Here is a 144,179-nt window from a genome sequence, read left to right on the forward strand (position 1 = left end):
ACTGGAGAACTAAGATCTTCAGATTCGATGTAAGTCTCCTGAGAGCAATCACGTTTCCTGCATTCATCTTTATTAGCATCACTTTTTTAAAACTTTTCCAAGAAAATAAAACAAGAGTTAGATTTTTTCAGTGTGATGCATATATAATCAATACCCCCTTCCCCTGCCATCTCCTCCAGATTCCATTAGCAATTTAAGTATACCACTTATTTATATTGGTCCTTCGAGAGCTTTGAACTCTTAAATTTCTGCTCATGTCCATCTCCCATCATCAACTGTATGCTTCTTGAGGGCAGAGTTACCTTCTTTCTCCCTTAAGATCTCTATATAGCATCTCTGTGGTGCATTGAATTGTGTATTCCAGTTTAGACACATTCTTGGTCTTGGTACTCCCTCTGATGGGTGTGAGCACATGGTAAATAAGATCTCTTCAAAATGGTACTTCAGTTAAGGTAGAGCCTAAATGAATCAGGTTGGGTTTTAATCTGGATTACTGGAGTCTGTAAAAGCAAAGTGAAGTTGAGATGGAGAGAGAAGACATGGATAGTATCCAAAAGCTGGAAGTCATTGGAACCAGAAGAGAAAGAAGATGACCCTGCTATGTGCATTGTCATGTATTGGAAAAGCCAACAAACCTGAAAGAGTGCCAGCCAGCCAGAATGTACCCTAGTAGGAAACAAGCCTTCTAACCTCTGAAACCATGAGCCAATAAATTCCTGTTGTTAAGCCAGCCCTTTGGAAACAATCTCCTTAGTAGAATCTTGCAACACCAAGTCCCTCACTATCAGTAGAGTGATCTTTCAGTGTTGTCTGGCTCAGCATTCCAATCTCTCAGAAACTGCTTGTACTAAATTCGCCAAGCAGTTAATGAGCCCCATTTGCCTTGGGAACAAAAACAGATCAATGCCCCCTTATGCACTGCATCTGCTTAAACACGCATCACAGGATCAAACATAAAGTGCACGTGAGGGTAACTGCTTCCACAACTGGAAGAGGCTCTGTAATCTCCTCTCCACATCCAAATCCAAATTCCACCCACCCTTCAAAGCCTTGGCGTCTTACCACTTCCACTGAGAAGGCTTCCCAGGATACTCCAGCTCAGGAATTTCTCCCTTTTAATCCTTAACTTTTTAGTGGCCAGTAATCCACTGAAAGCTCTCAAAACTGCCTTGAATTAATTTAACTAATGATGTATTTTTGAGTATATAAATAGACTGCCCACCTACTAGCTAAACTCTTTGAAGGTAGCTGTATTTCTCACTGATCAAGCAGAGGACCTGACACAGGGAATGACATGAAATTATGAGTGAGAGAGTCTGAGTGACAGTAGGCATGGGTGTACAAGTAGGGACAAGTTGAATGGGATGAGAATGAAGATGGAGGGCTGACTCCTAGAAGAGAAATAAGGTGAACTCTCAGCCCAGGTCAGAAAAATCATGCCCTTCCCCCATCGCTCTATCCCAGGGAACATCTCAAGCTCGGGAACATCGGGAAATGTGGCCTATTGCTGAACAGGGGGTGTCTCTGACCCTTATGTTCTTTCTTCCTGGGATGTCCAATAGTGAAGGAAAAATAAACATATAAAAGGCCATAAATCCCCTTACAAAAATAAAGGCCCCTTTTTTATACCCAGTAGCTAATGACATAAGTTAAATTCCAGACCCTTACCAAAAAAATTGTAAGACTGATTCCACCTCTTTGCTGTCTTTAACTCCACCCCTTCCAGAGTCTGGTAAGTTGCTAGGCTTTCTCTTTGTTGATGAATCTTTAACTGGGTGCTTATCGCCATGTTAATGGCATTTAAACAATCATACACTTTCAAATTATCCTGAAAGCTGTCCTAGGAACCAGGACCCAGTTCCTCCTCTCCAGAGTACTCTCTCTCAAATCCAGACTGTTTTCCATGTAACAACTCACTTTGTTCAGGCTGTTGCATTAAGCATGTTCTCCAGTACTCAAGAGGGTCTGTTCTAAGGCAAACCAAGATTCCACTTCGTTCTGTTGCTGGCACAGGGGTCACTGGAAAGTAGTGTATCTGCCAGCATCCACTCCAGTATCCGAAGTCACCACTCCCATGACTCTTACTCTTTGCCGGTGACTTGGTACTTGGGACAGTGAGGAATGTATTGTAACAGGAGCCATAAAACCTGTTCCTGGCCTCAGCTCTGCTCCTCTGGACCTCTGTATAATCTGTGAAGTGAAGGAATTTCACTACATCATCTCTAAGTCTTTCCTAGCCTTAGTTTCCACCACTCTCACTACTCACTTTCTCTCTCCCTACTTCAAATTGTCTTGCTTCTGCTCCTTTATCTATATCAAAGGATACCACATCCTCCTCCTTTGTATTATCTACCCTCTCCCTACATACTGAGTCTTTCTCTACTGCCTGTTTCATCCTTGCTTCTACCCCCACCTCCCACCCCATTACCTCTAATTTTCAATCTCTCCTTCTCATTTATTCCATTCCTTCTATCAACAAGCTCAGATCTCTTCTAGTCTCCAAACAAAACAAACTTGTCTGACCTTATTACCCCCTTGAGCTGCCATACTCTTGAACTTTTCACCACCAAACTTCTCCCTTGAATATTCTCTACTGTCTCCAGCCAGTTCCATGTCATCTACCCACTCTTCAATCCTTTGCACCCTAACACCCATTTGCCTTCTCAAGATTTACTGGTGGTTGCCTCATCTTCAAGACTTTCCAAAACCGCACTTAGGGTAGATCCAGTTCTCCAACAGCAAAGCCTCTAATGAGGATTCATGGGCAAGCGATATAAATAGGCAGTGCTCCAGGGAAAAGGAGGTAAGGGGATGGGAAAACAGAGCAGTGTGGGAGAAGAAGCCAAGGAAAATCCCCCCAGGGGAGCTCTGGAGTGTAAATTACACCTCAGAGTTGTCCCACTCAGAGGCCAGGGAGCTGAGCTTTAATACTCCCCAAATTGGCAGTCATGGGCTAAGAGCACAGGATGGGAGGTGGAGGGAGGTCAATTCTATGAGCCTACCAGGAAAGTCACTCCAGTAGTCTGAATGCAGTCTGCAGAAGAACAGTCACAGGTATAGGCAGTTGGAGCCAAATGTGCATTGAGGTTGGGCAAAGGACACCCAGAAACAGTAAAGGAATCTAAGGGAAGCCTGCTCTGTGCCAGCAGTGTTCATTTCCACAAGATTTTTTATTCTTCTGCCTCTTTTGACAGCATTGAACACACTCCCTTTGAAAACTGTTCATCTTGGCCTTGTGAAGATGCACTTCCCCATTCTGCCCCTCCTGTGAAAAGAGACCATCCCTGCTATTTTTCTGTTACTTGTTTTCATTCTCCTTGTCCCCCAGCCCCTCCCAGCTGCCCCAGATGTCTTTGTTTCTGTCTGTTAGTGAGCTCATCTATCTACCCCTACAGCACCAATTGCCACATCTAAAGACTCAACACAAATTTCCAACTCTGCTAGAAGAGTTTACTTGAATGTCCAGTCAGTACCCAAAAGTCAATATGTTCAAAAAGTTGAATTATATATCTTCTATGACTTATCCCCTCTTCCTGACTTCCCTGCACATTTCTAAGCTATGATCCAAGAAAACATCTTTTGCTGCAGCCTTTTCTTTGTCTTTATGTCCAACAAGATGGAAATGCTCTCACACTTTTTCATTTTCTTTCTATCTCCTTTGCTACCCCCTTATTTACTCTTGAGCAGACTTCTGTAGTAACTTCCTAATTGGTCTCCTTAGGTCTCTCTACTCAGTCCATACTACCCCCACCACCAGATTAATCTTCCAAAGGTAACGCTATGATCGTGTTACATTCTGCCACACCCTGCCTGACCGTGACTGGCTTCGTCCTGCCTACCAACAATGTGCTAGAGACTGCCAGTGTTCACCTGTTCAGATTTTCTTCTCCAGCCCTCTTGCAGTTAGCTAGAACCATGCCACCAGTTCTGGTCATTGGGCTGTGAATAAGAGGGTATCATTTCTGGACCAAAGCAGTTAAAAGCAAGCATGAGTTCTTGTCATGTGAGTACTCTATGTTCTCTTTCTTTGTTGTGGTGCCCCTGGAAGCCAAGTTGTGAGAGGAGAAAGCCACAAGATGAAACAACCTGGATAACTGTGCCACCATATGGGGGGGGGGGGGGGGGGGGGGCGGTGGCAGTGAGGGTGGTCCATCAGCCTAGAGAGAAGTTACACCACATCAAACTTGGTGTGTGTTAGGGGTAAGCCATTGTTTGTAAGGACTCTGGAAATGTTTTGTTTTATGCTTTGTTTAGCTTTCACTGCAGCACAGCTTGGCCTGGGTAGACCAATACAGTGATTTTTTTTTTCTTTTTTCATTACCCTCAAGATAAAGTCCAATTTATTCAGCTTAGCATTCACATTTCTCTAGAATTGACAACAACATTTCTTTCCAGGTTTATCTCTCCCTTATTTCCCTAAAAATACCTCTGCCTCATCATACCTTGGCTATTTGCCTTTCAAAATTACTCTCAACACTTGTCTGCCTCCATCGTGCCCCCACCCCCACAACCACACACATAATTCCACTCCCATGTTCAACTCATCTAACCCTCCCTTCTATGTCTAGAATAAAGAATGACAAACTATAATCTACAAGCCAAATTTGGCCCATCATCTGTTTTCATAAATAAAATTTCATTGGAACATAGCCACACCCACTTGTTTATATAATATCTGTGGCCACTTTCACTTTACAACCACAGGATTGAGTAGTTCAAACAAGACCATCTGGTCTGTAAAGGCTAAAATATTTACTATCTGGGCCCTTATAGAAAAAATGCACTAGCCCCTGCTTTAGAATATTATCCCTCCCCTAGGTAAGCCTCCACGTACACCTAGGGTCATGAGAAATTATTATCTCCTGTCCGCATCCCCACAGTGTCTACCTGGCCACCGAACATCAGACTGTCTGTGGGCCCCCTACTCATCTTCCCTCCTCCATTCTAAGCACCAGGAGTCACAGGACACATTCCTTATTTCCTTTTGGATTGTCAGAATACCCAGTACCTTGCTTCGCAATGAAAAGTGTTCCATAAATGTTGTTGAAGGGATAGGCTGAGCTCTAGAGGCCTCCAACATGTCCATGGGAAGAGAATGGGCAAGGAGAAGGATTCCTAAGAGATAAGATGCTAGAAGGCAAGCGCTTTTCTTTTTTTTGCCATGGGCAGTCTCCAGGAATCGAACCCAGGTCTCCAGCATGGCAGGTGAGAAGCCTGCCACTGAACCACCATTGCACTGTCCAGAAAGAAGGGACTTTTTAGTTCAAATTCAGCACACCTCCTTATATAAAGTTGCTATTCATAAGCTTATTGCTGTTATTAAGGTCTTCATAAAGTATATGTTCCCTTTTAACTTTAATAGCCTTGCTTTTCAATATAATTTGAGCAATATATAAACAAGCTTTAAAAGAAATATATTAAAGGGTCGACGCCACTCACAATTTTAAACCATGCATTTTTATTTTAGATGCTGTGGAAAACTGAAAACAACTATAAAAAAGAACGTAAACTGTACCTTGTAGCTGACTAATAAAATTAAACCTGACAGCATCTGCAAAAAAACCTCCAATTTGCCTTTGAATGTATTTTACAGATTGTTTCCATCATCCCTACAGTCACACCAAGTTTTAAAATTCTAATGTTTGTAAAATACATAGAACCTCATAAAGAACCCATGTTTATGAATTACTTCCATGAGCAAGAGGTCCTGGCCCATTCTTACCTTGCTCTCCAACATCACCGCCATTGCCAAGCAAGCCGCTCCATCTCTGTTCCTGGGTTTTGATTAATCAAGACAAGTGTTCTGGCCACTGTGGTCTGACATATACCCAGGAGGGAAAATTGTTTTGATAACTAAAGCTGCTACCCTCATGTCAGCCAAATATCATAGATGACTGTACTAAAAATACCGGGTACTGAAACAAATTTCCTCGTCCAGAAACCCATCCTTCATTGGCCACTCTTACCCCATTAAAGACATTCCAAAGAAATAAACATTGCAAGGAATGGCCGAGACACATTTTCATCTCACAAACCCTCCTGCTTATAAGAAGGAAAGGCCTAAACTCATGAGAGCAATGTTGCCTAAAGTGTGATCTTTGAACAGATACCAGTTTACACATACTGTGTTACCCGATAAGTATAGGAAGTGAGAGAAAGCATTTAGAAATTTGTATAATACTTTGACATTGCCAGGACACCTATGCCAACTTGAAACTATTATGTACCCCAGAAAAGCCATGTTTCAATCTTGACCCAATCTTACAGGGCCAGACTTATTGTTTAGGATGGAAACCTTTGATTAGACTGTTTCCATGGAGATTGACCCACTCAATTGTGGGCATGACCTTTTGGTTAGATGCCATGTGCCCAATTATGGGTGTGGCCTTTTGATTAGATGGAGAGGTGACTCCACCCATTCAAAGTGGGTCTTCATTAGCTTATTAGAGTCCTTTAAAACAGAGAAAACACAGTTGCTTGAAAGAGACATTGGGAGAAGCAGAAAGAAAACACCCCTGGAGAAGTGGTTTAAAATGAGAAGCCAGGACAGAAAGCTAGCAGATGTGACCATGTGCCTTTCCAGCTGACAGAGGAATCCCGAACATCATCAGCCCATTCTTGACTCAAGGTATTTTGCTCTGGATGCCTTAGTTTGGATATTTTTATAGCCTTAAAACTGTAAACCTGTAACTTAATAAATTCCCTTTTTAAAAGCCATTCCATTTCTGGTATATTGCATTCCGGCAGTATTAGCAAACCAAAATGATACCCAAGTATGTGACCTTTTTTTTTTTTGGCACAGTAAATTTCATAAACCAATTTAAAATTGAGTCAACAAGGAAAAAATCTACATATTCAGATAGCAAAGTTCTTAAATTCTAAGTATTAAACATTAACTTAGATACCATTTGATTAGGCAACAAAACTGACTCTTCTGAAAATATCAAGTAGAAAGTTCTTACAAATAAGGCACGTGATTTTTGTATTTTACAAAAATGTCGATCTGCAATGAATTAGAAATTTTTAAATAAATAAATAGGAAGAGACCTTTACCACAAATCCTTAGCGACAACAGTGTGTAGTCCATGCACGCAAGTCCTAGCGGAGAAGGTGGTTCCCATTGTAGAACACAGTCTCTTTGTTTCCTGACTTCCCTCCTGTCTACACGAAGCTCATGTAGTAAAACATGGTGCTAACAAGACCAAAGACCCAAACCCACCACAACACCCCAACCCTATCTCCCAAGGGCAAGTTGGGAGAGGAAAGTCTGTTTCCTTGTACTGGCTAATAATCTGGCAAAAGCAAAGAAAACAAAACAAGAGAGGATTTCTCAGGTGGGCCCAGCCCCACTGCAGGTGGATAAACAGTGGGTCCATCACATACTCTTCAAGTAGAAATGTGTTTGTTTCTAGCACAGAGGACCAACTTTGTCACATTCCTGAGATGGACAGAAACCCTATGATATTTTCAACCTATTTTCATTCCTTCTCCAGTACAGATTTCACATTTCAAGAGTGGATTTTTCTTTAGGACTTTTCACCTAATTCATTCCTGGACCAAGTTAAGCAAGAATACATTCATCTTTCAATGGGAAAAAAAAAAAGGATTTAAAAATCCATTCATCCATATTCTATATAAGAAATAAGCCTGGAAGAGAGGAGCCATTAACAGATCTAACTGATTAATAGGAGCTGTCTATCATGAGAAAAATGAAAAACAAAGAACCTGCATAAGCCCACAACACAAACAGGAGAGGGATGAGAATGGATTGTTTAAACTAGAAAGCAGAAGTTATCACCTGTTAATGACCAGTTTGTTGGCTCACAAGCTGTTAACACTCAGACAAACTGGTCGTTAAATGTGGTCATTACTTATTTCAATGCAAAATTTATTAGAGCCCCCACTTGAAGATTTAATGGAAGGGCAGCCCTCTCCCTGCACACCTGGTATACCCCAAGGAGGCTGGGGGCAGGCTGCTAGCTGCTACGTCTGGATAAAGAAAAAAAAAATAAGTAATAATAATAGTGGCAATTCTGTCGCATCAATTACCGATTTCCTTCAGCAATCAGAATGTTAGATGAGTTCTGATTCACAGCCTGAGATCTAATAAGGACCACTTGAGTCTTCATTACATTGTAGGACCACCGTGGTTAAGTGGGTCTGATCTGCGTTTGTTGCAAGCCCGCTTCAGGACTCATTATTATTAGATAGACTTTCGATTAAGCTCAGAACATTTTTTTTCATCTTTTCAGCCTTTTGCAGATCATACAAAGAGGTAAAGGGAGAGGGCTGAGGATTCACAGTGACACACACTTACAGAAATGGGGGCTGGTGGTGGGTAGCGGAGGGTAGCTGCGTGTAGCATGATTTTGCTCCAGCTGCCCCCACTATAATGGAAACTCAAAGGGCCAGAAATTGTCAAAGAAAAAATCTTTTCCACCACAACACCTAAATTCACCTTCATATATTGATTGCAAAATAATGTCTGTGGTGGGAGAAATTAAACCCCAGGAACTTCTGCTAACCACATTTTTTTAACAAATTGTGCTTGTTATTGTGGGGAAAGTTGACCATAAGAGCACCACCTGCATCTCAGAGGGTGATAAAAAGGACATAAAAATGTTTGGGCTGTTTTCTTCACATGCCTGCACCATTATGGGACAAGTGTTGCCAGATTTACTAAATAAAAGTACCAGAACACCTGGTTAAATTTGAATTTCAGATGACAATTTTTTCTTTGTTCTTTCTCTTTTTTTAGATAATAATTTTTAGCATAAGGAAGTCCCATGCAGTATTTGGCACATACTAAAAAACTATTCTTTGTTTATCTGAAATTCAGATTTAACAGGATGCCCTGTGTTTCATCTGGCAACCCTACATAGGGCATGGCCATTGGAGAAAATGAATGGCCTCAGCTTAGTGGCTTCTACCTACAAATGACCTGGGAGAGAATAAAAATTATCAGGCTCCATTCATCGAAGACTGTGACCAGGGAATCACCTTTATTGAAGCCTAACTTGTCTACAATGATGACATTTCTAAGTACCAAAGGGGACATGGATACCCACGCTGGTCTGGCTCCAAGTATCTGCTCTTTGCACTACAAACTCCTATCCAATAAGCACCAGGTAGAACAAATTAAGAACAGGAGATGAGCAAGCAGGGCTCAGGCTCTCTCTGACACTTCCTAGCTCTGAATCCTCGGACAAGTTACTTAACTTCTCCATATTTTCAAAGTTGCTGTTGCCCTTGCAACTTCCATCACTGCCACTCAAAGATGATAAATCAAGAAAATCTTCAATCTGGGATGTAAAAAAAAAGCCATGATTAAAATTCTACAGAAGTACAATGAGATATCTACAGAGGAGAACTTTTTCCCAAACCCAGGTTCATAGAGCCAGGTTCCCTCCCACTCTTGAATTCATCCACTGAGTGACTCTGAGTAGCAGAGTCCCCACTTAATTTTTCATAGCAGATGTCCCCACAAGAATGGTTGTCTGTGTCTAATCATCAAATGGTGAACCCAATGCCTCTCCTTTGTCTTAGTGGTGGAAGAAGAATGAAAGTTTCTAGGAATAATTCACATAGGCATATGGGGGGTGTGGGCTTTAGATGGATACTTCCAAAGTTAAACCAGCCCTCAGGTCCAATATTTCTAGCCTAGCACTCATTTCCCTCATCTGAAAAATGGTACTTCACATGGATTAAATGAGATAATGTATTTTAAATGGTTATTGCAATACCAGGCACATAGTCAGAACTCAACAAATGTTGGCTACTATTATTATCATTTAGTTCTCTTCTACTAAATTCTGAGTCCCATAAGGGCAGGGACTATATTGTTCTTTGTATGACCAATATTTACCCAGTCTTGCACGGTGCCTTGCAAAGAGGAAGTACCAGGTAGATTGATGGTAGGTGGATGGATAGGTGGGTGGATGGATGGATGGATAGATAAAGTGATGGATGAATGCATGGAGAGATGGAAAGATGGCTCTTCTGGCAAAGATGACTAAGAAAATCTTCATGGAGAAGGTGAGAATCAAGTTAAGCTTTTAGAAGTAAACCATATGACAATTTTATGGTTTAATACTTGCATAATGTTTTCATTTTTTCTTTTCTTATTCCCATAGATGAATTACAGGACATCAACTTTTTAGAAAAGACATCAGTCAAAAAGTTTAGCTGATCAGCACAAAAATACTAGCAGTTCACATTTTTCTTCTTGGAGGTAAAAACAAAACCCTTTTTAATATGACTTACAATGTGTCTAGCCCATAATATTATAAACCGTAATATACTTTGAGATACACTCATTTCAAAGCAAGTGGCCAAGAAGGCAAGAGAAGAAGTGACATTTTTATTCTATCCTCGGACTGCCTGGTTTCAGAAATCAGTGTGATTGCTGCCATGGCTTCATTTAAAATAGAATAATTGGGCCAGTAAAATTTAAAAAGTATATTTCAATTTGCTCCAAACTGTGCAAGCTCAAAGAAGAAAGAGAAAGCGAATACATGATAAGAATGGAAAACAAGGATGTGAGCAGGAGAGAGGTTGGACTGTAAATCAAGGGCCAGCAGACAAAGGAGATGGAAAAGGGCTTAGCAGAATTAAAATAATCGGGAACTAAGAGGAAAAACCAAGAATTCAGAAAAAGTGAAGAGGATTCCATTAATACTCATTCCAGGAAGCAATAGAAGGTGGACAACTCTCGTGAAGGAAAGAACAGAAGGGAGTAAAAATAAAGTGAACAGCTGCACAATTGTCTTCCCAAACCCCAGCAGTCACGCAGCCGTGAGCTGCTGACCTTGCCCTTGGAGAGGATTCCTGAAGGCATGAGTACAAGTCTGGCAAGCCCTCAAAGGAGCACACCGGCTCCAGGGAATTTTGAGGGTAAACTGGCCCAGGTCCTATACCCCAATGAAATAATTCCCCAACCTGATGCCTGACGCCTGCAGTCTCACAATCTCAGAGTTATTTATTTCACCCACAGTTTCTCATTCTCAGCTAAAATCGACAAATCCCAAAAATGCTTTGTCAGTAGAACAGGCAAAGAGATCCTGAGCTCCAGGTTGCCTGGGAAAGGGTCCAACCAGGTCGAGAGATTTTGAGACATTCAAACCTGCCAGGATCCTTTCCATTCCACCTGGCCAACACCTGATGTTGAGGTCGTTGTCCATAATCGAGGCTGACCCCAGGAGGGCTTGCTGCCTGCTCCTGGTAAGGTAATTGTGCCTTACCGAAAAAGAAAAGAAAATTTCAGAATAATCTTTATTTGAATATTTGGGGGTTATTTTGATTTAAGTGATCAATGAGATTGAGAGGTACAACAGCTCTTTTATAATACAAAAAATAACTAAAACTCCCCTGAACTGATCTTCCAAAAATGATTATATATCAAGAATGACACACTACAGATAATTATTAAAGCTGGGGAATGGGGAATGGGGAATGGATACCGAGGGGATCATAATATTCTCTCCACTTCTGCATATACTTTTGTAGGAAATTTTTTTTTTCTTTCTTTTTTTTTTTTGCTGGGGCAGGCACTGGGAATCAAACCTGGGTCTCCGGCATGGCAGGCGAGAACTCTGCTGCTGAGCCACCATGGTCCACCTTGCATATATTTTTAAATCTTCATAATAAAAAGTAAAATAATCATTTACAAAAAACTACGTTTCCACTGAATTAATTCCGCTTAACTGAAATGAATGCTTGAAGAATAAACAATCCAATCCCTCTAATGTTTTTATTCATCCCCACCCCAACACAAAATGCATGGATGGTTGGAAATAGTTATGTTTTATAAATACTTAGTTGCTTCTCCCGGCAAGGACAAGACTGAATTTTGCTTTTTATTTCAAAGTCTTGATGGTGGGTAGTCACTGCCTGGGTATTCAGCCTTACTCGGCTGGGGCTCTCAACTTTCTTCAAATGTTCCACAGACGGTGCCATTCCCATCTCTCAAACCTTAGCTTTTAGCCTCTTATTACTAACCCCATCCTGCAGAGTTCCTCTGCCCCAGACGCCAAACTTTGCCAGCAGATACCCTCTCAAGATGGATGTTAGGAGTTTTCTTCTGCTTCAGAGTTTCTGATTCTTGACTGCCTCCCTCTCCTCTGTGGAAGGATATGCCCTCACTTTTCACACGCCTGAATGGGTGATTTGTCCATGCAGTGCAATTAATAAAGGCACTCAACTGGTCCAATCTTTGCCACGTGATAGCTGGCAGCCATTAACCCTCTGGAGTCTGCCTTATTAGAAGCAAGTGAAAAAGATCTTCACCAAATTTATATTCAACAAATTTTATATTCAACAGAAATATATTCACCAAATTTGTATTCAACAACAACAACAACTAAACTATTTCAGTATACTGGGAAAACAATTTCTATAGTATATTTGGAAACTTCCACAAAGAATGACTAATTTGGGTTAAATGTGGAAGTCAAACCAAAAAGGAGAAGCTAAGCACAAAATCTCAAGGTGCCATCAAGAAGGCTGACCTGCCCTCAGCAAGCAGGTGCTGGTCATAAAGGCCTTGTCCAAGGAGCTAAAGCCAAGCCCTAACCTGTGCAGAATGTGCCATCTACACTTTTCACTTCAGTGGGTCAGGGAGCAAGAAAAGCTGACAACTCAATGAAATAAGCCAATTCTACATTCTCTCAAGGCTCAAAAATACACCTCCAAAATAGCTGCTAGGATAGACTTGCTATAGATACTCTATAAGGAAGGATTAAAATCCCAAATGTCTCCTAAATGATGGAAATAAAATCAATCCTCTTCAATTTTTACTGTCACTATAAATTCTTCCTTTTAAAAAATCTTTCACTCCATATTATGACTGTGAGATTAATCTACATTGTTACACTTATAGTAGTAATTCCTTCTTTTACTGTTTAGAATTATGGGAATATGCTACAATTTATCTATTCTACTATTGACGTACATTTAGTTATTGTGAATAAAACTGCCATAAATGTCTTTGCATGTGTCTTATGGAGTCCATGCACACCCATTTTTTGGAGACCATACGCCTAGAAAGAGGTCCTTGGTCCTATGAATTTGTGTATATTCAGGGATGCTCAGGTCCCTTCCCCCCTTTTTTTCATTGTCAATGTCACTTTTATTATACTTTATTGATAATTTCCATTCACCATTATATCCAAAGCTTATTCAGAGAAATAAACCAGAATTATAATGGCAGAAGACCTTGTAAACACTTTATCCACACAATAGTCAGACTATCTTTCAAACCGCAATCAAGAAGTTGATGATATTAACTTTGAAAGATTTCAAGAAATATTGGCTAAACAATAGCTAAATCTCAGTGTGCCCATTAATATACATTGAATACCTCCTCTTGCAGTTAATATTACATTAGGCAAAACCCACAACCACCAGATGGGTCCGTGGACCAGTCAAGTCCTGAAACGCAGAGGGCCCAGCCTCTTCAGAACATCAACTAGTTCCATCCCCCTAACCCATATTACTGACAGCCCCTTCCAACATGAAAAAGTTGGAATGGGCATCGCCCAAATACCCTTAAAGAGAGAGAGAAAGAACAAAGGTGATGGTGAAGTTATACAGAGAAGATAGGATTTGAAAAATGAGTATTATTGCTGAATCGTTATATTGATATTCTTTTAGTCTCCAGTATCTTAGAGCAGCAAGAAACAAAAACCTAAAATTGTGGAATTGTAACCCATACCAAACTCTGAAATCTGTTCTACAACTACTTGTTGCAATGTGCTTTGAAATTTATTGTTTTGAATATGTTATTTTTATAAAAAAGAAAAGTCAACTGTGATGATCGATGCACAGCTATATAACGATATTATGAACCACTGATTGTACACTTTGGATGGTTACATGGTATGTGAATATATAATATATATCAAAAACATAATTTTAAAAGTATTATATTAGACACTTAAGGGCAAGTAGCTTGACTTTCAATAAATTTTTAAAATACTTATTTAGGGTTTAGCATATTCACAGATTTCTTAACATGGGTGTATTTTGAGGTTTTTACTGCTGAAAAATTTGAGGTTTGTGTTGTCTCTCTTTTAGTCCCAAAAGCTCTGCTTTGAGTTCTCCAGGCTTTCATGGAATATCAAATATTGGTCAAGCCGGGCCAGTAGTATCTATGCACCACCTTGGCCCCATGCACAAGGTCAGGAGGCTGGTCATGAGCATTTTCAGGAGGTTGAGCCAGGGCATGCCAGTGGACATGGCCGGTGGTGGGAGAGGCTATACTGCCACCCCCTACCAATGCCCTACCTCCAATGCCCCTTTTAACAATCGCCCTGCACAGTTCCTCCACTCATAGCTTTGAACACCTTCACTTTCTTATGGATTCTTCTTCTTCCCAAGATTATTCCCTGGATTTTCCTCCTTCCCTCTCTACACCATGTCCTTCAGAGACCTCATTTATTCTGACACCTTTAAATTCATTATCCATGTTTAGCCACATCCTGATTTCCCTTCTAAGCATCAGTCTGTTCTTCCATCTTCTGGCTACCCCTGGATATTGTTCAGATGTCTGAAACACATTGAACCAATGTCATCTGCCTCTTTTCCTACCCTCACCATTTCTTCTTCAGACTTTATCAGTGTTATTGCCCTCCTCCTGGCAGCCCAGGCAGGAAACCTTGGCAGCCTAAGCCAAGAGAAATTTAAATTTCAGCAGTACCATGTTACAATAGATCTCAGAGGGGAATGGAGTTCCCGAGCAAAACAGTTCCAAAGGTTAGTTTATGTGTCTTCAATATTTGAAATGGCTACAAAACAGAGAAATAGCAGAAAATGGTTTTTATATTTCCTATCTCCAGGGTCTCAAGGATACGACACTTAATAGATCAGGATCTAACCCATTCTCTTCAAATTCCACTTTGAAAAGGAGAATTTTCTCTTTAAAGAGAGATGTTGGGGGGGCAGTTTATATAATATTTAAGAGCATACCTTTGGATCAAATAAACCAAGGATCCAAATCCTTCCTCTTCCACCTACTAGCTGTGTGACTCTGAGCAACAAACTTTCCTCTCTGACTCTCAAGTCTCCTCGTCTATAAAATAAGGATAACAATTGCTACCTTGATGGTTTGTTGCAAAAATTAAATAAGATGGAGGGACTCAGCTCAGCATTTGACACATCTCTACTCATTAAGTGCTGTTGGTGGGGCTGCTGTTGCCAATTCTTGCAGTGGGAAAGCTAGATAAATTGCAACTCGCTCAGGGTCCCAGAGAGGTTGCCATTGGACAAGCAGCAATTTCAAAGTTCTAATTTCTTTCACTTTGCTCTCTGAATAGCTCAGAAGGGATGGATGGGCTGTGAAAAATGTTCACATGCTGGTCAATTTGAGGTATTTCATTTCATGAATCTCTCTGGAAACTGCCAGCTCATTTCATTGATCCATGGCCATCCCAGTGTTGGAGTTTAAGTTATTACCATCCTAAACTAAAGCTGAATGAGATCCTTAGGAGCAAGAGGCTCCAAAAGGCACTCAGGCTCCTTCCGAGACATGACTGTGCTCCACAATCAGCCTTCAATCCATTGTGCCTGCAATTTGCATTTCTACACAGGCTGGGTGCTCTCACACTGGAATTTTCTCCACGGGCTTGCAGATAGTTTTTGGCTGCTGCATTAAATGATACTTCCTACAAAGCGCTTTGTGCAGGCATTTGTGACTGTTCTGCCTCTGCCTCAATGCACCCTGCCTTTTAAAGTTTCTGCAGATCCAGAGAGACACCATGTCAATCAATTAACCAATTAAAAAGTATTAAGTATCTGCTATATACAAGACACCGTGCCGGGAATCTCACTACAGGGAAACAGAAAGAAAACACATTCTCCTGTCTCAAAGAGTTACAGGTTAGCAGGTGCTAACAGGGTGACTCAAATAATTAAATGCCAAAGAGATAATAGGAATTAAAAGTCACTGCTGGGCTCCTGGATCCCAGAAACAGTGTTAACCCCTTCCGCTATCCCTCTACCAGCATCAAGGGCAGTACTTTGCACAGAGTGGGTGCCTAATAAATGTTTACTGGCTAGCAGAGACATGTATCCTTGACATGTTTTGAGTTGCCATTATTTCTTTTAGAAAATCTCCTTCTCCTTGCAGTCAGAAGTTTAGATGTTGACTCCTCACAAACTTATGTGATTTAGCCTGCAACAGTAGAAATATAGATTGGGGGGGTCACACAGATGGGAATTAAACTCCCAGATTTACCATCTACTAGCCAATAATCAGGAGCAAATCACTTAACCATTCTGTCTAAATATTCTCATCTGAGAACCTGGAGTAAGACCATCTCTTTTGCAGGATTGTTTTTAGGACTATTCCGTATGGACCCTTTGTAAGTGATTTGATGCAGAATTTTTTTCCCACTGGTCATTGCTCACCAAGACCAATTGTGCCAAAAATTGATGGGATTTATATATGCATCAGAAGGTAGGAAGAATTGAATCTCTTTCATTCACTTACATCAAGCCACCCTCACACCAAGGTTTCTCAACCCTATACTTTTCTTGATCCTAAAAGATCTTGCAGAAGTTGTGCTTTTAACAACTACCAATACTACTGGTAGGGGCAGAAGTCTAGATACATAAAACAAGGGCTTTCTTTGCATTCGGACCTTTAACCAGCTCTCTGGACTGCTATCTCAGGGCCTGGCATTCTCCAGGCCCAGAGAGCAATCTGGCCATGGAACTTGAATAAAGTTCTGGGAGGCCTGGAGAAATCAAGGCTAGTATGGCATGGCCAAGGTTCTGATGAACCATAAAGGAAAGGAACTGGCACTTTCCTCTGATACATGCAGAAACGATTTGCTTTTGGTCCTTCTAACTGTTAATGATCTCAAAATGTGGGGCAACTGGCCTCCAGAGTCACCCTGCTCCTTCTGCATTTCCAGCAGTCCCATGCAGAGTTGACACGGAAATCAGATCAAAAGTGAACGTGAGGTAGTGGTGCTCTACCCTAACCGTTGACAGATGGAAAATGGAAGCAACGTAAATGCTCTCTCTTGTGTCAGCACTATAAAAACGTCGAACCAACCTATGAAAGATGGAGATGGAAGCTCGGGCAGCCATTATGAGCCAGGCGTCCCTTCGAGCAATAACTCATTCCCATGGTATTATGAAAATGGTTTTATGGCAGTGGATTACTTTTTCCCCCCTCTGCAAAAATTACTGCTTATCAGCATCACAGAAATCAAGCTGAAAATTCACCATCTTTTCTCTCTCCTAAGACAATTCCCTCCCTCCAGCCAGGAACTTAATCAATGGAACATTTCATTATTCCGGTTTGCATACCTCCTTTGAAGCTGACACTGTCATCCCAAGTGAGCGCTCTGAAGTGGCCGGTGTTAGGATAATTTGATTGCCTCTTGTGTTTGCTCAGACACATCTGAATGCTTGAGGAGCCGCTGGCTTCCAGGCCTCTCGCTGGACCGGATTTGGGAGTTGTGAGGGGAAGGAAATCATTCAAAAGCAGCATTTTCCGATTCCTTCAAAGTACAGTTTGGATACGGCTTTTTCAGGAGCTATTAACTGCCTGTCAGAATCCTTAAGAGAGGAAAAACAAAACCAGGTGTATGGAGAATTCATATTCACAAATAGCTCAGCCAGGAAGGCCTCTTTGTGTCTTAAGGCCCATGCGGGATTTCCATCAGTAGGTCAGGGCAGTAGGAATAAATAAATTGATGTCATTGAGCCCCACTGTGGAGCCTTCTAAGGAAAATTCTGTTCAGACAACTGAGCCTGTGGTAGGTTAATGCACCCAAATGGAATCTTCAGGAAGGGTCATTCCCTTATGGGATGGGTGAAATCTTGGTAGATATGTAGAATCTCAGTCCCACCCCAGACACACTGAATCAGAACCTGAATTTTCATGAGCTCTCCAATGCTCTGTAAGTGTAATAAAGTTTGAGAAGAGCTGGTTTACACCAAAGAAGCAACATCAATTGGCCCACTCTAGCTGCCAGGTTCATGCAGTTAATATTCAGCTAATATTCTCTGGGTAAGACACTGTGTTTCCACACTGCTGCAGACACAGCAAGGAGCTGTGCCCCCTACTTCAGAGAGTTCAGGACTACAAATAGGAATGTTTAGTGCCTACAGTCTCTGAAGGGGCCCTCTCAAACCCCTCCAGGTCTTCTGCCTTCAGTTTATTTATGGTCCTCTGTTGGGGCAACCAGACCCTCTACCTGAGGCCTCTGGGAGGCCTCCCACAATCCTGTCTCCTTATCCCCAGCAGTCCAAGCAAGCCTAGCTCAGATTCCAGCTCTTCTGCCTTTGAGAAAGCCATGACCAATGTTACTCCCAGCAGTCTAGCCCTCTGCAAGCTTCTCTAAAAATTTGTACTACATAAATATTGGTGATTAGCAATTTACAAATTAGACCCAAAATCCTTTTAATGTAACATCCAATCCTATTCATGCATTTTGGCCAAGATATTTACCACTCACCGTTTATCCGTGTGTTCCGCCACATTTCTTAGCTCACTTGCAGTTGGAGAAGGGGAGGGGTTGAGTGCTCTGATACGGTGACTAGTTATGAACTGTAGGTTGCAAACACAAGTGATGTGTGTCTTTTCTGGAATGAAGCATTTAAGAGCCAATGTGCAATGATATCCCTATGCTTCAGTGGCCTAAAAGGAAGGCATGTGTTCCAGATGACAGCAGTAAGATGCAAGCAATGTAGATCCTTTGAAAAGGAGCTTCCTGTGGAGCTAAAAGACTCATAAGGAAATTTGAAAAAAGAAAACATAAACTTTTATATGTTAAGCCAGGAAGATATCGAGATTATTTGCCACTACAGCAGAACCTGACTTATCTTGATTTATACATCCTTGGGCCATCCTTTTTTTTTTTTTCTATATGAGTTTCACATTAGGCATCCAATTTTACTGTTGGCTAAAATGTGACAAGAAATAGTTCAACTCAGCAAGAAGTTTTCCTCATGCTTTTTCAGGTAATTACATTCACTCTGTTTTTCATAAAATAACGATTGGAAAGTAGGGTGAGATTTGCCCTGATTATTTGATGTTTTGTATTATTGCTTATTTTTTATTTAATTATCTCTGTCTTAGTCTCAAAGTTGGAAAAACTGTTAGCTATTGGAAATGGTAAACAAATGCAGAGCCCCAACAGAGTCAACGATTATATCCAAAGTGGCAAATGAAAGCAATAATTTAAATAAGCTAATAGAAATATACTGGGGAAGCAGTATGTTTCTATTAGCCCAGCTGAATGTTCCAGTGAAACAAGTGGCCTGGTTAATCTTTTAACTCTCTTTTTCATGTTGACTGCATAGATATTGCACAAATAGTGACAAGTTACTCTTTCCCTAGCGATAGATAACTCACCCTTTGTTTTTCTCTTTTACCAATTAAATTGATCTCACCTGATAGGGACAGCGAGTTGAACAGCTATTTAATGTTGCAGGAATATGCACCAGCACGTGTTGTGACTTTAAATAACACGTAAATAATATTTAAACTGTCTGTTCCAGAATCATTACTGTCTGTCTGCCAAAATTATTTTTTGAAGGAGAGACATTTTCATTTTTCCTTTTTAACTCATATTTAAAACTGAAAAGAAAAAAAAGGCCCAGGCCCACCACAGATACTCTAATAAAATCACTGGGTATTAGCAATTTGGTTTAAAATGCCAAGGATCAGAGTAATTCTACTTAAGGATTGAAATTCTGCCCTACATTTTCAGACTGTTGTGTATGGCTATGGGAAAAACTCATATTGCTTAGTTAGGTCAGAACGCCCACTGTTATAAAGATCTTGCAGATAAAGAACCTTTTGAGCCCTAATACCTAGGTCCTGTTATACAACAGGAGGAGGGGGAAGTTATCCTAAACCCATTGGTGACTGATCAAGAATCAGGCTTTGGCAAGGTGTCTTCTTTGTTTGCCTATTTGTCTGCTTGCTTTGAAAATCTATAAGCAGATGATCAAATAAATAAGTGAAATGAAGAAAAACATTAGAAATATTCAGTTGTAGAAACTATGAGTGAAGACAAATTTTATAGAAATAGGAAGAGGAAAAAAAGGAAAGGATTGTAGAAAGAAAAATAAACAAAGGGCAAAAATCAGAGACAGAGAAGCTGAAGCATAACAGATTAGGTGCACCTCTAAAATACGCTAGTCTGGAGGCAGGGATCATGTTTTCTACTTCTTTGTGCACCCCTCACTCCTCCAAATTCTAGCACAGTGCAGGAGGCCAAGCCAGCTCTTGACTTATAGAAAACCTAAATTGAACTACACTTGGTTCATACTTGGTTCACAGAACCATAAACTGGCCTAGTTGAAGCTAGGAAATTCTGAATCAGATCTTGAGTTTCACAACCAACAATGAACAAACAGTCCCACAGAAGAATCATGGTGATAAATGAGGCCCATCTGCCAATTACACAGAGCTTAGCATTTCCCTGGAGTTCTTTCAACCATAAAGAGCGGCATGATGCAAGAGAGAAGAGGGAATGGGAGGGAGAACTTCCATGGGCTTCCTGACAGCTGGATATGAGACTGCCGAAATACACAAAACTAAATTTAAGTGGCGAATAAAGCTACAGCTCTAACCAATGACAAGCAGGTGTCAGGATTTGCCTTCTCAGCTGTTAATTCAATGTAACCTAGAATGATGACCAGAAGTAATACTGCCCTATAAAATTTGGTTTAAATTGTCCTGGACTATCCCTTTATATTCAGCAGAAGTCCATTTGATGCCCAGATGCTAACCCTCTCTCAAAAAGAGAGAGAGAGAGAGAGAGAGAGGAGTCCTAGTAAGTCCTCCTGCCTCTGTTTCCACCTTCTTTTTAAGTCTGCATCAGTTCAGATGTGGACTCAGCCCCTTTTCTTTGATGGACATGACCCACATAGCTGTAGTGTGTCACTCACCAGAAAAGTCCATAGGAAGCAAACTTTACTGCCAATTGCATGAAGATGAATGGGACTTCTAAAAGTGAAAGCTGGGTGGTCCAGTAATAGAATGTTCAACTGCCACGCAGGAGACCAAAGTTTGATTCTAGCCCATACACACAACCCCTCATTCCCCAAAATATAACTGAATGCAAGCCTCCTTAAAATACAACAGACACTCTCAATTTTATGTTTAAAAATCCTTTCAGACACTCAATCCTGTGTCCCCTCTGCTCCTTTTCCTCCTTCCCTTCCTTCTTGCCTCCCCAAACAACAAAATATACCTATTTTCTTAAGCATCATTTTTTTTCTGCCTTCTCCTTCTAGAAACTTCCCTGTAGCCTGTATTTTTACCCCCAAAAGAGTCACCAAGTGATTTCATGAGTCTTTTTTCTAAGGATGAATAAAAGGTGCCACATATTAATTTTCTTGATGACTCATATCACATAAAGAATACTGAACAGTCCCCTTGACTGAAAATATCTCCTTCATCCATGGTCTCAGATTAATTAAGCATTGCCCTTTCTAACAAGTTGACCTTAAAAGCCAGGAGTTCATTAAGTTACCTATACATGAGGATGTATATCTGTGTCTATGTGTCTATCTATATCTATAACTGTATCAAAATCTATATCATTAACTTGTTTGTCAGCAAAGTCCAATAGAAAATCACTGTGTGCCCTGAGGTTCAGGAAAACGAAAAAGCAGGGAAGAAGAGGAGGAGGAAGAACCAAGGAGGACGTGTAGAACATGAAATATCAGTTTGCCTCCTTTGTAATCTCACCAAGGAACAATCCTGAATGCAATCCCCATGAAGTCCAGCAGAAATGTCCCTTTCCCATGTTGACCAGTCCTTGACAGCTATCCCTAACACTTCCTTCCTAACAAACCAGGTGAATTCGGCAGGCTGCCCCACAGCCCTCACTCTTCTTGTCTGGGGACTCAACCAATTGCTTCAAGAGGGGGAAACAATTAGGGAGAGGGGCACCCCTCCTTCCTGGCCCTGTTGCCCAGCCAGCATAATAAGCATAATTACTACACGTTCCTCCAGTACCAGGATGAAAACTTGTGGGAGAGGGGAAATGTTAACATACACAAGCCACCCAAACAAGTCTGGGCTTTCTAATTAGTTCTTCTTTTAGAGCCTTTCTGGGATAACCCCAGCAAGCCCCAGTCTCCAGCCAACTCCGGCCGCAGAGCACCTAAGCATGCACCTGCCTGCAAACAGGGGGCTGAGTCCCCACCTCCCAGAGGCAGGTTTTGCCATTGTGAAGGGGAAACACGACATCTCTAGACCTTTCCCAGTGGGCAAAAAGGAAACACTTCTTCTGTCCTTGACTGTCCTTTCTTAACTGGCTTTAAGGAAATCTCACTCTCTCTGGGCCTCAGTTTCCTCATCTCCGAAGAAGGGAAAATAATCTATGCCTGGAGAATTGACAAGCCTATTGTAAGAAATAATCAAATAACAGCTAGGAAACCTCTAAATAGCAAGATTGCTAAATAAATGCCAGGTGGCAAGGATGACCTAAGGAGAATTTGTCTGTATTTGAATTTCGGAAGTCATCAAAATGCCTGAAGGCGTGTCTTGTCTTCTCAGTCCCAAAGTTAGTGGTTTACAGCAGCTTCCTTCTTGCAATCTTCACCCAATTCCATCATCACATTAACACAGTAATAGAGACTTTTTCAAGATTCTCCACAGCATGCATTTCAGCCTTCTTCCTGTCATGGCATGCATGAAAAGGATAATATTTGTAATAGCCCCTGGGGTAAATGGTTGCTCATGCTACCTCCAAGGGCTAATGGGATCAGTGATTCCACATCTACAGGACACATTCATGAAGCACTAACACATCTCTACATATTGTTGGGAAGCTCTTCTCTCCATTACCTGTTTTGTTCTGGTGTTGCATGGTAGGGTGGTTTTGTTTTGATTCTTAACAGACATAGCTCCCTGTGATTCTCGGAGCCTGTGGTAGTCGGAAGCAATTGTCCTTGATCTTGGCTACATTTAGAATTACAGAGGAAATGTTGAATAAACACCAGGGCCTGGGCATCACCCCAAGAAATTCTGATCTGATTAGTGTGGAGTGGGGCCTGGGCATTAGGTAAGAATAATGTGCAGCCAAGGTTGAGACCCATTGCTCTACAGCAATGCTTCTCAAACTTTAAAGTGCTGATTCACCTAGGGACTTCATTAAAATCTGGATTCTGACTCAGCAGACCTGAGATGGGTCTGAGAACACCCATTTCTCTTAAGCTCCCAGGAGATGCTTAATGCTGTGTGGTCCACAGATCATGCTTTGAATAAAAGCCGTCTAAAGAAGTGGCTCTCAAATTTGAGCATGCATTATAATCACCTGGGTGGCCTTGCTAAGCTGACTCTTGGGCTCTACCCCTCAGAATTTCTGACTCAGTGAGGTTGATGTGAGGCCTGATAATTTCTATTTCTAACAAGTTTCCAGGTGAGGTTGATGCTTCTGGTTCAGGGACCACATTTCTAAAACCACTGGTCCCACTGGAAGATTAATCTTTAAGAACAAATAGTTCCTACATAGCAGAGCAGAGAAATTCTCGTGATGCAAACCCTCAGATCCCTCAGAAAGGAGGTTCGAAAGGAAGTCTACCCTAAGTTGATGCGCACAGGCTACCTTTTGACGTGGACCAACCTGAGCACTTCTAACAACATCTGGCAAGGCCTGGATGCATTCCTCCTTTAGGCACCCTCTTATCTCCCAAGTGCTGAATACTCAGATTCTGTAAAGAGGAAAGTAGCTTCTCCAAGTCAAGGCCTAGAGGAGCTCTGATGACACTAGGTTTCCAGTTATACCTCTGACCCTCTGGCAATTCAGTTCATTGACTCTCACAAATGCATACATCCTTTCCCTGAGAAGCAAAAAAGGCTCAGCCCACCTTCTGAGCACAGAGCATCTCATACCACACCACCACTCGTGAATCATTGAATTGTGAAACAGAAACCCTGGGTCCCATGAGTTTCAACATGAAAGAAAAGAATGCAGCCAAGGCAGATTAAGAGGAGAGAAGCTGGAAAAACAATGAACCCAAAGTGCCTTGGAAATGGTGCTCAGCAGCTCCTGGGTTTGCCAACCCTCATTTAATGGGCTGCTGGTAATTGACCGTAACAACTACACCCTAGCCAATTGTCATCATTTCTCTGGACAGCTCCCAGGTAGCAAGCTCCAACTGGGAAGGCTTGCTATCAAGCCAGTGTGAGGGAGGCCTTCGGCCAGATAAAGCTGCCGGGCTGGCACCAGGGCGTGAGGGACCCATGCAAGTGATTCCCAGCTCCAGGATGCCCCAGAAGAAAAGCCTGTTATCACTGCAAGTGGAAAGCCAAAAATCAGCTGGGAGAGCACCGTAACTACATGACATGAAAATCATTCAATAGGACGTTCTGCCCTGCCTAGGGGCACGATCTCCAGGATTAGCACTGCTTTGCTCACTGGCAGCCCTGACACGCATCAAGGACCCACTGACAGCAGGAATTCACTTGTGTGAATAACTACAGAGTAATTACCCAAGGTCAAGGCAGGGTCTGGTTTCAGAGAAGCCTGCCCTGCCCAGGGACCCACATCACATTCCTGAGCCCCAGAGCTAGGCCCGGGCTGCCTCTTCCTCCTGGTGCCGGCAGTGAGGTGATTCTCTGAGTGGTTGCCATCTGGCTGTGGGAGCCAGGCTACCATTTGGCCCCCGCTTTCCCCTTCAATGAATTGCCAGGAAGTAAAGGTGGTAAAGCAGAAGTCAACAGGTTTGAGTCTGAAATCACAGAGCAGAGAAGTCCCCAACAACCAACAAAAAGAAAAGTGTGGCCTGGTTTATTGGCTAAATCTAAGACTTTACAGCCAGATAGACACTTATTCAAATACTGGCTCCTGCACTTAAGCTAGCTTTTATCATGAGCAAATCATTTAACCATTCTAAAAGCTTCAGTTTTCTCTTCTTTAAAATGACAACAAGAAAATCTTCCAAAAAACTTAGATGAATTAAAGATAAATGTGTGTAAGTCATCTGGAACATGTTGGGCACATCACATTATTATCATTGTCATTATTACTTTATCATAACTGTTTTTATGAATAATATTCTTGGCTCCTATTTTCTTCCTCCTTTCTGTCAAAGTTCTATAATGGTGTTGAAAAGACCAAGGAGATTATTCTGCTGTACAAGACTTATAGAGAAGTGAATTCCAAAGACACGTATGTAATAGATTTCAACCTAGAAATCTGTAATTCAGTGGCCTGAGAAATAAACTTCTCAATTCAGTTCCACCAACATGTACAGCTGGCCCAGGAGCTAGTGGAACCTCTGTCAGTCAAATTACCTCAACCGAGAACTCAAACACAGAGATCTAGGCCTTTTCAGCCCCAGAGCTGGGATCAGCAGTGTGGTAGGTTATCAAAAATTTCTGCAACTTCAACAACAGTTTCTGTCACCAACTATGTAGGTACCAGAAACTCCAATCAACTGGATTCTGACTCTATCCAGAGTCAGGCCTGACCTCAGAGGTTCAGGGCCTTCCCCTGCAAGGTTGTCCTTCTGGCACCAAGTTCAGAGGCCCAGGCTGCCTGCCCTTCTGACAACTGGTTCTAAATTTGGGGATTCTCACTCCTTCCTTCAAAAATTTGCTGGAATCACTCACAGAACTTACTGAAAGCCCTAAACCTAAGATTATAGTTTGATTATACTAAAGAGAGGCAGAGGGTAAGGACTGGGAGGATCTCAAACACAACCTTCTGTGTCCTCTCCAAGTAGAGTCAGGTGCTTCATGATCCTGGGACAGCAGCCATGTATTTTGTCAACCACAGAAATTCATCATGGCTCCCCATGCCCGAGTTTATATGGGGTCTCATTGCTTAGGCATGACTGATAGAATCAATGCCCACATGGTTGAGCTAAATCTGCAGCCCCTTTCCTCCCAGAGGTCAGGGAGGTGGGGCTGATATGATCTGGCTCAAATCCCAACCCCCCTAATCAACTGGTTAGTCTCTCTGGTAGGGCCAGCTCCCTCATCCCCCCAAGACCTTAGGTGTAATTGCCCATTAGCAATTGTCCCATTAGCATATGAATTATCAAGTATACCCTGAACCCACCATAAAGAAGAAAATATATTCTTAGCACAGGAAATTCCAAAGATTCAGAGGTGGCTTCCTCCCCAGTTGAGTACAAAAAAAAACAGCCAAGTTTTTCATTATGCTGCAAGCAGTAAGAGAGGGTGCTCAGTAAGAGCAGGATTAAGTGACTTCTTGTCTCTTTGAACTACTCCAACACAAGAATCTTGGGCTCAAAACAGAAGCTTTCCTAGTTGGTAAATTTGGCCAATTCTGATAGCATTCACTGGAACCAGTCAACCAGCAACTGTTTCTTAAGGGAAGCACCATGGGAGCTACAAATGACCAGCTCCCAGGAACTCAGGAAACAAGACTCACAGATATTACTGAGCTAAAGAAAATTATCTGAAAACCTGGGACACATACAGATATGGTTCAAGTTCTACACGTAGGTGAATTTCATTGGAATCACATCATGATAGGGTATAAATAAAGTTTAGGGATTATGTATCAGATGGTTGTGCTTAGTATAGAGTTACATGAAGGAAGCATTGAGAAAAGCCAAGGTAGAGACACCAATGAGGGTTAGTACAGAGGAAAACACTACCTAAATTGTAAATCATTGATCACATGAACACCTTAGATTCATGTTAATATTGGAATCTTCTCGGTGGTGATGGAATAGATGGTACAGTAAGAAAGTGAGACACAGCACATAAAGAATGAACAGGATTTGGAATCCAGTAGATGTCTGAGAGATCTAGCTCAGGAGCATGAAGTGAATTCTTCTTTCCTAAGGTCTTTTAACCCACAAGATAATCCAGTGAAGTACATGTGCTTCCCATATAAAACATTCCTCACCATCTTAGAATAACTAGCTGTTTAGCATTGCCAGAGTTAGCCAACAAAATATCAATAATTTTTTTCACTGTTTATCTCAAATTCAAATTTAACTGGGTGCCCTGTGTTTTCTTAGGCAACTGAGAAATGTTCCTCTAGAATTTTAGAGTCAATTTCATTCTATCAAAAGGCCTCCCCTCCAAATCATGGGCAAATTCCATCTTTATTCTCCAGTCTTAAAGTTAAGAACCAAGGATTGAACATCAACCTCCATATTAATATTCTTTCTTTACTCAAAGCAGGACAGCTCAGGCTCTACAATGGAGAAGTCAACTTTCTTGGCAATTCACTGGCTTGCCCCCAGAGTCCAGTTATTAGAAAGTATATTTTTATAGGTGGAATTATATTTATAAACCTTTACTCCTTTCTGAGAACACAGCCAACCAAAGCCCTATATTGCCAAAGCAAGAGGGTGAACACACAGAAGGCAACCAGAAGAGGACAGCGTCATAAGCCAACCACGCAGCTCTTCTTCCTTCTCACTGCTGTTGCCAGAGAACCTTATGGCTGGTGGCAAGGCTGCTGAGCCCAGGCAGGAAAAAGGAGGCTAGATTTCAGCCAAGTCAGAGATTTATGGCCATTTGGGGAGCTCTAGTACCATTCAAACGTATTTTCAACAGCAACAAATTTTGGAAAAGAAGCAATGTCTTGCTATTCATGTACTGCCCTCACTTTCCAGGAAAAGCAAATCCATGTCCTAGTTTTCCCCACTCAGTAGCATCAGAAAAAGCTAACTTCCTCTCATTTGCCTCACATGCCAAGTCAGGGTTTGCGGCATGACCAATGTAAATGAAACCATCAACAAGCAGCCCCCTACAGGAACCCCGCAGATTCTGAGGTGGGAACCCGTGCTCCTAGACCAGCTGCACCCACATACACATGTTCATCTGGATGTGCCTCTCTGACAGCAGCAAACAAATAGTACCCAAAAGGCAAGGAAGAATGGCACACTGTTCCCTGTGTGATCCCTAACCACTCACATCTTTGCTGCATCAACCAGACTCAAGCACAAGCCCGTGTCCTTCCTACTTGACCTTGACATCATTTGATCATGTTACTATTTCCCTCCTTGAAATGTATCCTCCTTTGGCTCCCATGACACTGCCATCCTCTGATTCCGTCCCCCACATTTCTCCTTCTCTTATTCTGCATGCCTCTTATCATAGCTTTTCTGGAATATACAAAATTCAGGTGAACCAGATGTGAAATAGGATGGGAGAAAAATCCTTTGTACAGTAGCAAAATCAAATGTAAAATATCTAATAATGAATTGAACAATAAATTTTGGCAAGATGTATAAGAAGAAAACTTGAAAATCCTATTAAATCAAAAACTTTTGAATAAATACAAAATATAGATCTTGTTCTTAAACAAGAAAACTCATTATAAAATGTCTTTCCTGATTTATCTAATAATTTAGTTCAATTCAAATTACAGAAAATACCAACAGGATTTTTTTTTAATTTGATAAGATAATATTAAATTTCATCTGAAAAAATAAACCATGAGAAAGTTCTAAATAAGAAGAGCAGTTGAAGAGGATTTATAATGTATTATAAAGTTAGTTATTAAAGCTGTATAATATTATCGCTGGCATGGGAGATGGACGATTGGAACAGAATAGAAAGTCTAGAAACAAACCTAAGCATACATGGAAATATGGTGTATGATAAAGAAGGTATTTCAAATGAAAAGAAAATAGTTTAGGAACAAAGGACATGCTTAGGCAGTTTGAACAGAAAGGTCAAAAGTGGCCAATAAACATATGAAAAGAAGATAAACTTTCCTCAGACTAAATAAATGCAGACATCATTCTTCATTTTCAAGAATAAGATGTTAAACTTTGAAAATATACAGCATTTATAAAGCAGTAATTAAAATTTTTTTTAAAAGTACAATCCCACTTTTTGTATTGGGGCACTTAATTTAGTACAATAACTTTGGAAGAAAATTTAGCAATGCCTATCCAAATTTTAAATGTGCTTAACCTTAGGCCCAGCAATTCTATTTCTATTTGTCCTATCCGTAAATAGTACTTGCACCATTGCACGCATATATATACAAAAAAGTTTGCTGAAACATAATATAACATAATAAATTACTGATATAATCTAAATGTCCACCATAGGTTAGATAAATTAAGGTGTTATATCATGGAATATATACAACTGACTATAAGAATAAGTACAAATATACAGGCATGGAAAGATAGCAAAGATTATTGTAAAGTGAAAAATGTAAGTTACAGAACAATTTGTATAATATTCCACTGCGTATAATATTAAACATGCATAAATAGATGCATGTATACACACTTGTATATATAAAGAAAAAATGTTGAGATTTATGTACACTGGAGACCTTCGCAAAAGACTCTGGAAAATGGGATTCATGGTGCTGGAAGGAGGACCTTTGCTTTATACTCTTTTATAAAACAAGCAATATACTTCTTTTGTGATTAAAAGAAAAAACATCAGGGGTGCACAGGTGATTCAGTGGGAGACGTGCTTACCTTCCATGCAGGAGACCGGGGTTCGATTCCCAGACCATGCACCAAAAAAAAAAGAAAACAAAAAAAATCATTCTAATTAAGTGGGTGTTCCCAAAGGTTCAGACCAGGGATGTTTGAAGTGTAACTCAATATCAGTAATACCAAATTCATAGCAGAAACATAAAAGTTTGCAATTCTTGAACTGAAAGGAACTTAGGTGCCATTTAGTTCAATTCTTCACTTTACGTGCAAGGAAGCTGAGGTCACATCATAAGCTAAGGCAGAGCTAGGACTACAATATTGTCAGAAATTCTCCATCCTCTTTTTGTCTCCTTAATGGTAACCCATCCCACAAATCTCCCAAGCTTTAAAGACACGCACGGCATAGTCTGAGCTTTTAAGTTTCCAGGCCAAGGTAGCCACTAGCTCCAGCCCAGCCTCTCTTCCCAACTCTCCCCACATCACAACAGTAGCATTGAAGTGCTTTTCTTTCTTTAGCACATTCCAAGCTGCTTCGCACCTCCTTGCCTGGGCTCCTTCAGTTTCTTCCATCTCAAGAATTCTCCACTTTGTGCATAAGAACCACTTGGGGAGATTTCAAAGCCCTCAGTGACCAAGCCACACCTAAGCCCATTAACTCATTGAGGTAGGAGCCAGGCTCCGGATTTTTTTAAGATGCCAATGTACAGCCAAGGCTAGAACACCTTCCTCCAACCTTCTTTATTGCCTGAGAAGGCTCATTAGTCCATAAAGACCACGTGGTGGGAAAGCTCCCCTGATCCATCTATCCATCACCCTGTGTATATCTAATCCTTGGCCTTCCCACGTGGCATATGGAATCATTCTTACATGTTGGTAAACTTTTAGAGGACAATAGTAGTATCTTACCCTTCGAACTGCTGGTGTTTAGCATAGTAAGCATTCAATAAATATTTGGGCACCTGAACTGGTTCCCTTCCCACAATCTTTCATATCAGTCCCCTGCTTTCTAGGCCTACTGCCACCAGGAAGTTGAAGTCTTCACTATTTCTACACTGAACTATTACCATAGCCTCCAAACTAGGACTTCGTTTCTCACTTCTCTCCTCTCCACTCAGTCCTTCCCATCACCCAAAACTCATCTTCCTAAATCTTGGAACACACCATACCATTTCTGCTAAAACTTATACCAAATGAAGTCCAACTATATCCTGTCACAAGGTCCTCTGAATCTGATCAGAACATTTCTTTTAGTCAAATTATCCAAACCTTAGAAACTAGGCGAGAAGATGACTGCATACCCTTTCAAAGACATCCTAGAGCAATGTTTTTAAAAAATGCCTATCCAGGGTCATCTGATGTTCTAGAGGAATGTAATTCTTGCTTGTCTTGTTGTGTACTATTCATTCAGCCCCAGATTCCAGAAAGTTAGATGTTAGCTTGTATAGACTGGAAGTTACGAATTATTTTTGTCCAGTAGAATTGCAAATGAAATTTGTCTGGTAAAAGAGATTTTTCTAACAAGCTAGACTTTTCAACAAATTATGACATTGTTACTCTGTAGAACATTAACCCAGTTTTGTATCTAACTATGCAGTCTTCTTTTGGGATTCATTCTTTTACAGATTATATATTCTTTGGATTCTCAAGTTCTTCTTTGAAACAGTTTCATAAATGAGTCAAATAAATCTGTGGCATGTCCTCACTATACATTTCTATGAGAATTTAATTTTAAAATTTCAAAAAAATTTATATTTTGACATCTCATACCAAAAGCTCAGCCACAAGGAATATTTACCAGTGCAGTTTCATGCCCAAAAGCCTTTGCTCTTGTCATGCACTTTAACCGAAACTCCCCATCTTGCCACCAACATCTTTCAATCAAAATCTTGCTCATTCTTCCAGGCTCATTTCATTGGCTACCTCCCTGCAAAGGCGTTCCTGATCTCATAATCTAATTTATTCTGGTCTTCTGTGTTCCCACTGCCATTGGCTCACTTCCATTTTTGTTGTTTGAACTTCTGCCCTGGATTATACCCACTCAACTGCATGTTTTTCTCCCATCACAGCATCCAGCTCAAAGCCTGACCAATAAATTGTTCAATGACTATTTGTTTAATTGGGAATAATCAGTCTTAAGCAACCCACTATTTCAACACATGGCCTCGGCCAAAATCTGAGCAATCTAATAGAGGATGGTTGGGGCACTTCCAAATTTCTTCTTAAAAACCACAAAAGATGATTGAAATTGAACAGGCATTTATTGAGCACCTTTTAGGTGCCAGAAAAGCCAAGATGAATAAGATATGGAACTAGGTTATCCTCCCAGGAGTAAGTGAACTTGCTTTCCAAGTCTTCTGTGCTCTGTTAGAAAAGAAACATCAAATCCTAAATGAGTTACTGAGAGCTACGCAGGCTAAGTTTACCAAGTGTTTTCCTTGGCCGGCAGTGTCTTCCTGAGGTACAGGCACTGGCGGCCACAATGGTTCCCGGGGTGGTTTGGCTCACAGAGGAAGGTAGCAGCTGCCCAGCAGGGCCCCACTGAGACCCTAGGGATAGGATATGGCTAAGCCCAGCCTCAGCCTGAGGGTTCCTTCTGTGGGACTCTTTGGTAGCCATATATTCCCAGAGTTCTCTTTAGTTTGCCTCAACTGTGCTGAAAGGTACCACTCTAGAGTAGACACATTATCCAACTGCATGAGTTGGAGACCACCCAATGTTCCACCAGTGTTGCAAAACAACTCTCCACTTGCTGCTTTGGGCTTCAAAGGGATATTGTGTTTTAATGAGCTGCTGTATAATTAATCAGCCTTTGCCCCTGCCCGCCGAAATTACTGAAGGAAATAAGCAAACACCCAAAATTTGCTATTTCCCTTCTCAAATGCCAACAAGTGAAGAAACGTTCCCATGTAAATCAAGGCTGGGTGTGGATGGGCTCTGGGCTCCAAGGAGTCTGCTCTCCAGCCTCGTAATTCAGACTCTGCTGAGACCTCAGCTCCTCTGCGGGATGTCAGATCATGAAGCCTGCCCTCCTCCTTGCACATCCACCTCATGCACAGCAGAGGGCCTGGCTTTCAGTGCCAGCAGCTGGACTGGCTGAGGACATTTAATCCATCCAAATTTCCAGCAACCAGCCATCTGCATAGCGAGCAGGGACCACAGAAAGCCAGTGGCTCTCAGTCTCAGTTCCACTCACTTCTGTGTCAAATTGGGTAAGTTACTCACCTCTCTGGGACTCAGTTTCTTCATCTGGAATAATAGCAATAAATAATAAATTACTTATGGAGTCAAGTGTACTGTAATAATTAAGAGTGAATATTTGGAGTTAAACAGTCTGGTTTAAACTCCTGGCTTATTCACTGACTAGTTGTGTGGCATGAACAAGTTACTTAACCTCTCTGGGCCTCAGCTTCTTCATCTGTAAAGTGGAGATGATAATAGTTCCTGCCTTATTGGGCCACTGTGAGCGTTATATAAGATAATATCAGTAAAGTGCTTTCATCAGTGCTTGGCACATAGCAGCACTCTATGTGACAGCTGGTATCTTCATCATCATTATTATTCTTATCACTATTTATGCTATGCATCAGGCACCATGCTCAAGATCTTGGAGGTATTATCTTATTTAATCCTTCTAATAACCCTATGAGGTAGGAAATATGAGGTAGTAATATAATGAAGAAACTGAGACTCAGAGAGGTGACATGACTTGATCAAGGTTATACAACCTATGATAGTATTGTGGGATATTAAAAATCTACCCAACTGCAGAACTGCTGTAAAGATTTAAAATAACTTATGCCAAATACTAAGCTTGACACAGGTTCTCAGTAACTTAATGGTAATCAATGAAACAGAAAACTTGAACCTAAGAAATAAGGCAGAACATATTTTCAAGCCCTATTTTCTATTCATTTTTACAGTCCAGACCCAATCAGAAGGATAATCTTCCCTCCATAAGGAGAAAGGGCCCATCTAATAAACAGGAGGTCCTGGTGGCAAAATGTGGGTGTGGTCTTCTCCTCCTGAGACTGTGGTGGAACCTGAGTGTCCCCTTAGCCTCCACACTTCTAGATCCCCTTTACTCTTAATACCAAGTAAGTAGCAAATGCTTCCAACCCACATAATATGGGAAATCCAGAGCCTACCTTGATATGTCCATATACGCTCGGGAGAAGGCTCTATTCTCCTGGCCAGCTATGGCTTTCAGTTCCTCCAAGGGCTGAACTCTCATCTCCAATGACCACCCCAACTCCCTGGCTGCTCCCCTGCCCTATGCTCTGACCCCTTTTTCCCCAGGCCTCACTAACACGGAGATGGTTGTATGTAACACACCCTACACAGAGGAAACAAGTTAGAACTGGCACTGGACATTGTTTCCATCACATGGACTCTCTTACTGCCACCTTCCCTTTACACCTTGTCCATCTGTCATTTTTCTGTGCCACTTCCCTCTATTTGTATCAAAATAGGCCCTTCTTCCTTATCCCTTGTTGTCTGAGTCCTACACAAATTTACCAGCACACCTGCAAAGAACTCAGAATACCTGTTATTATTTTAAGGAACGCAGGTTAATTCTCTTTAGATCTGATATTGCTCCCATCTACATCAGCATTCACAAAAGTGGGGATGTGGAGGGGTGCTGGTCCATGAACTTTTGTTATAGTCCACAACAAAGGACAGATGTTAAAGATTTTATGGCAATTTCAGTTCTTTTGTCATTATGAACCGATGAAAATTGTCTAAAATTGAGAGTGCTGCTGGTTGCGCAACCAAACAAAGATACTGCAAGACATGGTTTGTTTATTTTGGACATTATCTATGATGCCCAAGAGATGGAGGGAGCCAAAGGATACAATGTCTGGGAAACACAATGGCAAACGGTGATACATTTATATGATGGAATTTGGTGCAGCTACAAAAAGGAGGGACATCAAGCGGCACATACGAACTGAATAAACCTTGGGGACAACGCGTTGTGCAGAATAAGCCAGAAACTAAGAACAACTATGCTAAGAGCTCTCTCAGAAAATATTAATAAGAAAATGGGAGCCTAGACTGTAAGCCCTTATAGCAACCACATTAGGTCTGAAGTTGTAGACGTATTTCTGGATTCTGAGACACTGAGCTCTATGTGTATCACCTGGTATTTCCCTAGAATTCTGAGTAGCTCTGTGACACCTAGGTCCCAGAAATGGAGTGCTATAGCCCTGAAAGTAATCATAGCTTTATAAAATAACAGTTAAAGTAACTGAAAAAGAGATCAGGCATCAATTAGAGTTCACAACAAAGCCAATCTGGCTAGGTCTAAGGTAAATTAGAAGGCAGGGTAAAAGATGGTAGTGTATGCTCTAGACCTTCAGCTACTGTATGAGATCAAAGGCAGAGAAGTTTATTATGTCTAAACCTAAATTTTCTGTAACACATAATCTAAATCAACCTCTCTGCATAGTTCATTTAAGCAACCCAAACTCCTGAAGTTCAGACCGAGAACAAAGCCTTGTAATTCTCTTTAGCTTAATATAATACCAGGATACATCTCAGACTACGGTGGGCTGATAATTAAAAAGTATTGGTAGAGTCTCTTGGGGATCTGAAGGAAAAATATATATATATGTATATATATATATACATTTTTTCCCCTCTTCAAGGAAAATTGTTGCCCTTCCCGCTACGTGGTACAAGCCAATCAGGATTGAAAATCTCTCTGACAACATGGAATGTGACTCCCAGGGATGAGTCTAGCCCTGGCACCATGGGATTGACAACGCCTTCCAGACCAAAGAGGGGGGGGGGGGAATATAATAAAATAAGGCATCAGTGGCCAAGAGAGATCAAATGGTGTCAAGTGGCTATTCTGGAGGCTACTCATATGCAACCTTCAGTTAGATGGTGCTAATTGCCGTGATTTGCTAAACCCCAACCAACTTCACTCCTGTTGACTTCTGAGAATACCTAAGACTCGAATGGAGACTCTATAAAGGTTTCATGCACTAGATTTGCCTTCCTGGAACATACAATTCCCGAAGATAGTTCCTAGATCAGATAAATCCTGAAACTCAGAGGGACCAACCTCTCCAGGATTATCAATTAATTATATCCCCATATCCTTTAGTGTGCACACCCCTTCTCAACATGAGAGTCAGAACTGGTATTGTCCAAAGATCCCTATAGATTGGGAGAAGGATCAAAGGAGAAGGAGGAGATATAACAGAGAAAAAATGAGATTTAACAAACAAGTATGACTGCTGAATCACTATATTAATATTCCTTCTAGCCTCCAGTGTTTTGGAACAGCTAGAAGGAAAAATCTGAGATGATGGAATGGTAGTCCATGACAAACACTGGAATCTGTTCTGTAACTACTTGTTGAAGTGTGCTTTGCTTTGTATGTATGTTATATTATACATTCAAAAAGTTAAAAATATATTTTATGGCAATTTGAGTAATTTTATGCCTTTTGAATAATTATTGCTTTTTTCAAAAAATTGAATTTGTGCTTTGTTTGTCTTTTTATTTCATGTTTTTAATAATACATCTTAATGTATGTTGTAAAAGTATCAGTCCATGAAGTTGTTCCTTCACTATGGATCATTCAGGAAGTGCTGATCTTTACTTGCTCAGAAGGCCTGCTTCATGAATTAAAATGTCCCATTACTACATTTCCCCACCTCCATTAAGAAATTCTGTTATTCCCCTAGGGCAACTGGATTAATTCATAATATATTTTTCTTCCCCATCAGAATTGGACCGTGACCCCCAAAAATTGAACACATGACTTGATAGTCATTGCAGCTTCTGGGGCAGGAGAACGAGGTGATGATATCAAAAACATCCGTTTGCATCACCTTTTAGCATTCATAAACCACATTTGCATGCATCATTTCATCCGCTCTCCATGACACCTCACTCAAGCAGCATTAGTATGCGCCCCACTTTATGTGTGAGGAACAGAGGCTTTGAGAAGTTGAGCATCTTACCCAACATACTTTACCTTGACTATCATGAGGCCAGGATTTGAAACCAGGTGTCATGTTTCCAGACTCCATGCCCTTACCACAGTGTCACAATGTGATAAAAATCACTGGACAAACTCATTTCGGATGGTAGTAGAGGGGTCAAATAGATTTCAAAATCCACTTTATCTTTATCAGTCATATTTAGCTGAATCACTTCCAGATCTCTGGCTATTTAATAAGAGTAGCTGTATTTTTATTCTCTTTCCATGTTGCAACACCTAGATACACACAAGTGCTTCTCATCCTTGCTCCTTCTCAGTTCTGCTATGCAGCCCAAACTACTTAGCTGCTACCTTCTTGACTTTGGGGAAAAAAGGTCAGGAATGCCAGGGCCCAATTCTAAGAACAAAAAGCAGAGCTCGGAGGGGAGCCTTTAGCCTTCGCAGTGGTGTCCCCGCCTTGAACCCAATCATCTAATATGTGCTGTTTTCTAATGAGGCAAACACTCTGGATTGACATTAAACACCTTCATGGGGCATAGCCACATGCTGACAAAAGAGACAGCCAAAACAAGTGTGAGGCAAGAGTTGAAAAACAATTAAGGATTTAATCTGATTAAACTGTTGCCCAAAAGAAAACCAGAGGAGTTTTTTAGAACCCTGTTTCCGTAATTCTGATTCTCTTCCATTTTTATAGCATATAAATAATTAAAATTATGCCCACGATACATGTGGCTTCATTTGGAAGGCATATTGAAGAATATTACATTTAGTAATTTGCATACACTGGAAACATGATGCTTTAGATTTATCCAGAAACCTTAGCCAGCATGGACAAATCTCTTACATAATGTCTACAATGGTCTAATGCAGGCACGTAAAGAGAACTTGGATTTTCCGAGGAACCATTTTCTTGCAAATGAAACATTTAATTATGAAGCCGAGTCCATAAATAGACCGTTAACACCGGGAAGGGGATGGATGAAGCTCTATTGCTGGATTAGCAGGGGAATATCCTACACGAAATTCATCAATGCCATAGATAATTAATTACAGCTCACCTTCTCCCCACATTGCCATGCCTTTATCAGCCGGCATTGGGGAAATAGCAGATGGCCAACCAAATACAAAATGCAATTTTCTGTCAACTCATTATTTACAGAATCGCGGATTAGATACGAGACCCCTGGAAGGTCACCTAGGCAGTTCCCTGATGTCCAGAACAATCTGCACCAAAACCATTGCAGTCTCGTGAACATTGATCTGCCTTATTTAGAAAGCATCCCCTTAGTCCTTATTTAGAAAGGAATTTCACCATTGGCAGTAGTCTGTGCATCCCAGGACCTCTAGCCTTTCCACTGGGAAGTGCTCCCTGAAGACTAAATTCTTCAGGACCTATCCCTCCGCAGTATTTAGGTCGGTGTCTCCAGTCAGTGCTGACACTTCTAAATCCAGGTGGCCTGCTGGGTTTCTGCCAGGACTCTGGCAGTGTACCCACTCAGTGTAGACGTTCTTAGGGCCATTCATTCTCTCCTTTCTGGATCCCCTATTAGACAGCACAACATAATTCCTGTTCGCAGGGTAATTTTATTAAAAGAAGTAAAAGACAACTGAAAAGTTTCAAAAGGTTTCCTGACTATTTTAAGATTGTTTATTTAAGATGAAAATATTTGAAGGTTTCTGATTTTTATTTCATCCATATGCATCAGTGTGGCTCTAATGCTCACACCCCCATCAGATGTGCAGGGAAAATCAAGTTTCTTTTCTCCGTAAAGAAGAGAAAGCCTCTATATCTATATCTATATCTATATAGAGAAAGCCTCTATATCTATATCTCCCAAGCCTCTATATCTCTGGGTAGCTGAGAAACGTAGAGTAGTGAAATAACAGTATTTCAATCCTTTCTATAGGAAATGTCTCCTTAAGCACTCAGTCTTTTCAAAATTGAATTCCCTAGCAGGGCCTGATTAATTGCTTCTTTTCTGATGAGTTGGTATATTTAGATGAATTTGGTCCCTCGGATTTACCTACACTTCACCTCCCTAAAATGCAAACTTGATTATTTTATCCCCTTGCCAGCAAGGGAAAAGTTTCCCTGGATCCACCCTGGCCCTAGCTGCAAATCACCGGGAACAAACGTGCTCCTTAGAGTAGTGACAATGGAGGTGACAGTGATTAATGGTGTATTTCTTTTGCTTTTGAGGGGTAGGGGCTGTCATTTGAGGCCAATGTGCTGGCAGGCACCAATGGAGTATATAGTCCCTGTGCCTCCACCCTGACCCACAGCAGCCTCTTCACTCTGACTGCAGGTCCCCAGCATATCATCAGATCTTCTCAAGCCCGTCCATGCCCTCTCCAGGCAGATGGGCCCTTTTGGGTTCCTGGAAAGCCATAGTCAGATCAGGGTGGCTAGGACTATGCCCTCTAGCCTTGCAATCTACCCTCCAGCTGCTGCCTCACCTTCTCTTTGCTATTGCTCCCAGCCATGGTGAGGGTCGCCTGGAGATCTGGTGCTCTCTCTCTCTCACTTGCTCTCTCACTAGCACGCTAGCTCTCTCCCTCTTTCTCCCACTCTTTCTTTTTCTCTTTCACTTTTTCTTTCTCTCCCTCTCCCTCACCCTCTCTTCCTATCACTCACACATACACGCACCCCACTCAAGAAAGCATACCACCTGCCCACTAGCCCAAACTTCTCACTCATGTTCCTGTGGGTTGCAGGGAATGAGGGTCCATGGAGCTGAGAGAAACAAAGAACTTCAAGGCAGCTTTCCTCTCTGACCTGTTTCCACTCCCTTTCCCACAATTGCTCAGTTCATAAGAAAAAGTCTTATTTCCTCTTTTGCTCCCTGTGTCTTCCTCCTAGCCTGAAGCTGCAACCTCACTCCCTAGCATGCCAGCCGGCATGGCAGAAAAGGCACCCCTGACACACAGAAGCACTGCAGTGAGTGGAACCCTACCAGTGGAGTGATCCTCCAACTGCAGGTTCCCTTGCAACTAAGGGTTACTAAGGACAAAACAGTTGGTGTGATATCCCAGAACAACATTTACTTTTCTGATGCAATCCTATTCCTCCTAGCCAGCTAAACGAATGCACACATAAACCCACCCAGCCAAGCATGCAAACGTACACACACACACTCATTACTTCCCCTATGGGAAGTGGCATCACCAAGATTCAGGCCACAGACGGTTTTCAGTTCACGAACAGACTGAGAAGTAAGAGTGCATCCTTAATTCCATTTCCAGAAAATCTATCACCATGATAGGGTCATAGAAAGTGTGGAAACAGTTGGTTCAATCCACTCTTATTTATTTTGACCCTTGGGAACTTGTAATATTCCACTGTACATGGAAAAGTGTGGCAAATGCCTTCACATGATGTTACCATGAAAGTTCAAGAAATGCAAACACACACCCACGGAATGTTTTTAAAATAGATCTCTAATTGTCCATTATATTCCATTACCCTATATTTCTGTGTATGAACTCCCTTTAAACCTAAGAATATCCCCAGCTCACAGCATAAAATAGGCTCTTTAAAAAATGTCTAAAAGACGAAATTGACCCCTGCAATGCAATGTCTTAGGAGGAGGAGGAGCCAGCATCAGTGACAAATCTTACCCTCCTATAGCTTATCACAAATATGAGAATAAAGCTCTTAATCACAGGTATTGTGTGAGGAAGCTTTTTTTCTCCGCCATTTACTTACTAACTCACTCTTCATCATTACATGTGGAATACACAGCATTGTGGAGAGATTTATGGGGCAGATTTTAATCTCAACTGCAGGGCATGCATCGCTGCGTAAGTCTAAATGGAGGTGTGTTTTATGTGGTCATTGTTTCTTGTGATCACAGGAGTAGTCCAGTCAAATGACTAAATACCTGAAACCTAGGAAAAAGAGCAACCTGGGGGAGGGGAGTAGAGGCGGTGCTGGAACAGAGGGTAAAGTGCCTTAGAGAAAGGTACTTGTTAATGGAGTCTTAAGTAATGGTACATAAATTCAATTAATCTCAGGCACAGTGGGTGGCAATGAGGAATTTTGGCCTGAGATGTAAGAATCTCACTAGTGGAGCAGATCCCCCCCCCAAATCATGGAGCTTCCCCAGGTGTGAGCTCAGGTTCACCACACAAAAGCAGAAGACGGATTCTTACCTGGAAACCTGACCCCTCCACCCCCTTCCCCTGCATTCCAGGTTGAGAGAGAAGTTTCACTGATGGAACCAAAGAAACCCACAAAATGTGGTTTAAAGTTGCCGCCGGCATCTCACTGACCTCTCCCTGGCCTGTGATGGCCAGCCAAGCTGCTTTCCCATAAAGGCCCCAGGAGGAGTAATGGGTCCCCAATCCACTGAGTGCAGCCCACCTTATAAGGCCAAGAAGGCCTTATTAGAACCCTACCCCACCCCACCAAAAGTCTTGCATACTTGACCCTCAGTTACTGTCTTCCCCCGACCTAGTGGGCTGGCATGTCTCTCAGAGTGAAAAACTATTTTTTAATTTGAGAGTTCCTAAGTTTTCTTCCAGAGATGGCACATTTTAATCAACCAAACTGACCCTTGGCTGTGTCCATTCATTCATTCGTTCATTCATTCATGCAGTCTCTATTAATGGCCTATTTCTGCTATGTAGGGTGCATGTAACTAATTGAAACAGAACTCTCTTGGGGTTTGTGCCTATTTTTGCCATAATTATCTTCAAAGGAGATGGAAGATGATATAAGGAGACAACTGCCCAAACAGTTGTGAAAAAACACTAGGTCAGGGTCACTCAGCTCCTCCCCCACCGGGGTTTGGAGGTGAGAAGCGTGATGAAGTGGAAAAGCAATCCAGCTATCCCAGACCACTTGCCCTGCTGACATGAGATCATAAATCAGAAAAAAGATTTGAGGATGTTCAAGGAAGTCAAAGGGGAGGCATTAGAGCCAGGTGGCCTTGCCTACCACTCTCTCCGGTCTTCTCTGTGCTACACACATACACGAGTCTCCCATATTCCTCCTACCAGCCCCAAACACCAGGCTTGGGACTAGAGGTGGGTAGGGGCCAGGAGACAGGCAACAGCCCAGTTATCCTACTGGTGTGGCTGCTCTCAGCTAATACTGGTTCACAAGAGACAACTGCATCCCTCTCTCCCCAAATACATGTCCACTAATAGTACATTGGTAGCTTGAAATTGATCAGTGGGAATATTTACACCATGGAAATTGTCAAATACTAAAATCAGGGCTTATTTTTCCCCAAAGAACTGATTGTTAAAACTTACCAGTACACCACTGACCTTATGCATTTTCTAACTACTAATTTCTAACTGCTTTCGCTCAACCGTTCCCATGCTGGCCAGAGAGAATGAGGGGGTCCATTATATAATAACGGACCATGTTATTATATACAAAGTCACAACCATCCTCCTTATTAAGAAGGCAGTCTTGAGCTCTATTTCCCCTTGGAGCTCTGATCATTACTCTGTGTATTACTGTATATGAGGTCAAGACCCCACGGACATTGATTATTTATAACTTCAGAAAGTTTCTTTTGCAGAGGCTTTCATCTACAGCAGGCTGCATTTGGTAGAAATATGGACAATGGCCTGAACTTTAAATGACAAACAGATGAGGAAGTCCGATGAAAATCACACATGTTAGAAGATCATATATTTTCCCAAGAAATATATATATGGAATTTTTCATTGATGTTGACATCTGCTTATGGTAACTTTTTAAGCTATATTTATTTGTGGGTTATATGAAAAAGTAGAGAAAGCAATGTGATTGGTATGAACCCTAGAGAAACCTGGCTTTTAGTGACCTCTCCTTACCCCCATGTCCATCCCCACCTGGCATCCATTTTCTCATTGAAAAGGAAGCATGTACTTGTCCAGCATGTCCCTCTGACCACAGCGCAATATGAGCAGCCCTACCTGACCTTGCTTCTTCCCAAGTCCTATGAGATCCTAAAGGGACATCACAGCAATCACATTTGGGATGTTCAGCAGTGTTGTTCTCCAAATACTCACAGCTATCCACCTTTGGGACTGGGATAGAAGCACACCTCCTACCCACACTGTTTGGATGGGGTCATGGTACCAGTTCCAACTCCTGATGAGTTAGGGGAGCTCATGACACCTGTCATTTTCTGCAGCTGCTCCATCAGCCTGGGCTTCAGGCTGGACTACTAAGGTCCCTACCACCTGAAGTGGGGGTGTGAGTACATGAGATATAAACCTGTGTCATTTGGGGAACTGAGATTTGAAGGCTGTTTGTTACCACAGGAAAACTCATCCTATCCTCAGTATTAGTATAGCTGTCCCTGTGAAATCATCAAGGCATAAACAGGGCTAGGACTCAGCTCTAATCAGAGCCATGGGTCAGGAAATATATACTGAGAATCACAGACTCAGACCACTTTAAAAATCATAGAAGGTGAGACCTGCAATGAATGTTACAGACTATTCAGGCCAGCCCCTTCATTTCCCCCTGAGGAATCAGAAACCCAGAGAGGGACATTTCTTGCCTTGTACAATCCAGCTAGTTAGTGACGCTTTCACATATACTGCCTCTGCTAAGAAATGGTGTTTCCTTGATCTGATCACAACTTCTTGGGGCTTCTATATCATCGTAGTATAATCCCACTTGGTGGTTCATGTTTGAGAGGCTAGGATTTAGAGTCAGGTGGGCTCTGCCCTTACGGCTGTTGGCCTCCTGTTCCACACCAGCTGAGTTGGGATGGAAATAAGGTTGTTGGTATCTACTTAGAATCCTTAGCTCCATGCCTAGGGCCTACAGCAGTCCAATGGCCATCTGCCTTGGTATCGCATTCCTGGTGTGCTCACTGTGAGCCACTCCCTGAGAGGGGAACTGGTACAAGTAAGAATGTTTATTCAGTTCATTTTAAATCTCCAAAAGAAAGAGGGCTTACCTTTACTGGAAACTAAAATGTATTAAGTGGATCAATGTATTGTTCTATTGTTTAGATAAATTCACTATTGTTTTACTCAAGTTATTCAATTACATCAGCTCTCCCTTTTGCTTTAGCTGTAAAGCCCAGGGCAATAATAACTCATTTATTAGACTTCATTTTCCCAGGAGAGTGCAAGTTCTATTCTGGCCTCAAAAAGAAGAAGATATCCCTCAGAAGACTGGCAAAAGCCCAGGAAAGAATGAAATTGTTTGTCTAAACCCCATTCGATCATAAAATGCCAACTCAAGGATTGTTACTCAGGTAACTGTGCATGGCTGTGCATGCTGTTTTGATATCAGCAGGGAAAGAGTCTAAATTACAGAACACACTACACATTTGCAAGCCCATTTCCTTATTTACTTTCTCTCTCCAGTTCTCCAGTGAGCTGACAACCATCTCTAGAATGTTTTTGGCAAAAGAAAAGTGCCAACACTGAGATTCAACAGGAATCTAGCCACAGGTTGCCATTTCAAGGTCATTGAAAAGCACAAACCCAGCATCCTCAAAAGGATTCCCTCCTTCTAAAGAAGTCCCTTTTCAAACAGGGAAAGGACATGTCATCCCAACTAGAGACAAGCCTTGAATTGTAAGAAACACTATGAAAGGCAACATTTAAATGTTCCCTATGTGTGAGCAGACTCTTTGCTGAAATGAGGCTGATGGAAGGAGAGAGTAGTGAATGTTGTCTTGGGGTTGGGGAAGGAAGGGCCCTTGCAAAGGAATAAAACTGAGGTTAATAGGCCTGATAACTTTTGCATATAATTCCCCTGCCTCCAGCTTTGTCCACAAGTTTCCCTAGGTCCAGAAACTGAGTTCAGGATCCAGCTAACCAACTTCAACTTGAGGCTCTGGGACTTTTCACTAACTCAGAAACCACAGTAACCCAAAACCACAGAGCCATAGGCCAGCCAAGCCAGACTAAAGCAGGGCCAGTGACGATAGGAGGAGGCTTGTGTCTCACCAAACTGTCTGGCATCCTTCTCCTGACCTCTTTCCAGGGCTTCCCAGCCCTCACTGGGACAAGGCTTAGGGACTTACCCTGCAGAGACTGGATTTCAGGGCCAAATGTTCTTAGGCCTGAAGCAGCAGAGGATGGGACTAGGTAAAACAGAAGGAGAAGTAAGGGAGTGTTTTCATTCACACTGAGGTGTTACAGATTTCATGCTCTAGCTTTTTGCTTTCCTCAAAGTGGGTCATACTTGGCCTATGAGTCAACTACGTCAGCCTTCGCTGATCTTGAACTGGGCTCATTCACCTGTGTTCAGCTGGGGCAACAACTGAGGTTTGGCTGGTCTTGGATGGCCTCATTTCAGAGGACTTGGAGCTCCTCCACATGCTTCTAACATTTCTCCAGCAGGCAAGCTAGAATAGGCACGTTCTCACTAGAGTGGCTGGGGTCCAGAGAAAAAGGAAATACACAAACTCTTTTTCAAACCTCTTCTTATGTTGAATTTGCTACAGTCCCATTGACCAATGAAGGTATATGGCCACAAACATGTGAATCAGAGCAAGAGGAGTCTGCAAAGTTACAGGGAAAAAGGATACAGAAGGACATTATTGGGACCATTAATGAAATCAATCTACCACAGCTTCCATCTTTCATTTTGGAAGACTCTCAAATGTTTCATGATCCTTGGCTGTCAATTCATACTTAAGAGCAAGGCAATGAAAACCTTTGGGAAGGCAGGACTTGTTGACAGCTGGAGCTCCCTGTAGGCCTCCAAGAGCCAGCACATAGGTCTTTTCTCAGGGACATTTGATTTCTCCAAAGAAAAGAACTCTGATCTCATGCCTAGAGTAGGGTAGAACCTGGCTGATCATTCTGAGAACAAGTCAAAGGATGGGCTATGGATGGCATAATCCATTACAAACATGCCCACATAACACTAGCTTTCAGCTCCACGTCTCTGTGTCTAGTGTCCCAGAATCCAAAGCCTCTCAGATGCCTTTTTGCCAGAGATTAAACCTTTGGCCTTCTGTGGAATAGGTAAAGAAGAGGTTATTGTGAGGAAAAAGATGGCAAGGGGGTAGTTGTCTGATTGTGCTGGGTTGATGAGGTGGCTATGGGTCATCCATGGGCCCAGCTACTCTGCATACAGATTTTCAATCAATCTCCCATGGTGCCTGGGGTATCTGGTGCCTCCAAGCCCTGAGTCTCTTGGGATTCTATGGAGAAATCAGGGCATTTCTCTGTGGGATACTCTCTCCATAAATATTGATGTTCCAAGTTGAAACTGGTTACTTCTTGGGGAGCTTAGATGGGGCTGGGAAAGGGAGAGGTAAATGATTCATGCTTTCTCTATATTTTAGTATTACTAGATTTTAAAGGACATACATATATTCTTATGATAAATATGAATTTGATTTTAAAAGAAAGGAAGACATAAGGGGAAGAAGAGTATTTGATATTTTTGCTTAGGGGCCGAATTCCAGACTGAACCACTAGACTAGCCTGGTTCATTTGGAAGCTGGGACCTGAGTAACAATTAGCCCAGACCCTTCTCTATGTCTATTTTACTTTTCTGGAGAAAAAGTAGCACTCTCCAACCTTATTCACACCATGGCACATATAGAAGTTGATGATATTTAAAGCCCACTAATGACTCATGGCCAAAGGCAATTTGGGCTAATGACTGTGGCTCAGACTGTCCCAGACCCTTCAGACACTCAAGGATTGAGGGGTGTTAGGCAGCCTATAATCATCCATGGCATGCCACTCAGAAAGCTCTGCCTCAAACTGTCTGTTATAACAAACCACGTTTTTCTTTATTTCTAATCCCCTGCAAACAAATACAACTGCTACTGCTCATGGCTGGTAACGAATCTCAGGGCACAGGCCACTCACCACCCACAGATTGTCTGTCCCCTATTCAGTGAGACAATTCTGACCATACACTTAGATGTTGCAGCAATGTCAAGTAGCTTTCTATGTTTCTAAACACTTCTTTTGGTTTCTGAATTTATCTCATCATTGGCCAATCGAAAGAGCTCACAGACAGGCACCAAAGAGCAGTCCACACTTAATTTTCTAAGACTCTTTCCCACCCAAGAAAATTTCAGATTTTCTGAGAACCTTAAGGTCATTTTAGATCTTGAATTGTTATAGTTTTTTGTGTGTGGTTTTTTTTCTTTATATCTAGTCTATTTTATTCCACTCAGTTTCAATATCAAGATTCACACCACGAGCCTTGATGAAATATTCCTCTGCTGTAGAGAAGTAATTCAAACTCCTCATTTTCCAAATGAAGATATGGAGGACCAGAGAAGTTAAATGACTTTCCCAAAGTCACACAGTTGGTTCCCAGCAAATCTCTGCATCCGTCTTGATGTTTTTGTCCATGACCCCAATCTAATCAGAAACAGAAGGGTGCATTCTTGCTATTAAGCCTCTTTTATAAATAACCAATGAGACTTTTTGGTAACGCTAATGTCTTATCTTCCAACTATCATCTGAAATGAGAACAGAGCCGCTGGATTCACATTTGGAGTATACAAGAGCGAATGCTTCTCAAATAGCTCCCGAGTTTCAGTCCCACAGGTGGTGGCACTGCTTCAGGAAAGGGTCCATGCCAAAGAGCACAGAAGGCCAGAACTTCCCTGGCAGAGTAGACACATATGCTCAACAACAGGCAGCAAGCCCTGCCAGTCAGAGCCCCTGTTCAGGTGGCCAAGTTCCACCTGTTTACAAAGGCTCTAAACAAACTAGAGCACATTCAGAGGAGGGTCTTCAGTCCTGAAACTACATCACAGGAAGAACGATTGAAACAGTAGGAAATGTGCAGCCTGGAAAAGAGGTAATTCCAAGAGTCACAAGAGCTGTTGATAAGTTGTCACACAGCAAATGGATTTCACTTATCCAAGTGGCTCCAGAAGTTCACTCTAGAAGTAGGTGCATGGAAATGTCACCTCTGTGTGCAAAAGAGCTTTCTAACGATCACAGCTGTTCAATGATGGAATGATTGCTTTGTAAGTTAATGAGTTCCCTATCACTAGAGTTATTCAAGCTGAGATATTTGGAGCGGTATCAAATATCGCTGGTAAAATACAGGATGCCCAGTTAAATATGAATTTCAAACAAGCAATGAATAGTTTTTTAGTATATATCTGAAATAGTGCCTGGGTATTTGTCATTTATCTGAAATTCAAATTTAACTAGGTAGCCTGTATTTTTAGTTGCTAAACCTGGCCATCCTAAGTATCAAGAGAAGGTTCTGGACTAATATTTTATATCATTCTTTCTAAGATTAAAGGAAGTTATGCTGAAACAGTCAGACTGTTGTTAGTCTAAATGAAAAACATAATTTTTTCTAAAGAAAAACTGCCCTCCAAAGTCTCTTAGAGCAAATACAAACTAGCCTGCTGTCCCAGCCCAGGCTGTCATTACAGAGCTCAATAAAATGGATCCTCTTCAGCTCTGGGGGATTGAGAGCTGCAGGGCTTCCTCACGCAACAATGTGAACTTGTCGGTTTTGTTTAGTAAACATAATGTGTGACACCTGAGCGCCCCTCCATTGTTTACCTCTGGCTGCGCCACCAGCCTGGGGCAAGGCCCTTAGCTCCAAGGCCAGGGATCTTATTAGAAAGTAAACAAAGACTACAGGTGTTCCCTGGAGAGAAGACAGAAGAGCAGATCAGAAAGCAATTCATGCGAAGTATCACTGCTTCCGCCCAAGACCCAGAACCCTGCCAAGGCGTGGAAACCTCCACATCTGGTCTCTACCCCTTGCCCCCACTCCTTGCACTATGCCCTCACCTCAAAAACCAAGTCTGTTCCTTGGTCAGCCCCGTCAGCTGGCCTCCCACATTGTCAAGTTAAAAGATCCTAAACTGAAGCAGGAAGTATCAGGAAGGGAATTCTGAATTTCCTGCCTTTCACCAGTTTAAGCCAGATGCTTGTCTCTCACCAGCTCAGCCCACTGAGGGAGGCAAGCCATCGGTGCTCAGCCAAATTGTGAAAGTTGGAAAAGCTTCCAAAGGCTCGGGGTGTTAAAAAGAGAAACGGAAAAAGAAACGGAAAACTGCGTAACCCGTTTCACTTGGCTCTTCCACATCTAGAGTCCTTGTTTAAAACTGGTCTGCTGCACCTGAGTGCCATTCTCCCAAGGACTTGTCATGGAAGTCCCTGACACAACCACAGCTGCTTGGCCCACTGATTGTGTGGGCATTCCAGCCTGGAACTGCTCCCAACATCCAAAAGAACAAAAGCTGGGTGGAGGAAGCACCCAGCTTTTATGAGGGGGTTGGGCAGGGAAGCTCAAAGAGTGGGGTGGGGGAGACACCCAGTTTAACCTACAAATTGCCGAATCCGTTCATTAAGCAGGCAGGCTGGGAAGCAGCGGAGGCTGCCTAGCAGGGGCCCATGTGACCCAGAATCCTCATTCACTTGCTCCGAAGCAAATTGATGGTGAGCAGCCCAGAGTCTAAACCCATCGACCTCTCAGTTGGGGCCATGGTGAAGAGCAGAGCTGGGCATGCTTGCAAATTAGCAGAGCTGAAAATAGACTGATTTATCTTCTATCTATTCAGGCAGCCGGCTTAGTTCAGCTAGGACAGAGATGGCTGCAGGTAGTCACCTTACCGAAATAGCTATTTGTCTGCTGTTGCACAGACGCCAGAGAGCCAAAATTCCAACTTTATTCCATTAACCACCTGGAAATGGAAAATGAATCAGAAATAAGTTTGAAGCTTTTTGGTGGGGGACGGGGGGTGGATCTGCCCTGATCAGGTGATGGGCAAACACAACAGCAGTCCATTTGGGCTGAATTTCCCACAGGGCACTCAAAAAAGCATTGCTCTTACTGCTGTGATATTGCCCAGGAATGATTGTTTTATTCAGCTTCAACCAGGCACTTCCAGCTGACTTGCCAAAGAATTCATGTATCTGATGGCCGGAGACCCAGAAGGCCAAGGTTCCTGCTCTTGCTGGTTTCTCCAGTGGTGCTGAGGTTGGCCAGGAAGATCCTCACCCCATCCTTAAGCAATCTGAGTCTATGCCCCTGCCCCTCCACCCCAAAATAAAGACCTTATTTTCCACTGTCCCCCATCCAACTCATCTTGGTCAGTGTAAAAATATGGTGAGCCTGTCATCACAGAATGGAAACCAGTGTCTTCCTGCCTCGGGCTACCACCATTCATGCAAAAATAAAATTATTTTAAAAGAAAGAAAGTAGTTAGTGACAGAAGAGGAAGGAGGTGGGTGGGTAATGGGAAGGTGGGAGGGAACTGGGAGAAGGGAAAGAGAGGTAGAGAATGTTGGGAGAAAGGGGAAAGGGTGGGAGAGTCAGGCTGGCGGATAGAGAGAGTTGGGATTCTGATTCCCCTCAACTCGTCTTTCCTGGGAATCTAACCAGTTTCACTTCTAAAAGGCAAGGACACATCCAATGCTGGGGCAACCCAGCTGCTACAGGATTCCAGGCTCATATGGGAACAAAGAAGGCAGGGGAGGAAAGAACCATGTTTTTAAGCTGCTGGTGACAAAGGGGCTGTAGAGGGGACAGGACAGGACATTGGGGTCCCCGAGGCTCAGTGATAGAGGTGGGGTAGAGTTGGCTCAAAACATTTACACTGTGACGGCACTGATGTCATTCCCTTGACGTCCTTCTTCCAGGGTCTCACCCTGGGGATCTTGTCTTGTTTATTTCACTGACTTCTTACCACTAGGATCTCCCATAACTTTTACACAACTGGGATGCTGCAGGAGACCATCACTGTTGAGAGCTGTAAAAAACTGGAGTAAAGAAAGGCATCAAAGAAAGCCAACATGAATAGTCCTGTGGTCCAGAGCTGTCCTTCATCTGGAGAGAAATTTGAGAAGCTCCACACAGCTTCTCCACCATCCCCACACCAAACTGCCACCCTGCCAGAAATTACACCATCTACTCTTCATCAGTTACTGGTGCCTTAAAGTGAACTGGCTTATCTGATTGCACTGGAAAACAAAGAGGTATAAATCTAGGCCTTGCCCAGGAAATTCTAAGGTCGTGAACCATACATGTCTGTATACATGTATACATACCATACATAAACACAACCATTCCAATTACTGTGGCTGTATAGCAAAGAATAACACTTCATAACACATAAAATGCATTTGAAGTTCATATTTTAGTGTCCATAACTAAAGTTTTGTTGGAACATGACCATACCAGTTCATTTACATTTTATCCATAGCTGTTTTCATGCTACAATGGCAAAATTGAGTAGTTTTAATAGAGAGCTTTAGCCTGCAAAGCCTAAAATATTTACTCTCTGGTTCTTTACTGAAAATCTGCTGGCCTTAAATCTACCCAAGTTATAATACAACTGCACCACCTGATCTCCTAGGAGGAAGTTATATGTATTCCTACACCATCTCCTAGACTCTCTTCCTTTCCAATCCCAAGATCCTGAGTTGATTTAAATGGGTTATGTGCAGCCCAATTTAAATCTACCACTATCTCGCCTCTGCCCACAAAGCCCTTTACAATTGCTTTTATATACACTCAACTTTTCCTTTCTCTGAAACTCACCTGTTATACTACTAGCTAGAATGACAATTTACTACATTGTGGTTTTATATTTCACTGTGTTAGTGCTATAAACTCCTTGAGGTAGGTTCTGCGTGTTAACTCAATTTAATACATGTGGCTTAAGCTCTTAGTACATGCAAGGAATAGTGAGGGATTTGAGAAAGTCTAGGACATAATCTCTGCTTTTACAGATTTGCAATCTAGTGGGTTGGAAAAATAAATCCTTTGGTGCACCAAACTGGTGTGTGTGTGTGTGTGTGTGTGTGTGTGTGTGTGTGTGTGTGTGTGTGTGTGTGTGTGTGTGAGAGAGAGAGGGAGAGAAAGAGAGAGAATTTTAAGTTTCAAAGGATGGAAAGTTCTTGTCCAGTGGATGAGAGGGAGTAGGAGCCAAATACAAAACTAGCAACCAGCATGCCTCAGGGGTCAGCAGAGGGTGGTAAAGGTAACAGGAAACAAAAGTAACCCCTTGGTCAGTTACCCTTTCCCACCTGAAGAGTCCCTCTAAGCTAGAAACTTGGAGATCTGATTTCCTTTCAATAGGAAAAGAGATGCTTCCTTGCCCTTCCTGCATGTGTGATACAGGACCAAGGGAAAGAGTCAGATTGACAAGTCTGGGGAGTCAGACTTTAGCTGCAGTGTAAAGAATTGATATTCCATTATCCAAAGATGGAACAGACTGTCTTAAGAGAATATGAGGACGCTGCCTCCAAGAGAGGCTTAAACATTCATTGGCTGGCCATTTAAAGGAAATATTAGCAGTGGTTGGACTAGTTCTGCTCAAAGTATTACTCACAGCATCATCTGCATCACCTGGGAGTCTGTTAGATACACAGACCCTCAAAACACACACCAGCATTACTGAATCAGAATCTTCCAAAATCTAGTTATTAGAATTAACTAGATCTCCAAAGAATTCAGAGGCACATTAAAGTTTGAGAAGCATGGACTGGGCAACTTACACATCTACTTTCAACACTGACGATCTCGCCTTCAAAACTAGAAGCTAGGACTCTTTGAGAGACAAGACATTAGTAATGTTATTGTGGATAATGTCTTTAGTGCTTCTTTAAAAAGATTCTCCCAGACTCTCCAATACTGGTGTTGGAGGCATCAAATTTAAGGATCAAGTTGATTCAAGAAATGTCAAAACAAGACCTTTTAAATGGTGTGTCATTATAGTTCGAGTTTTCATTTGTCCTCAATTGCATCAAGCTAACGGCACCAACCAATGCTTTCTTGACTTACATCAGACCAAAAGAATATATCAATGCAGTCAAGAGGGGCCCCATGATTTATTTTGATCCAAGTCCAAGAGAAAGTCCAGTGATTAGGAGCCTCTGCAATCCTAACATTCAACATCTTGTAGCCCACTGCATGCAAAATACCATCCTACAGTTTCCACATTCTCAGTACTAAAAGGAAAAAAGAAAGCGAAGGACTTGTGCAATCCCTTCCCAGTCTCCCCACCCCCGCCCAAATTGTATTCTGCACACACACTGAAGCATTAGCATCGGCTGATTTGGAAGGAATATTGGAAATGAAGTGATAGCAGAGTAAATGTCAATGCATTCAGTGTGACACCGTGAGCACTAGAACTTAAACAGCTTCATCATTGTGGCATTTACTGTATCCTGAAATAATATTAATCCCACTGTTGTCCTTCTTGATGGAATCATCCATGAATATGGTTTATGGGCCTGGCCAAAGTGATAATAGGTTAAAAGAACAGCCTATCCAGTGTTCCACTAAATTAAGGTCGCTTCATGGAATTTAATGAAACAAGTGCTGCATGGGGTTTTCAAAGGACGTTCTTGTAATTCATGTCTATTTAGGGCTCCTAATAACCAGAAACCTAATTTCTTAGAGTAAAATAGCTTTTTGTAAAGCCTGTTCATATAGAAGAATAAAAAAGAAAAAAACTTTAAAAGGCAATAATCAGACCTCAACTGTAATATTTTGTTATTTCAAATCCAAAGTTGAAACAAAAAAAGTTGGGAGGGAGGTAATGAGACATTTTGAATAAAATCAAATATGAAAATTAGATAGATCCGTATGTCATTCTGCAGTTGATTGCTGAAATTAGGATCTTGTCTTATCCACTCCTTTACCACATACCTAGCAAAATAAAAGGAGCTGGAGGGACAGAAAGCTGCAACATACTAAAAATGATGAGAATTGAAAGAACTGTTCAGACTTTGAGAATGGCAGAGGGAAGAAAACGACATATGATCCTGCACCCCTATTTCTGTTTCACTGACAAGGTTAAACAGTGTTAAAGGATTTAAACCTTCTTTAAGAAAGCCAGAACCTCAGGTTCATATCCCTGAAGTTTAGGAACACTGAAGTGTAACAAACAACCGCAGATATTTATTTAGCATCTAGAATGGGTAGGTAGGACATTCCATCTATGCTTTGAGGGCAAAACCATGTTCCAAAGATACTCATCGAGTTCTTTCCAGACTGTGCTTTTTCTCTCGTTCCCTATCACCAATGACTTAATCTTTTTTGTTAGATTGGCAGTAGAAAAATCAAATGCCAAAAGGGGCCAGACAGGTAAATTAAATGCGTAGAGTGGGGTAAGTGGAATAGACCATAGGAACTTGTTGGGACTGTGTTCAATGAGGGAATATTTGTCCCATGTGTAAAGAAATTCCAGTATTGAGCTTTGGAAAATTACATCCATGAAGAAATGTAGATTCAATGTGGCTAAATTTTCTGATTTCTAAGAGGTTCTAGAACTTCAACTTTTCACATGAAATAGTCATAAGCAGCACAATTTTTAAAACTTAAAAAGAAAAAATTACAGGCCAACATGTCTGAGGGCTGTGATACTGACTCAGCCTGCAGGTCACAATGTAATTTAGGCTTTAAGCATTGAATTAAAGCAAGAAAATAAAAAAGCTTTATTAAATATAAACCTAAAAAGCATATATAAGAACAACAATGCAGAAATCAATCAACTGATTTTATCACATTAAGTAAAGAGAAGTCACACCTTTTCTATCTAACCCAACTTTCCCTCTGCACTGGGTCTAGTGAAGTGCAGTCAATTTTCAGTTAATTTTGCTTCTTATGCAATCTTATTAAAGATACTGATGTGAGGATTATTTTCCCTAACTTTGGGACAAGTAGGAAGGATCTGTAGCCACCTATCTCCTTTTAAGAGATTCTTGCTGTGGATCTTCATGAAAAAGATATCCTTCCCTTCCCTGACTGGCAAAAGTCTATTCTGAGCTTTGCTTTTTCATTAAAAATTTGTACCGATGTTTCCCTGGGTTGATCTCAGTTTTATCTCTCAAGACAAAACTGGGTTAATTACCCAGAAAGTTGGCTGTCCTTTAAAGGCCCAATTCACTCTGACCCAGAAGCCACATCTAATGGATTCAGCACAAGTTCCCAGGGCAGGCTTGATGTCCCCATCCTGGCCATGGTAGGACGACCTAGTTTTTCTGCTTCTAAAAATGTGAAAAGTATAATGTGCCTCCAGATGAGTGCTCCAGTGAATGCTGGGAAGCTGTCCCCTGGCTGTAACCCAAGCAGAAGACTATAACTAGAGCAAACCTAGCCCCAGCGATGGGGAAGGAAAAAGGAAATGGCAGAGCAGCAATGCAGGCCCTCATGAATTGGAACAGAACAAGATCTCCAGCTGTCTGGATTTTTCCAGGGGAAGCACAACATCAAAGTGAAAACCAAGAGCCTTCCCTTGATCACGCATAACCAAGCTCAAGCTTGTCTCTTCCCTGGTACAATGGGTCTCAACCACCTCCCTTCACCTCCATCTTCTGCACACTCATAGCAAGTACAGGCTGCACTGCCTGACCCCTTGTCTAAGCTCAATTATGAGCTTTCTCCAAAGAGGGTATATTTGTGATAGTCCTCATAGAGCTAATACTGGTCTTTGAGCATAAGTGGTTCTCAGTTAATATTAATGGAAGGAAGGGAAAAAACGAATTGTCCACCAACATATAAAAGTCAAATTTAGGCACAGAAGGGAGTTCCACAACATAAAGGACACAGTCAGGAACAGAAAACTTAGCATACAATTGATCAAATAACAAACAGCTGGCAATGTGATTTTCTTGGACCTCTACTCAGGCTAATATCCCAAATTCTATATCTCAATAATCTGGAATGAAATGGCAATATGAGGTCTACACAATCTTGGGGTCCAGCCTACATTCTTAGAATATTTGGGCCCAATCATAGCGACAAAAACTATTAATATAGAAAATGTATCTCCTTGAAATATGTTCAAATAATTGCTTCTTGACAAAAGTGTACATTTATCTTCCATCCATGCCAGAGTCCATCAGTTTCTGGTGAGCCCAGAAGAAAGTCATTAATGACATGATTTGGGGGGGATTCACAAAATCCAAAAAAATGATGGCATCTCATTTGGCAAGTATGAGAATATTTTTTCAGGGCAATTGTTAATTTTCTGAGAATCCCACTCAACAGGCATCAACATGATGTCCAAGGAATGTCACATACATCAGGTCAGGCCTGCCTGCTGTTTGCTACCACAATGGCTCAGGTTCTTCTTCTCTTGCTCCCAGTAATGGACTGGAATCCACAACACATCTTTCCTTTCATCCTCTATTTTCTTACCTTTGCTTCAATCAAACTGCACTATGTACTGTTCCCCAGGCAAATTCTATCCCTCTCTGGGTTAATGACTGGGCTCAGCCTATTATTTTTTCTTACAATGCTTTCTCCTCTCTTTTCCCACCAACTTTCCACTCCAGGCTCTATTCCCATCCATTAAAGTTCAACACAAAGTCTTTTCTTCTGGGACAACTTTCTTGATCATTCCAAAATCTCCCCAAAAGTATAAACCCCTAATATTTCTTTATCCAAGACACTTATCTCATTAGACCAGAATTCTAGGCATTTGTATTCTTATTTTTATTCCCTTTTCCAGATTGGAAGCTTGTTAAATGATCACAATGTTTATGCTAATCTTCAGAGATCTGAGGCATCTATCTTCCTTATCTTTATGACTCCTTTTACCTAACTAACATAGTGGCTGTACATAAAGTTGCTCAAAAAATATTTGTTGACCTATACTGAAATCCATTATTGTATTCCTCTGTTAGGTATGAACAGGTTGTGAGCTCATAGAAGTAGAGGAAATTAGAGCAGGATTCCATTTCCAGGCTTGAATTGTTCTACCCAAGGCAAGAACACAGAGCTCATCGGATGATCAGATGGCCTTATTTTATCCCTCTTTTACACTGAAAGTCAAAGTGTGAGGCTGTGACCAAAAAAATGGGACTCTGAAGAGGGGTAAATGGACTTCTCCAGAAAGGAATCCATAGCAACAGAGATCATATCTCTGGGTACAAGAAAATGTCCAAAACATCTTTGCATAGTATAGATATGTAATGGGCCTGTGTTATTTTTGCCAGATCATATACATATCCTTTTCTTTTGCACCTCATTAAAAGTTGCAGGCAAAAAACCATTCCCCCTTTCTCAGGCACTTGGAGGATTGAGCATTGGCCAAAGAAAATCAACTCTAGGAGATTTGCTGAAACTATCAGGAAAGAGCCCCTATCTTCTGGTGTTACCAAGCTAATAGAATATATACCTGGAGCTCCTGGTGGTCACATTTTCACCATGTGAACAGGGCCTTCCTAAGAATTAGGCAATATAGAAAAAAGCAGACCTGAGAGATTAGAAAAAATAACAACAACACACTTTCACTATCACTGAGTGCTTGGATCCAGTCATGTCTGAAGTCAGTGCACCCTTGGACCTCCCAATAATGTGAGCTTATACATTCATATTGGTTTTACGTTTTTGTTTTTTGCTAAAGCCATTAGTTTTCTGTCACTCATAATCAAAAGAAGGAGGAGAAAAGAGATGAATAAGTGGAGCACAGGGCATTCTCAGGGCAGTACAACTATTTTGTATGATGGTATAATAGTGGAAACATGACATCATGCATTTGTCAAAACCTAAAGAACTATACAACATAAAGTGCAAGCCCTGATATAAATTATGAACTTAATTAATAGCAATGTATCAATATTAGGTTATCAATTGTAACAAATGTGCCACATTAATGCAAGATATTAATAATAGGAGAGACTATAGAGTTGGTGAGAGGTGACATATGGAACTCCCTGTGCTTTCTGTACAATTTTTCTATAAACCTAAAACTGCTCTAAAAATGAAGTCTACAAAAAAAAAAGGTTTACTTAATGCTTATTCTCTACCAGGCATTGTTCTTCACTTCTTGGGGAAAACAGAGGATAAGAGGGTCTTTGCCATCCAATCCCTTACAGTTAGCTGGGAAGACAAGATGCATTCAGGATGGTTTGACACCACTTCTGACAGAGCAGTGAGCAGCCACTGTGCAGACAGACACCCTCTTTCCTTCTTCTGAATTTTGGAACAAGGCAGAATGTGTCCCCTTATGAAACTAAAGCCAAGATGGACAGCACCTGCCATCTGCAGGCATAATCCACTTTCTTCTGTCTCACTTGGCCTACACTCTTCTCTTTGAGCCATAAGACCCCTTCAGCCACCCCTCACCCCCCCACACACACAATTTTTTCTGCCTCCCTCTACTTCTTTCCATGTGTCCTCTGGTTTCTTTTCCTTTATGAACTTCTCCCTACTGCTTCCTTCCTCCCCTCCCCTGTGCTTTTCTATAGAAACAGGTCTCAAATGTGACACCCCGGGGTCCAATGCATTGAGGGATGGGCAGGGGATTGGAGGCATAAGGCTGAGTTCTTTAATAACACTTAATGAACAATAAACACAATCCAGCTCAGCCAAACGGGTACTTAGCTATGAAGCACCCAGTCAATGGCCCATCTGTCATATTGTTAAGACCTTTAGAAGTTGTTTAACAAAATGTTAAATGAGATGACATTCAGCAGGCAGCAAAATGCTTGACTGCCTAATGCAAACCAAAAGAGCTGGCCTGGTGGCAGTATCTGATATAATGCTTTGTACTCCCCTCCCAAGAACCCAAGAGCATGAGGTCTCCTTGCCTGTCACTACTTATCTTGGTAAAGTGAGCTTGGGGTAGGAAGCACACAATTACTATTGGCAAGGAGGCTCTGGCCAGTGAGGCACTTTTCTGAGAGAGCAGGTCTAAGAGGCAGGCACCTAGAAATAAAGCCAATAAGAAGAAAAAATAAAATAATTCATCTGGGGTTTCATTCTCTCTCTTTCCTTGTCACTAGTAAAGCCTACCTCTCTCTCTCTCGCTGTTGGTCTCAAGGGGGGAAAGCAAGGGTGGTAATGAGAGTTAACTTTTTCTAAAAGCTGAAATATGAAGTCAATTACTAAGAAGGAGATTTCCAGCAAATTGGCTCCTGATAGCTCACATTTATCTGCTTTAGATTTGCATAGTTGGGAGGAGAGTTTCTCTGTTTTGGTCCAGGTAACAACGACAGTATCCGTTCAGCAGGAGGTGAAAAACTGACCCAACTTGCCTTCAACCCTTGTGTCCAAAATTACATAGGGAAGAGTCACACTGAGAACTGTTTTAAGGAAAGGAGGGGAAAAGGTAAAAACAAAACAAAATAAAATAAAACAAAAACTTTCCCTTGTGGTTCATGGTGTGAATACTGAAAGACTCCCCCTGAAGGGTTACACAGAGTGTAACCTCTTTCTAAAGACGAAGTTCTTCACGGGAGAATAGTATGATTCAATTCCCTAGTGTACTCATGCAATTATTGTTCCTCCTCCTCAATTCAAAATTCCAGATTTTTTATCCTATATTCAAAGACTTCATAATGAGAGTTTAGATTAACAAATAATTATGATTCCTGAATCATTATATAGATGCTTTTCTTACTTTCTCATATATTGTAAAATGGCCAAAGGGAAAAATGCCTGAGGTTGCTGAACTGTGGCCCAGCTGCCTTGATCTTTGATAATGATTGTATAACCATGTAGTCTTTATCTTGTGATTGTAGAAAGCTGGGGACTGGCCCCACTTATACTCCCTTATTCTGTTTTATAACTTCAGAGTCTTTGATCACAAAGAGGGCATCTAATGTCTAATTGAGGTAGGAACTTGAATTAGCCCAGAACTAACCTTCCCTGACTCCTAAACTCTCTTAGAAGACAAGCTAGCATGTCATCAATCTGTGCATGCTCAATAAATAGATCATCTCTAGAACTTCATTATCCTAAAGCATGCCCATCTTTTGATACTATAAAACTATCAGTGTTACTGCAGTTCAGGGAGACTGATAGGCCATCTGGTCTCCTGTTTTGTGCTGAGCAATAAACACATCCTTTCCTCGAAACCCTGGCTATGCGCATCAGGCAGGGAACCCATGTTTGGTTGGGATCAGCTTGAAGTAAGGGGCTAAATAACCAGCAAATCTAACCAGACCTACAGGAAATAGAAATTGTATCCTCACCTTGCTGGTTAAAATAAAAAATACTTAGTCTTACTTAAATGAATTCCCCACCTATTAAGTCATCTCATACAACACAACAATAAAAAAAAAAAAACTAATTCAATTGAAAATGGGCAAAGCATTTGGAAATTTCTCCAAAGAATATATAAAATGGCCAATAAACACATGAAATGTTAATGCTCAACATCATTAACCACTAGGGAAATGCAAATCAAAACCATAACAAAATATCATTTCACAAGCAGTAGGATGGCTATAACTGAAAAGACAGATAATAACAAGTACTGGTGAAGATGTGGAGAAATTGAAACTCTTATACATTGCTGGTGGGAACACAAAATGGCATGAATGCTTTGGAAAACAGTACCTCAATTGATTAAACATGGAATTATCATTTGACCCAGTAATTTCAAAAGCAATTAAAACATACATTTAAACAAACATGTACACAAATGTTTATAGCAACATTATGCATAATTGCCAAAAAGCTGTCCATCAACAGATAAATGGATAAACCAAATGTGGTATAGCCATACAATGATATATTGTTTGACAATTAAAAGAAATGAAATACTGGTACATGCTACAATATAGATGAATCTTGAAAATATTATGCTAAGTGAGAGAAGCCAGTCACAAAGAGCACATATTGAATGATTCCACTTACATGTAATGTCCAGAATTGGGAAATGTATAGGGACAGCAAGTAGATTAGTGTTTCCTCAAGGCTGGGGTAGGGAGGCAGATTGGCAGGAAGTAACTGCTAATACATGTAGTTGCAGTGATGATTGCATAATTCCATGAGTATACAAAAAACACTATTGAATCATACATTTTAAATGAGTAAATTGTAGGATATGTATATTATATCATAATAAAGTTGTTAAAAATAAAAATAGTATATTATCAAAAAGGTCATCTCATTCAGAAGGATTTAAGGTTGGCCATGTGCCTAAAGCTTACAACTGAATGAGAGGTCTTAAAATGTAGCAGCAGACCCTAGGATTTTCTCTCCCTCGCTTCTTGCTAATCACTAGACCTGGACTTTTTAGAGGAAGGCAATATAGGGAGTCACCTATGATACGGTGGATCAATCAGGATAGTCTAGGTTATGCAGCAACAAAAAATTTCAAAATCTCAGTAGCTTATTACAACAAAAGCAATGTGGACCAGCAAGGAACTCTTCATAGTCTCTCAGTGACTACACCATTTGTCAGTCTCAGAACATGTTTCCTGATCACTAAACAGGGGAAAAAAGAACCTAGAGAATTACACACCATTTTAAATACTTCAGCATCTCACTTGCATTCGTTAGCCCACGTAAGTCACATGGTCATGCCTAACCTCAAGGGTCTGGGGCAGTAGCACCTTCTGGTGAACCTGAAGGAGAGGAGAAACAGAGAGACTGAGAAATAGCTTCAACAATGGCTCAGGATGGCTCTTCCATCCAAGAAGTGACTTTCTCCTGAACCAGTCACCTATTTATCTTTTTAACCATAATTTTCTGGAATTATCTAGAGGAAAAGGCACTGGACCAGTAGTCAAGCTACTCACCTCTTCACTCTGCTCATTACTAGAAACTCACTTCCCATTTTTTCACTCAGAAAACATTTATGAAAGGTCTTTTAAGGTCAGACACTGTGAGGCTGTTGCCGCTCAAAAGTGTGTCCTTGCCCAAGGTGCACAAGAGTCAATTAAGTGACATCAGGATTCTGCAAAAAGAAAAGGTTTATTTAGCAAAGGCCAGCCTTGCAAAGACAGGAGGACAGGTCTTCAAATTTGTCTCCCCAAGTTGGAGAAACTTTCTGTTTCCTCATCTGTAACACATAAGGGTCTAGTTTAGACCAGAGACTCCCAACCAGATGTCATGAATAGATTACAAGTTTGCCAGTCCTCAACTCAGCATAGCCACAGGCCCCCACTCTCCTCCCAACTGGTCAACTCAAAAAGCAAGTGGCCCCATTCATTTACCCTAGTGGGCCATACCAATATTGTTTTCCATGTGTACCATTAAGTGAAAAAAGCTAGGAAATAGCAACCTACTAATTACAAACTATAAACTACTGCCTACAAGCCAAATCTATCCCACCACCTGGTTTTATATGGCCTGCAAGCTAAAACTGGCTTAAAAAAAAAACTCTTAAGATTGAAAACAACACTTTTAAATGATTGGGAAAAAAATAGTTCATGACACATGAAGAGTGCTTGAAATTCAAATTTTAGTGCCCATAAATCGAGTTTTATTGATATAGCCACGAATTACTTTTAAGTAGTATCTATGGTTGCTTTTGCACTGTGTAACAGAGACCACATGGCCCACAAAGCCTAAAATATTTACTATTTCACCCTTTATAAAGAACCTTTACCAACCTCTTGCTTCACAAAACTTTAATATACATATGACTCAGCAGGGGACCCTGTTAAAAAGCAGATTCTCACTCAGTAACTATGTGATAGAGCTTAATATTCCACTTTCCTAACAAGCTCCTATATGATGTGGGCCACAGTTTGAATTGCAAGGGTCTGAAGATCATCTCAATGCTACCTCCAGCTTTCTAAACATTATGATTCTACTTTGCTTTGGGGGTAAAAAGAAATATTATCGAATATCCCAGACAGACCTTCCTCTACCTGGGATAACAGATCAGAATAAAGGTAGTAAGATAGAGGACTGTCCATACTTCCCAATGACTTGTAGACCAGTCACTCCTCCTTCTGATAACAACATCCAAAGACTCAAGGCCACCTACACCCAGCAGACAGTAGCAAACCCTTACTACTATGGACAGAGGCCTGTCCTGCTTCACAGGCCATGCCTGGTAGGGGAGTCTATCACATCTGCCTGGGCTAGCCCTGCCCAGTGGCCACTTCAACCAAGAGCATAATATTCTGTGTTGATCTCAATAAGACAAATCTATTTGAAATGGGATCCCTGGGCGTAGGTTCCAAACTGACTCTTCATTAAATACTTTCTGATACCCGAATCTCTGGTCTCAAACCTACCATTTTCCTGCCAGTCAGGCAGCTGCCTGAAGAACAGCCAGATGGGAGGCATTCAATAAAGTTGCTAGCTCTTCTTCCATAATCCTGAGATTTACAGTGTTAATTTAAAGCCCTCAGACATGTGTGACACCACTACCACCTTGGCCAATTTTTCCTCAAGGAGCTGTACAGGATTTTCTAAGGAATTCATTGTTCAATCAATATGAACTTTAAAGAAAAAGTTGTACCTGGAAGTCAAAGCAACTGCCTTGCTAAAACCATGTTCTAGTAACGCCGTATTTTTGAAAAATGCCTACAGGTAAGCACCAGTTCTAGAAAGAAGGTTCAAAAGCTTACTCAAGTAGCTTCTACTTTTGCAAGATGGTAGGAAATAGGAGCCTTTCACCTTGTTTTTAAATTAATGTCAAAATATTCCTTTCCCACCATACACAACAATTATTGGTACAAAATGTGTGTGGGAGAGGGAAGGAAATCTTATTGTAACACAGAAGTAACATTGGAGCATTTTTAACAGAACTTTGTATGATGATGGAAATATTTGTATCAGCTCTGTCCAAATACAGCAGCCTGTAGCCACACATGACCATTGTGCACTTAATATATGACCAGAGAGACAGAGGAACTGAACTTTTAATTTTAATTAATTTAAATTTAAATTGCTACATGTAGTTAGAGCTGTCATATTGGACAACCAGCTCTAGACTCTGTTTCAGAGTTTTAGATAATCATTAAACCTATCTGAATTTTCATTTCTATTTTGGAGTACTTAACGTTTATTGCTCCTTGGAATTGTTTCTCTCTATAATCCCTGAATAAATATAACAGCTGCCTTCTAGTTGGAGATGTATTAAGATGTTTGGTCAGGCCTAGAAACTTCTCTCCCTGTCTCTCTCATCCCCCCTCTCTTCCTCTCTCATTCCCTTGTCCCCCCTTTTTTTCTAGATTTAACAATATATGCTAGTGACCCAGCATGGGCAGGAGCCTATTCTGGCATATAATCTAAGTGCATAAAACAACACCAGCTGCCCAGTCACTCACGTCACTCTTACTTTTCTACTTAAATAAGAAAAAAAATTAAACTTCTCTTGTTCCATTGTGGTGACAATGAACCCTGGCTGACCTGCACTATGAGGTCTGCCTTACAATAAAAGCCATTTTACCACCACGCTGGCCAGAGTTAACTAGTGTGGGGTCACAGGGCGGAGGCTGGTGGAGGACCTGACAGCTCCACTGTCCACATGACGCCACCCCATCAGTGCTGCCCCAGTCTTGCAATCATTAGTTAATTTCAGAGCAGCAGTTGGCTGCCTCCTACAAGGTTTGAAGGGAGCTGGGAAGATCAATTACAGAAATAATTAGCATGCAAATGGGGGCTATGGGCAAGATCTCTTTCAGTAAAGGACTACACAGGCCACATGAGTTACAAGTGAATCATCCCTGCTATAAACAGAAGAAAAGTCATCAGCCTTTTAATCAACAGAAAACACATTTCTGTCACGATTTTAAGTGTGTTATTCTGAAACATTTAATCAAGTGGAAGGGACTGGAGAATCAAAATAAAACAATCAAGATGTAGGAATTGAATAACCAAAGACAAAAGGCATAGTAGATCTCCTATGTTTATTTTTTAATTTCATCTCACTCATGTCTTTTTTTCTACACTTTCACATGCTTGTATGACTCATGACTCAGAGCTATGGTCCTCAAACATCAGAGTATGGAATGGTACCAGATTATTCCAATGTTTTACTAGTCCAGGGCACATTCTTAAAAATAAGGACATTGTAATCAACTGTAATCAATTCTTCATAAGGCTACATTTATTCTAGCTAAAGGAGATTCCTATTTTTGTTTATCCCACATTTTGGTGTTAAAAGTCTTTTCTTTTGGGCAGTGTGATGTTGGCTCAGTGACAGAATTCTCGCCTGCCATGCCGAAAACCCAGGTCTGATTCCCGGTGACTGCCCATGCAAAAATAAATAAATAAATAAATAAATAACCATTGTTATGGGCAGGCAATGGTGGCCCAGTGGCAGAGTTCTCACCTGCCATGCCAGAGACCCGGGTCAGTTCCCCGTGCCTATGCATGTAAAAAAAAAAATCTTTTCATTTTCTGAAATGATCATGAACCTAGATGGGAGTTTGTTTTTGTGCTTTGTAAACATCCTTACTGATAAAATTAAAAGTTAATTTTTGTTTTGTTTTATATTTGTTTTGCCAGTTGAAAAATCCAACAGCATGGGACCCCCTGGCTTAAAATCTCAGCAGAGACACTCAAACTCATACACATATACACACACACGCAGCTGGCAGAAGGGGGTAGTAGTCATCCTAAGGGAACAAATGTGCTAAGCAATGAGCACATTAGAATCTCCACTTCTCTATTATTCTCTTGACAGAACAAATGGTTCTCCCTACCCTAGGTATGAAAGAAAGAGGTTTATCTGATTTCCAGACCTGATAGCATCACTGCCCCAAGGAGCTCTGCTTGACGTCAACCAGCTTTGGTCAAAAATGAAGTCTTAATAAAACACTGCGGTGGGAAAAAAGAGATATGACTGATGGTGACCTTGATGAAATTTCTGTTCATCTACCCATTCTTAACACAGATCATTCCCCTCTAGTTGAGAGTGTTCCTAAATGAAGATGACCTTCACATCACCTGTTTTCTAACAAGAATAAAGCAAACGTCAATTTCACAAACTTGAAGGGCAAGGGAGAGTACTGCATCACCTGGGAGAGGGACTGGTAACCAGCCTTTGTTTGGAAAACATTGTCAAGATAATTCTTCTACTTTCCAGAAGAAGTAGAAAGGTTTGAGTATAACAAGAAGAATACAAGAGCATGTGCAGGTATGAGAGGGTGGACCATGTAAGATTATAAGATGAGAGGGATGCCAAGGAAGCCTGTAGCAGAATAGCTAATCCTGAGAAGGATTTTAGGATGACGATGGCTCCAGACAAGAAAGGAGCTGCCTAAGCAACACCCAGACATGAGTCTGAAGCCAGAGGAGGGTTACAGAAAGATGACACAACAGAAGTGGCATGTCTTAGTTGGCTGGGGCTGCTATGCCAAACACCACCAAATGAGTTGACTTAAACAACAGGAATTCATTGTATTATGGTTTTGGAGGCTAGAAGTCCACCATTAAGGTATCAGCAGGGCTTGTTTTCTCTCGGAGTCTGTATGTATTGTATTCTAACAATCCTCCGTTACAGGACAATCTTTCTCTCTCTCATTCTGCTCCTCTGATTTCCACTGACTTCTGGCTTCTGGCTTCTGTTGACTTCAGGCTTCTTTGGACTGACTGCATCTGAATTTCCTTTGCTTTTAAGAATTCCATTCTTATGTTAAGTCATATGTTAAGGCCCACCCTGATTGAATTCGACCTCCTCTAAATAGGCTCTCTGAAGACCTTATTCACAAATGAGTCCACACCTTAATACAGTAACATCTTCAAAGGTCTTATTTACAAATGGGCTCACATCTCCAGGAACATGGATTAAGATTTAAACAAATCTTGGGGGGAGGGGTGCATGACTCATTCCCCAGTCATTAAACTTGAGGCTTTGTTTTCCCCAAACTAGGAATTATGATGCACTCTATGGAGAGCTCATTCTGTGCTAGGCATTGCGCTGACCTCTTGACATGGATTAACTCACTTCATCCTCCCAACAGCTTGTTAGGCAAACCTTAGTACTACGCACTTTTTACAAATGAGGAAACTGAGGCTCTGATAGGTTAAGTAAACTGCCTTATGTTACAAAGCCAATGAGTTGGAATTTGGCCTCCAGTGTGATATAATACCAAGGTCCTTGAAACAGAGACAACTTTGCTATTAGGAAAACAAAGGTAGACTATTTCCAAAGGGTGCTTGAGGGAGAGAGATTAAACAGAAGACCTTGAAATAGCTATTTTCAAGGGCAGTTTACATCATGTTACCACATTACAGCCAGTTTTCTACCCACTCTCTGAAAATGAATTGAAGTAATTCTTGGTACTTCCTGTTCTCAGTGTCATAGAATGTTAACGCTGCAAAGAACTTCAGAGACCACCTGGTCCAACTTCTTTATTTGATACTAAGATATAGAGATTTTTTGAAGGTGAGATGAGTAAAGCAATGGTTCATAAGTCAGCAATTTCTATGGAGCTCAAGTTGGCAGCCCAAGTGAATGGTGTTAATGTATTGTTAGGCATATAATAGGATTCCAACAATGTTAAAAAGTATTATCACATCACTTTTTCAGTGTCTAACATTAACTTGAGCTCAGAAGTATGCATTCAAATGATGTCCTCAAAGAATTCTGATGATTCAGAAAAAGAAAAGCAAAATATCTCCAAGCACATAAGAGATGTGAATGTAAAATTTGGAGGTAATGTGTGATTAATAGAAAGTCTTATTACATTTTGGCCACCTATTTTATCTCTCAGTACATATAATCAAGTAAATAACAAATATGGCTTAAGAATATGAACATATGATGGTGCATGCATTGGTAAATTTTATACCTATAATCTAACACATTTTTCTTTGTCAAAAAGGGACTAGACATACACCACTTCTACATTTATCAGGAATTGTAGATGACACAGAATTGATTTGAATCAAAATTAGTAACCAGATATTGTTACCTAAGACTTCAATAATTTCCTTACCTTTTTCTCCTCTTTGATAACTCTCCTCCTAAAATCCATCGTGAAAGATAGGGAGAAAATAAAAAATGATAAGCCAAGGAATATTTCTGCAAACCTTCAACTTCACATGAATCTCTCTAGCTTTAGCTAATTTCTCCCAGGATCAATGGTCTTTAGCATGACTAATAGAATTTAACAGTTACAAAGTGCACTGCCTTATTCTGGTAATTTACATTCAGTCCCTAAAAAGGCACAATCCAACCACAAAACTACAGTAGCTCAGGATAGAAGCAATAAATTCCAAAATGACAAGTAGTAGCTAAAAGAAAAGAATAAGGCCCTCTGAAGTCTAATATTATTGTGCTAACTTCTACAAATATGTGGGTTCTCTTTGTGGAAATGTAGAGTTATAGTACTTGAGGTATCTTGAATTAAACAGTGAATTCATAGGTGAGGTAGTCATTTCAAAATCAGAATCTGACCCTCAAATGTCACATAACTAACTTTTCAAATGATCTCCATATCCAGTTCTAATCAAATTCTGAAACCCTCATTTCATACAGTGAAAGATAACACTAGCTAACTTGGTATTCCACTATCATGTGAAGATATAGATGTCAGCTGGCAGCTGAATAGACTGGAGAGACACATTGTCCAGAATCTTCTGTCAGCATCAATTAGCAGTAGGTCAGGAAGAGGTTTGTAAATCAGGCCTGATCCTTGATATATAATCCAGGAAACAGTTTGAGCATAAGGCAGACAGCTTGGTTATGATGTTTACCAGGAGTCCACAAGAATACTTCAAGTGAGAAAAACCCAGGCCAGAAATGAAGCTGAGTCATTAGCAAGAAAAACATGATTAACAAGATGTCTGGGTCAGGAGCGTATCCTGCTCATTTTTCTAGATGTTAAATGAACAAAGCATTCCAAAAATGTTTGGACATTTGTTGGGTCAAAGAGGGTTTTTTGTTCTGTGGTCTGACCATTAAAATTAAAAGATCTTCACTCTTTTAATATACTGTTGTCCATCCTGAATCTCCAAGAGGCAAAAGTAGTATATGATGTTTTCAAATTCATTTGACCTTGGATATTTACAAAAGCATCCAACCAGCCTTGTGATCTAGGAACAACTTTTGGGAATCCCAAACTATTTCAAATGTTTGATTTTAAAAATAAGAACATTGAGACCCAAAAAGTTAACAGATTTGGCTGGCCTAGTATGGCCACTTAGAGGCAGAGCTGAAAACAAAACCTAATCCTCTGGGGCACCCAAAGACTTGGCGCATGACTGCACACCACACAGCCTATCTTCTCCTCTCCCAACTGGAGCCAGACTTTCTTCAGATATTCACAAGTTCAGGAACACAACACAGCTGTACTTTTCTTACCTAACAGCAGCTAAATAAACCCCAGGACCTCTGCCAAAGCCTTCCCAATGGGAAACCCAAGGAATATCTGCCACTGGCCCTTTACTCCACCATTCAGTAAATGTCTACTATTCCAACTATAATAAGGACATTCTTTCAACTCCAGAAAAGCCACAGAGAAGCTCTTTGATGATTAATAGCTGATTAACTTCTCCAGCCAAACATCCATAGGCTCTATTAATTAGACAAAAAGCCAGCCCTGGAAAACACCAAGCCTGAGAGAATTTTTCCCTTGATGGGAACTCACTACCTGTTACTGAGGCCTCCAAACTATGGCTGGGATCCAGAGCTGGTTCTCCTGAAAGAGGGCACAATAGGAGCAGGAAAAGTACCAGAAACAGAGTCCTGAGGTCTACATTCTAGTTCCTTCTCTTCCTGGGCCCATTTTGCTGCTAGGAGAAGCTATTGACCTTGTAGGCACCTTGCTATGTAAAAAAAAAAAAGAAGAAGAAAAAGGTTTGGTCCACTTTAATCTAGTTTCAAACACCCCTTAGCTCAAATGACATCAGTGGCTCCCTACTGAACATGGTTCAAACTCTAGCCTGGTATTCAGGGTCTTCTGTTACCTGACCCTACTTTCCCTCTACTGTCATTCTCCTACACAGACCACTATTTCTCATCACACTGGATCACTAACTGCCCCTGTCGTGCCTCACCCTCTCCTGCTTCCCTCTAGAGTGGCTTTCCCAAATTTATTGGAAAATGATTTGTGCGTCTCTATCTAACAACCCCCTAACCATATCTCAAAAGTCAGATTCTACCTCCTCCATGAAACTTCACCTATCACCCATCCAGGAATTCATCTCTCTTTTCAGGAAATGCCTATTACTTGTTCTAGTCTGTACTTTCCACAGAAACTACTTTGAAATGTAGATATTTGTGCATGTGTCTTATCTTTTGGATCAGATTGTATGCTTTTGGAGAGCAAGGACACTGTACTATATTTTCTCCTTGACCTGCAGGAGGCATCTAATGAATGCGCCAAGTCCTCCAGTTGCTCCCCTTCTAGTCTTCAGGGTAAGGTTCCAGCATCTGAGCCTGGCACACATATTCCTTCATGATCTGGCTCCTCCTTACTTCTCCTTTCTCAGTGTTCACCCCTTGCTACATATCCTGTCTTCAGTCATATCAAATTATTAGGAGTTCCTCTGTGGGCCATGCTTCTACCTCTCCAAATGTTCTCCCCTCTTCCTGGAAAGAATTACCTCCACTTATCCCACCTGGCAAGCTCAAAGCTTAGCACCTCACACAGGAGCTTTTATTCCTAGTCTTGGTTAGGTCCCCTTGCCTCTGTGCCCATGCAGCCCCTAGGCCATAACTCTGTCAAGGTCCTTATGGTTTATTTCTCTATCTCCCGCAAGAAATGAACTTTCTTAAGAATTCCTTGAAGACCAGGATTGCATCTCATTCATTGTGGTTTCCCCAAAAGAGTAGGTAGTAGGTGTGGTGGCCAACCTCCAAGATGGCCCCCGATGATCATGGCCTCTTGGGGCTCATGCCCTTGTGTTATCCCACCCATCTGTGTAGGCTGAACTTAATGACTCAGTACTAATGAACAGAATAAGGCAGAAGTTATGGCCTATGACTCTAAGACTAGATGAGTCATAAAACATGATGTGGCAGCCCTCTCATGCTTTTGGGTCGCTTGCTCTGTGGGAAGCCACTTGCCCTGTCATGAGCAGCCATGTGAAGGGCCCATCCAAGGAGGAACTACAGTCACAGCCACACAAGTAAGAGTAGAAGAGGATCTCCTGGCCCCACTCAACCCTCAGGTGAGGGCAGCTTCATCAGAGACCATAAGCAGAACCACCTAGCTAAGCCACTCCCAAATTCCTGACCCAAAGGAATTATGAGATAGTAGATGTTAATTGTTGAAAGCTACTAAATTTGGGGACAAATTTTTGTTCAGCCTAGGTAACTAATGTATATTTTGGTACCTGGAAGTGGGGTTCAGCTATAAGATAAACCTAAATATGGGAAAGGCTTTGGAACCAGGCAGTGGGAAGAAGCAGAGCGTGTTAGTGAAAGCTTACAGTGCCTTGAACACACCGTTCATAGACTTTTGGGCTTTGACGAGGCTGCCAGTGAGGAAACTGGAGGAAAGAGGATTCTTGTCATGGAATGGCAGAAAAGTGTCACCTGCAGTAATGTGGAAGGTAGAGAATGCTACTAATGAAATGGGTGATCTAAGCTAAGGAGATATCCAGGCAGAATGTTGAAGGTGCCACTTGGTTTCTTTTTGCAGCTTACAGTAAAGTCAGCAGAAAGGAAGAAGCAAAAGGAAAACTGCTAAACAAAATGGCATTAATTTGCCAGTTCTGAATATTCCCAGCCTCTTCAGGTGGCAGACATTGCTGAAATTAAGAAACTGCTTCTGAACTGAGATCACATCAGGGCTCTCAGGAAAGCAGAGTCTATAAGTTGAAGCCAGCTGTGCAACTGTAAAACCTTTTTTGAGACCTCAGATCCTAAAGATGAATCCTTTGGGGTGGGCCACGATGGCTCAGCAGGCAGAGTTCTTGCCTGCCCTGTCAGAGACCTGGGTTCGATTCTCAGTGCCTGTCTATGCAAAAAGAAGAGATGAATCCTTTGTAAAGACCTGCGAACCTAAAAGATGACGTTCTTTTGGTCCGGAATAAGAGGGAGAATCTTGTCCTGACCTTTTCAAGAACATTAACACTATATATCACATTGATAAAGCAACATATTTTACAAACATTTTTATCTGCACTTTCCAATTTTGACTATCACAACAACACTGGAAATTAGGGCAGGTATGAACAAACCATTGACCCAGAGTGAAGGACGATGTGCTCAAGATCCCTTTAACTGAATCATGAAAGAATCTGACTCCAGGCAAGTGCTCTGTCCACATCATCAAAACACCTCACACAGTAAATAGACACTTGGAATTAATGCTCTCTAAAATTGTGACTAGTAGAAAAGTTCCAAAGGCACTTACAAACAGATGTTTTAACATTGTGTTCTTAAACCATGTTTTTCTCTTCAGCTGAAATATGTAATATGTATGCAACTTAAGACATCAGCTGATTCTCCATCCCCCGGTCCTGGGACCACATGTGCTGTACTTTTTTCACCCTGATGTAAGACAGCATGTCCTTGGAGTCCTAAAAGATGAATCTACTCATAGAAGCATGAGTGAGCAATGAATACCTCTTGGAAGGATTTGTAAAGAGGTGGAACACACCACAGCAAGTAACTTAAAAACTCCCATTAACATTTCCTTCTTTTCAAGTTCCCCTGGGAGTCATTTCAACATTAAAAAAAAAAAAAGTAGAAAAGAGAAGAAGGAAGAAGAAAATTGTGAAGATAGAGATTAAAAAAAAAGGAATGGCCATGTTTTTTGGTCATTGGGTACATGGGTGGGGGTGGGTGGATATTATACTGTTCTACCTGTCAATATGTTTCAAATTTCAAAGTTTTGCCATAAACAGTTAAGCAAACATACCCCCTTCCCAAACCTTAGCTATGAAGGCCTTGGGGTTGTCTCTTTTGCTTCCACGCTCTCCTTTTCCCAGATTCTCTCCTCTCAACAACCCCCAAAGAACTTGAACTCCCTCCTCTCCTCTTGCAGGCATTCAGTTCACCCCACCGCCCCCGCCCCCACCTCCAGACTAGCCTACCAGGCTAATCACTGAATTCAGCACCACCAAGCTTTCCCCAAGTGATAGGGCCCAGCCCCCTTCTAGGCAGTTGAGAGACCATCTTTTGTTACTTGAGCCTACTCTGCGGGGCTTAAAAGTGGTTTATCAAAGTAATTCTCCCAAAGGAATACAGTGCGTTCCTCAAGAAGAAAACTGGTGAATAAAATTTTCTCCGTCTTGTTACACTTATTATTCAGAATTCCTCTGCACTTTGTTCAAAAGAAACCAGTCATTGAAACTTGATTTTGAGAACGAAAGCCTGTATTCAACAACTTCTGAAAAGAGGGGTTGATTCTTTTTGCGTTTCTCTCCATAGCACTATTCAAAACAGGTTGTGTGTATCTAAGTATAAATGGAGTCACCACACAAGAGGTTTATTATCAGATGCTAAGCTTCGGGAAGCAACTCCCACTACTTAATGCTGAAAGGAAGGGAGGAAAAGAAGGAATTCAGGCTGTAGTTAAAGAGGCACGGGGAAATGGATGAAAAAAAGCAAAAGGTAGCAGACAGAGGAGGAAACTCACTGTTATCTATCACATCAGACAACTCTCCTTGCTGTGTTAGCTCAAAATAAAATAACTGTTCATAGAAATCAGAAAGTCAACTTTGTTTTTTCTTTTCTTTCCCAAAACTTTTGCCCTTCCTTTAATATCTTCATTTAGCTTGTGTTTTCTGTTCGTTTCTTTTGGTCTTGCAGGGTTTTGAAATATTTTCATTGTCTCTTCTGGTTAAAAAGAAAAATTCAGCCCCAGGGGCGCTAAGGACCTGTAGTGACCTCTGACCTCTGATTCTGCCTGCATAGGTTAAGCACTTAGTTTGCTTAAATGCACGCTGAGCCTTTTGAATTGTTCTTGTTGGTTTTCTGGAAACTCACCCGTTTTCTTGCTGCTGCACCTTCTAAACAAAAAATTGAAGAAACGGAGAGACGGTCCCTCTGAAGGGGACCGGGAGCCAGATTATGTCAACAATTCCCTCACCTTGAAAGAAGCTGGCCTGACGGGCCGTGTTGTCAAATGACAATTGCGATTCCTTGCATTTCAAGAGTCACGCACAAATGGTTCTATCTGAAGCCCTCTGGGTAATAGTAGCCTTTTGAGGTTATGATATCTCTGGATGGAATTCAGTAAAGAGAAATTCACTTTCAATTGAGCCTTTGGAACAGAGCCAGGCAAGCCCAACAATACAATACGCTTCCAAAGAAAATTGGACTTATCCTTTTCTTGGCTCTTTTCTTTTACTTTCTGCCTCTAACCCTGATCACATGTTACCTCTTCCTGCTTTCACTCCCTCCTTCTATCAGGGGACAGCAGAGCTTTTATAAAGCCCAGCACTTAAATAGGAGCAGTGTATAGAATGGCACACACTTCCACATGCAGAGGCTTGAGAATTCAACCTTTCCTCCACTGGCCTCTGCTCTTTCCTCCAGGAAAACAGCACAGAGTCACGGGGAAGGGGAGTTCTGGGATTATCACAACCACCAGGTTTCCATTACTTGTTCAAATAAAGAGTTTGACTTTCTTCTTTCTATTTTTCCTTGTAAACTGAGAGATGGTAAAATGTACAGAGCCTGCCCAAACATCATGGTTTGATTGTTGGCTTTTATTTTTCCTTCTCTCTCTGCCTTTCTCTCACTCTTTTTCTTCCTCCCCTCTCTCTTTTGTTTGGTTTATTCCTCATTTTGCCAAGATTTTCCTCTGAATAATTATTATTTCTTGGCCTGGAAAAGGTTGTAATTCTCTTTGTCTTTTGCATTTGATCATCCAAGTGGATTAATGCGGGTGTTAAATGGGTGGAAGAAGTCGTTTTCTTTGTCAAATACTCTTAATCATCCTTTTGATTACATACTCTCTTTCTCCCCACCCACACACATCACTCCTGCTCCTACAGAAATGTGTGCATGTGTGTGTGCGTGCGTGTGCGCGTGTGCAATTGTTCTTATAATTTTCTTTTTGGAAGACATTCCATCTGAGAGTCCTGGAACAAGTAAGCAGATATGTCAAAGAGAAAACAACATAAATATACAGCTTTATATCAGTCAAGTGAGTGTGTGCATGGGAAGCGGGAAGGGGTGCCAGTGTGTGCTTTTCTTTTGATCTACCTACAACTGCAACTTAAGATTTGTTTGCCTGAAAATATCTCAGGCTCTAATGACAGCAGCTCAAGGGACTGACTTTGGGTTTTGTTTGTTTTTCTCTCAGGAAAATGAGGCAGCAATTAAATAATATTTGAACTGACACTCACAAAGGCCAACCACCCCATGCCCAAAGCTAATGATCTCTTTCATCAAGGACAAAGCAATGTCTTCTCCTAAACTCAGGTGAACCTCCTTTTCTGGATTCTTTTAAATAGGCTCCACCAACCCACAAGCTATGGATTCCTCCCTTGCCCTTCCAGTTCCCTGCATGGATTTCTTATGGCGCCATGCCATGGTTAATCAGTATTAAGATTTCAAGACTTAAGAACAATTAGGGTGGACAAAATAGGAAAATGTTCTACAGATTAAAAGAAGGGATTGGTTCACCCTTTGGGTAGGAAGTGTCCTAGACAGAAGACACTTCCTGGGATGCAAGCAGGCTAGCAAAGAATGTCAAAGACGTTTGACAAGCAGTATTAAGGTAGTTAACAGAAGTGAGGATTTGGTTTAATGGCTGGAAGTTGAAGCCATTAAAACCAGTGCATTTAAGTCCGCACTTTTCTTTTATCCCCTTGTAACCCAAACAGTTCCATGATGTCCACAGAGTCATCAAGTTTTATCCTCATCTATAAAGGTTCCTAACCTACCAATAATGATAAACTCCAGAGAAGAGATTCTAGCTGACTCGGAGTCAGTAGAAGCTTTCCTACGCCAAACCTGTCCATGAATCAATAAGAACTATGGCATTTTAGTGACCTTTGTATGGGGGAGTCAGTGTGGACCAGTATAGAAAGTTGATGCAAACTGTGGCTTGCATGTGACCATCTGGTCACCCAGCTGGCAAGACAATTGATTATCAGGATTGATCTGCTACCTGTCTAATCAAAGATGAAAAATGGATTTTGCCTCAAATCCCAGTTCTGATTGATTGGTAATGGCTGTCTCAAAAACTGTTCTAGAAGGATCCTGCTACCACATCCAAACTCAGCAGAAAGGAATGCTCAGCTCTGTTAGCTGCGTCTGCCATGGGTGGGAGTGATAACCTGTATGCTGCCTATCAGCTATTCTGGCAAAGTGATTGCAAGGGCTAGGACAGAAGATTTTACATCAGCATTTTAAATTCTACCAAGTGGAAAAGCCCTACACATTTCCAGAACAGTAAGGGTTTCAACCATTTAAAATTTGATGTTTCTCTATAATAGCTACTATTTAGTGAATGTCTTCAATATGCTGCACTGTACTGTGATTATTACTTACATTTCATTTAATTTTTATAACAACACTGAAAAGTAGGTGTTATCCCCATCTGCAGCTGACAAAATATAGGTTCAGAAAGGTTAAGTAACTTGCTCAAAGTCTCACAAGCAATCAGTGGTGGAGCCAAGACTTGAATAGAGGTCTCTAAGTGAAGTCCAAAGCCAAGGATCCTGCCATAAATCCTTCTCCTCCTTTGGATTAGAGGACATGAAAGAGGAGTTGGAGTGCGGGAATCCTAGCCAGTTTGCTGCCAAGCCTTATAGTAAAGTCTTCAAACTGCCCATCATTCTTTTGAGCTCCTGACAACTCCAACTAATTATCTGCCATTAGCCAGTTGAGATTTTTAATTACAGTTAAATTCATCTGAGCTGAAATTTCAGCTAATTATAATTGAATTGAAGGAGCTAAAAGCAAGTTTCAAAGGTCATGAGTAGTTTACTTCAGTATATACAGTATATACATTCTTTAAAATGTTTTGCAAATAATACATGTACGTAGTTTAAAAATCAAATAGTATAGAAGTTCCTACAATGAAATCTACAATTCCCTGTCCCTCCGAGTCCTACTTCCTAAAAACAAGTACCTTTAATCATTTCTAGTTTTATTTCTCCTGGTGGCTACTTCAATCTCTACACAATAGATATATAGTTCTATTTCTTGATTTACTATCTTTAAGTATCATCTGCTGACTTCCTAGTTTGACAGATGAAAATTTAGTTCACTTACATCACCTCTACTTCATTTACCTTCCTCCTCCCAATTGAGCTACCTCCTGTTTACAGTTCTTCCACTCAAATGCTACAACTTCAAGTGGCATAATAAAGCCTCATTTCTTTTTCCATTAACTCTTCAGAACTATTACCTTCTTCCTTTCTTCTACTCCCCAAGCTCTGTCACCTATACCTATAATGCTTATATTGTCAAGATGTACAACATTGATATTCTGTTTATAACCATAGTTAAATCCTCCATGACTTATACAAGTGAATTCAAAAGCTGAAAACCAGAAAACAATGTTTCTAAAATCTAAATTAAATGGTTTCTCTTTCTTCATATTCCATCAATCGGTCAAAAGTATGCCTCAGATTAGTTTGCTTCACATTTGGACCATGCATTTCTTGCATAGTTTTTTGTTTATTGCTTTTGCTGGAGTTTGGGGATTCTCTTCTCCTTATTTTCCATAACATTATAATAGTCTTACATTTTTTCAGTTCTCAATATACAATTTAATCTACAGAATCCCATCTCTTACCCCATGAAGACCTCACGGCATCCCATTCCTTTCCTCTCCATTTGTACTGGTTGCTTCCTAGGCCTGTGTTCCAGCTGCCATGCTGGGATCTCTCTTTGCTGCTCTTTTGAGTTAAAGGCATTGTTTCCCATGATTTCATCTTTCTTAGTTCACTCCTTTCTAGTTTGCTAGTTGCCAGAATGCAATATAAAAGAAATGGAACAGCTTTTAAAAGGGGGAATTTAATGAGTTGCTAGATAGTTAATACATTGTTAATAGTTCTAAGACTATGAAATTGTAAAAATGTCCAATCTAAGGCATCCAGGAAAAGATTCCTTGGTTCAAGAAGGCTGATTATGTTCAGCATTTCTCTCTCAGCTGGAAGGGCATATGGCGCAAACATGGTAGCATCTGTTAGCTTTCTCTCAAAGTCTTTTGCTTCATGAAGCTCCCCAGGAGACATTTCCCTTCTTTATCTCCAAAGGCCACTGGCTAGTGGACTCTGGTTCTCTCACCCTTCTGTTGTGGTTCTGTGGCTCTCTTCTCATTCTCTCCAACATGTCACCTCTTTTACAGGATTCTGGTAATCTAATCAAGACCCACATAGAATGGGTGAAAGCACGTCTCCATCTAATCACGTTTAATACCCACAATTGATGGAGTCACATCTCCGTGGAGATAACCTAATCAAGTTTCCAACCTATAGTACTGAATAGGGATTAGAAGAAACCATTGCGCTCACAAGATCGATTAGGATTAAAACGTGACTTTCCTAGGGTACATAATCCTTTCAAGCCAGCACAACTCCCTTGATTGTTTTTTCCTGAAACACAAACTGAACCTGCTTTTTCCTGAACACAAGCTTCTATAGAGCGCATGGTCATAATCATTCTGAGCCTTAAAAAAAACATCTTTTCTCTGACCTCAAACTTGATTGATAGCGTGACTGGATATAAAATTTTAGGACAAAAATCATATTCACTCAAAATGTTGAAAACATTGCTCCAGTTCATCTAGTATCGAGTTGCTGATAAGTTTGATATCAGACTGGTTATTTTTTCATAACTTGTTTGTCTTTCCTCTCAGGAAACTTTTAAGATCTTTTCTTTAATCCCAGTGAAGCAAAAATTTATGGTTATATGTCTTGGTATGACTCTTCCCCCACCCAACCCCCATTTACTCCATTCAATACTTAGTAGGCCTTTTTCATCTGAGACATGTTCCTTCCTCCAGATTTGAGAAATCTTATTTATTTAAGTTCTCTCCTATGGTTTCCTTTACCAACTCAAAAACTCATATTAAAACTAATCTATTACTCAGAGGATACATTCCTGGACTGGTCCTCTTGTCTTGTCTTTCATATTCTTCCTTTCAAAATCGTTCATTCCTTCCTTCTTTCTTTCCTAAAATTCTCAGAGGTTTCCTTCACCTTGCCTTTAATTCTTATATCGATTTGTTTTGTTAGCAATCATCTTTTATGTTTCCCAAGATATTTCTTATTCTATCCCGTTTTTCCTTTTTATAGCACTTTCTCCTGTTTTATGGATGCTATATTTTCTCAACCCCCTCAGAGGAAACTAGATTTTTTTTAAGTTCTCCTCTGACCCCTGAATTATTCCTATTTCCTCCAGGTTCATTTTTGTTTGTTTATTTTGGACATTCTCTTTTATGTTACAGGTTTTGTTCAAATGCTCTGATAATCCTCCGGTATCTTTTCATATTTAAGAAGAAAGCAATAGAACAGCCAATCAGGAGCTCTGTGATTGAAGATCTGGCTTCTGGAATTGTAGGCTTTGCTTCAAGGGAACAGGTAGGAAACCAACTGTTACCATGAAGACCCCTAAATTCCAGAATGAGAAGAGCTTTACTCTGAGGCAGTAAGTTCCACACTAGCTTTTCCAGTTCTCCCCCAAAAAGTACCTTCAATTTATTTAGAGAAGATTCAAACTTGAGGGCAAAAGTTTTTGCTATGGCTCCAAGTGTACATTCCTACCCTGCAGCTTTCTTCACTCTTTATTATTAGCTACTTATTTCTCCATAAATTTTCAGCCTTTCAGAGATTTGTTGAAAGTTATCTATCATTGGTGAATTGCTGCCCTATTATACTAAATGCCCCATTTAGTTCTTTTAGGTGTTATAAGTTTATACTTTAAAAAAATTATTTACTAAAATTTTAATGCCATTTTAGATAGAGTATGTGTGTGTGTGTGTGTGTGTGTGTGCGCGCGCGCATGTGTTCTCCTGTCAACTTGAAATACAATGGTTTTCAAACAGTCATCAAAGCTCAGAGCTACCAAGCTTATGGGGAGATAGGCAGCAGAAAAAGCAAAGAGAGGAGACCAAAATAAAAGTAGTGCAGGTAGGACGCTCTCACTTTGACCAGAGCTGTTCTGCTTTTTATTTATTGAGCTTCTATAGATTTCACTTAAAAAGACTAGACCTTTTCACAAAAAGTAATTGAAGAATAATTTGAGTGCTAAACTGAGTGGTCCATAAAATGAACTTCCAAGTGTGGGCTAGAATAGACAGCACAGGGTACTCTGGAAAGGCAGGAACTATAAAGGAGCTCTGAGGCTGAAAAGGGGATTCAGGGCCTTTTAAGCTGTATCAGCAAATCTGGACTTTATTCTAAGCATGAAGGAGCAATGAGATGGTTTAAAGCAAGGAAGCGAAAGGATTCAATGTGTGTTTTTGAAAGGTCACCCCGACTTCAGATGCATAGAGATAATCATCAGCATGGACTTTTCACATTTCTTCTCACTTATCCTCATCACAATCCTGCAGAGGCAGGTCAGGCACACATTATTGCTATTGCTAGTTCACACGTGAGGAAGTTGAGGCATAAAGATATTATGCAATCTGAAGTTTTATCACCAATAAGTGTCAGAGCCAGGCCAGAAATTCACCTCCTTTTTCCCTCTTGGATAGGTGGAAAGGAACCGTGGTGAACCATGGGTGTTTGGCCAAGACCTATGGGCCAATGTCACAGTCCATCCTGGAGGACCCTGCTGTCCTCTCCCAGCCCCATTCCCCCCACACTGATGGGCAGCCTCTACCACCAATTCCTAAACTTTTTAGATTGTTGGGGTGCATGGTCCTAAAAACTGCACTCCAACAATTAAAAAGTTCAAAGGAACAGAATGCAGAGGGAAGACAATCACATTTATTGATCATCTACCATATACCCTTGTTTCTCTTCCAAAATCCCTTTGTGAATATAAAATTCAAGCTAGGCAAAAACAACAAGAAGAAAAGCAATGAATTGCATTTAAAATGATGACCAAAAAAATGATTCATTGCAAAATGTAAGAAGAAATTCACAGAAAACAGTAAAAAAAAAGTTGTTTGTTTTTTATTTTGCTGCCATTCCAGATGGTTTTCTGGGTGCATAAGGATGACGTCAGCTGCAAACCGGGCTTTGAGAGAAGGAACTCTGCAGAGCTGAAGGTCAGAACAACCAGTCCCTCCCCACCCCTCCCCACCCCTCACTATGTAATTGTACTGTGGGTTCCTGGGCCTCCGGAGAACACTACGGAAACTACTCACCAGGCAGGGCCCTTGACTAGCCTTGCCCTAATCTATCTTCCCAGCAACTCTCTCTGGTTACTACTAGGTTCTCAATTACTATTTGTTGACCAGCAAGCTAACCCTAAGAGGTGGAAATTCGCCTGCTGCAGGAAGCAGCGTGCTGTAGTGGAGAGCTCTTTGGCAGATGGTCATTAAGGTACCTTTTAATGTTCAAGTGCAATGAATTCTTTGCCTCTATCCCCCAGCTCAGCCAGCATGCAGCCAACTTCAAGGAAGGGCTTTCCTCATCAATGAAACACTCCCTGTTTCCAGAGCCCCAGCTAAGCCCAGAAGTCAACACACTTCAAGGCAAAGTAAAACTCTTCTTTATTCTGGCTGTTTTCCTGTCAGGATTAGTGAACAAAAGTCTAAAGGTGATTCATGTTTGGCCTCGGTACACAGACATCAGGCATATGTGCACGTACGCATATCCTTCTCTCACACACATACCCTTGCCACATGCTTGTTACTGAAGCCTTGGCTTAGCCCGGGCCCAGACTGGCATCCTAATAGATAAGGGAACAGGAAAAGGGAAGTAAGAACTAATCTGCTCACAATCAACCGTAAGGCTGATCAATTTCCAAGGTTAAGCCCCCTGGACCATATTGCCTTCAACCTCCTGAAACGGGAGCCTTCAGGTGTCTTTCCCAGACATAACCAAAATTCAAACAGCATTAGAAACACTTTGTAATCTAAATTACTGGGCTGACCCCAGCTCCCCCTTTCCTCTTGCCAGTATTTGGGGGTATTAAGGGGGCGGAGTGGAGGACTGCTGTTGTGAATGATGTAACTGCCCCCTGCTGCAGCCAATGCAGGGGAGAGGGGGTGATATGCTCCCCTATCTCTTCCCTCCCCTTCCCCCCAGCTGAAATGGCTTTGAACTTAGGGACCTCTTGAGCCTGGCGAGCTCTTAACCCTGTGTGGACATGTAGGGGGAACCATCTCCCACTCCAAGCCCCTACTGAAAGTGGTCAATGTTTACAAGTTACACCAATGTTTACAAGGAGCCCCCCAGCCCAGGGACTCAGACCCCCGTGGCCCCTCTCCCAATCCCAGTCTTCTGCAGCCCCATCCTTTGGATATGAGGTGGTGTTGGGGAGGGGATGATGCTGACTCCCTTGTCTGCCTCCTACTTCCCACTTCCCTCTCCCACCATGTGACCACCCTTTCCTTTACCTGCCCCTGTAAGTACCTCCCTTCCCCCAACAAATCTGGTGTGTGCTCTTCCCCAAAATAGATGATAGATAGATAGACAGGTAGAGAGATAGATAGGTGACAGATAACTGGGCTATGATCCAGCCTCCTGCCAACTGCTAGCCATTTCACCTTGGACAAAGGCATAGCCTCTTTTGATCAAGGATTTTTTCATCCATGGAGGCTCTTCCATAATTCTTTGTCCAGTAGACAAATCGCTTCCCAATCTTCTCCCACTCCCTGGATTCCCCACTGCTCTCCTCATACTCCCCACACGCTGGCATTTCCACCCTTTTGCTCTAGCACAGGCCATCCCCCACTTCCTCTTTCCAACTCTTCAAACCCAATACTCCCTTCCAGGCTAAACAAAAAGGCTTCCCCAGAGCCTTCTTTCACCCTCTCAGTCAGAAATAATCTTGTTTTTAAACTCACAGGTAGCAGTTAAATGTATTTGGCAAATATATTTGCATGTATTCGTTCACATGCCTTCCATCAGTCTGTAAGCTTCCGGAGGGTAGGTTCCACATCTGTTTCATCTTTGATTCCCCTGTCACTCCTGGCACATGCTCAGAAAGGCTAAGTGAGTTGCCCAAATTCCTAGAACTGATTAATTACAAAATTTCTCTCACTATGGTACTCATTTTGTTTTCATTTGGAGCTTGAGTCCCAAGAAACTAATAATTCCATGTCATGCAACAAATTAAATTTTACATGCATAATTACAAACTCTCAGATATATTAATGACTGTAAGTTTTGGAAAGACAATTGGAAGGAAATGCCATCCTTTTCTTGTCTGGTTGAGCCCTGTGCTGGGGAGCAGCCAGGATATGTATGATTGTTCTGATCAGAAGGTCCTAAAATGTTTCAGCCCAAGCAGGTGCTCAGTACCAAGCATGGGGTCTGGATTTTTGGAGCATTCCTCAGAGAGACATAATTGGGTTGCTTGTGTTTGCTCAGCAGCCGTTTAAAACAACAACAAAACAGTCCCCGCTCCCAGCGCACCCCATGCACACGCAGCCTGATCTCAGGCTGGAGGATTAGGACATTTCTTGACGAATAATGGATCTGTTTGCCTTGAGAGTCATGACCTGTTTCTTCTCATTAAAAACAACATTATATTTCGGGAGAACATGAAGAAGTGAGGAAAGCGAGAAGGTTTTGAAAAATGAAGCACTTTTGTGAATTACCTAATCCTATTTGTTTTGTTCCCCAGGTGTTACCAGTCGCTCCTGCTTGAAACCTGACAGGGCAACCACCATCTATTTGTCCTCTAATGACAGGCTGAAATTATTTTTAAAGCCATCTCTGTGATTAAAAGCCCAAGAAACTGCCATAAATTACCAGGCAGAACCACCTATTTACAAATATAAATAATCACACATGTTATATATAACCATGAATAAACACCACAGTGTCCAACCTTTCCACAGTCAGACAAAGCCCAACAGGAGGCCCAGGGGCCCTGTTCTGCTGAACATTCTGGCGTCTCAGATAATCCCACAGGGTCAAGTAGCCAGTCTCATATAATGGTAGCCAACTCAATACTGCATTCTAATGGTTGGCTCTTTCCTCTTCTATTTCTCCACTCCTGTCCCTCACTTCTGGGGTCACATCTCTGGGATCACTCTCCCAAATAAGCAAGGCTTTGTCTCGGGCTCTGCTTTTTTGGGGAATTCAGGCGATATTCTGGGGCATGAGAGTCTCATAGCCTCAGCTCCTGGGGAAACAGAGTTTCCTTTCCTGTTGGAGAGTCCTCCCAATTCTCTCTGGTCTTCCTGGGAAACATTAACTAAGCATGCAATCCCATCCCGACGCTTGCAGATTAAATGTTGGTAATCAAACACCATCAGCAACAACCCAGAGCTTAATAATGATTCATGTCTCCAGATTTCTAATGTTGAGCTCTGCTCTGACATATCACAGTGAAGTCAAATGGCCTTCCGGTTTCACCATTTGCCAACCGGTAACTTTCACCATTTGAGAAAGTTACTAAACTTCTCTCAGCCTTGGTTTTCATATCCATAAATGGGAAGAATAGCAGTGCCTTCCTCCAGGGTTAAGTTAAGGATTAAGAGATAGTGTATGTAAATCACTTAACACAGTGCCAAGTGAAAAAATGTTCATTGCAATTGTTCCATAATTGCTTCTTGCTTGTAAATAGAAATTGACCTGCTTTGTTTTGTATAGTTCAGAAAGTAAGTGAGATCAGAAGAAGACAAAAAATAGTAGGCACACACAATGGAGAGTGTAGGCTAACAATGCAGTTCTTGGCAGCATCTGAATGGGAACACCTATGAGTCTATCATCTCACAGAATATAACCTGCATTCTCCACAAAAGCAGAGTCCAAGACAAAGCCTTGTTTATTTTGTGGGGATAATCCCAGGGATGTGACCTCAAGATCATCTGTGAGGGACGGGAGTAGAGAAACATGGAAGTGGAAAGAGTCAACGATTAGGATGCAATATTGAGTTGGCGACAAGCATATGAGACTAGCTACTGGACCCTCTGGGACCATCTGAGATGGCAGGTTGTCCACCAAGGAAGCAGAGAAGAAGCATTTATCCATAGTTCTTATTGCCCACTGGTCGAGAGTTTCTCCATGGAGCATAAGTTCCTCCAATCTTCTGGGTTGCACATGTAGGAGTACCAAGCAATCCATGAAGGAGCCCCAGGCTACAGCAATGGTGAAAGATGGAGGGTAAGAAGCACAGTGCAGGCCTGAGGGTGGCACTCATAAGGCCAGTCAAAATCTCTGTTGAACTGGTCACCAGAGCAGGGACTGGAATAAGAGGTTAAGTCAAAACAATATTAAATATGAACACCCCTACGAAAGACATAACTTGAAGGGGTTGAAATTTGCTTAAAGTGGACATCCAGGACATGAAATATTTTCTGAAACACATGTCATCTCCAAACATATTTAGCTCCATAGCATTAGAAGATAAAAACTTGATTATTCCTTGATTCCTGACTCAAAATATCCACCTGAAGCTTTATGGCCACATCTACTTCATTCTCTTGAAATTTCCGTGTTCCCAAATCAGAGAATCTCATCAAAGGCATGAGTTCTTTCCACAACGGCATGACAAGCAGTCATCTAATTTATGCTAGGGCATCCCTGTGAGGAAATTGCAACTCCTCACAAGGCAGCTGTCCCCCCTTTCCATAGTTTTATTAGAAAAATAATGTGATTTTTGGCTAAACAAGGCAGACTGAACACACAGTCATCAATATTCTTTCCACCAAATATCCTAGGTCCTTGTTGACTATGTTATGTCAGAAATTGGGAGAGTTAGCATAGTCTTGGGACAAGACTGCAAGTTCATACTATTGCACTGCAAAGTGAATATAGCTGTTTCTGATCCTCTTCTTTGATAGGAAAAGAAAAGAATGCATTCGCCAGATCAATGACTGTATATCATGGATACAAATTTGTGTTAATTTGCTCCAGTAAAAATACTGCAGAAGCAAGCGGGCTACTGCTTAGTTGAGTTTGCAGTAGTCTGCAATCATTTTCAAGGATTTGCTGGCTTTTATCACCGGCCAATCTGTTGAATTAAATGGAGATAGGATTAGGACCACCCTGCATCCTTTAGGTTTTGAAGGGTCGTACTCATTTCTGCCATTCTCCCCTGCAACATGATGTTTTTTACTATCCTGGTCAAGGAATGGGGGCTAGTTTCAGGGCTTCCATTCAGCCCTGAATGGGAATGAGCTGCTGCTCAGCATCAAAGAACTGTTTTCTTGCCAGAATGCAAACTCAATGTTTCCAGATCTCCTGATTTTCCCAGAGAAGGTAGAATTTCAGGTTTTATGTAAAATTTAGTCATTATTAAAACTCAAAATTTTGGAGTGAAACAAAACCCTTCCGAATGCCAGATTTAGTGCATTTATCACCACCAGTGTGTGACCTTTTGATTGGGAATAGGGGAAATTCTGGTTATCAAGTAAAGACAGATTAGTTAACACCCAAGAGCCCTTTCAAGGCTATAAAATACTGCTACATAACAAATTACCCCAAATTTAGTGGCATAAAACAATGATTTTATTATGCTAATGATTCAGTGATCAGAAATTTGGACAATGAGATGGTTGTCCCCTGCTCCAGGTGGCTGGGTAAACTCAAATATCTGGGATTAATCAAATGCTGGGGGCTGGAATTATCTGGGACTTCCTCATATGCATACCTAGCAATAGGACTGGGATGACTCAAAGTTTAGTTTTGGCTGAGATTGTCAACAGTAGCTGCAATGCTTAACCTCCCATCATTGTTTGAGCTTCCACAGAATATGGCAGCATCAGAATAGTTGGCCTTCTTACCTGGTGGTTCAGAGTTCTAAGAGCAAACAAAGTAGAAGACTATTGCCTTTTATGACTGAGCATCATAAAATCATATAGCATAACTTCACCATAGACAAATGGTCAAAGCAGTCACAATCATGCCCAGATTTAAAAAGAGGTGACAGACCCAAACTCTCATGTGAAAAGTGTCAAAGAATCTGTAGCCATTTCTTTTAAAACCACTACAGATAGGAAAAGTTCATGTTTGGGTTCCAGAAAGTCTGGAGTTCAGATCCTGGCTCTATTTTTTACAATTGTGACATTGGACAGAGCATTTAATCTCATTGGCCTCCAATTCACTCATTAAATTAGAAACAATGTGTGTGAAGCCCACAACATGTTATCAGTACTCAGTGAATGGTAACTAGTTAGTATTTCCATTGTAAAATATTGTGGAAGAAGATAAGGACTTTCTTAACTATAGCCCCTTATTGGATCAGGGATTTATCTGACAGGCATTTTATTTATGGGCAACACATCTTAAATGCTTGAATATATACAAGGAAGATAACCTGCAAACAAAGGTACTAGCTTTGTTTCACGAAGATGCTAGCTTTGGCTTGCTCAAAATATTGAGCAAAAAAACACCTTTTGAAAATGGCCATCTGCTCTGGGGCCACCAAGAAAAGCAGTCTTAATTTTTAAGAGGAGACAGCAAGAACTACTAGGTGGGGAAGTAAGAAAAGAAACAAGTCTTTGGTGTTTGTCTGCCTAAGGTTGAAGGAGCTTTTTCCTATCTTCTTGTGTTATAAATAATATAATCGCCTGTGTGCAATCAGACAATGCTAATGGAGCCAGTGAAGGCCACAGTATATAATATTTATTTGAAAGGGAAAATGATTTCATTTTCATTTTATTTCTGGTACAGCAAAGCATTCGAGTAGCACACAATGGACCTTTCAATTACATGTTTAATTCAAATGATTTGTGCACAGCAAAGAGATCTTAATCCCAGGGATTCTTAGTAAGAGTGCCGTGATAATATAGTTCTCAAAGGTTTTTTGGATTGGATTCTATTTAACACCATTTCACAGACTGAGCGATGGAGGCATAAAGCCCTCCAAAGATCCAGCAAAATGATGGTAAAGCTTTCTTGTTTTGACTTACTTAAAATTGAAATAGATTTGACTTACTTGTGTATATGGGACTTCATTCCAAAGGGCTTCCTTTCCACACATATGTCCAAAAGTTAATTCACACTCACACATTAGACTTGACATTCATTTTCAAGGCGGCATTTAATTTTAATCACACTACAGAATCATTGACTAATGCCTTTAAAATATGCATTCTTTGACAATATACTTCTAAGCAAACCAGCATAGCTGTTAAAGGTACAGACTTGGTTCAGACTGCCTAGCTTCAAATCTTTACATTGCCATTTACCAGCTGTGTTACAATGGACAAGTCACTTATTCTCTCAGTTTCCACTTCTGTAAAATTAAGTTAATAAGAGCATCTACCTCATAGGCTTGCTGTTAGGATTAAATAAGTTACTGTAAGTAAAGCTTAATATAGTAAATGTCTTGCTTACTATGGTCATTACAAAGAATTTTCCCTTTTGGCCAATGCTCAATTATTCATGCACATGCATGTCAGTTCCTCAGAGATGGCTTTGAGCACCTTCTAGTCCAGACCAGCTCCCATGCTAAATATACACTTAGAACCTGTATCCAAAATATTCATAATTAAATAGTCATCCATGCAGGGTATACAAGGGTAGTTCAGTGGTAAAATTCTTGCCTGCCATGCGGGAGACCCAAGTTCAATTTCTGGCCCATGCACTTCCCCTCCTCCTCAAAAAAAGCAAATAAACAAGCAAGCAAACAAAGAAAGAGAAAAACAAACAAAGAACAAAAATTCAACAAATGGTGCTGCAATAACAGAATACTCACATGGAAAAAGAATGAAATGTGACCCCCACCATACAGCATACAAAAAAAATTAAAAATAGTCATTCATGCAAATATTTCATATTTGTCTAGGTCCCAAACTAGAATGACAACTCCATGTGGTCAGGAACAGGGTCTTGCTTATCTCTAGTGCCTGGGTCATAGTAAGTGTTCAATATTATTTGTGGACCTCATAGTCTTCAGTAAAGCATTGTTCATTTCTGGAAAAATAAATTACAATATAGACATAAAATGTAACATTAGAGAGTATTTAACATTTATTATGAAAATGCATTGTTATTGAAACAAAAGATGTCCACAAATCATTGTCAGCTGGAAAAATAATCAGGTAAAAATATAGCATATCTAGTAGGACAGTAGAGCATAGTGTTTCAAAATTAGATGACCCAGTCAACCAAGTTGGTGGCATAAAATGCTCGCGGGTGCCATTCCTCCTAAGAATCTATAAACAACTAACAAAACCTGACACAGTCATCTTTCTCCAAACCTCAGAGACAGTTAAGGGGTTGCAATAACTGGGTATGTGCCAAATCAAGAAAGCACACTTTTAAAGAAGGGTAGGAGAAATTTGGGCACCCTTACTGATATCTCCCCATGTCCCTCCCACCCTGGTTCAGTGTAGAGCTAGCCTGAGCTCCCATTGTGGGTTCCTGGACCTGTTCCAAAGTGAGCAGGGTAATGTCTACTTGCATATGAGGGCGCCACATATGTCAATGCCGGTCTACTTGGTGGCAGCATGAAAGGCTAAACCAGGAAACTCTTCACTGACTCACCCTTCCAGAACCTGCTCTGCAGGCAGAAGCTGCCAGCAGACAGCTAAAGCAATGTAAGAAACAATTATGTCAAAATGACCTGGGGCAAAGTATTACCCATTTTAAAAACATACAATGGAGCACCCAGGAAGGGGGAAAAGTCTATTTATAAGGCATAGAGGGGGCATTCTAATTCCTGTAAAAAGGGAATTCCTAAAGCCACAAATAAGCACAAGCCCTGGACGAGACCCAGGTTCAAAAAAGACAGAGGACCCTGCATTTCACTTTCACCTTGAACTGATCTTCTTGATAAGGGGGTTAAACTCTGAGGAGAGCACCAGTCAACCAGTCAAGGCAGATCCAATTTGCAAAGATGGTGAAAGGTATTTTTGGCATTGCCTTGTTTTTGTTAGTTCCTAGCACTAAGGAAATCTCTGTCAGATCACTAGCTGGATACAAATGTAAGGAACATAGAGATCAGGGACAAAATGACAAAACCAACACTTTAAAATATTCAAATGTACACTGTGCCACAAAAGACTACAAAACAGACAAAGAAAGAAGGAATAATAGCCCATCCGAAGGAGCAAGATAAAAATCCAGAAACTATCAACAAAGAAACCCAGATATTGGACCTACAGGACAAAGACTTAAAAAAATTGATCCTCAATATGCTAAAGGAGATAAAGGAAAACACAGAGAAAAAAACTAAAGGCTATCAGAAAATCAATGAATAAATAATATGAGAATATACATAAAGAGGGAGAAATTTTTTAAGGAACCAAACAGAACTACTGGAGTTGAATATCACAATAACCAAAATGAAAAATTCCCTAGAGTTTTTTAATCAGCAGATTAGAATTGGCAGAAGAAAGAATCAAGGAACTCAAACACAAGACAATTGAAATTATTCAGGCTAAAGAGCAGAAAGAAAAAAGAATGAAAAAAAAGTGAATAGAGTCTAAGAGACCTGTAGGACTCTATCAGGCATATCAATACATGCATTAAGGGAATCCCAGAAGGAGAACAAAGCAAAAAAGAGGCAAAAGGAATATTTTAAAAATCAGGGCAGAAAACTTCTGAAATTTAATGAAGACATGAATATACACATTCAAGAAACACAACTAATCCCAAGCAAGATAAACTCAAAAAGAGCCAAGCCCAGGCACATAGTAGTCAAACTGCTGATCCAAAAGACAGGGAGAAAGTTCTGGAAGTGTCAAGAGAAAAGCATGTTATGAACAAGTGGGTCCCAGTAAGATTAAATGCTGATTCCTCAACAGAAACCATGGAAGCAAGAAGGTAGTGGGATGAAATATGTAAAGTGCTGAAAGAAAATAATTGACAACCAGCAATTTCATATCTGGCAAGACTGTCTTTCACAAATGAAGGGGTGTTTAAGACGTTCCCAGATAAACAAGGCTGAGGCAGTTGGTCACCACTAGATTTGTCTTTCAAGCAATGTTGAAGGGACTTCTTCAGACTGAAAAGAAAGGTCATTAGACAGTGGATTGAAATGGCATAAAGAAATAAAGACCTTGGTACAGATAACTGTATAAGTAACTGTAAATGCCAGTAATATTGTATTGTCTTCCATGGTGTGTAACTCTACTTCTTATTTCTTACAGTTTCTACAGTGCAAAGGCATGAAAAGTAATGACACTTTTGGACATACAATTTATAAAGATATAATCCCTAAAAACTACAACAAAAAGGTGGGGTTCAGAAACAGTGTTTGTGTATGCTATTTGTAAGTTAAGTTGGTATCAAGACAAACATGATTTTTATAGATTTAGTATATTATATTTAAGCCCCTTGGTAACCACAAAGAAAAGATCTGAAAAATACACACAGAGAGAAATGAGAAGGGACTCACAATGACACAAGACAAAAAAGTAAATAAATATGAAAATAGGCATTAATGGAAGAAAAAGTTATGACTTATATAAACCAAATAGCAAAATGACAGAAGTCTTGCATTATCATAGTTACATTAAATGTTAATGGATTAAACTTTCCCCTATTTGCAAATTACATGATCCTATATAGAGAAAAGCCTGAAAAATCCACAGCAAAGCTACTAGAACTAATAAATGAATTCAGCAAAGTGGTAATCAACACACAAAAATCTATAGTGTTTCTATATACTACTAATGAACAATCTGAAGAGGAAATCCATTTAATAATTCCATATACCATAGCAACTAAAAGAATCAAATATCTGGGAATAAATCTAACCATTGATGTAAAGGACTTGTACACAGAAAACTAAAAAACATAACTACAGAAATCAGAGAAGGCCTAAATAAATGGAAGAACATTCCATGTTCATAGATTGGAAGATGTTAATTCCACTCAAAACAACTTAGAGATTCAATACAATCCCAATAAAAATTCCAACACCCTTCTTTGCAGAAATGGAGAAGCTAAAAAAATTTATGTGGATAAATTTATGTGTAAGGGATCCTGAATAGCCAAAACCATCATGAAAAAGCAGAACAAAGTGGAGGTCTCACACATCCCTATTTTTAAAATGTGTTACAAAGACAACTTATAGAATGGGAGAAAATATTTGGAAATATATGGAAACCACATATCCAGTAAGAGTTTAATATCCAGAATATAAAAAGAAATCCTACAACTCAACAACACAAAACAAACCACCCAATTTAAAAATAGGCAAAATATTGGAATAGAATTTTCTCCACAGAAGATATACAATAGTCCCAAAGCACGTGAAAATATGCTTAACGTCATTAGCCATTAGGGAAAAGCAATCTAAAGCATAATAAGATACCATTTCATACCCACTAGAACAGCTACTATTTTAAAAGCAGAAAATAAATGTTGGAGTGGATGTCAGGAATTAGGAAAATTCATTCACTGTTGGTAAGAATACACAGTGGTGCAGCTGCTATGGAGAACAGTTTGGCAGTTCCTCAGAAATTACCATATGACCCAGCAATTCCACTTCTAAGTATAAACCCCAATGAATTTAAAGTAGGTGTGCTGCTTTGAAGCTGTTATGTACCTTAGAAAAGGCCATGTTTTTTAATCCATTCCTGTGGGTGCAGACCTAGTATAGGTGGGACATTTTGGTTAGGTTATTTTAATTTAAATGTGACCCAGCCCATTCAAAGTGGGTTGTAATCCTTTTATTGGAGTCCTTTGTGAGAGAATAGAGGACAATGAAAGCAGAGAGAGCTGAGAGAGAAAAGCCCCAGAGAAGTTAAGAGAGGACCCACAGAGGAAGCCACTGGAACCAGAGCTGGAAGCAACAAAACCTGGGAGTGAGGGAAAGAAGATACTGGCCATGAGCTTTGCTATCTGACAGAGGGAACACTGGATGCCAACAGCCTTTCTTCAGAGAAGGAATCATCCTGTTGATGCCTTAATTGGGACATTTTCACGGCCTCAGAATTGTAAAAGTCAACCCATTTTTGGTACCTCACATTCCAACAGCTTTAGCAAACTGAAATAGCAGCGACTCGAACAAATAGTTGCATGCCAATGTTCATAGCTGAATTATTCAAAAATGTCAAAAGATGGAAGCAACCCAAATGTTCACCTAACAGATAAATGAATAAAATGTGGTATATATTTACAATGGAATATTATTCAGCCATAAAAAGAAATGAAGTTCTGATGCATGAGACAACATGGTTGAACCTTGAAGACATCATGTTAAGTGGAATAGGTCAAACACAAAAAGACAAATACTGCATGATCTTACTGATATGAAATAAATAGAATAAGCAAATTCATACAGTTAGAAACTAGAATCCAAGCTACCAGGGGCCAGGCTGAGGTAGGGAATGGGGCGTTAATGTTTAAATGGTAAAGAGTTTCTGTCTGGAAAGATGGAAAAGTTTTGGTACAGATGGTAGCACAACATTGTGACCATAATTAATGGTTCTGAACCATATATTCAAATGTGGTTAAGAGTGGAAAATGTAGGTTGTATATATGCTACTAGAATAAAAATCTAAATACCGAACAGAACTGCAGACACATGAACTCTAATCTAAACTGTGCACTGCAGTTGACAGATTATTATAATAACACTGTTTCATCAATTGCAACAAAGGCACCACACTAATGAAAATGTTAATAACAGGGAAAACTATGTGAAACAGACATATAAGATCTCTGTATTTTCTGCAACTCTACAGCTTCTCTTTTTAAAAAAGGAAAAATGTGTTAGGTGACACTTGGCAAGTCACTTTACCTCCATGAGCATCAGTTCTTCATCTATAAAAGAGGGAATAATAAATTAATTCCAAATATTAATTGTTGTAAAGAGTGAGAAAATTGATCAAATATAATAATGGGAAAACTTTAGCAAAATGCAAATAAATATTAGCTATACTGAAGACAATAATTCCGTTTAGGGAGGAAAAGTGAACATGTATATGGAAAAAAACTTCTCAACTATTCATATTAAATTGTTAACATGAATATGGTGGTGAGATTTTTTATTTTTTTATTTTTTTATACTTCTCTTGACTTTTTAAACAATAAGGCCATTTTATTTTGGAAAAAAAATGACATCCTGTTGTCCTTCTGAAGCTCTAGTTGTCCAACCCCTCTATTTTGAAGCAGAATGTTTTGGAGATGGCTTGTCCATAAAATGACCATGGACTGATTTGAGGTTGGAAGATGAAATGGATGTTTAAGATAGCTAACTGAACACAGGTATTTGCCTAGACTCATTCCCTAAATCTCACTGATATTGGAGAGGAAATGTGCAAATGAAAATAAATTTTAACAGAGTTGAAAAGCCAAGAGATTTCCCATAAACAGATCAGAACGTTGAGAATTTTTTTAGAAAAAGCAGATGGAAACAGATCTAAAGAATCCATAATTCTATACAGTTAAGCAATATGGAGTCTAAAAGTAGACATTCCAATAACCAGCTAATAGAAGCTTCAGTTGCTGAATTGAAGGTCTCTAGTCTTTACACGAAAAGATCCAATAAGAGACAATCAGAAGAAAAAAAAAAAGAAGAAGAAAAAGAAGAGAGGAAGAAAGGGAGGAGAAAAATAAAACAAAAAAAATAGTTTCAGCATGTCTGGAGGAATATCTGAAGTCCAAAAGTTAAGAGAAAATCCTTAGCAATAATACAAATAAAGGGTGCATTCAAAAGAACAAGATTCTACCTGTGATTAAGACTTCTCCTCAGCAGTGGGTCCAGAAAGCAATGGAGAAATGTCTTCAACATTCTTAGAAAATATTATTAAGAACCCAAAATTCCAGACTCAATCCAGTTGAGTCATTCTAAGGGTTGAGGCAAAATACATTTTCAGACATATGAGTACTCAGAAGTTTGAAAACTCAGAAAACCTTTCTGAACAAGTTTTTAGGAGGATATACTTTTTTAAAATGGAAAATTAATCTAAGAAAGAGGAAGGGATAGGATAAAAAATAGCAGTGAGTAAAACCAAACCGTAAAATGTATAGTTAATGCTAAATAATTTCTAATAATATGGCCGTTAACCTTAAGGCAATTTCTAAGAGAGTAGTGAAGAGTCATGCACCAGTTCTTTAAGAAGAACTGCTTGGCTTAGAAGTGACACACATCACTTCTGCTTAGAGTCCACTGGTCAGAACTAGTTCAAGGCCACATCTAACTGCAAGGGGCTGGAAAATGTAGGAGAGCATATGAATATTAGATGACTATCAAATATCCTCACCATAATTCACAAGAAGTTTATCTTCTTGATCGACTATAACATTTAACAACATGCTATATTCTTCATTGACCATAAAATGGTTTTCATATTGGAATCTATTTTCTGAGATATCGACATTATCCCACATACGTATTTTTAGTTTTAACTTGTCTGGTGTAACATTATTCATCCCTTCATTTTCAATCTTTTTGTGTCATTTCATTTTATGTGCATCTCTTGTAAACATCAAATAACTGGAATTTGTTCTCTAATGCAATCTAAGTGCCTCTACCTTTTGATAAATTAATTTAATCTAATCACCTTTATTTCTATAACTGATCTTTGTGTTGCTGCTGTATTTTTTCCTATGTACTATACTTACATGCTTCTTTTTTCTTCTTTTATTTTTGCTGAATTAATGAAATTTTTTAATTTTCTTTTTCCTCCTAGTGCCTTGAAAAGTACAGTTCTATTTCCACTTTCATTTACACTGAACAGATGTAGTAAAAATGTATTAAATGTTGAAAAATAATTTGTTTATATAGCCTCCTCTTGAAACAGGACAAAATGCTTACCATGGTGTAGGCACTGGAAAACAGTTTGGTAGTTCTTGAAATGGCTAAATTTAGAATTACCACATGACCTGACAATTCCACTCCAAGGTATATACCCAAAGAAATTGAAAATAGCGACTCAAACAGATACTTCACACCAATGTTCCTTTTCTAAAAAGCATTTTTTTAATTTTTTTATTAATTAAAAAAAATTAACAAACAAAACATTTGGATATCATTCCATTCTACATATACAATCAGTAATTCTTAATATTATCACGTAGTTACATACTCATCATTTCTTAGTACATTTGCATCGATTTAGAAAAAGAAATAAAAGGACAACAGAAAAAGAAATAAAATGATAATAGAGAGAAAAAAAAAACTATACATACCATACCCCTTACCCCTCGCTTTCATTTACCACTATTTCAAACTGAATTTATTTTAACATTTGTTCCCCCTATCATTTATTTTTATTCCATATGTTCTACTCTTCTGTTGATATAGTAGCTAAAAGGGGCATCAGACAAAAGGTTTTCACATTCACAGAATCTCATTGTGAAAGAAAAGCATTTTTTTATTGATAAATATAACATAGATACAAACAAAAGAAAAAAAGCAAAGATTTTCAAAGAGCACTACACCAATGTTCTTAGCAGTGTTACTCGCAACAGCCAAAAAGTGAGAGCAACCCAAGTGTCCATCGAGAGATGAATAAACAAAATGTGGCACATAGGCACATACACTAATGGACTATAATTCAGATTTAATAAGGAATAAAGTTGTGAGACATGCTGCAACATGGATGAAGCTTGAAAACATTATGCTGAGTGAAATAAGGCATATACTCTTAAGATTTCATTTGCATGAAATAGCTAGAAATTCATAGCTATTTCACAGCATGTTCATAGAGATAGAAGATAGACTGAAGGTTACCTACAGATGGGGGAAGGGGGAGGAAGGAGTTGTTGCTTGGTGGGTATGGAGTATTTGCAAATTTTAGAAATTTTTAAATAAATTTTTTTAAATATGCTTACCATGTGCTCATTTCATTCTCTCCCTGTCTCTCCCTTAGTTTGACCTGTTTTTTTTGAAAACATTTGAAACTCTTCTTTCACTTAATTATTCTTTTAAAATCAGGCATTTATATTAATAACCATTTCATTACCATTTCCAAGTAGGATGTATTCCAGAAATTAAGGGAGGGTTCAAATTTAGAAACTTTACTATTGTAATTCACTATATTAACTGAGTAAATAAAATTTCCCTAGCTTGATAAAAAAGAATTACACGAACAGTATACTTAAGGCTAAAATATTAGAAGAATTTGACTAAAATTCAAACCAGAGAAAGATGTGATACAGCGTTATTCTGGAGACCTTAACGCAATTAGTTAAAGAAAGTGAATAAAATTAGTAAATATTAAAGAGAAAGCGAGAAAACTGCCATTATTGGCAGATCACCTGATCACCATATTTTTAAATATCAATGAAAATAAATTGAAAAACATATAGAACCAATAAGAAGGTTCAGTAAGTTGCCAATTACAAGATCAACATATAGAAAATCACTAGCTTTCAACAACAAAAAACAACTTCATAGAAAATGCAATGAAATTTTTAAAATCCCCAAAGCCACAAAAACTATAAAATGCCTAGAAATTACCAAATAAGAGACACATGAACCTTAAGAAAACTATTTTACTGAAGTACTAAAAAAAATTCAAATGAATGGAAAGACAACTTAGTAAAATATCAATTCTCCCATAATAATTAGGTTACAAACTCAATGAAATGCTGATCAGAATCTCAATAGGATTTTTTTTAAGGAACTTGAAAAGCGAAATCTAAAATTCACCTAGAAGAGCAAGTACACAAGAATAGACAAGTGGGGGCGAAAAGACATGAATCTTACAGTGTGATATTAGCATGAGACCAAACACTGGAATAGAATAGGCAGTTTCAGAAACCAGATGTAAATTTAGTATATGACAAACAAAGAAAAGATGAACTGAACAATAAGCAGTGTTGGAAAAAATGGTTATGCATTTAGGAAAAAAGGTATAAAATGTAAACTTAGATTCTTATTTTATAGTATATGCAAGAATCCCCGTGGGATTAAAGATCTAAATATTTTTAAGTTATCAGAAGAAAATTTAAGATATTTTTATAACATTGAAGAATGTTTTCCTAAGCAAAACACAAAACATGTAAATCATAAAAGGAAAGGTTACTGATTTGACCACTCACAAATTTAAAACATCTCTAAGGCAAGCAATACCACAAACAGGCTTTAAAGTAAAGCAAAAAACCAAAAAGAAATATTGGCAGCATGATAAACCTATTGTTCATTCATATAAAGTAGCTAGAAATCCATGAGAATAAATTTTTCAGGAAAAAATTGCCTAAATAATTAGGAAATTAACAGAAGAAACACACATTGCAAACTAACAAGAGAAGAGATATACAACCTCAGTAGGAATCATTAGGGAAATGAATATTAAAGCAATATAATGACACTATTTTTATCTCTTGGGTTGGCCAACTTTTAAGAGTTTGATAATATGTTTATGGAAAAAATGTGGCAAAATAAATACACAGTGTGGTGGGAACGTAACTCAGTATATTGCTTTTTGGTAGCCATTGTGACAGTATCTTGTGAAAAGTGCAGACATCTGGCTATTCCACTTCTGGGAATAGATCCTATGAAACATTTGGATCTGTGGCCCACACCAGGCTGCACGTGCAGGAAAACACACTGATAATGTTCATGAAGATACAGGCCAATGTCCATCAGTGGGAGAAGGTTACACCAATTGTGCCGCCATAGCCACAATGAAGACTGAGGTGGAGAGTTATGTACCAAGGCAGAAAGATTTCTAGCACACATTAAGATCACAGAAGAATATGGATAGCTCGTTCCCATTTTTTTAAAAAACTATATGTATACATGTTTATATCTATATATAAATGCACAGAAAAAAGGTCTGAATGATGCAAACCCAATGGTTAATAGCAGTTTTCCTATGGAGAGGAAAGTGACATCAGTGAGGAAGCGAATAGGTACTTTAACTTTTTATTCTATATACATCTATATTATTTGAATTTTTACATGATACAGCTATTCAGGTATCACTTCTAAAAAAAGAAGAAAAAAAAAAGGTAAGATCAAATATACCAGACTTCACTGTCTTGTAGCTAGCTTTGAGAAGAAGCCACTGGATCTTTTCCCTAGCACTCATATTCATTCAGGAAAGGCAAGCTAAAGTCATGTGGCATTGTGAAAAGAGCTTAAAATCTACTCTGTGGACAAAAACCCTACTCCAAACTTTCTCATTTTCTTGGTTTAATTTCTTCCCTTTTTGCCCCATCTCCTCATCTCATGTATTTTTCTGTATCTTGCTATTGTCTTTCTATTCTGCAAGTGCCCTTAAAGCTTTGCAGAGAATATCAATTAAGTAATGAACAGCAAAGGGTCCCAAGCCTGAAGCCCAGAGAGAGGGTCCCCGCAGGACAAGTCCCATCTTCTTTAGGCCTAATTTTCTCCATCCATAAAATGCTCTCAAAGCCCTTTCCAGTTCTTAGCCTTTGAATTTCACGCCTGGCTCCTTCTCTCTATATCCTAAAGTCCTGTGACATCTTCAGCATAGATCATGAAGGTCTGACCCTGATCAGGAATTAATGATTCACTTGTCTGCTGTCAGAATTTACAAGGAAAATCATTCTCATTCCCCCCACAGCACTACCCACAAGGAAACACATCTCCAAGAAGCTATGCCAGGAGTCTGTTAGGGTCCGGGAGCAAGTGTCTCTGGTTGGTCTGCCTTCGTCAATAAAACCACTTTCGTCACAACATCAGTCGCCCGTGGTTCTGTTTTATTTTCATATTGATCACTTTTCCCCACCTGATTCACAAGACTATACATAAAGAATATGTACGCTTTTAAAACTAATGGTACAATTACCCAAAACCCCTCACTGGCCCCTCTGTGGTAGCCCCGCTCTTCCACTCCACCAGTGTTACAAATATCCTAATCTTTCTGTTATTGTTAATAATTCCTTTGCTTTTCTTTGTACTTGTACCAATACATAGAATTATCTGATAGCTTTTGAAGGAACAAACATTTCAAGAAAATTTTTGTAAGTTTCTTACAAGGATTAAATGAAATAGTATCTTAAAGTGCCTTGCACACTGTCTGACAAACTTAAAAACTCAAAAATATCAACGATCATCATTATCCTTTTTAACTCTCATTAATATAAAGCAAGAGCTCTTTTATTAATTCTGTAATTAAATTTCATTTTTTTCTTAATCACCTATTATGGGTCATATAGGATTTCTTTTCATCTCTTAAACACATTTTGTATTTTGGAATAATTACCAATGCATCAGAAGCTGTTTTTTTAAAAAAATTGGACAGTGTGACAGTGGTTCAGCAGGCAGAATTCTCGCCTGCCATGCCGGAGACCCAGGTTTAATTCCCGACGCTTGCCCATGCCCCCAAAAAAAAGTTACACAGAGAGGTTCTGTGTACCCATTGCCCACCTTCTCCCAATGCTGACATCCTACCCATAGTAAGAGTGCCAGGAAATTGGCATTGGCACGATACAGTTATCTACCTTCCTTGGATTTTACCCATCTTTACATGCACTCGGTTTTTTGTGTATGTCTTTGTATATCATCCTGTGACATTTTATCCCACGTAAAAGTTCATTTAACCACCGCAATAAAGATACAGAAGTTTTTGTCACCACAAAGGAACGCCCTTGTGCTGCCCCTTTCTGGTCACACTCACCCCCCTTTCCCACCTCCTGGCAACCATTGACCTGTTCTTCATCTCTATAATATTGTCATTTTGATAATGTTATATAAATGGAGCCCATCAACATGTAGCCTTTGAAGATAAGCTATACAGTTTTATACTCATAAAAAACTGGCCCTCCATCCTGACCCTGGATTTCTTAACTGCAGAGAATTTCTTGGCTAGATTTTTACTGAGGAGATTTAATTCCATCTTCAGGTCGTGCAGAGTGTTTCATTCCTAAGGAAATCTGAGAATCTAATGATTTAGTCAATAGCATTCACCAGGACATTGGAAGGTGTCAGTGAGGTTTGCTAAACGGGAGGGAGGGGAGTTGGTGATAATTCTCTTTGGAGAAACTGGGCCCTCTAAGATGCCTGGGAATCCAGCTGTGGACTCTGTAACCAAGGATGAGAACTTTCACTTGCTACCTTTGCCGGAAGCGGATGAGCTGAGAAGAGGTTTGTCTATAAATATTAGAAATGAATTTCAAGTGCTTTTTTCAATTCCTCCCATCCGCAACTGACACCTCTTCCCCCCTTCAAAAAAATAAGACTGTTTGCAAATAACAAGTAGGCCAGAAAAAGTCTGAAAACCCTTTCAATTAGATATTTTGGAAGGAGCTTGTCTGAAAACAACCCTGGCCAAGTTTCCAGGCTGCTCCTTTGCAAGCTCGTGTTTGAAGACTAGTCCCAAAGTAGGAACTGGAAGGAGAAACATGTTTCATTTTGTTATACAATAAAGTCCTTTGTCCAACAAATAGATGTGATAATATCACTGTGTTGGATGTATTATTCTGTTCTCCGAAGTGGCTGCGGCTGCTGTTTTAGTTTTTGCACCTTCAGTGTGGTTGAAAGCTCTGAAAGAATGGTGTTAAAAGCCTCTTTTCAGAGACTTCAGGGGCATTCTTTTGTTTGAATTCACTTCCCCTTTCCCACCCTTTCCCTGGCACCAAACGCGGGTTTACAGATCAGCTCAGACTGGCAGGAGGAATGAAGTCAGGAGGAGCTGGTGCCAAGTTCCTCTCAAGCCTCTGCTAACCCAGACCACGCTAACCCTTCTCTCCGCCCATAACGGGCATCTCGACTGCTCTTGGAAACAGAATTCTGTGCAAATGACCAAAACGCTTTTTGTCTAACTGATCAATCCCGACTTTAATCTTACTTAGACTCTATCAGACAGTGCTTAATATTTTGCAATTTACCACCCTTGCCACTTATTTATTATTAGAAGTTCTGTCTGATTCTGAGGCTGGAATCAGAATCAGAATCCAGAATCAGAATCAGAATCCTGGAAGGTCATTCCAAATGAAGAATACCTATAAACCAAGAACACACAAAAAATATGTATAATACTCTATAAGATGAACAATTTACTATCCTCCACTAGATCAGAGGTCACTTATATGATTACTATGGTTTTCTAAACACATAAAAGTATATGAAAATATAAAGACATGCTCTCCCACGGTGTTTCCCAGCTGCAGGTGCATAAAGTTGAATTAGCTCTGCTGCATGGTTTAGAGAAGTCGTTGTCACCTGGGGTGATTTTCCCCTAGGGAGCATTTGGCAATGTTTGCAGACATTTTGGGGTGTCACGACAGATGGGAAATGCTACTGGCATCTAGTGGTTAGATACAGGCTGCTGATTATCCCTTAGTGCATAGCCCTAAATGTCTATAATGCTGTGATTGAAACACTGCCGTTAAAGGAAAGTGCAGGGCCTTTCAAGTCAGATACCCGGATTTGACTCTCTTCTCCATCCTCAAGCTATCCTGTTCAAGCTTTGATTTCCTCATTTTTAAAATAAAATTATCTTGAGACAAAATATTTCAATGGCTGAGAGATCTCAAACAGAGTCGAGAGGTTATCCTGGAGGTTATTCTTATGCATTATATAGATATTCCTTTTTAGTTTTAGTTTATGGTGTACTGGAGGACCTGAAACAATTGAACTGTATTCCAAAAAAAGTCTGGATTCTTGAAGACGATTGTATAATGATATAGCTTTTAAAATGTGACTGTGTGATTGTGAAAACCTTGTGGCTGATACTCTTTTTATCCAGGGTATGGACAGATGAGCAGAAATAAATAAATAAGGATTAAAAAATAATAATTGCATAAAGGGTAAAAAATTGGGTAGATTGAAATCCTAGTGGTCAATGAGAGGGAGGGGTAAGGGGTAGGGATACATGAGTTTTTCTTTTGTCTTTTTATTTCTTTTTCTAGAGTGATACAAATGTTCTAAAATGATCATGGTGAAGAATACACAACTATGTGATATTATTGTCAGCCATTGATGTATGAATTGTATGTGTGTGAAGATTTCTCAATAAAAATTTTTTTAATGAAATAAAATTATCCTACTAGTCTTACTGAATCGTTGGGAGGAACAAATGAGATCAGAACCTGTGAAGTGCTTAGGGTCTAGCATACATTGGGCACACAACAAAAAGTTAGAGTATTTCCCCTTCATTCCTCACCCTCCTTTGAAACCAGAGAGTTTCAGCAGCCCTCTCCTCTCCCTGACTGCTGGGAATTAGCTGTCACAGTAAATGCCTGCTGTTCTCCACTGGTGAGCCCTGCTCCTCCTTGCCTGGGGATGTGGCCACCATATGGCCCTGATTCTCTCATCATGGTCATGAAGCAAAGAGCCAGAGCACCCTAATCCCTGACCACAGAGATGATTTCAGGGGTAGGACCAAAGGCACAAGCATTCTGAGGATTGTAACCAGAGCCGACAGGGAATGGACACGCTCTTTTTAATTCTGAGATCAGCAAATGTGAGAACAAAATAAATCCCAAACTGCTGAGAACTACCTCCAGCAAGGAGAAAACCAAGAATTAATCAACATGCAGAAATGAGAGATGAGAAAAGGATAGAGAAAGATGAAGTTTGGGAGATATCTTTCAATGACCTTTTAGCTGATATTAGATTGAGTTAGGTTTTGCTTCTGTCACTTGCAACTTAAAGATTCCTGACTAGCAGAACTGTGTAAATGGAGTTAGAATGCACAAGACAAGAGCATATTAACCACTGAGTGCCATGCTAAGCTCTGAGGGACAAAAGATAGAGTTCTAGCCTTCTAGACGTTTCCAGTCTAGTTGGAGAGACAGACAAATACTTAACAAATGGTTGGCATTATAAAGTTGTGTACGTGCTGAGAGACTCATAGGCCGTGTTGCTACTAAATCTGTGTGTGAGATGTTCTTCTGTACTGGACAAAGTAGGGAACACTTCGTAGAGGATGTAACTTGGCTGGCACCTCTCCCTAGCTGCCAGAGCCAAAAAGCTGCCCTTTCACAGCCTAGGCTGCACATACTTGGAAATGGATAGCACCCTTCACCTCCAAGAACCTCAGCTTATGCCAAGCTGTCACCAGTTCAAGTCTGTTCTCTGGCCCAGCACCCACCTTCTTCCTAGGTATTATCCACTGCACTTCTTACTGATCAATGCCCAAGTATACAGCTTTTCTATGTAAGCTCTCCTCTGCATTATTATTATCCCTACAAAGCTCTGCACTTTCTTGTCCCAGATCCAAGGCCCCATTCCTTCCCCCATTTCCCTTCCTTTCCACTGTGCCATCTGGAGCCTCTATTCCAAGAGTAGCACATTTCCTCTCTTCTCAGAATGGTCCATTCACACTTTTGCTATATTCAGAGCTGTCCACTGAACACAATTCTTCCTCTGAAACCTCCTTGCAAGTGGGGAATCTTTATCTCCCCTTTGATCTTGAACCCTAAGGTCAGAAGGTAACATTATTCCCAAAATCAATTCCAGTTACTGCTCTGCCCTCTGGTCAAGGTAACTGCCCCTTGGAGGAGTGGGCTTTCTGGCTCTGTTACCCTCTTCCCTTTCTCATTAATTTCCTCTATGCATCTCCTGGATCACTGTATTCCTCAATCACCCAATTCTTGCTCTCATTCCTGGTGACTTCAACTTCCACGTGGAGTTTCCTCTGAACATCATAGATCCTTGGCCCTTTGCAGGGTGGCCGCATTGCCCAGCTCCACAAGCATAATTATCATTGTGGTCTATGTGAACAGCCCTCCTGGAGTTGTCCTTTGCACAACTGCACAGCCCTGCACAGAGTCCCAGTGCTTTGATGTTTCCTCCAAACACCTCCTTTTCCCTCCAGCTGAGCCACTGTCTCTGTCCTTGACACCCTGAACTTTGTCATTACTCCAATACCCTTAATTTAAATACCTCTTATCCCTTCAAATCACTTGCTCAAGTATCCCCACAATAACAGTAATTCCCTATAGAAAATTAGAGAATCCATGACATTTTCATTTTCTAAAACTGCCTTCTGCTCTTATTTTTTCTTAGTTCATCCTGGAGCTGAACTGAAGTCTGTCATTACAATTACTCCTAGGTAAATAACCTTAATTCCTTGCCACTCTCAATCCATCCCATCTAGCTGGCAAAATCCCACCCCTGAATGAACCCAACCACCCAGCATACCCAACCATCTGGATCCTGGAAGCTGAATTGCTAGAGAAGAATCACAAAATGGGGCAGATGGATATCACATAAATCATGATTCTTTCCTTCCCTTCATCACCCATATTCCCCAAATCAAGTCTTCTTTTTCAGTCTATTTTTTCCAATACCAACTTTTTTTGGTTACGTAATATTTGCAAGGAATATCTTCATCCAACCTTTCATTTTCAATCTCTTTGTGTCTTTGGTTCTAAGGTGAGTCTCTTGTAGACAGCATATAGTTGGAGCACGGTTTTTAATCCATTCTGCCAATCTGTATCTTTAAATTAGGGAATTTAATCCATAACGTTCAATGATATTACTGTAAAGGCAATACTTAATTCAACCACTTACTTTGTTTTTTATGTTATCATATCATTTTTTTCTTGTTCCTCTTCTTACCCTCTTAGTTACCCTTACTGATAATCTTCATTTCTTCACACTACTCCAAGCCACTCTCCTGTTTTATGCTATCAGCCTGCAGAACTCCATTCAGGTCTCTTGTTGACAAACTCTATTAGTTTCTGCTTATCTGTGAATTTTTTAACTCTCCCTCATTTTTTTTTAACAAAGTCTCCCTGATTTTTGAAGGACAGTTTTGCCATACCACTGCCTTCTTGCTTCCATGGTTTCTGATGAGAAATCGGAACTTAGCCTTACTGAGGGTGATAGATTGTTTTTCTCTTGCTGCTTTTAGGAGTCTCTGTTTATCTCTGGCATTTAGCACTCTGATTACATGTATCAGAGTAGGTCTATTAGGATTTATTCTGTTTGGAGTGTATAGCACTTCTTAGACATGTATATTTATGTTTTTCATGAGAGTTGGGAAATTTTAAGTCATTATTTTCTCAATTATTCTTTCTTCCCCCTTTCCCTTCTCTTCTCCTTCTGGGACACCCATGACACATATATTTGTGTGCTTCATGCTATCATTCAAATTCTTGAGAAACTGCTCAATTTTGCTCTATGTGTTCTTCTGTTTATAAGATTTCAATTGTACTGTCTTCTAATTCATGATTCTCTTCTGCCTGCTCAAGTCTGTTGTTGTATATCTCTAATGTATTTTTCCAATGTCCAGAAGGAAAAATTTATTTGAATTCTAGTAATTACTCCAGGAGTTCAGAAATACAATCACCTTACGGTAACAACACACAAGCTGATGCTCACAATCAGAATCAGTCTTTCCCCTTTACCTGCAAAAATCTGTATGAAAAGATGGCTTTCCTAGATAAATAGATACCATGAAGGTTACTGTCACTGGGAAGGTGGAATAAGTTCAAGTGTTTGGAGCAGCATCTTTGTTCAGAGAAACCCTGTCTTATTGCTACTGATTTGTCCCCAGGACCCAGGAGAGTGTTGGCACATAGATGACCCTCACATCTTTTAAATTGTTCCATTTTGAACATGATCATCTAGACAGATTTTGTCTTAGTCAGAACTCATTCTGGAGTTAGTGACAGTAAAACCAGACTCATACTGGCTTAAGCAAAGAGTGAGTTTTGTCTCAACGGAATTGAAATACTAGGACCAGAGCTAACTCTCTTTCTCCCCCCAACTTTACCATCCCCCATCCCCATAGTCTCAGCTGTATTCCTCTGTAACTTCTTCTGTAACATTATCTCCATGTGGAGACTCCAGGTGCTCCTAGTGAGATAAATTTTTCTTTTCCCAACTGTTCCATAAGAGTTCCAGGATTAGGTTCAATGGGCCAATGTGCAGCATATGCCCTCCCTGAACCAATCACAGTGAACAGAGGAATCTGAGTCTTTGATTGGCTGGCTTGGATCACAGCCCAGCCTCCAAGCTGTCATTTCCATGTGTATAGGAATGGAGAAAATATGCCTTATTTTACTAGAAGAAAGGCAGATAGATACCAGGCAAACAAAAACAACTGATTCCACTACAAATGTTGAAACAGGTCTTTTTCTCCCTTTACGACATTCAAACAAATGTCTATGCCTTTTTCAAATCCAAGAATTGTTATAATCATTGTTCTATTTCCAAAGGAAGGAGTTGTATATGTAGTGACTGTACAGAAAAGGGAAGCACAGGAGAACTGAGAATCGTAACTAAGTTGATTTCATGTGCACATCAAGCTCTCCCTTAAAATTGCAAAGCCCTTCAAAGTTCAAGGCTGTGATATTTTGGCCCAATTCACTTCTCTCACTCTTAGAGTTTTATTGTTGATTGGCTTCATATCAAGGCTCTTCTTTGAAGCTTTGTTCTATTTATGCTAGCCCTTTAGAATAACCTTCTTTTAACTGGTCGGATTTTGTAAGCACTTCTTCCCCTGGAGAACAGTACAATTTTGAGGGCAACTATTTTACTTCCAGGAGAAATCTTCCTCTCCTCTTTTCCTTCTCTAGGAATATAGATCTGTTCTGTTTGGTTTGGTTTTTCCACGATAACTTTTTTACACTTTTTCCATTGTCTCTAGCTGTTTTTTTCCTGGAAGGCAAATTCTAGGAGAAGAGTCACCCTGGAGAGGATGTTCCCAAGTCAGTATTTCCCAACCAGAAGAAGGCCAGGGACCCAGGAAGGGGGCGCAGACTGGCTCAAAAGTATCCTGCAGAAGTATCCTCCAAGCAGGACGCCTGGAGCCTCTTTGATGGCTTCCTAAAACTGTGCTTTCTGGCCTGCCTAGCAAAGACAGCTCTTCAGCTAACTGCTCCCCACAGCACCAAGCGAAGCACTGCATCTTTAAATCACCTTGGCCCCTGCCTGGGGAGGGGCTGAAACAAAGGCTGCCTCCCACTTTGTCCAAGACAGGATGAAACAGTAATTCAGAGCTTGAACCCAGCAATCCAACTTCACTAATCAAAAGCCATGATCAGTGATCAGCCATGCCTTTCCTTGTTCTTGGGGAAGAGGATTCTTATGTCCCATTCTTTTTTTTTTTTTAATATTTTTATTGACAAATCTTCGCACACATACAGTCCATACATGGTATACAATCAGTGGCTCACCATATCATCACATAGTTTTGTATTCATCACCATGATCATGTTTTAGAACATTTGTATTAATCCAGAAAAAGAAATAAAAAGAAAAAAGAATATATCCCGTTCCCCTAACCCCTCCCTCACATTGACCACTAATATTTTCATTGACCCAATTTATTTTACCCCTCATCTTCTCTATTATTTATTCATTTTTTGAGGGAGTGAGTACATGGTCTGGGAATCAAACCTGGGTCTCCCACATGAAAGGTTAGCATAGCATTCTACCACTGAATCACCCATGCACCCTATTTATTTATTTTTTATCCATACTTTTTTGCTCATCTGTCCATACCCTGGATAAAAGGAGCATCAGACACAAGGTTTTTACAATCACATAGTCACATCGTAAAAGTTATATCTTTATACAATTGTCTTCAAGAATCAAGGCTACTGGAACACAGCTCGGCAGTTTCAGGTACTCCCCTCCAGCCACTCCAATACATAAGAAACTAAAAAGTATATCTGTGTAATCCATAAGAATAACCTCCAGGATAACTTCTCAATTCTGTTTGAATCTCTCAGCCACTGAAATGTTATTTTGTCTCATTTCTCTCTTCCCCCTTTTGGTCAAGAATGCTTTCTCAATCCCATGATGCCAGGTACTGGCTCATCTGGTGACTCTGTCCCATGTTGGTAGGGAGATTTATACCCCTGGGAGTCATGTTCCATGTGGGGGGCAGGGGGGAGAGTGAATTCACCTGAAGAATTGGCTTAGAGGGAGAGGCCACATCTGAGCAACAAAACAGGGTTTCTGGGGGGTGAGTCTTAGGCATAATTTTATGTAGACTTAGCCCATCCTTTGCAGAATTCAGTTTCATAAGGACAAACCCCAAGAACGAGGGTGCAGCTTATTGATTTGCTTGTCCCCACTGCTTGCAAGAATATCAGAAATTCTCCAAATGAAGAAGTTGAATATTTCCTCCTTTCTTCCCAGTCCCCTAAAGGGACTTTAAAATACTTTGTTATTCACTGCCCAAATTACTCTGGAATGTATCAGGGCATCACACTAATCTGGACAAGCCAACAAAATCTCATGCCTTATTCAAGATTCCATGTTCTTATGTCCCACTCTGACTCCGATATGCTAGCCAGGTGGTCCACTGTGAGAGTGAGGGATGGGCACTGGCAGCCACTGCACCAGGAAAGCAACTCACTGTTCTCCACTGTCTCCTTCCTCCCACTCTTCTCTGGGTGTTCTTCTGGCCTCCAGAGCACCACAACAGTTCTTAGACAGTTCCTGCCTGTTCATCAGCTATTTTGGTGGAAAGGCTGAGCCTCCCATCTTTCCAGGAAATCAATCAATATGATTTCTAAAACACAAATATTTTGTCATTCCTTTGTACCCGCATAAGCTTCAATAGCACATAAAATCAGAAATTCTTATCATGGCCTATATGGCATTGCATGAGCTGGCCTTATCTATGTATGTACTCAGATCCCATGCTCCCCGTATTCTGTGTACTCCTGTACATCAGCCACTTTATCTTTCTTTCTATTCCTCAAAGATGCCATGCTCCTTTTAACCTCCAGAGCTATTTCCTCTGGCTACAATGCCCCTCCATGTCCCAGGCTTAGCTAATTCCAGCTCATCCTTAGCTCTCAGCACCAATATCTGATACTCAGGGATGCTTTTCCTAGCCTCCCTTCCTCTACATCGTACACCATATATTATCCCTTGGTATGCCTTACTTATCCTTTTTTTTTTTAAATAAATGGTGATTTATTTGATTAGTCTTGATTCTCATCTGTTAACTCAATAAACATTTAATTATATTAATATTAAGCAATCTGCAATTTGCTATAGCTCTTCTATTGCAGCTAAGGAACTAGTTTTTCTTGTACAGTTTTTTTACACAGTTTTCAAAAGCTGTTTTTCAAAAGATATACTTTCATAGTTGATTTAATGTGCTGTAGGAAACGAAATAGTTTTTTTTATTAATTAAAAAAAATTAACTAACACAACGTTTAGAAATCATTCCATTCTACATATGCAATCAGTAATTTTTGATATCATCACATAGATGTATGATCATCATTTCTTAGTACATTTGCATCTATTTAGAAAAAGAAATAGCAAGACAACAGAAGAAATAAAATGATAATATAGAGAAAAAAATAAAAATAAAAAATACAAAAAATATATATAAAAAAACAGAACAAACAAACAAAAAAAAAACCATAGCTCAGATGCAGCTTCATTCAGTGTTTTAACATAATTACATTGCAATTGGGTAGTATTGTGCTGTCCATTTTTGAGTTTTTGTATCTCGTCCTGTTGCACAGTCTGTATCCCTTCAGCTCCAATTACCCATTATCTTACCCTATTTCTAACTCCTGATGGTCTCTGTTACCAATGACATATTCCAAGTTTATTCTCTAATGTCGGTTCACATCAGTGGGACCATACAGTATTTATCCTTTAGTTTTTGGCTAGTCTCACTCAGCATAATGTTCTCTAGGTCCATCCATGTTATTACATGCTTCATAAGTTTATTCTGTCTTAACGCTGCATAATATTCCATCGTATGTATATACCACAGTTTGTTTAGCCACTCGTCTGTTGATGGACATTTTGGCTGTTTCCATCTCTTTGCAATTGTAAATAATGCTGCTACTTATCCTTTAAAACTCCTCATCACAAATATAATTAATTGTATTAGTAATTGTATAAAGTTTGTTTTTCCAACTAGAATGTAAGCTTTATGAGGTACAGCAGCTAAGTGCTTGCTTATGTTATAGTCCCCAATGGTTTGTACATAATAGGTACTCAGTAAATATCTGATGAAGAAGAAGTAATCAGTGAATGAATGAGGACATAAGCTTGGTCTTGAAAGATGAACAAGATTCAGATAGGCAAAAAGGATTAAATCTTCATTAGCTATGGTCAAAGTGTGCAAGTGGATATCCAACCAGCCAATACTTACTGAATGCTGCCATGTGTAAGCATTTTGCCAATGGCTAACGTTGTCTATGTGCAGTAAAATACAGTGATGAGCTTGGCAGACATATGTTTCAGAAATATCCAAGTGCTATCACTGTTTGTCCAGAAGGGATCTTGGAGTTAGAACTGGAAGGCAAGGGGAGGCAACAGTGTCAATAAGAGGGCACCTCAGGTAGGAGTATATGCGGCATCTCTGATCAATCCCACAGCCAGAAATCACCAACCAAGAGCTGCTGTAACCACCCCACCCCCTGCCCCTTCAGAGAAGGACATACCTCTTAGCTGCTCTTACACAAACCCATACTATGTAAACACGTACAACTAAAGATAATATTCATCTTCAACTTGGAAGGAGGGACACTAAAGAAAACATATAGCATATGGCAAAGGAAAGAAAACAGAGGGAACATTAAAAATCAAAATGTAAAATATAATCTCTGTACTAGGATCAAACATCTGTTTTAATAATCAAATAGTTCTACAAGGTTTATTTGAAAAGCGGCAGTTATTATCCTCTCTATTCCCCATTTCCCAAAAATTTTAGTGGATTATTTTTGCAATTTGTCTCCATATTTCTAAATAACAAGCTTTTACATTACTACTATATCTTGATTTTTCAATTTTAGTATTCTCTGACTTTCAGGTGCATAAGATGAAGATTTCGGTATTTTTTCAAATCTGTTGCAACTTACAAAAAAAAATCATATAAATGCACACTTTCCACCCTCCTCCTCTCAAGCAAGTTGTTTTGAAATTTTGAGTGGAATGATGTTCAGTGCTTACATTATTATGGCTATGTAAACAACAGTCACAGATTAACCATGTTGTGAATTCTTATTCTTTTCCTTTCCTACAGTTTTTGTCTTTCCTGGAGTAAATAACTGTCTTCTAGACATGCTGCCCTCCCCTAATGCCATCTTACAATTTCCCCTCACCATCATCTTGGGGGTTCTTTAGACTTGCTTCTGTATTGGATCCCTGATTTCCTGGCTCGCAGGGCTTCCTCTTTCTTAATTTACTGCCTCATTTTGGTCGAGCATATAGGACATAGGAAATGGAAGATAAACTTTTTGAGAAATTGCATGTTTGAAAAATATCTTTTAAGCTCAACCTTGATAGATACATTGACTGAACTCAGGCTTTGGTCTGGATATCACTTTCTACCAGAACTTTGAATGTATTGTTCCATTTATTCTGCTTTCTGGTATTACTTTTGAAAAATCTAAAATGATTCTTATTTTGAGTCCTGTTTTAATTTTCCTATGTATGATTCTGGGAACTTTTAAAATCATGTCTTTATTCCTAGTGTTTTAAAATTTTACTATGACACAGCTTGGTATCACTTTTTTTCCTGATTATAGGTAGCATTTTCCTGCTTCTTCTTATGTCTCGTAATGCTTTATTGGAAGTTGGACACTATTAATTTTATGTTGTTGAGTTGTGGATTTTGTCCTATTCCTTTTAAGAGGATTGGACATCATTTTGGAAGGTAGTTAAGTAAATTGTAGACTCAATTGAGCCTTTTGAGGCTTGCTTTTAAGTTATTTTTAGGGCAGTTCTAAAGTAGACCTTATTCCAGCATTAATTCAGCTCTATGTTTAGGTCAAGCTCATAGTGGTCTCTACTGAATGATCTGTGTATTCAAAAAGGCCACTCTACTCTGGCTGATGGCAACATAAATGAGTCCTAGTCCTATGTGATCACTGGGAATATTTTGGTTTACAGCTTTGCAGTAAGTGTTCTTTCCCTGGCAGTTCATTGCCCAGCCTTGTGGAGTTTTACCCTATTCATATATCAGTGAATCAAGGCGACTCCCATGGAAATTTCTGGAGCTCTTCTGTTTTCCTCTGTTCTCTCAGGTCTTTGCCCCACAAATTACAGCTACTTTAGCCTCTCTTCTCTCTTTTCTCTCTCTTCTCCCTCTCCCTCTTCCTCTCTTTTTCTCTTTCTCTCTTTCCTAATCTCAGCATATCCCAAACATATCTCTATCTAGGTTTTCCTTTCTGTGCTACAGTCCATAAATCTCCCTCAAGGCAGCAAGTTTTGAAAATAGTATGGCTCACCTCATTTGTTTCCCTTCTCTCAGGGAATTGCAGTTTTGTTCTGCCAGTTGTCCAATGTCTGAAAACAATTGTTTCATATAATTTGTTTTAGTATCTAGTTTTTCTGGCAGGAAGACAATTCCAAGGTCTATTATTCCTTTATGGCCAGAAGAAGTCTAGTATGACCTTTTTTTTAATTCATTGTTTGGGCACTGCTTGGACCCTTAATTTATAAGCATGTGTTTTTCATATCTGGGAACTTCACTTATATTATTCCTATGACAGTGTTTTCCCCTCTACATTCTGTTCTCTGAGACTTCCATTTGTTGGACGGTGAACATGAGTGATCCTCCAGTATTCCAGCCTTTTCTCCTCTATTGCCTTTTTATTCTACCTTCTGGGAGATTTCCTCAAGGTTACCTTCCTAGCACATGTTTTATTTCTATCACATTTTTATTTCTAAATGCATTTTCTTATTTCCTGGATGTTTCTTTTAATACTATCCTGATCTCATTTCCCAGTTATTTAAAAGAATGTTAACTGAAGACAATAGGCAACATATACTCACCTATTCTAAAAAGAGGGCTTAAGAAGATAAGAAGCCTTCATAAAAGATTACAAAACCACCACCTCATTCATGTTATATAAGAGAGGGCAAGATTTTTAATGGAGATGCATTAAGAGGAATTTGGATAAATAGAGGATGCTTTGGTTTTTCACCTCTCTTTCCTTTGAGGAGTGAGGGGATATTTCTGTCCTTTGCCCCACTTCTATCCCAAACTAGTCTGGCTTCAAGAAAGCTACTTTTAGAAAATGGGGCTGCCAGCAAGAGGGGAGATAAGTATCACATTCACTGGCTAGAGACTTGATGAGTTATAAAACTCCTAGGAACATCTTAGTCTGGTCAACAGGTAGATAAGTGCTAAAGAGGTCTTGGAAGACCCCAAAATATATTTCTTACTCAGGGTAAAGAAAGTGCAATTGACTAGCTTACACTTTTTTAACTTACCATGAATTTTCCACTGATCAAGTCAGTTGCCATGAGGGTAGCTGGGTTTTAGCCATTTTGAAGGGACCTGCCCATGGGGTCAGCTTTCCAAGATAAGAAATCCTGAGCAGTATCAAGGGAATATAGAAGTTGAGGGAAGCATACAAGAGATTAGCTGGAGAGCATATTACCTACATCAGAAAAGTACCCAATGAAAGAGCTGGGACTTGAATTCTGCCACACACTAAGGGCCTTAGGAACCAAGAAAGAATTATAAGTCAAACAGCACGGCTTTCCCCTACAACTTCCATTCCTCCATACTCTGATCTATAAGGAGTCAGAAGTGAAGGTTAAGGGAAAGAGAGAGTGATGGATATAGAAGAAGAGTAAAAGAATAGACAATTTACCTACACTCTCCTTGCAAGTCCTCAAGTTAGGCCTAAGCTAGAGTGGGAGGAAGAACCCTTGGAATTGGCTACTACATTAAAACTTTAGGTTAGATTAGACCAGAGTTTTAAAAGAAAATCTGTACATGATGGAAAAGCTACATGCAAAATTATCTAGAAATCAGTAAGGGAGATTTGATAGAGCACATTTAAAAAGTATGTCGGTAAAAAAAAAAAAAAAGCTATTTCCTAAGTTTGGCCCATTCAATAAGCCAATAGCAGATGTAGTATCTACACTTATCTTCGCAAACATATGAATTGCTGTTTGGGGAAGTTTTCTGCTTTTTGCATTTCTCCACTTTTCTTTATTTCTTTTCTCTATTAGTTTGCTTCTGTCTCTGTCTTTCATATTATTAGTTAACCTACGTATGTAAGAATGAGGTCTAAACACTAGTTGGAAGTCCTATCTGGAGGGTGAGACTTAACCTGTGAATTTTGTAGTATGGTGATTAGGCAGACTTGGCCATTTACTTGAAATAAAATTCTAAAATGAATTGAGCATTTTTGTGTAAAAATATTCAGTAGAATTTGGATTAAGATTTATAAAGCACTGGCCTTTAGTGTGGTCATGATACTTACTGGTCAGATAAGTTGCCCCAACCCTGGATATTATTGGCTTTGAGTATTGCTATGTCCTCCTCTCATCCAACACAACAATATTTAAAAAGCCATGTTAGAATTTAGCTGCTGGAGCAATGGGAAAACAAAAATAGGGAGCAATCAATTCAGCATGAGTTGGAGAGAGCAAACGAAAGCATGATTTTTGAGTTAAGCCTTTTATTTTCCTGGGCTCTCCAAGGAAACAGAATTGACAGAATATATGTACACATAAACAAACATAAACATATACATGTAAAGCATACATAAAACTTTTATACTTTCATTCATAAATAGCTCATTCAGGCATAATTTACGTTCAATATTTCACACATTCAGAATGTTCAAATTGTTAAGCTTTAATATGTGTATATATACCTTTGAAGCCATCACCATGATCAAGACACTGAACACCTCCATTACCCCAAAAGTTTCCCCAAGTCCTTTTGTAATCCCTCCCTCTGTCCCTGGGCAGCCACTGATCTGCTTCTGTCATTCTGCATTAGTGTGCAGTTTATGAATTTAGTATAACTGTATTTGTTCACTATGTATTCCTTCTTGCCTAGCTTCTTTCACTCAGTATACTTAGAAATTTATCTCAGTGGTTATATGTATCACTAATTTGTTCCTTTTTATTGCTGAGTGGTATTCCATTATGCAGACATACCGCATTTTTTATCCATTAACCTGTTGTTTCCAGTTTGGGACTTGTGCTGGTTTGAAACTGTTTTGTACCCCCAGAAAAGCCATGTTCTTCTAATCCATTCTTGTGAGTGTAGACCTATAATGGTCAGGAGCTTTTGATTAAGTAGTTCTCATGGAGATGTGACCCACCCAATTCAAGGGATCTTAATCCTTTCCCGGAGCCCTTATGAGAAAGAGCCAAGAGAGATGCTAAGAGAAAAGCATGTGTAGGAGAGAGAGCCATTGAAACAGAGCCAGGAGGGAGGGACTGACAGACATCCCCATGTGCTTTCCCATGTGACAGAGGAAACTCTGCAGATGCCAGCTGCCTTTCCTCCAAGAAGGTATCCTCTTGTTGATGCCTTAATTTGGACATTTTCACAGCCTTAGAATTATAATTTGTAACTTAATAAATCTCCTTTGAAAAAGCCAATCCATTTCTGATATACTGTATTCCAGCAGCTTTAGCAAACTGAAACAAGACTCTTGCAAGGAAAGCTGCTATGATCATTCATGTACATGACTTTAAAATAGATGCTTTCATTCCCCTTGGGTAAATACCTAGCATTGAATCATATGATAGGTTCATATTTCAACATTTTAAGAAACTGCAAAATTATTTTCCCAAAGACATTGTACCAGTTTATACGAACCAACAAGCAGTTTATGAAAGTTCCAGTTCCTCCACATGATTGCAAAGACTTGGTATTATCAGGCTTTTTAATATTAGCTATTTTAGTAGATGTGTAATGGTATTTTATTGTGATTTTAATTTGCATTTCCCCAGTGAGTAATGATTTTGAGCAACTTTTCATGTGCTCATTTTCTCTGTATGTCTTTTTTGGTAAAGTGCCCATCAAATCTTTTGCCCATCTTTTTACTGGGTTGTTTGTTTTCTTATTATTGATTTATAACAGTTCTTACATATATGCTGGGCACAAGTGCTTTATCAGATATATTTGTCGATATTTTCTCCAAATCTGTAGGTTGTCTTCTCATTCTCTTAATGAAGAACAGAATACTAATATTTTAATTTAGAAGATGTGTGGTTTTCAGCAAATAAATCAGAGAAGTTACACCCTAGTCTTTCAGAGCAAACCATATAAAACGTTTTGATCCCTAAATGTTGTTATATATTGCCACTTTAAGTAAGATAAAAAGAAGTTGAAGCAGTAGTGATAAGTCCTCACCACTCCAATTCTCTTTCCCCTATTCTTTCTAAGATTCAGTTGAATCTTAGAAAGAAATAAACCCATGAAAGTTAAGCCCCCATTTCTGAATTTTTAATGGGGAAAATGGTCTAGTCATAGAGCTTGATTTGCTATAGTAGACAGAGGCAAAGAGGGATGGAAGCATCAGGAGAGGACAGCTGTGGCAGCAGTGGTTGGCAGCTTCTTCTGCCTGGAGCGATGCCCTGTGACAAGACAACCCCTTGAATTTTCTAGAATAAGTGCCTTGAAAGGGATCCAGATCAGTCAAGGCCCACCCAAGAAAGGGCAATAACATTATAGCCTACCACCTTCACCCCAAATATGAAGAGTGAAGGATCAAGAACATCCTCTCTGGAGACCGGAAGTGGGAGAAAAGGAAGGACAGGCAGTAAATGCACCTTCCTGCCTCATCCACTGTACCTGGTCTTAGGTGCTCACTTAGTTCAGTACTGAGTTAGACAGAGCTTCATTTGTTCTTTCCTCTGAAGAACAAATGAAATAAATCCCCTGTCTTTAATTCCTCTCACCAACCAAGAAGCCATTCTGGAACACTCTTTCTCTCTTACCCTGGCAGGGTTACATAATCCACAGCATAATGCTTAAACCAATGTCAGTTGAATTGTTAATGCCTTGTGTATAGAGGAGTAGAAAGAACAGTGGATTAAGAAACTGCACTGGGGCCCATCTCTCAGCCAACACAACAAGCAAACTCACCACCGTCCCCCTGTCTATGTGGGACATGACTCCGAGGGGTGTGAACCTCCCTGGCAATGTAGGACAGAAATCCAAGAATGAGCTGGGACTCAGCATAATGGGATTGAGGGAACCTTCTTGACCAAAAGGGGGAATTGCAAAATGAGACAAAATAAAGTGTCAATGGCTGAGAGATTCCAGAGTCGAGAGGTTATCCTGGAGGTTATTCTTACGTATTATATAGATATCACCTTTCTGGTTAAGGTATATTGGAGAGGCTGGAGGGAAGTGCCTGAAAATGTAGAGCTGTGTTTCAGTAGCCACGTTTCTTGAAGATGATAGTATAATGATACAGCTTTCGCAATGTGAGGGTGTGATTGTGAAAACCTTGTGTCTGATGCTCCTTTTATCTAACATATCAACAGATGAGTAAAACACATGGATTAAAAATAAATAAGTAATAGGGGGAACAAATGCTAAAATAAATCGGGTAGATGGAAATACTAGTGGTCAATGAGGGGAAAGGGGTATGGTATGTATGAGTTTTTTCTTTTTATTTCTCTTTCTGGAGTGATGTAAATGCTCTGAGAAATGATCATGGTGACAAACATATAACTATGTGATGATACTGTGAGCCATGGATTGCACATCAAGTATGGAATGTTCATACATTAACATATGTTTGTGTTGTATGTTGATTGGTTTTATTAATAAAAATTTAAAAAAGGAAAAAAGAAGCTGCCTTGGGTTGGAGACCAGATATAGCTATGTACTCTCTGCAGGGTCTTTTGGCTCTTCGAGTCCCATTTTCTCCATCAATTAAATGAAGATCCTGGACCCTGACTTGGCTGCCTCCTAAGGCTGTTGCAAAGATCAAGTGGGGTTCAGAGGTCACATAAGATGGAAATCTCATGTAGGTAAAATCACCCTTGGAAAAATTCTTTAAACACCCATCAAGCATATCACATAAATACACAAGCAAGGCTTTATGTATATATCCTTGAATGGTTCTTCTTTGTGCACTAAAGTTTCAGAACCACCAAACTGCATTAAATGAAGTACAAGGAAACTCTGTATGTGATGTAGGAATCTTCAGGGACCTTTATAGTATTCTGCTTTTCGAGTACTATCAAATCTAAGGGCAGGACTTCTAAACTTTGACCTTTTGATACTTGGAGCTAAGTCGTTCTGTGTTGGTGTGTTAGTTAGATTCAGTTGTCAACTTGGCCAGGTGAGCACACCTAGTCTTGTTGCTGCGGACATAAGCCAACGGTACGTGAACCTCATCTGTTGCCAATTACATCTGCAGTCAGCTAGGAGGCGTGTCTGCTGCAATGAGTGACTAGGAGGCTGTCTGCTGCAATGAGTGACGTTTGATTTAATTGGCTGGTGCTTAAATGAGAGAGCGCAACACAGCCAAAGCAGTTCGGCATTCCTCATCTCAGCACTCGCAGCTCAGCCCAGGCCTTTGGAGATGCAGAAAGAAATCACCCCAGGGAAAGTTGTTGGAACCCAGGAGCCTGGAGAGAAGACCAGCAGAGACCATCCTGTGCCTTCCACGTAAGAAAGAACCTCAGTGGAAAGTTACTGCCTTTCCTCTGAAGAACAAATGAAATAAATCCCCTTTCATTGAAAGCCAGTCCGTCCCTGGTGTGTTGCATTCTGGCAGCTAGCAGACTAGAACAGTTGGGGAGGAAGGTGGACACTTAGCGGATCCCTAGCTTTACCCACTAGCTGCCAGAAGAAACAACCCTCCACAGTTGTGACAACCAAAATTGTCCCCAGACGTTGACAAAGGTCCTTGAGGAGAGAAAAACAAAATTGCCCCAATAGAGAACCACTGGCCTAGAATAAAGGGAAACTACATTTTCTAAAGTTCTCCTGCTTGCCTGAAACATTTACTCTGCTCTTCTTTAATACTGAATCTCTGAAGCCTCATTATGGACTAATACATTTGTGGGTTGCTCTGAGAGTTAAATGATATTAAATAAAGAAAGAAAAAAATAATAAAAAAGACCAAAAAATAAAATAAAAAATAAAAATGGCCCCCCATTGCACAGCTTTCCCTCATCAAGTCCCAGGCCACTGACCTCATCCTATGAGGGGACTAGGTTTTAAGCTAGCATGTAGAAAGTGCACTTGTCACGTGACTACATGCCATGTGAAAGTGTTTTTTAAACTTCTTACGATTTTCACCTTCCAAGGTTTTGTTTGCAGCTGCTGCTTCACCTTTCTTAGCCTGGTGTACAGTCATCTCATTTAATAGCTCTATCTTTGCTCTCATTCAGTAACTAATCACTTTTAGAAATAGTGCTCCTATATGCATTTCATTGTGTTTCACTCTTCCATTGTCATTTTGCTCTGTGTGGCCTTATATCCAGACTGCAAGCTCTGTGCTGAGAGTGAGGCCATAGCTGGTATGTCTTGTTATCCCTCACAGTCCCTTGCACAGAAGCTCAGAAAGCACTTAGTGATTTGTAGTGCTTTGTAAACATGACTGCGAATTCTTTGACACATGTGCCAAAGGTGGAGTCAAGTTCTATTCCCCTTGAATATGGACGAGCTTAGTGACTCGCTTCTAATAAACAGCATACAGCAGAAGCAATATGCATGTCATCTGAGGCTGGGTCACAAAAAGCAACACCATGTCTGTCTGGTTCTCTTTCAGATGATGCACCTTGGGACCCAACATGTAAGAAGTCTGGCTGCCCTGAAGCCACTCTGCTGGACAGAGGCCACACTGAAACAGAGACATCCAAGGGAATGCCAGTCGTGCCAGCCCCAGCAGCTTGAATCTTCCAACATTAATCCCAGGACATGAGTGAGTGAAACTTCAGATGATTCCAGGCCCAGCCTTCAAGTTGCCCCACCTCCCCATGAGCTCTGCCTGAATTTCACATTCATGAGCAAAATAAATTTTGTTGTTTTAAGCCACTAAGTCTTGGGTAGGTTCTTATGCAACAATCACCTAACAGGAAGACATTGGACCCACTGGCAAGTAGCTGTGAAATATCTAACCAAATATATTATCCATTTCAAATACATTCCAGAAGTTTAAAGTGACTGGTAAAGGACACTCTAATTGCACCATCTTACTTTGCTAGTTCTCTATCTGAGCTTTAGAAAAGAAGTAGTTTTACCTTGACAACAAACTCCAAAAAAATCTTTGAATTGATATAATATTAACCCCCCATATTCCAGCTTCTTAGGAATTTGTAGATACACGTTTTCTAACCCACACTTTTTTTTAATAGAGTTTTTCAAGTAGTGGTTTTACTAGGATTTTACTAGGCAGAAGTAGAATACTTGTCCTTGACAAGTGAACTCTTATGATAATCCCATAAAGCTCTTGTAAGAAATTCAGCACAGCAACCAGGATAATTTTTGCTCACAATTATAGGTGCCCAAATATAAAGACCGCTTCCAGCTTTAAGTCTGCTATGATTTAAAGGGAATCACTGGGTGCACAGGTGGTTCAGTGGTAGAAGCCTTGCCTGCCAGGTGGAAGACCCAGGCTTGATTCTTGGCCCATGCACCAAAAAAAAAAAAAAATTAAAAATGGATCATGTCCTGGACGCCTGTTTCTCCCCCTCAGCAATATTGTCCTGTAGCTCTCCTCCAACTGCATTACTTTTCTAGTTTCTCACTTTAAAAACCAAACTTCTTTGGTTTCACAAGCAATTTACCAGAACTGAACTGAAACAACTTTACAATGTAAACTGATGTCAGATGTTAGATTCATCTCAGAAGTTCCAGGAAAATCATCATGTTGCATTTTAATCAGTTGGCAGGTGGTCCATGATCATGATGAATTCCTTACTCTGGTTGACACATTTTCAAATGTTAACGTCCGCTTGAGGAATAAACTGTGTTCTAATGATTGAAATAATGGCTTCAGAGGTGAGCATTCAGCTTATTATGGCTTCAAACCTTGGCACTGCGCATGAAGAGGTGTTAGGTTAGGCACTCAACAGAGAAATAATTATGACCGCATAATGAAAAGGAAGAGCCTTTCAAAGAAAGATTATGAAGAGCATCTGAGTTGTGAAGAAAAGACACTCCTTCAGCAGGATGAAACAATCCTTAATCAAATACAGCACAAGGCTGAAGACAGTAGATCAAGTTTCCTCAAAACTGTACAATTCATACCCACCAGGGCCCCATTGTGGAATGATTTTATTTCTCACACCCAAAAGGAGGGAGAAAAAAGAAGGGAGAGTCAGAGAGATTTTTTTTTTTCTGTCAAAACTCAACTTTCTTCTGAAGCAATACTCAGGCCAGAAAGGCATGTAACTTGAGCTTAGCAGTAAGTTCCCAGCTTTCCCACCTCCCCAGGAGGAAAGGAGGGCAGACATCCTTCTGGTGGTTAAGCACACTTCCATCTGCCATCCAACTGGTAGAATTTGTTTGAAAACAAATAAAAAGGAACAGTCAGGAATTGGAAATATTACCCAGAAAGGAATTTTGGGTCTCTCACAGCATTGCTTCTTCACTTTAAGCTGGAAAAAGCTTCCCATCCCCTTGACCTTACAATTCCTAATTAAACCCATCCTGAACAACCTTCTTAGAACAACATGCAAAGTACTTCACCATGGAAATGCCATCATACATGGGGAGCACAACTAGCAAGACCTAATGATGTAGTCAATGCAGAGAGTCTCCTTATTTTTCCTGAAATAAATGTGTGAATTATGCATATGGGTGCAAACATTCAGTTGAGTGGAACTAAGAAGGAAAATTAGAAAAAAATTGATCACCTGGTTCCCAAATCTTGCCTTGTGCCCAAGCAATGGCAGACTGCCAACAAACATGATGCCTATGCTACATAGCAAATTACCAAAATTTAGCTGCTTAAAACAACACACATTCATCATCTCACAGTGTCTGTGGGTCAGGAGTCCTTGTGTGACTTAGCAAGGTCCCCTGTTCAAGGTCTCACAAGTCCACAATCAAGGAGTCTGGCCCAGCTGCATTCTCAACTGGAAATCAGAGTCCTCTTCCAAGCTTACTGGTTGTTAACAGAACTCAATTCCTTGTAGTTGTAGGACTGAAGCTCTCTGCGTCTGGAGGCCCACCATTGTTTTCTGCTACATAGCAGTTTGCTTACATGAGGCTGAAGAGCATGTAATCCGTGCTGCTGCTTCATCTCTGACCTCCAGACCAAATTTTAAGGGCTCACCTGATGAGTTCCAACCCTTCCAGAATAATGCTGTTGATTAACTTAAGCAGATTGGGGACCTTCATTCAATCTGCAAAATCCCTTCACCTTTGTCGTATAACATAACCTAACCACAGGAATGCTGTCCTATCATATTCACACGTCTCACCCACACTCAAGAGAAAGGGATTGTGCAGGATTCGTACACTAGGGACTGAGTGTCTTTGGGGCCATTTCAGAACCCTGCCAATTATACCCTATCACGGACTCCATGGTGTCCTTTCTCTATATTCCCTCTTCCCCCTCAACATACTCCTCTGTCGCTTAGGGTGGCACTGTCTGCTGGAGTTTGGGACTTTCAGCACCCGGAATTGAGATTACTCTTGCCACTACCACTCAGAGAATGTCCATTCTCCAGTATTCCTTGAAATAGTATCTCTCCTTGCTACAGCTCACCACTGCTTTCTCCCTTGGCAATGGTTAAATTCGTGCAAAAATGTCCCAACCAGCTTATCGTGTTCAAGGGACCACCCTTGCATAGTGTATGACCTTCTTAGGGATCTCACTCTCCTTCTCCATCTCTCCTACTAGGCGCCTCCCACCAAAAGGCCTCTCTTGAGCATCTGCCATCTTCATGAGAAGAGTATACCCTGGGTAGCCCACAGGTCCAAGCTCAATAACAGTCGCATGGAATAGACCCTGGCCATCTTTAACTTGAAGTCAAGCCCAGACAAGCCTATTCTATATCAGGCTACTCTCAATTGACCCCTACAAGTGTGAGCAAGAATAAATGATTGTTGTTCTAAGCAGAAAAGAAAAACAGAACTGTGCTCAAGTCCCATGCTGAGATGGACAGTGATTTGCCCCTACCTCCCCAATTTCACAACTGTTTAGAGAAACTTCCTATATCAGAGCCTCAGAATAACCTTGTCAGCATCTAAGGAAATCCTTCTCCACTAACTAAGAAATCAGCACTGCCACCACCCCCACTACCATACACACACACACACACACGCACACATGCATGCACACACATGTACCTCTCTTCACAGATACCTACAAATTGCTGAGGTCATTTGGCCATTACTCACAGCCTCCCCATTCCTTCTTTTTCCCGCTCCACATCCATCTTGACCTAAAAAGGTTAGGCTGTTGGAGCACAGACGGAAGTGGTGAGAAAGGAATTATTTTCTTTCTATCAATTAGTAATAGGTTTTAGTGTGAACCTGATGTCCTTTCTCTCAGACTCAGAGTGCTTATACTCACCAGGCACTAATAGTTACAGTGACTAGTATCTACAAGCTCTTAAAAGGTCTACTAGAAATGTTTGAGATCTAGGAAAAAAAAAATTAATTGTCTCCAAAATATGAAAGATCAATAGTGTTAAAGTTTTAATTAAATGCTTATAAAAAATAAAATCAGAATAAATAATGTATAGTTACATAAAAGTTTTATTTAATGGGAAAATGTAAGGATATTTTAGTATGTTTTTTGAAGCATGGGGCTCCAAAAATAAAGGTATGTAACTAGGACCTGTAAAGGCTTCAGACAGCTTACTGAGACCCATTTACTCACTAGTCCTAGAATTTATAGGAGATTATTAGGAAAAATCTTGGAATGCCACATACTTCATTATATTTCTACTTTTAGAGTATCTTAGCATCCCAGCTTATTTGAGCTTCCCTATTTCCTTGTGAATTAGAAACAGTAAATTGATATTATTTTTATTTCATATATCGGGAAAAGAAGAATTAATAAATTAAGCTCTTTATCTTAGGCCACAGCAAAATTAGTAAAAAGAACATGGTCTAGAACTACAGACTGACAGATTCTGAGCACAGACCAGTTGAGTACCATCATATGATAGATGCAGAGTAAATGTATCAAGTCAGAACCACACTGGCCAGGCACACTCCTAAGCCAGTGCTCTTTCCAATATAATACACTCCCTCCTATATCTCTTTCTGCTTAATATTTTTATTGGAATATCTTCACACACATACAGTCCATACATGGTATACAATCAGTGGTTCATAATATCATCACATAGTTGTATATTCATCACCATGATCATTTTTAGAATATTTGCATCACTCCAGAAAATGAAATGAAAAGAAAAAAAACATACATCCCATATCCACTTACCACTCCCTCTTATTAACCACTAGTATTGTAATCTACCCACTTTTTATATTATCCCTTAATCTTCCCTATTATTTATTTATTTATTGCCCTTATTTTTTTACTCATCTGTCCATAACCTAGATAAAAGGAGCATCAGCCACAAGGTTTTCACAATCACACGGTCACATTATAAAAGCTATATCTCTATGATCATGCAACCCCGTTGCTAGGTTTATACCTGGAGGAATTGAGAGTGGGGACAGGAATGGGCATTTGCACACTGGTGTTTATGGAAGCAGTGGTCCTGATTAGCAATTGATGGAGATGGCCTAAGGGTATACCAACTGAGGAATGGAAGGAGGAACTGTGGTATACACATACAATGGATAACTGAGCAGCTGCAAGAAGAAATGAAGTTATGAAGCATGAAACTAGGTGAATGAAACTTAAGGACAGTATGTTAAATGAAATGGCAGAAACAAAAGATAAATATTATTGTCATGCCTCACTCATATGGACTAACTACAATGAACAAACTAGAGAATTGAAGCTAAGAGCACGGGTTATCAGGTTGGGGCCTACTGTAAAGGGTCCTAGATTGTAAGCTTTTACAGCAGTCACATATATTCAGGAGGTATAACTCTTCATTCTAAATTCTGAGATCCTGAGCTGTTTGTGTATAACCTGGCCATTCCCTGAAACTTCAAGTATTTATATGACACTCGAGACTCAGAGTTAGAGCTTTGAAGCTATGAAAGTCAGCAGTACCCCATATAGCAACTGTTGAAAAAGTTGAAGAGTGATCATACTTCAACTGGAGATATGAATGAAGCTGATCTGAACAGGACTGAGGTAAATCAGAATACGAGTAAAGGATGATATCATCCATATTTTAAAACTTCAGCTTCTATATGAGGCCAAAGGAACAGATGTTTATTTGGTGCAAAATTTATATTTTAGGGAGTTCATTACCTAATTTAACTTGTATGGTCAGTTTAGCTGAACACCATAAGTACATGCAGTCTTTATTAGGGCATGAGATCTTGTTGGTTTATACAGATTAGTGTGCTAACTCATATATCCCAGAGTGAGTTGAGCAGTGAATAAAGAAGTATTCCAAAATCCCCTTGGGGGACTGGGGAGAAAGTGGGAAATATTAAACATCCCCATCTGGAGAATTCCTGATACGCTTGCAAGCAGTGGGGACAACCAAATCATAGGCTGAATCCTCAATCTTGGGGTTTGTCCCTATGAAACTTATTCCTGCAAAGGACAAGCTAAGCCTACTTATAATTATGCCTAACAGTCACCCCAGAGAAGCACTTTTGTTGTTCAAATGTGTCTCTCTCTCTAAGCCAATGTGGCAGGTAAGCTCATCGCCCTCCCCGCTACATGGGACATGACTCCCAAGGGTGTAAATCTCTCTGACAACTGGATAGAAATCCCAGGATGAGCCAAGACCCAGCATCAAGGGATTGAGAAAACCTTCTTGACCAAAGGGGAAAGAGAGAAATGAGACAAAATAAAATGTCCATGGCTGAGAGGTTTCTAGCCGAGTCAAGAGGTTATCCTGAAGGTTATTCTTATGCACTATATAGATACCCCTTTTTAGTTTATGGTGTATTGGAGTGGCTGGAGGGAAGTACCTGAAACTGTTAAGCAGTGTTCCAGTAACCTTGATTCTTGAAGACAATTGTATAACTATATAGCTTTTACAATGTGATTGTGTGATTATAAAAACCTTGTGTCTGATGCTCCTTTTATCCAGGGTATGGAAAGATGAGTAAAAAGGTAAGGAAAAATAGATAAATAAATAATAGGGGGAAACAAGGGGGAAAAATGGGTACGTTGAAATACTAGAGATCAATGCAAGGGAGACAGGTATGTGATATATGAGTTTTTTCTTTTTCCTTTTTATTTATTTTTTTCTGGAGTGATGCAAATGTTCTAAAAATGATCATGGTGATGAATACACAACAATGTGATGATATTATGAGTCATTGATTGTACACCATGTATAGACTGTATGTGTGTGAAGATTTCTCAAAAGATATCTTAAAAAGCTGTATTTCCTATACCTCTTGATAATAGACTCATTCTTTCACTCAAACCAATCTGTCTCTCAGACTGGACAAATATGTATGCATGCTTTTCCATTTTTAATTTCTTTTCTTGCCAAACTTCACCTGCAATTGTGATGATAAACAATAAGCAGAGCACTTCCTGGAAGATGGCGGCTTAGTAAGACGCGCGGATCTTAGTTTCTTCTCCAGGACAGCTACTAGGGGAGTAGAAACAATACAGAAAGCGCCCAAAGCCACAACAGAGATAAAAAAAGACAGCGTACCCCATCCTGGAACGGCTGGCTGGCTGAGAGAAGCAGCTCGGGTGAGATCGCCGAGGGGCGAGGGCCTCACCGGGTAGGGTGGCAAGCGGCCGGAGTTACTCCCTTCCCCCTTCCCGGGCCGCTGGGAGAATTGGAGAGGCGGTCCCCTGAAAACAAGGTGGCTGGCGCCCACACCACGCGCAGCCCCCCGGACCAACTGAGAGAATTGGATCAGAAATCCCCAGGCTGCGGAGAACGGTGACGGGTGGGGTAGGCCCCTTCCAAACCCGTGACTCCCGGGGAACGTGCACTCTCTCAGGCGGGCCGCTGCCACTGGCGTCCTCCCGCCACGCTTGTCGCCCAGGGCCGACTAGGAAATTCGGACGGGCTCTTTCCTGGGCTGCGGCGACCAGCAACCCTCCCTGCGTTCGGACCCCGGGCCGGCTCAAGCCGCTTCGGCTAGCGAACCCCCCGGACGGCGAGAGTTTTCCAAAGTTTAAGGTCCCACAGCACCTTTTACTGGTGGGACCCGCAGACAAACGTGTGCCACGAGCGCCACCTACTGGGCAGGATAAGAAAAACAGAACCCAGAGATTTCACAGGAAAATCTTCCAAACTTTTGGATCCAATACCCAGGGAAATCAGTCTAAATGCGCAGACGCCAACAGAAGATAACGGATCACGCTCAAATAATTGAAAATATGGCCCAGTCAAAGGAACAAACCAATAGTTCAAATGAGATACAGGAGCTGAGACAACTAATGCTAAATATACGAACAGAAATGGAAAACCTCTTCAAAAATGAAATCGATAAATTGAGGGAGGACATGAAGAAGACATGGGCTGAACATAAAGAAGAAATAGAAAAACTGAAAAAACAAATCACAGAACTTATGGAAGTGAAGGACAAAGTAGAAAAGATAGAAAAAACAATGGATACCTACAATGATAGATTCAAAGAGACAGAAGATAGAATTAGTGATTTGGAGGATGGAACATCTGAATTCCAAAAACAAACAGAAACTATCGGGAAAAGAATGGAAAAATTTGAACAGGGTATCAGGGAACTCAAGGACAATATGAACCGCACAAATATACGTGTTGTGGGTGTCCCAGAAGGAGAAGAGAAGGGAAAAGGAGGAGAAAAACTAATGGAAGAAATTATCACTGAAAATTTCCCAACTCTTATGAAAGACCTAAAATTACAGATCCAAGAAGTGCAGCGCACCCCAAAGAGATTAGACCCAAATAGGCATTCTCCAAGACACTTACTAGTTAGAATGTCAGAGGCCAAAGAGAAAGAGAGGATCTTGAAAGCAGCAAGAGAAAAACAATCCATCACATACAAGGGAAACCCAATAAGACTATGTGTAGATTTCTCAGCAGAAACCATGGAGGCTAGAAGACAGTGGGATGATATATTTAAATTACTAAAAGAGAAAAACTGCCAACCAAGACTCCTATATCCAGCAAAATTGTCCTTCACAAATGAGGGAGAAATTAAAATATTCTCAGACAAAAAGTCACTGAGAGAATTTGTGACCAAGAGACCAGCTCTGCAAGAAATACTAAAGGGAGCACTAGAGTCAGAACCGAAAAGACAGAAGAGAGAGGTATGGAGAAGAGTGTAGAAAGAAGGAAAGTCAGATATGATATATATAATACAAAAGGCAAAATGGCAGAGGAAAATATTAACCAAACAGTAATAACACTAAATGTTAATGGACTGAATTCCCCAATCAAAAGACATAGATTGGCAGAATGGATTAAAAACAGGATCCTTCTATATGCTGTCTACAGGAAACACATCTTAGACCCAAAGATAAACATAGGTTGAAAGTGAAAGGTTGGGAAAAGATATTTCATGCAAATAACAACCAGAAAATAGCAGGAGTGGCTATACTAATATCCAACAAGTTAGACTTCAAATGTAAAACAGTTAAAAGAGACAAAGAAGGACACTATATACTAATAAAAGGAACAATTAAACAAGATGACATAACAATCATAAATATTTATGCACCGAACCAGAATGCCCCAAAATACGTGAGGAATACACTGCAAACACTGAAAAGGGAAATAGACACAAATACCATAATAGTTGGAGACTTCAATTCCCCACTCTCATCAATGGACAGAACATCTAGACAGAGGATCAATAAAGAAATAGAGAATCTGAATATTACTATAAAGGAGCTAGACTTAACAGACATTTATAGGACATTACATCCCACAACAGCAGGATACACCTTTTTCTCAACTGCTCATGGATCATTCTCAAAGATAGACCATATGCTGGGTCACAAAGCAAGTCTTAACAAATTTAAAAAGATTGAAATCATACACAACACTTTCTCGGATCATAAAGGAATGAAGTTGGAAATCAATAATAGGCGGAATGCCAGAAAATCCACAAATACCTGGAGGCTCAACAACACACTCTTAAACAACGAGTGGGTCAAAGAAGAAATTGCAAGAGAAATTAGTAAATACCTCGAGGCAAATGAAAATGAAAACACAACATATCAAAACTTATGGGATGCAGCAAAGGCAGTGCTAAGAGGGAAATTTATTGCCCTAAATGCCTATATCAGAAAAGAAGAAAAGGCAAAAATGCAGGAATTAACTGTTCAATTGGAAGAACTGGAGAAAGAACAGCAAACTAATCCCAAATCAAGCAAAAGGAAAGAAATAACAAAGATCAGAGCAGAAATAAATGAAATTGAAAATATGAAAACAGTAGAGAAAATCAATAAGGCCAGAAGTTGGTTCTATGAGAAAATCAATAAGATTGATGGGCCCCTATCAAGATTGACAAAAAGAAGAAGAGAGAGGATGCAAATAAATAAGATCAGAAATGGAAGAGGAGACATAACCACTGACCTCACAGAAATAAAGGAGGTAATAACAGGATACTATGAACAACTTTACGCTAATAAATACAACAATTTAGATGAAATGGACGGGTTCCTGGAAAGACATGAACAACCAACTTTGACTCAAGAAGACATAGATGACCTCAACAAACCAATCACAAGTAAAGAAATTGAATTAGTCATTCAAAAGCTTCCTAAAAAGAAAAGTCCAGGACCAGATGGCTTCACATGTGAATTCTACCAAACGTTCCAGAAAGAATTAGTACCAATTCTCCTCAAACTCTTCAAAAAAATCGAAGTGGAGGGAAAACTGCCTAATTCATTCTATGAAGCCAACATCACCCTCATACCAAAACCAGGCAAAGATATTACAAAAAAAGAAAACTACAGACCAATCTCTCTAATGAATACAGATGCAAAAATCCTCAATAAAATTCTAGCAAATCGTATCCAACAACACATTAAAAGAATTATACATCATGACCAAGTAGGATTCATCCCAGGTATGCAAGCATTGTTCAACATAAGAAAATCAATTAATGTAATACACCATATCAACAAATCAAAGCAGAAAAATCACATGATCATCTCAATTGATGCAGAGAAGGCATTCGACAAGATTCAACATCCTTTCCTGTTGAAAACACTTCCAAAGATAGGAATACAAGGGAACTTCCTTAAAATGATAGAGGGAATATATGAAAAACCCACAGCTAATATCATCCTCAATGGGGAAAAATTGAAAACTTTCCCCCTAAGATCAGGAACAAGACAAGGATGTCCACTATCACCACTATTATTCAACATTGTGTTGGAGCTTCTAGCCAGAGCAATTAGACAAGAAAAAGAAATACAAGGCATCAAAATTGGAAAGGAAGAAGTAAAACTATCACTGTTTGCAGATGATATGATACTATACGTCGAAAATCTGGAAAAATCCACAACAAAACTACTAGAGCTAATAAATGAGTACAGCAAAGTAGCAGGTTACAAGATCAACATTCAAAAATCTGTAGCATTTCTATACACTAGTAATGAACAAGCTGAGGGGGAAATCAAGAAACGAATCCCATTTACAATTGCAACTAAAAGAATAAAATACCTAGGAATAAATTTAACTAAAGAGACAAAAAACCTATATAAAGAAAACTACAAAAAACTGCTAAAAGAAATCACAGAAGACCTAAATAGATGGAAGGGCATACCGTGTTCATGGATTGGAAGACTAAATATAGTTAAGATGTCAATCCTACCTAAATTGATTTACAGATTCAATGCAATACCAATCAAAATCCCAACAACTTATTTTTCAGAAATAGAAAAACCAATAAGCAAATTTATCTGGAAGGGCAGGGTGCCCCGAATTGCTAAAAACATCTTGAGGAAAAAAAACGAAGCTGGAGGTCTCACGCTGCCGGACTTTAAGGCATATTATGAAGCCACAGTGGTCAAAACAGCATGGTATTGGCATAAAGATAGATATATCAACCAATGGAATTGAATAGAGTGCTCAGATATAGACCCTCTCATCTATGGACATTTGATCTTTGATAAGGCAGTCAAGCCAACTCACCTGGGACAGAGTAGTCTCTTCAATAAATGGTGCCTAGAGACCTGGATATCCATATGCAAAAGAATGAAAGAAGACCCATCTCTCACACCCTATACAAAAGTTAACTCAAAATGAATCAAAGATCTAAACATTAGGTCTAAGACCATAAAACAGTTAGAGGAAAATGTTGGGAGATATCTTATGGATCTTACAACTGGAGGCGGTTTTATGGACCTTAAACCTAAAGCAAGAGCACTGAAGAAGGAAATAAATAAATGGGAACTCCTCAAAATTAAACACTTTTGTGCATCAAAGAACTTCATCAAGAAAGTAGAAAGACAGCCTTCACAATGGGAGACAATATTTGGAAATGATATATCAGATAAAGGTCTAGTATCCAGAATTTATAAAGAGATTGTTCAACTCAACAACAAAAAGACAGCCAACCCAATTACAAAATGGGAAAAAGACTTGAACAGACACCTATCAGAAGAGGAAATACAAATGGCCAAAAGGCACATGAAGAGATGCTCAATGTCCCTGGCCATTAGAGAAATGCAAATCAAAACCACAATGAGATATCATCTCACACCCACCAGAATGGCCATTATCAACAAAACAGAAAATGACAAGTGCTGGAGAGGATGCGGAGAAAGAGGCACACTTATCCACTGTTGGTGGGAATGTCAAATGGTGCAACCACTGTGGAAGGCAGTTTGGCGGTTCCTCAAAAAGCTGAATATAGAGAAATGCAAATCAAAACCACAATGAGATATCATCTCACACCCACCAGAATGGCCATTATCAACAAAACAGAAAATGACAAGTGCTGGAGAGGATGCGGAGAAAGAGGCACACTTATCCACTGTTGGTGGGAATGTCAAAGGGTGCAACCACTGTGGAAGGCAGTTTGGCGGTTCCTCAAAAAGCTGAATATAGAATTGCCATACGACCCAGCAATACCATTGCTAGGTATCTACTCAAAGGACTTAAGGGCAAAGACACAAACGGACATTTGCACACCAATGTTTATAGCAGCATTATTTACAATTGCAAAGAGATGGAAACAGCCAAAATCTCCATCAACAGAAGAGTGGCTAAACAAACTGTGGTATATACATACGATGGAATATTATGCAGCTTTAAGACAAGATAAACTTATGAACCATGTAATAACATGGATGGACCTAGAGAATATTATGCTGAGTGAATCCAGCCAAAAACTAAAGGACAAATACTGTATGGTCCCACTGATGTGAACGGACATTCGAGAATAAACTTGAAATATGTCATTGGTAACAGAGTTCAGCAGGAGTTAGAAACAGGGTAAGACAATGAGTAATTGAAGCTGAAGGGATACAGACTGTGCAACAGGACTAGATACAAAAACTCAAAAATGGACAGCACAATAATACCTAATTGTAAAGTAATCATGTTAAAACACTGAATGAAGCTGCATCTGAGCTATAGGTTTTTGTTTTGTTTTGTTTTGTTTTGTTTTGATTTTACTATTATTACTTTTATTTTTTTCTCTATATTAACATTCTATATCTTTTTCGGTTATGTTGCTAGTTCTTCTAAACCAATGCAAATGTACTAAGAAATGATGATCATGCATCTATGTGATGATGTTAAGAATTAATGATTGCATGTGTAGAATGGTATGATCTCTAAATGTTGGGTTAATTTCTTTTTTTCCGTTAATTAAAAAAAAAAAAAAAGAGAAGGGATAATTGGAGATGAAGGGATACAGACTGTACAACGGGACTGGATATAAAAACTCAGAAATGGACAGCACAATACTACCCAATTGTAATGCAATTATGTTAAAACACTGAATGAAGCTGCATGTGAGGTATAGGTTTTTTGTTTTTGTTTTTTTTGTTTTTTTTTCTTTCTATTATTGTTTTAATTCTTATTCTGTTGTCTTTTTATTTCTTTTTCTAAATCGATGCAAATGTACTAAGAAATGATGAATATGCAACTATGTGATGTTATTAAGAATTACTGATTGTACATGTAGATTGGAATGATTTCTAATTGTTTTGTTAATTCTTTTTTTAATTAATAAAAAAAAAAAAAAGAAAAAAAAAGCTGAATATAGAATTGCCATACGACCCAGCAATACCTTGCTGGGAATATACTCAAAGGACTTAAGGGCAAAGACACAAACGGACATTTGCACACCAATGTTTATAGCAGCGTTATTTACAATTGCAAAGAGATGGAAACAGCCGAAATCTCCATCAACAGAAGAATGGCTAAACAAACTGTGGTATATACATACGATGGAATACTATGCAGCTTTAAGATAGGATAAACTTATGAAGCATGTAATAACATGGATGGACCTAGAGAGCATTATGCTGAGTGAGTCTAGCCAAAAACTAAAGGACAAATACTGTATGGTCCCACTGATGTGAACAGACATTCGAGAATAAATTTGGAATATGTCCTTGATAACAGAGTCCAGCAGGAGGTAAAAACAGGGTAAGATAATGGCCAATTGGAGTTGAAGGGATACAGACGGTGTAACAGGACTAGATACAAAAACTCAAAAATGGACAGCACAATAATACCTAATTGTAAAGTAATCATGTTAAAACACTGAATGAAGCTGCATCTGAGCTATAGGTTTTTGTTTTGTTTTGTTTTGTTTTGTTTTGATTTTACTATTATTACTTTTATTTTTTTCTCTATATTAACATTCTATATCTTTTTCGGTTATGTTGCTAGTTCTTCTAAACCAATGCATATGTACTAAGAAATGATGATCATGCATCTATGTGATGATGTTAAGAATTAATGATTGCATATGTAGAATGGTATGATCTCTAAATGTTGGGTTAATTTCTTTTTTTCCGTTAATTAAAAAAAAAAAAAAAAAGAGAAGGGATAATTGGAGCTGAAGGGATACAGACTGTACAACGGGACTGGATATAAAAACTCAGAAATGGACAGCACAATACTACCCAATTGTAATGCAATTATGTTAAAACACTGAATGAAGCTGCATGTGAGGTATAGGTTTTTTGTTTTTGCTTTTTTTTTTTTTTCTTTCTATTATTGTTTTAATTCTTATTCTGTTGTCTTTTTATTTCTTTTTCTAAATCGATGCAAATGTACTAAGAAATGATGAATATGCAACTATGTGATGTTATTAAGAATTACTGATTGTACATGTAGATTGGAATGATTTCTAATTGTTTTGTTAATTCTTTTTTTAATTAATAAAAAAAAATCCAAAAACAAAAAAAAAAACAATAAGCAGAATCCTTGTGTCTTGGTGACAGAAAGATCTTCAGGGATCATCTAATCCATCTTCTCCCCAGATTGGAAAAAACCCTTAACAATATCCCTTACAGGTAGTCACCCGGCTTCTGCTTTAAACCCCCCAGCAAGAAGGAGCTCATCACCCAAGACATGGGCAACTTCATTCTAAACATCCTTAACTGCCGAGGTGCTCTGCTTCCCTCCAATTCCATGTGATGTTCTGGAGATATAGGGAATTAGCTAAAGTCCTTTTAGAAGACATCATGTCTCATAATGAAGATGATTTTCTATTTCAAATCGCTTCTTCTCCCAAGAATTTCTGAAGTTGGGTGTGATTAGCACTTGGGGTGAGACTCCTTCCTCGGGCAGGAAGTCTGGTGCATTGCAGGTTATTTAGCATCACTGGCCCCTGGGGACTAAAAACTAGTCACCCACATATACTCACCGAGAAACAGTCTAGTCATTGTGGCCACAAAATATGTCGCCTGAGTTTCCAAAACCCCTTGGGGAGGGGAAGGGAACTATCCCTGATAGAGTGCCACTGTAAGTCTGGGACATGAGCACCCAGTGCCCTCAACCATGGACTGCCTGGGTGGGACACAGCACAGTGGTGGTGTCTGTCAGCCCACTGAATCCTCAGAGCAGCCCCGCAATGGGGGCTTTGTGCCATTAGTCACATGAGTACAGGAGCACAGTGGGAAAGAAGAGGATTCATGATATGAATTCAAAATTGAATAGAAGAAAACCTTCTCCCTTTGCCATATTCAGGAATTTGCCATCTTGCATTCCCATATGTCCCCCATTTCAAAGCCACCCACTTGTTTTCCTGTGGCGATTGGGAAACACATGTTGCCAATTAAGTAATTTTGCCGAATTAGAATCCAAATTACTTTGCTTCCCACCCAATAGCCCCCTCCCAATTATTCTGCCAACACAAGTGCCTTGTAGTTCTTTAAAAACCTTTCACCTTTGGCCATTGTTTTCTTAGCTATTAACAAGCTACAGTTGGATATTTTGGTTTTGATTAAAATTGTTCAAGTCAGAATTATTGCTAAGGCAGAAAGAAAAAAAATTGAAACCCAAATTACCCATGAAATTGCTTTGAAATCAGAGAACAACATTGGCAAGAGATTATGGTGTCACAGAATGTTAAAATACCACACAGGATCGCTAATGTCTTGTCCACTCATTCTCAGAGTTTTCTTGGTTACATTTAGGATAGCTGGGGTATTTAGGGACAAAATGAACAGTGTACAATATAGTAGAAGCAGAGGTTCTTTGCTTTGAACCTTAAGTCTGTCTACTTACCTGCTGTGTGACCATGGGCAAGTATATTAACCTCTCTGTGCCCAGTTTCCTTTTCTTTAAAATCACGATAATAATATGTATCTCTGAGGGCTGTTGTGGTGACTGAATGAGCTAAGGCACCATGGTAGGTAATGAAAGTGCTCTACCAGGTCCCCTTGGAGCACTTTTATGGTTTCTATGCACATCTCTCCTTACTGTTATATGGGGGGTTCTCCCTTTCCCCTCCTCCTTCTCTTTCTTCTTCTTTTCCTCCTCTTTCTGACAGCCTGCAACTCTTTAGAGAACTGCTTGGAGGCTACTGAATGTGCTTTGCAATGAGGCACAAAAAGCCAGAAATACCAGGAGTTTTTATCCTCTCCCACCCCCATACCACCACCACCACCCAGCTGGGGCAGCTCTCAGCCAGCCACTGGCTGGAGCAGGAGTGAGAACAAACTCTATGTTGTGATACATGCTCCAGAGTACCTCACTCGATCTGGCTGAGGCTGAACTTCATCTGAATTTACGTCCTTGCTTGATTTCTTTTTCCTCCCCTGTCCTGCCTCCTCCAATTTGCCCTGGAGGCAAAACCTTCATAAATCTCTTGCACACAAATCCTCTTCTCAGGGCTGGGACTCTAACCTGAGACAGGTACTTAGGATAATTCACACATGGTAAGCTTTTAATAAATGTTAGTCTTTATTATGTTAGCATCAGTAGGCACTATGAATTCAGTAACACTTTAAAACGAATCTGCATTTTATAAGTTACAGCCACTTCCAAACACATTTAAAAAATAATCACATATGTGCAAGACCTTATGTATTCAGTCTATAGACTGCTGGACAGTCTGTGCACACTACAATAACTCTTCAGTTCTCCATGGGCCACATTTGGGAAACCCGGCAATAAATCAACTCCCTCATTTCACTGAAAATAAAACCAAGGAACAAGAATCTATATGAATAGTTCCAGATTCAGAGCTGGTGAGTAGCAAGTGGAACCTAGAACCCAAGTCTCCTGCCCAGTTCAGTGTTAATTTCATCGCACCCTTTATGCTCTCACTCACCAGTTTCCAAGAGACATCCAAACCACAGGGCATCAGACGCCCTTCTCAGAGTCCTGCCTGCAGCTCCCCATCAACAGTTACTGAAGATCTTGAGTGGGCAGCACACATGCTTGTTATTTTGAAGAAAATCAAAGCATATCAAAGTTCCTTGCTGTCTAAAAGTTAATCACTGAGTATGGACAAAGGCCAAATGCATAAGAAAATACTAAAAAATCATCAAAAAGCTCAAACTATGTAGATGTATGGAATACATTTAGAGGTGGGAAGATTTTAAAAGGCATCATTCAAATGAAGTCTTAACCCAAACTTCAGATTACAGTTTGAACAGTACAAGCAGAGAACAAATCAAAGAGGGTGGTGAAGGCTTGGAGCCCTGGGGCCTGTTACCTTTCCCCTTTTCTCACCCCCACTCATCTAATCGAACACTCCACTTTATCTTTATAGAGGAGAAAACTAAGGTTTGCCCTTCCCTGTTTTTAAGATTCCACAACCAAATCCCTCACTGAGGCTTTTATTCACTTTAACCTGGTCTTCCAGTATCACCTGAACTCCTTTCCTGCCTCCAGTCTTCCACTTAGGATTCCAGGAGCAATCTCCCTAAGGTACAAGCTGCTCTCACCAGGTAGCCTCCTGCTCACAAATCTTTAAAACATCACCCTTGCTCATCAAGTTCAAATCACATGTGAGACAATTCAAGACCCCACAGAATCTGACCCTGCTCAGATTTCTAACCCTACCTCATTCGACTCGCCACCTTCTCTCATTAGTCTTCCCTTCCCTGTTCTGGGTCTCTCTTGCCTTTGTTTCCCCAGGTACTAAAACAAAGGCTTAACCACAGGAATTTATTGGCTCCCAGTTTCAGAGGCTTGCTTTCTCCAGGGGTTGGTATCTTCTGGCTGGCAGGTAGTTTGTGGGGTTCCCTGGCTTTTCCTTCACAACGTAGTGCACAAAGCAGCAGCATCTCCTTTCTCTTTCAGGTTCCATTGACTTCTGGGTTTCGTTGACTTCCTGCTTCTGCTCCTCTCCTGATCCTCCCAAGTCCGCATCAAATTTCCTTTGTCTATAAGGACTTCAGCCATACTGAACTAAAGCTTACCTTATTCCGTTTGGGCACACCTTAACTACTAACATCTTCACAGATCCTTGAAACAAATGAGTGCACACCTTCGGGGGTGGGACCTGAACACGCCCTTTGTGGGGGGTATGATCAATCCCCAACATCAACCTTCAAGGTCCAACAGAAATGCCATCTTCTCCAGACAGCCTCCTGGGATCTTCCAGGCCAGAAGTGCTCTCTCCTATTTCCCAATACAACAAACATCCTCTTGAAGATCATCCCTCAGCAGCACTGAAGATAGTGTAAACATCTCATTTTCTCACACAGGACTGTGTCCAATTGGTTTTCTTTCACACGCACTCACACCCTTAGGGTAGCACCTTGCCTACGGCAGATACTCAACAAAAGTCCTTGAAATAGTTGCCTATAATCACTACATTAGTGGCATCAACTAGAGATGGGACCAAATGGACTGCTTGGGTCTGGGTGGGGTAAATTTGGAAAAACTTCATGGAGATTGGGCCATATACCTTCAACATGTGAGACGTCATTCTCTATAGGAAAACACATTTCATGAACATGTTTAAACTGCACAAGCATAGAGTCTTGGAACAGTTTTGGAAAGCCACAACCAAAGTATGTGTATAAATTGATTAGTGGAATTTATCAAGAGGGGATGACGTAAGACTGGGAAAGGAGCTTAGAGATTTTAACTTCACTGAAGTCAAAACTATCCTGCTCTGTATTTTTCCTGCAGAAGGAGAATTCTCTTATCCAAGGATGGGCAGTGAGAAGAGTAAATTCTTAGGAGATGATCTCTGGATGGGTGTGCCCCATCTCAGAGAGACAAGGATGAGAATATCGTAGGTTCCCAGGACCAGCCTGAATAATCATCTAATAGAGGACTTGCCCCAATTAGTACAAATACTGATGGGTTCCAGACCTGACAAATGCAAACAGGGTCTAGAAGGGAAAAAGGAAATCCCTGGCTGCCAAGTGCCCCTTGCAGTATACTTGGCCCATTCAGACAGGTTTTGTGGCCTTTTCTGCCTACCTTACTCTTTGCAATCCATTCAGCAATCTGACAAGTGTAGTTTTGACTGCAAGGTGTGGGCCAGAGGGGCCCGGATTATGAAGGAGCATCAGTGCTGTTAACATTTTCACTCCCACAGCTAAGCCAATGGCTTTATTGTCAATAATTTTGCCCCAGAAAAGAATGAGAAGAGCTTTGCAAAGGGCCTCAAGCCTGGGGTCAATTTCTACCACCCCCACCGCACTTAGGCCACACCTCTTCCCAGGCCATCTAAGCCAGCTTTAAGGAGAGATTCCAATAGATTCATTTACACCCTAAGGGCCATGATTTGCCACAAGGTATTCAAATATATTGAAAAAGAAAAAGGTATGCTATGTTCAAATGAGTATGGGAAGTACAGAGTTAAAGGAGTTTATTTTCTGGAGGACTTCTCAGAGCTTTTAAAAATCTAAGGAACACTGGGAAGTTCCAGCCATATAATACAATTTTTACCATTTCCCCAGGAAGACTTAACCATGGATGCTTCTACTCTAGCAGCATCTCCCTGAATTAGTGCAACGTCATTCAGCTTGTTCCCTCTTCTTTTCTCTACCTCAGGTTCTCAAACTGTGGCCCGTGGACCCCCTTTCAGGGATCCACAAGATCAAACTATGTAAAAATCAAGATGTTATCTGAAAAATTGGGTAGGTGAAAATACTAGTCATTAAGGAGAGGGATGGGTAAGGGGTTAGGGATGTATGAGTTTTTTCTTTTTATTTCTTTTTTTGGAGTGATGCAAATGTTCTACAAATGAGCGTGGTGGTGAATAAACAATTATGTGATGAGATTGTGAGCCAGTTATTGTGTACTATGGATGGACTGTATATGTGTGAACATTTATTAATAAATATATTTTTTAATGGGGGGGAAGAAAGGTATTGCCAAGGTCAAGCTTGCCAAATTTCACTAATGTCTGTCTCTTAAAAAAAAGAAGATGCTATCTGTCTTCTTCACTGTGTTGACATTTGCACTGATGGTGCAAGAGCAATAGGGTGTCAAACTGCTGGTGCCTTAGTATATATCACAGCAGTGGCACCACATTGTACTAGGAGTCATTTTATTCTTCATCACCACACACATGCAGCCAAAAAAAACCCAGTGTTATTTTAAAATACCCTTGATTAAGTAGTGAAAGTACATCCCACCATTTGAGTGTACATATTTTTACAATGCTGTATAAATAAATGAGAATTAAGCATATAGCGTTTCTACTGCATGCTGAAGTACAATGGTTGTCTCTAGGAAAAGCTCTTGTGTGATTGAGTTGCAAGGTGAACTACCCTCTTTTTTAATGAAACCTCATTTTACTTGACTGACAAACTATGATTATTCAAATTTTGATATCTGGCAGACATTTCTTTGAAAATGAATGAAATGAGCTTATCCTTACAAGTAAAACAATTGATTATAGTTAGTGTCAGTTATGAAATTTGAGCTTTAAGCAAAAATTGAAATTTTGGAAAAGTCATTCACACCACCATGAGCTTGACAGTAAAGACTTAAGATGAGCTTGATGGTCACATTAACAAGTGTGATATTTTGATATTATATTAAATGAAATATGTCAACATTTGGAAAGCTGCATTACTCAGTGAACTAATACATTCAAAATAATTAATGCATGATGTTACAAAACTGAACATGGGTAAAAGATTCATTCCAAGTATCTAGACCAATGGATTTTAATGTTAGCAGAGTATGAAATTTTCATTAATATGGTTTCAGATCCCATGTGTAACCTCTTAGAAATTACCACTTGTCAAATTTCATCCCAGTGTCAGAGAAAAATACCCATAAAAATCCAAAAGACTATTAAAATACTCTTCCCTTTCTAACTACAACCCTGTAGAAGGCTGGATTTTCTTCTACTTCAACCAAATGACATACAGTGACAGATCGAATGTGGAAACTGTATGATAATAGAGCTGCTTCTACCGAGCCAGATTTCAGAGACATGCAAAAGTGTAAATAATGCCGCTCTGAGTCTCACTGTGTTTTTGTTCTTCAGTTTTGTTTTGAGAACTGTAGTCATTTTTTCAATAAAGTAATGTAATTTCTCATCTTATAATGTTTCTATTATCAATATTTTTATTGAATTGATAAATATTTTAAGCATTTCTCATTTTAATTTTTATATCAGAAGTCTGCAAACTTTTCTGTAAAGGGACAGATACTAAATATTTTAGTGCAGGCCATTATTCAGTTCTGTTGTAGCATGAAAGCAGCCATTGACAATTCAGAAACAAATGGGCAGGGCTGTGTTCCAATAAGATTTCATTAACAAAAATAGGCAGTGGCTGATGTTTATGGTGGCAGTGTTTGTAATTCACAATGCGTGGAGGTGGCCGAAGGGTACAGAGACTGAGGGAAAGAAGGGGCATACATTCAGCAGACTACTAAGAGGCCACAAGAGGGAATGAAGTTGTGAGGCATGCAACTAGATGAATGAACCTTAAGGACAGTATGTTGAATGAAATGGCAAAAACAAAAAGACAAATATTATTATCATGCCTTGCTCATATGGACTAACTACAATGAACAAACTCAGAAAACTGAAGTCAAGGGCATGGGTTGGGGCCTATCAGCTTGGGGCATATTGTAAAGAGTCCTAGATTGTAAGCTCTTACAGCAGTCACGTATATTCAGGAGGTGTAACTGTTCATTCTAAATTCTGAGATACTGAACTGTTTATCTTTAACCTGGTCATTCACAGAAACTTTGAGTATTTATGTGGCATCTGAGACTCAGAGATAGAGCTCTGAAGCTATGAAAGTCAGTATTACCCCATACAGCAACTGTTTAAAACGTTGAAAAAGTGATCAGACTTCGACTAGAGATGTGAGTGAAGCTGATCTGGATAGGACTGGGGTAGATCAGAATAAAGGGTAAAAGATGAGATGCTCCATATTTTAAAACTTCAATGTCTGTGTGATACCAAAGGGAGAGATGTTCATTTGGTGCAAAATTTATATTTTGGGTAGTGCATTCCCTAATTTAACTTATACGGTCAGTTTAGTTGAACACCATAGGTACATGTAATCTTTATTAGGGCCTCAGATCATGTTGGTTTTACAGGTTAGTGTGATGCCCCGATATATACCAGAGTAATTTGGGCAGAGAATTTGCAAAGTCCCCTAGGGAGACTGGGAAGAAAGGATGAAATATTCAACTTTCCCAATTTGGAAATTCTTGATATTCTTGCAAGCAATAGGGACAACCAATTCAATTGGCTAAGCCCTCAATCTTGGGGTTCAACCCTATGGAATTTACTCCTGTAAAGGAGAAGCTAAGCTTACTTATAATTATGCCTATGAGTCACCCCCAAAGAACATCTTTTGTTGCTCAGATGTGGCCTCTCTGATTCAGTTCGGCAGGTAAACTCACTGTCCTCCCCCCTATGTGGTACATGACTCCCAGGGGTGTAAATCTCCCTGGGAATGTGGAACAGAAATCCAGGGACATGGCATTGTGGGATTGAAAAAGCCTTCTTGACCAAAAGGGTAAGAGAGAATGAGTGAAATGAGACAAAATAAAGTTTTAGTGGCTGAGAAATTTCAAATAGAGTCAAGAGGTTATCCTGGTGGTTATTCTTATGCGTTTTACAGATCTCCCTTTTTAGTTTTTGGTGTATTGGTGTAGCTGGAAGGAAGGACCTGAAACTGTTGAGCTGTGTTCCAGTAGCCTTGATTCTTGAAGATGATTGTATAACTATATAGCTTTTACAGGACTGTATGATTGTGAAAATCTTGTCTGATGCTTCTTTTATCCAGGGTATGGAAAGATAAGTAAAAAAATAAGGATGAAAAGTAAATATATAATAGGGGAGGGGGATAAAAGGTAAAATCTGGGTAGATTGAAATACTCATGGTCAATGACAGGGAGAAAGAAGTAAGGGGTATGGGATGTATGCATTTTTTCTTTTTATTTCTTTTTCTGGAGTGATAGAAATGTTCTAAAAATGATCGTGGTGATGAATACACAATCATGTGATGATACTGTGAGCCACTGATTGCACACCATGTATGAATATTATGTGTGTGAAGATTTCTCAATAAAAAATGTTCTTTAAAAAATGCATGGTGGGTCATATTTGGCCTATGAACCAGTGTTTGCCAAACCCTATTTTATATGATAAAGATCAATAAATATAGCCCATTAAACAAAAACTCTTTGGAGACCTCAATAATTTTTAAATGGAAAGGGGTCCTCAGAGCAAAAACCTTGAAAAACACAGCTCTACCTGAACTATCAACACTTTGTCATTTTCAACAAAAATTTCAGACAAAGGGAAAGTCGGGGGGGCAGATATTGGGGTGGAGGCACTCCATCGAGGGGGCTTGACCTAGTCTGGCTGCCTGTGAGGCAGATCCCATTGCAGACCTATGGCCGGACAGAGTGAGGCCCTGAAACGTGCCAGCACTGCACTTTAACATTTCCCGCCACCTCTGGACTTGGGCTTCATCGAGAAAAAGCCTCACATTTTGGCCACTGTGGCCAAAATGGACACCTAAATTAAATCCACACAACTCCTCTCTTTACAGAGACAAAAGTCTCAAGACACCAAATCATGTTTGTAGTGTGATCTCCAACCAGTATGAAGAAAACAACAGGGGCATCTCCTTGACTTGGTCAGTGGCAGGAGGGGCCAAAATGGAGGTGAGGGTTAACAGGTTCCATCCTAGCACAAACCAAATCCTTTGGAGCATGCCAGTTCTAGAAGACTCGTTAGGTTTGACAAAGGGCTGGCTCCACAGTCCCAGGCTTTTATTGTACTTTTTAATGCAGGATCTGAGTCACACCTGCAGATCTTACAACAAAGGATGTTTTAACTTTGAAGCATCAGCTCATTTCATGAGGTCCAAACCACCCTGACAGAATAGAGACCTTTTAGCAACCCACTAAAAAGAGTTGGTATAATGTCCAAAATATTTCAAGCAAGGAGCACTTCTCAATTTGCTAATAAGTTTTGTGTCAATCAGCTATATTAGGGGAAAAGCCTATCATTGGAGACCAGAGGCAAATTCACAGAGGCTGGCACCTTCCTATTGCTGCTGGACCTTTTTTCCTTTTTTTCTTTTTTTCCTTCTAGTAATGCTTTGTGTGACAAGCTGATGATTTTATTGGATCAACACATCAAGCTGTGAGGTTTTGCAAACATGAAATGTCAACAGAAACACAGATATACCCAGCATAACAGCTTTCCCTCTCTGCCAACAGCAAGTACCACCCACCCCCACAGCCGTCTTTCTTCAATCACAAAAGCTATCCAGTTGGGCCCATCTTTTCAGAATTCTGCTTTAGCTTCATCGAGTAACCACACAAAGGCTTCCAGTGTTGTCCCTGCTGTTAAATAGCAGCCCAGCTCATCAGAGAAGCGAAGCAAGCACAAACTACACATATGCAAAGAAATGGCCCAATTTTTAAGAGACAGATCAAATGTCTTATCTGTTTAGAGTGAATAAATGCAGCCTTAGATGAGAGCATAGTCTTCAACGGTGAAAGAGAACCACCTTTCCTAGAACAGGTCTGCAATTATGGTGCCTGATGGAGGCAAGGGGAAAGGGTGGTGTCACAGGGCTGCAAAAGGGTCTAGGGAGAGGAGGGAATTTAGATCCATGCAGGAGCCTGAGAATGCTTTTCAATTGAACAGGATAATTCGGTCCCCTTCCCCCTAAAATTGCATAGTTTCAAGGAGTGGAAGGCAGCATCCGGGAAGATGACGGTCTGGATCATTGAGGAAGGTTGAAAGGCCAGACATGTGTAGGAGATAAGAGAGTCACTGACAAAAATCCCAGCCAAAAGCAGGGACGTAAACTCTTGTGGACCAGAAAACCCCAACGGTCAGCTTGAGGAGGGAACAGAATCGTGGAGATCATAACCACACTCCCTCCACGGCTCCCTAGCTGGGTGAACCAGGAGAGCTTACTTGGTCTTATTGAAACTGTTTGATCATTTATAAGATGGGATAA

Source organism: Tamandua tetradactyla, chromosome 17 (genome assembly GCF_023851605.1).
Source record: "Tamandua tetradactyla isolate mTamTet1 chromosome 17, mTamTet1.pri, whole genome shotgun sequence".
Lineage (NCBI taxonomy): Eukaryota > Metazoa > Chordata > Mammalia > Pilosa > Myrmecophagidae > Tamandua > Tamandua tetradactyla.